At 45.6% G+C, this 141261-nt stretch overlaps 5 protein-coding genes across 26 annotated transcripts in view; 3 read left to right on the forward strand and 2 right to left on the reverse strand.

The window, feature by feature from the left end:
* The window catches only part of NME6 (NME/NM23 nucleoside diphosphate kinase 6), a 4074-nt gene extending 136 nt beyond the window's left edge, over positions 1-3938 (forward strand). The window contains exons 2-6 of one of the 4 annotated variants that reach the window (XM_042793194.1): positions 89-191; positions 335-374; positions 856-1016; positions 1238-1338; positions 2971-3938. In XM_042793194.1, coding sequence (XP_042649128.1) covers positions 89-191; positions 335-374; positions 856-1016; positions 1238-1338; positions 2971-3063 — 498 coding nt within the window. In that variant the 3' untranslated portion in view covers positions 3064-3938. Of the gene's footprint in view, positions 1-88; positions 1017-1237 lie in introns of those variants that run through there. The other 3 variants (XM_042793196.1, XM_042793195.1, XM_042793192.1) reach the window with 3 other exon arrangements.
* A 19734-nt stretch (positions 3939-23672) lies between these two features.
* On the forward strand, positions 23673-24879 carry LOC104359487 (olfactory receptor 5V1-like). Its single transcript, XM_009965247.3, has one exon. The coding sequence runs from the start codon at positions 23685-23687 to the stop codon at positions 24765-24767; it is 1083 nt and encodes a 360-aa protein (XP_009963549.2). The 5' UTR covers positions 23673-23684; the 3' UTR covers positions 24768-24879.
* Positions 24880-27518: 2639 nt separating this feature from the next.
* Positions 27519-46369, reverse strand: LOC104359486 (hematopoietic lineage cell-specific protein-like). 6 transcript variants are annotated; one of them, XM_033003711.2, is made up of 15 exons: positions 46111-46369; positions 43695-43778; positions 41739-41812; positions 40677-40806; positions 39327-39437; positions 38600-38654; positions 36446-36556; positions 35814-35924; positions 35111-35166; positions 32339-32408; positions 32000-32094; positions 31221-31337; positions 30413-30722; positions 29583-29654; positions 27519-29214 (listed from the first exon to the last, which is right to left on the reverse strand). In XM_033003711.2, exons 2-15 carry the CDS (start codon positions 43776-43778, stop codon positions 29081-29083), a joined length of 1530 nt encoding a protein of 509 aa, XP_032859602.2. In that variant the 5' UTR covers positions 46111-46369; the 3' UTR covers positions 27519-29080. The 6 variants fall into 6 exon arrangements, with proteins under 6 accessions (XP_032859602.2, XP_032859601.2, XP_032859600.2 ...); XM_033003710.2 differs by having other exon boundaries at positions 31221-31340; XM_033003709.2 differs by having other exon boundaries at positions 31958-32094.
* Positions 46370-52590: 6221 nt separating this feature from the next.
* GOLGB1 (golgin B1) lies at positions 52591-103023 on the reverse strand. 11 transcript variants are annotated; one of them, XM_033003701.2, is made up of 26 exons: positions 102935-103023; positions 100572-100646; positions 99404-99540; positions 97429-97525; positions 96644-96796; positions 95723-95875; positions 92701-92766; positions 91931-92089; positions 89210-89332; positions 88666-88779; positions 86586-86997; positions 85310-85401; positions 84911-85007; positions 79791-79864; positions 77393-77483; positions 76654-76721; positions 70758-75796; positions 67752-69702; positions 65982-66160; positions 64623-64788; positions 63461-63592; positions 59630-59788; positions 59402-59499; positions 58596-58730; positions 55518-55623; positions 52591-54275 (listed from the first exon to the last, which is right to left on the reverse strand). In XM_033003701.2, the coding sequence occupies exons 4-26, from the start codon at positions 97516-97518 to the stop codon at positions 54141-54143; spliced, it is 9792 nt and encodes a 3263-aa protein (XP_032859592.2). In that variant the 5' UTR covers positions 97519-97525; positions 99404-99540; positions 100572-100646; positions 102935-103023; the 3' UTR covers positions 52591-54140. The 11 variants fall into 11 exon arrangements, with proteins under 11 accessions (XP_032859592.2, XP_032859593.2, XP_032859590.2 ...); XM_033003702.2 differs by having other exon boundaries at positions 100568-100646; XM_033003699.2 differs by having other exon boundaries at positions 100572-101532; positions 102935-103000.
* A 4769-nt stretch (positions 103024-107792) lies between these two features.
* Positions 107793-119400, forward strand: LOC104356630 (guanylyl cyclase-activating protein 1). 4 transcript variants are annotated; one of them, XR_006165296.1, is made up of 6 exons: positions 107793-108108; positions 110060-110209; positions 111861-111951; positions 112971-116729; positions 118851-118889; positions 119096-119400. XR_006165296.1 is itself a non-coding variant. In XM_009975086.3 (4 exons), exons 1-4 carry the CDS (start codon positions 107911-107913, stop codon positions 113096-113098), a joined length of 567 nt encoding a protein of 188 aa, XP_009973388.1. In that variant the 5' UTR covers positions 107793-107910; the 3' UTR covers positions 113099-119400. The 4 variants fall into 4 exon arrangements, 1 of the variants encoding a protein (XP_009973388.1); XR_006165294.1 differs by having other exon boundaries at positions 112971-118889; XR_006165295.1 differs by having other exon boundaries at positions 118851-119400.
* The last annotated feature ends 21861 nt before the right edge of the window (positions 119401-141261 follow it).

The raw sequence follows: 141261 nt of genomic DNA on the forward strand, positions 1-141261 counted from the left end.
CGCTCCGCTGCCCGGCTCGGGCTGTCGGCCTGGCCCGGGGCGTCCTGGCGGTGCGCGCAGCCCCAAGCCGCCGCGCCTCTGCCCGCAGGCCGTGCACGAAACCATCCTCAGCAACCGGTTCCTCATCGTGCGCGCCAAGAAGCTGCGCTGCGGACGGGAGGAGAGCCGCCGCTTCTACCGGGAGCACGCGGGTAGGCGGGCCGGGGCTGCCGGGCGGGCGAGGCCGCCGCCGCGAACGCGCGAACAGGCGCTGCGGGGCGCCGGGCTCGGCCGCCGGACAGGGCCGATGCCGGCGGAGCTGGGCTCCGGGACTCGGGACGTCTCTCTCCCGCAGGGCGGTTCTTCTACCAGCGGCTGGTGGAGTTCATGTCCAGGTACCTGCCGTGCCCACAGCTGGGCTCTGCGGGGAGCAAGGAGGAAGCTTATTTCGCTTTGCAGGTGGACCTTTGTCTTGCCTGAGCAATGCTTCTGTATCTGGAGGGGTCCACCTTGGCGTGGGATGCATCTCATCAGGAGCTGGTGCTTGTGGTGTACCGAGGGGTGGAAGGCTCTGGGCTCGGGAGTGCAGAAATGTCAAGAACCAACTCTGCTGTGACAACAGTAGTACTTGGTGGGGTGGCATCCCCAAAGGTTGTGGGTAGCATCACCTATGAAGAGGTCATGCATGCAAACACTTTGCTTTTGAGCCATGGTCTCAGTGTCTAATGTCATGGTAGGTCTGTATCCCCTCCCTGAAATCACTGCATGGCAGTTGCACTATCCTGCTGCTTTGCACTTGCTGTATTTTGAAGAATGAAGGAGCTATGCCCTTTTTTAACCTTATCTACTTCTGTTCTTCCCTGGTCCTTTCCTCAGCGGCCCCATGTGGGCTTATATCTTGGCCCATGAGAATGCTATCCCTCTCTGGAGATCCCTGATGGGGCCCACCAAAGTATTCCGAGCCCGGAACAGCGTCCCGGACTCCATCCGAGGAGCTTATGGCCTCACTGACACCAGGAACACCACTCATGGCTCAGGTAGACCTGTCTTCCTTGGCAGAGTGTTGGGCAAATACTTATGCAGCTGTGAATGACGGTTTTGTCTGCCTTTGCTTGCTTTCTGGGAATCAAAGTTAATGATTTGCTCACTTCTGCAGACTCCGCTCACACTTATCCTGTAAAGTTCCCTTTGGAACATGGGGCATATTTGTGGTGCCAGACTGGCATCTCTCACCTTCTTTTCCTCTGTTTTCTAACAGATTCACCAGCATCAGCCAGCAGAGAAATTGCCTTTTTTTTCCCAGAGTTCAATGAGCAGCGCTGGTACCAGCAGGAGGAGCCACGTCTGCGCTGTGGGCAGGTGTATTACAATGCAGAGGAGCGTGTCCACTGTGTGTTCAGGGGTGAAGACAAAGAGTTGACCTGAGTTACCTGGGGGTATGGTTTGCTGAGCTGGAAGTAGCTGCTAGGCATGCTGTTTGGGTCAGCCCTATAAAAAGACACAGAGCCATGACATATTTTAAGGAGTGTGGGGGAAGGAAAGATTTAATGCACATTATATTGTGATACCTGGGATCATGTTATTCATGCAGCATACAGGTGCTGAGGCATTTTAGGAAGAACTTCTCAAGTTGTAGTACTCCAACTTGATTCTAGTCCTGCAGTTCACTGGTCCCTCGTGTTTATTTGGATATGTGGTTCAGGTGAGTTTATCAAAGGGCTAGGTGGAAGGGGGATTGCTAGTTCCAGTTAGGATATGACTGGTTTTGCTGGTAGTAGGCCTCAGATTCTTAATTTTTGCTCTGTTCCCCCAGTCCCTTAAGGAAAAAAGAAAGGAAAAAGAATATGAAAAAGATCTGTGGTAAGCAGGGAAATATTAACTCTCCTATCCTTGCTTTCCTGGATCCAAGCTGAGGAACAAGTTTTCAGTTTTGTATCATGATTTGTATTTTAAGCATCTGGTAGAGGGCATGGTTAGAAGCCATTCTGAAGAGGAAAGCGGCATATCCTGTTGGTTCAGTTTGAACTGGGCTGACAAACCTGCAACAGAAGTTCTAGGGGAAGTTGCAGAAAGTTGCGGAGTAGATCAGTGCCTGTGAAAGGTCTTCTGTTTTGTGCTTTTAGATTGCCTGGGGCATGAGATCAGTAGTTTTGATGAAACTTGATAGTGGCTATTAGAGCTATGGATTTCTTGAATCCATAATAAAAGGCCAGAGAAGTTAATTTGAGTGCTGGTACACCAAGGCTACAGAATTTCTGCCAAGAGCTCTTTATATTGAGCCTTGTAACAAAATGCCTAAGGGCGACTCAAAGACTTAATTGCCAGTATACTTACTGGGCATTGAAGCACTGAGTTCCATGTCCTTTATAAATTATATGGATGAAGTCATTTACTTATCCAGATAATCGATAAAATGATTATATGATGGTGTATGGGGGCTTGGTTTTGAGGTACAATGCAAGGTTCTGACATGCTTTTTCATGCTTTCCTATTTTGATGCATTTTGAGATTTGTTTCTGTATGAGTTTTTAATCCATTTAAACTGTCCCCCTAATAGCTTCTTACAATGCTGGTTTTGTTTTGTTTTGTTTTTTAATTAAGGTGCCATGTTGTACTAAGTGAATTTCTTTTGGATCATTTCAGATGCACTGTATTGATGAAGGTACCTTTGTAATGTACTTGGGACAAGGAGTTTGTTAGCTTGACTCCCTTTTCTGAAGTTGTGTGTGACTAGCATTGATGCTACTAGTCACTAAAGCTGTTGACTGAGCTGTTGAGTCCCAAATTTACTGGTGCATTACTGTGCTACAGATGAAAAGCAAGTTGCTTTTTGACTAGTTCAGCACAACTGTGTGAAATGTTGGACATTTGATTAAAAAATGTTTAATTGTAGAAAGTGCTGCTGTAGAGCTTCTTTGATTAAATACATCAACATTTTTGTTCCTTCCTTACTATTATGTGAGATTAAATGCAGTCATTGTTTTGTTCCAGGTACAGATCAAAAGGATCTGCGGAATATTTCTGCATTTTTATATTGCTACTTTTATTTTTATCAGCAGTATCCAATGGTGGAGCTGTTCATGAGTATGCATTTATACAGGTCTGAAATCTTGCTGTCCTTAATGCTACTGTCAATTTATATTTTATTGATTCCTTGAGTTTGTTATGTGTGTTTTTATTGTAACTATTAATGCTTAATATTTTTTTTCACCTTTATATTGTGGCTTTCTTTTTTGGATATTAATTTGGGATGCCATTAAATGATAATTCCTAGCTTGTGTGTTAGTGATGGGAAAAACTGCTTGTGTTAGTGAAAAAAACCCTATTTTTTGATCTGTAGACTGTATCCGATGGAATAAGTCTCTATTGTTTGTGCTTGTGTAGCGGTCACGCACACTGAGGACCCTATTCTTGTTTAGCTATGTGTAATGTAACAACTGAAGGTTAAAGCATGAGAAAGTTAAAGATTAGAGGAAGCAAGCAGCAAAACGGACCTCTACTCATGCTATGAAACTGGGCTGTATGCCGCTAAGACCACAAAGGACATTGTTAGGTAGGTGATGAAGAGGAGGTAGGATGAAGTCACGAACTTCAGGGGTCCAAGACGACCACCTTTTCTGTTCCAGCGCAAGCACAGGTGGTGCTTTTCCATTCCATCATTCAGGGCGTGCTTTGCCCACCTCCTGGCACGTACTGACCCTACGTGACGGGATGCAAAGGGTATGTGATTAACCCGGAGCTGTGACACAGTGCAGCAACCAATTCCGGCCAACGCTGTCGTCGCAGAGACGACTGCTAAGGATTGTTACCTGGCCGTCTCAAAGTCCACACTGTGCTCCACCATGCACTACCATATCTAGTGGGGTTGATGGCATGTGTGTAAGTATGTTTCTGTTGTGCTGAGTAGTAACTGCTTTTTGCTATTTTAGTATAATTAATAAAACATTTATATATATATATAACAGTGTACATATGTATATTTTTTCTACTGCACCTTATCCTTTATGAACCTTTAACGGGAACAGCTTGTACTTCTCATTTTAAATGTTTATTTTTTTCTAGTCACTTGCAATTATTACATTAGGGGAAACTGACCCTTTTACAGTTTCAAGTACAAATAACACTGGCTTAGTGGTAAAGTGTTTTCACAGAGTAATTATCAGATCACAATCACCATTCCTTAGGTAGCTGCCAGTTGCTGTGTCCATATTAACATTTCTTTGGTCCACCAAGACTGTATCTGAATAGAGGCTGTCAAAACTGCAGTCCTATTTCCCTAGACAGAGTGTTTCTTTTCCAAATCTAAAGATGTTCTGTGAACTTTATCAGGAGATCTAATATTGAAATATTTAGTGTTATACAGGAGATAGTATCAAAAATTATTTTTAATGTAAAAGGAAGCCTTTGGATGTATATGACAGCAGATGCTCTCTGGTTTTAGGACTCTTATGAAAGTTGTTTTTTTTTCTTTTTTTTTGGCTGGTTTTGGTTTGTGTTTTTTTTTCCCTCCTTGTAAGTGTTCAAGAAATGTTTTTTTAACTACTGTAGTGATATGTAGCATCTCTTTTGTATACCTTCTGGTGCCTCTTGGTCCTGTGGTAAATCACCTTTGATTTTGTAACTTCCAATGGCTTTAATGTAAAACAATTTCTTATGCCCTTTCTCACTTTTCTCTTCTTGCTGCCCCCTTCCCTGTCCCTAATTGTCTTTACGGAACAAGTTGCAACCTCTGATTTTTTTAAAAATTTTTAACACCTGAGTCAAACCATTCTTAAGAAATCTTGGTAATACTTAGTGTATGCTATTTCATCCCTTTCATAAAGACTTTCAGTTGCTTTATTTAAGTTCCAAACATGAAGTTGTAAAATAATAAAGGCAAGTTATTCGAATGCTGGTTTAGCTTAGATTTGTAATGTCTGATGCTGCAACAATCTTATACACAGTAGATATTTGTATTTTGGTGGTTGTCCTCTTTCTAATGCTTAAAGGCCTTCTGCCTGTTGTTTATTTGCACAGAAGCATGGTACCTGAGTGTTAGACTGAAGGATCCTGAACCATACAGTTTCTGCTTTCTAGAGGAAGTGCTCCAGTACTTCACAGAAACACTACATTCCTATTAACATAATTTATCCCACAAATTGCTTGTCTTCCAGACCTCTCCATGCACTCAGGAGATGGGACGGATTTCTGAAGAATTTTTCTAGAACATCTTTTCTCTGGAAAAGATAAACATAGTCCCATTTTGAATTTAAGTACTCAACTTTAACAGCAGCTTGCATAGCTGACTACTTTCTTCTCCCTAACCCCCTCGCTCCCCCCGCAGTGTGTGAAAATATGGAAGCCAGGTTTTGTTTATCTGGGATATTTTGGAAGGAAGGGGAGCAAATAAAGAGGATATCTGGCTAATAAATGTACTAGATAGCCAAGGGGAAAACTAATGTAGAGATGTTTGAATGCTGGGGCTGTTCCCATCCTGGACGTGTTAGTAACTGGGATCAGGATCTGACGGAGAAGAAAACGGATTCTTCCTGGAATCTACCAGGGCTTTGAACTGTGTATCAAGTAGATGTGTTTGTCTTGCTTCTGGACCTAAGCAAGCCCACAAAGCAAATGTGGATCATTATGTAGGCATGAGTACACTGATTGGTTTGGTTTTTTTCCTCCTTGCCTGTACTTCTACCTTTTCGAGCCTAAGATTAAATCTGGTTAATAAGTCCAAGTCTAGCTCATACTTGACCTGTCTTCAGCATAAGATGGGAGATAGTTAATTTTCCATGATATGGAGAAAACAGTCATAGCCTATTTTCTGCAGTTTGATGTTTCTCCTACTCTTTGGTCTTCCTTTTCTGGGTATACAGGATTCAGGTTCTTGAGGTCTGAAATGCTTGGAGCTAATGGAAAGTTTTGGGCTCAATTCATAATAAGCCAGGATATTAATGGGCTGTGGTGCAAGTACAGACAGACTGTGAAGTATGGTGGTGTCTCTTGGCATTACACTTTTTCCATTACTGAGAATAGAGCTACATATGACTTTCAGTGGCAGATTGGACCTCTTGCAAAAGAGACTCGCTTTAGAGCCAGTCCTGTAACACAGGTAATAAAAATGTCTCGGGGATCATCTGTTTCAGGATTTTGCTGCCAGAAGACTTATACCACCTCGTGAAGGCATTTGCAAACAACAGGTGAAGGGTAGGCATGGCAGCTAGTTTGCTGCAGTCACCTCAGATTTCATGTATCTGTTGTGTACTGGAGGAGTCTGAGATGCAACAGCAGATTCTGAAGAATCTGCACCAGCATCTTCAGTGGCATATTTCTCTCCAGGAGAGATATCCATAGTTACAGCATTGATACAGGAAAGAACATGACCAGCAAATGCAGTCCAAGGGTTCACTTACTATTGTTTTGAATCTGCTGGTACTGTCCACCTCTGCAACTTCCTGTGGCAACCAATTTCAAAAGTCCATTGCCTGCAGCATAAAAAGAAAAAAAAAACAAAACAAACAAACAAAAAAAAGACAAACAAAACACCACAAAACCAAAAACGGTGCTTATTTTTGTCTTTTTTAATCTCATCTGCCGTTATTTCCATGAAGTGTCCCCACTTCCTAGTGCTCTGGATTTCATGGAATCATAGAAAAGTTTGGGTTGGAAGTAAAGGTCATCTACTCCAACCCCTCCTTCAGTGAACAGGGACATCTTCAACTAGATCAGGTTGCTCAGAGCCCTGTTCAACCTGACCTCGAATGTTTCTGGGGATGGGGCATCTACCACCTCTCTGGGGAACCTGTGCCAGTGGTTCACCACCCTCATTGTGAGAATTTCTTCCTTATATCTAGTGTGAATCTACTCTCTTTTAGTTTAAAACTATTATGCCTTGTCCTCTCCCAACAGGCCCTACTAGAAAGTCTGACCCCATCTTTCTTATAAGGCCCCTTTAAGTACTGAAAGGCTGCAATAAGGTCTCCCTGGAGCATTCTCTTCTCCAGGCTGAACAGCCCCAATTCTATCAGCCTTTCCTCATAGCAGAGGCATTCCCTTCCTCTCATCGTTTTTGTGGCCTCCTCTGGACCTCCTCCAACAGGACTAGGTCTTTCCTGAACTGAGGATCCCAGAGCTAAACACGGTACTCCATGTGGGGTCTCACCAGAGCAAAGGGTCAAAATCACCTCCATCGACCTGCTAGCCATGCTCCTTGTTTCACAGCCCAGGATCAGTTGGCTTTATGGGCTGCAAACACATGCTGCTGGCTCACATCCAGCTTTTCATCCAGTAGCCCCAAATTCTTCTCCGCAGGGCTGCTCTCAGTCCCTTCATTCCCCAGCCTCTATTGATACCGTGGGTTGCCCTGACCCAGGCACACTTCTCAAGCTTGTCTAGGTCCTTCTGGAGGGCATTCCATCCCTCAGGTGTGTCAACTGCACCACTCAGCTTAGTGGTGTCTGCAAACTTGCTGAGGGTGCACGTGGTCTCACTATGTCATTGATGAAGGTATTAATGATACTAAACAATCTGGACCCTTGAGGGACACCACTCATCACCGATCTCCATCTGGACAGTGAGCCACTGGCCACTACTTTATGGATGTGACCATCCAACCTCTTTCTTATCCACTGAACAGTCCATCCATCAAATCCATATCTCTCCAATTTAGAGAAGGATGTTGGAGGGAGCCATGTCAAAAGCCTTACAGAAGTCCAGCTATATGACATCTGTAGCATTTCTCTTGTTCACTGATATAGTCACTCCATCATAGAAAGCCACTACAGTGGTCAGGCAAGACTTGCCCTTGGTGAAGCTTTGCTGTTCTGTCAAATTGCCTCCCTGTCCTCCACATGCCTGAGCATAGTTTCTAGGAGGATTTGTTCCATGATCTTCCCAGGCACAGAGATGAGACGACAGGTCAGTAGTTCCCAAGGTCCTCCTTTCTTCCCTTTTTAAAAATGAGTGCAATGTTTCCCTTTTTCCAGTTACTGGGGTCTTCACCTGACTGCCATGACTTTTCAGATACTATGGAGAGTGGCTTGGCAGTTCCATCAGCCAGAATTTATAATGGGGGCTTATAAGAAAGACATTTTACCAGGGCCTGTAGTGACAGGACAAGGGGCAACAGTTTTAAACTGAAAGATGGTAGGTTTAGATTGGACATAAGGAAGACCTTTGTTACGCCGAGAGTGGTGAGACTGTAACAGGTTGCCCAGAGAAGTAATGGATACTCCTTCCCTGGAAGTGTTGAAGGTCACGTTGGACGGTGCTTTGAGCAACATGGTCTAGTGGAAGACTTGTCTGTGCACGGCAGGGGGTTGGACTACATGATCTTTAAAGGTCTCTTCCATCCCAAACCATTCTGTGATTCTATGAAAAATCATTCCAAGTCTGACTTTCACCCTATGCCAAGTATGAAGATAGCTGGGCTAGCTTGAAGCCTGGCATCCCAGGATACTGCAGCAGGCTCACAACTGACAGAGGAGTAGACCAGGACAGAAACTGAAAAAATGCCACGAGCACAGAACTGCTTGCAGATCATCCTCCCATCTGTTTTTCTCTGCCAAATGTTTTCCAGATCTTCTTGAGCCTGCAGTAACAACTTGTGTTATGTCAGAGCGCCATCCATATAAACTGCAGTATCACCAAGTATCTGTTTCTTTACGTGAAATGTTGCATGTAGGGGTTCAGGTCCAGTGGTGAGTTACTTTAACAGAGCCTGCTAAAAGAGTATAAATAAGAATTTATTTTCCTAGAGGCATGTGACAGATCACAAATGAAGCATCCAGTGTGGAAAAGTACCTAGTAGTTGCCACCTTCCACCATGGTTAGTCTCTGTTTCTTATAGGAAGCCTTTTCTTTGGAGGAAAAAAAAACAGAACAAACAAACAAAAAAAAAAAAAAAAAAAAAAAAAAACCAAAAAACAAACCAAAACAAATGTTCCTAATGTCTTGAGATTTTTATCCTAGACAAAGGGAGTAATTTTTCTTTTCTGCAGTTAGGAAGCAATGAGCCCATTCCGCCGCTTCTTTTATTCAAAATTAGTGGAGCTGTTGTATTCTTTTCTTAGATCTATGACCAGAGGAATGATGTTTATAGGTCCACATACAGAAGGAGAACTGAATTCTGTCAGCTTTATTTCATGTTTATTTGACAGTTTTTATGTGCCCTTGTGGGGTCCTGTCCCTCCACATGATGCACTTCTACTATGTGATGTATTTTCAGCAAAACAGTCAGGAGTGGTCAAAAGGCAACTGAACATTAGGAATGATGAAGAAAGGGACTGAGAACACACTTCAGAGACTTGCATATATCCCAGTACCACCTGACTCCCTCACTATGGCAGCAGTTGGACGTCTGCTGTTACCCCGCCTTCTGATATCTGGCATCATCTCACTTCAGCACGTAATAAATAACCTGATTTCTTAGCTATTTGTTTTGGATTTCATAATTTTTCTGTTATTTTATTGACAGGCTTGAAGGAAGCATGGACTGGTGAGAGATGACTGTTCCTTCACAGAAGACCCATGGATACACCCAATCCACAACTTGGTGCAATTTTGGAAGTTTGATGTTTGGCACTGTAGAAAGGCTCACTGAAGACATGGTTGTTACCCTCACAATATAAGACTGCATTTTGTTAATACCTTGGTACTTTCAGTACTGAGATGGATTGATCTCTGGCACACAGTCTTTCCTGAGCAGGATTATTCCTATTTCGCCTGCTATTTTATTCCATGGCTTCTCTCTCAGGCACCTTTGTCTTTACTAGGTCTTTGTCTTTACAATGTTGTCCTGGGTTTGAGTGAGTGGTGGGGTTTTTTGGTAGCAGGGGAGGGGGCTATAGGGGCGGCCCGCTGTGAGAAGCTTCTTGAAGCTCCCCCAGCTCCAAGTCAGCTCCACCTCTGCACCAAAACTGAGCCAATCGACTGCGCCTCTGTGATAATGTATTTAAGAAGGGACGTAGTGACGTGCAGTAGGACTTGTGAGGAAGAGTTGCTGCAGCTGTGTGAACACCAAGCTCTGTGGAGGAACAGAGGAAGAAAAGAGGGGGGAGGTGTACCAGAGCAGAGAATCCCCTGAATCCTGTGGTGAGATGGCAGGGCGGCCCCCCCCCTGCCACCCATGAAGACCTACGGTGGAGCAGACATTGATTTATGGCCTGTGGCTTCCGCCTGGAAGATCAAGGTGCTGTACCCAAAGAAGGCTGGGGTCTTGTGGGAAAAGGTAGCCCCTGCTGCTGTAATTCAGCACTGGGAGGATTGCAGCATGCAGGAGTGTCCCACACTGGAGCAGCTCAGGAAGGGCTGCAGCAGTGGGAGAGACTCCAGTCGGAGAAAGTTAGTGACTCACGACAGAGCAGTGTGGGGAATGCTGTGTCCTGTGGGAGGGACTCACATTGGAGAAAGTTTGTGGAGGACTGTCTCCTGTGAGAGGGGGACCATGCTGGAGCAGGGGGAACAAGTTCCAGAATCTCCCTCCACTGGAGATGAAGAAAGCGGCAGCACTGACTGCACCCCCCATTCCCTGCCCCTGCACCGCTGGGGGAGGAGGTAGAGATATCGGGAGCAGAGCTGAGCCCGGGAGGAAGGGAGGGGTGGGGGGAAGGTGTTCTCAAGATGTGGCAATGCTTCTCACTGTCCTACTCTGTTAAGTGTTGCTAGTGTCTGTAATAAATGTATGGTTTTTTCCTTCCCCTAACAAGTCTGCCTTTTGCTTTTGACCATACAGGGTGATTTTTTCCCCATCCCAGTCCTACCTCAAACCCCAAGCCTGGCTCTCTGTTCCTTCTTATTGCCGGAAGAGAAGGGAGAGAGAGTGTCTGTGTGGTGGTTGGCTGCCGACCAGGCTCAAACCACAACAAATGTGAAAACAACAGGCCTTTATGCACCTTTATAACAAAAACGAGGTGGTTTAAGTAGTTACATCTAAAGAGACAAATCTTGTCATTTTATTTCTCCACAGTCCTGGAAAGGGCTGGACACCAGCTACTGAAAAAAAAAAGGATAGGTCAAATGCAAAAAGGAAAATACTAAATAGCAATAGAGCCCTTGAGGTGGGTATGGTCTGAATTATAGCCACACTGGGAGGAAGGAGAGGACTGAACTGCTGCACATGTATCCACTCACCCCCGCCCCGTGCACCATCTGCAGCTGTGCTTTACTGCAGCAACATCCTGGAGTCTTTGCCCATGATATACAGGCTCCACCACATGTGCCACAATTACCTGACTCACAGAATCAGAAAGCTGGAGGTTAGAAAGGACCTCTAGAAATTGCCTAGTCCAAAATCCCAGCCTCAAGGCAGGGTCCCATAGAGTAGGCTGCTTAGAACCTTGTTTTATCACCCTTACAGTAAAGAAAAACAATTTCTTATGTTTAAGTGAATTTTCTAGGATTTCAGTTTGTGCCTGTTGCCTTTGTCTATTCACTGTTAACCACTGGTTTTCTCTACTTCCTCGTGTCAGGTATTTATACCCCTCTAAGCCTCCTCTTCTCAAAGCTAAACAGTCCCAGCTCTTCAACCTCTCCTCAGATATCAGATGCTCAAATCTCTTAATCATATTCAAGCTGGACTCCAGTTTTTCCCAGCCTTTCTCATTCTGGGGCGTCTAGAACTAGTCACAATACTCTAGATGTGATCTCACTAGTGCTGAATAGAAGGGAAAAGATCTCCCTCGACCTGCTGCCAATGTCCTTGCTAATGCAGCTGAGGATACTGTTGGCCTTTACCACAAAGGTTCATTGCTGGCTCATAGTTAGCTGCCCGTCAGTACATCCAGGTACTTCTTTGCAAAGTTGTTTTGGACCCCTATTTGAGTATTGACACATGGAATTATTTCTGCTCAGGTGCAGGACTTTTTGTGTTTCCCTCTACTGAGCTTAATGAAATTCCCATTGGTGCATTTCTCCCTGAAGAGACTGCAGCCCAGGGAGGAACTATGCCAGAGCAGAGACACCTCTGAGGAACTGCAGCCTGTGGAGGACCCACACTGGAGCAGCTACTCTCCTGAGGTGACTGCAGCCCATGGGTATGCCGTGACTGAGCAGGGGAAACAAGGGAAGAGCAGCAGAAGCAAAGAGTGGCAAAAGAAAGCACAACACATTAACCCCTACCTCCTGTGCTGCCTGTCACCTCACCAAAGGGATTGGGAGAAACTGAGCATAACATTCAGGGACAACAAGGTGACCTGATATGAGAAAGGGGGACAAAAGGTGTTGGACTGAAGCTGTGCCTGGGAAAGGGAAGGACAGGTGTTTCCCTAAGTGTTTCTTTAATTATTTGTCATCTTGGGTTTTCCTTAGTATCTGAATCAGTAAATAAAAGTTTATGCTAATTGGCAATAAATTAAGAGAAATTCCTCAAACTGAGATTATTTTGCCCATGACAGCAGGGATTAAGGTCCAGGCCAGAGCTGAAATGGAGCTCTTGGGTCCATGGGTAGAGTGTGGGTGGAGCTCCCAGGTTAAACTGGTCAGGAACCTTAAGGCATATTAGTGCCATCAGGCCCTCACACTTTTTGCCTTTCTCCTTCCTCTCAAGATTCTGAACTCCTCTATCTTGTGGTCACTACATCTAAGGCTACCCTCAGCCATTACATGCCCAGACCGGTTCTTTCTTGTGAGTACCATGTCTGCCAGGGCGTCTCCACATATCCAGAAACTTCCTGTGTTGCTTGTGCCCTGCTTGACAGTCGAAGCAGTACACACCTACGTACCTGCAAAATAGCCTTGAAAATGCTGGATGTTGGAAGCAGACTCCAGGGGTGCTCAAACTGTCTCAGGCCTGGCACTGGTCTTCAGAGGGACCATGAGTCTGAGCTGTCCCAGCCTGACAGATTGGACAAATTGCCCCAAAACCACCAGTCACACTCCATTGATGGAAGAAAGCACAGAATGACTAGTGCAGGTGGGTCCGTACTTTTTTTTGTGCTACACTATGTATTACTCTAAACAGGTTAAGAAATCAGTGATGATGTCCCTGTTGAATTCTGGTTATCAAAACAGCAGCACTGTCTTTTCCTGTAAAATCTTTCTCAAGGGCTTGTGCTGTTCTCTATTTGCTCAAGGCGTTCTATGTCCTGACCTTCAGTGTTGCTACAAACACGCTTGCTAAATTCCTCCAATAGTAAATCAAATTGATATCTTAAACTGTAACACATGTATTTCTGTGAAAAACTTTGGCCCAGCTTCATATTGTGAGATGTCTCTCCAGGTGCTTAGAACAGACACTGTGGCCCTAGTCAATGTGCTCCAGACGTAGCTGTGATCTGGCTTACATCAGTCATGGAGTGAGTCTTGCACTCAATACAGACCTATATCTCCCTATGCACGTACCCCAGGGTCAGGAGCCTGAAGCTCCCAGTAAAAGCCGGTGATATTAAACTGCCCTTTATACCTATCTGTCATACCTAGCTGACATGGCTATAGTATACATACTGCCTTAGAGTAGGGCAGGAATTTGGGAAAGAAGACACAATCAATACTACAAATGGTTGTGGAACTTCAGCTTTATATTTCCTATTGCAATAACTTGTGTTTTCCATAAAGTTTACTGTTATTCAGGTATTTCATATTGACCACTAAAGCACAGTTAAATTATTTACCTTTTTCTCCTTTTAATACTTCAGCAACTTTCTGTGTGATTTTTTGTCTGGAGTGTGACCATTTCAAAGACGGGAAGTCTATATAGAACAAAGACATTCTTTCTCCATGTCTTGTTCTGCTGCTTTTACATTATGATGCAACTGATTACAACAGATGTAAACAGCTTCAAAGTTATTGCACCAGTGACTGCCTCAAAGTTTTAATAGCCCACTTTGTGCCTTATTTACAGGTCTCACAAAACCATGCTACTGAGGAAGTGAAGCGCTCTAGGCTTTTAGTAATTGTCACTGAAACCCTAGTGGCATTTACTCTGTGGAGAGAAGCCTGTGGGAAATGCGTACCAAGCAGACAAACTGGAAACAAGAAAACAACTCTCTCAAACTTCAGCCTAGTGTTTAAAACATCTTGTTTCAAGTGCACTAATTGGCCCCTGGGGCAGACTTGATGCCCGAGGCTGGGCAAGGCCTGGATGAGAAGCCTTGGAGGGCTGGCTTTGTGCAGCAGAAGGATGGAGCTGACCATAGGAAGAGGGAGGAAAGAAGATGGAGCAGCAGGTGCCATAGTTCTCTGCAAAGTAGCAAGTAGCAATCATTAGGCAAAAGTGCTGCTCAGTGATGACAGGAAAGACTTTCCTTGTTGCTTTCTGAGTACAAGTTGTCCAGGAAGGAACAGTGTCCCTGGGACTGGTGACAGGACCCCACTTTCCATTTTCCAGGATTCTGTGTTAGACCTGCCTCCAAACCCTGCAATGAAGGGGTGATACCACAGGATAACAAGTCACTTCATGTTGCGTGCTCATGGTGTTTGAGTTTGTGCATACTCTTAGCCCGTGACAAACACAAGTAAATTATGTCAGTTTTGGCCAGTTCTATAATTGTATTATATAAGTGCAACCCTCATTGCCTTTTCCTAAAGTATGAACACAAGTGGTCAATTAAACTGAATAAAAGCTTGAGATGATATAATTTTCTTCAGCCAAAAAATCTCCTTGTCAAGTGTTAAGAAAAAAAAGTCAGACAGTAATTCATTACCATGCTCACAAGATGCAGTTTGCGGCTTTTGTCCTGTCTTGGGTAGGCCAAACTGGAAATGCCGAATTTTCTTATTCTTGTTTCTTACCTGGTCCAGATAACTGGCAACTCCGGCAACTTATCTGCAGGAAAAAAATCCCAAAGGAAACTTTTTCCCTGAGGAAATCAATGGGAAAAAAACCCTGAAATATTGTTCTTACAAAACCTGATGAGAATTCAATTCCAGAAATCAGACTTGTGATGGTGGAAGGCAGCCCCTGGTCCAAGCCCTGATTAGAGCACACTTTGCTCAGGCCTGTGGCTAGGTGAGTGCGGACCATCTCCAAGGACAGTTCATGGCCTCTCAGGGCTTTGATCCAGTGCCTGAAGGATTTTTCCTTGACATCCAGTGAGGATGTCTCCTTTTACAGCTTGTGTCTCTTGCCTCTTCTCATCACCATGCAACTGTGAGAAGAGTCCATATCCATCATTTCTCCCCACTCCCATTAGGCAGCTGCAGATCACAGAAAGATCTCCCTTTTGCCTTCTTTCTGGGCTGAACAAAGCAGTCTCAGCCTCTCCTTGTATGTCCTGTGCTCCAGTCACCTCTATGACCTCTACAGGACCTACTCCAATATCGCAACGTCTGGCTGCTACAAGGGAGTTGGAAGCTCAGGACACTTGACTGTATTGATATCATAGCAAAACAGGGTGTTTTGCTATAATCTCTGTTAAATAAGTCTGAGTGTTACAACAGCAGTATTTATAAGAAAATCATACAGAATTTTGTCCCTGGAGATTTTTAAAAGGGAGTGTTTGGAGGAAAAAAGGAACATACAAGCCTGAGCTACAGTTTGTACTAAATTTCTTTGAACTACTGTTTGGATGACATCTGCAGTAGACAGTACAGTTTTAGTGCCATCAAAATCACTGAGCAAATAAATAGCGAACAAGCCCCTTGCAGCCAGCAGGGAAAAACATTCCCATGAACAAGCCAGTAAGCCCCTGAGCCAGATATGGCCACAGAAAGTCAGGACAAATGATGTTGCCCAGGTGGTAGAAGTGTGTGAAGAAAACGCAAGATGAAAACTGCATTCAGAAAAGTGCATGTTAAAACAACAGCAACATCAGTGAAAGCAGTGGTGTAAAACTGGATCATCAGGTTTAGAGAGTGATGGTTAACAGGTTATGCTCTACCTGGAGGCCAGTGACAAGCAGACCATCACCGGTATCTGTCCTGTTTGACATCTTCATTAGTGATATGAAAGGGAAGAAAAATTTGCAGGTGATAACAAACTGAGGGGACAGGTCAATATGCTCAAGGGCAGGGCTGTCATCCAGAGGCACCTGGACAAATTGTAAGAATGAGTCAATAGGAACCCTATTAAATTCAACAAGGACAAATGCCAAGTCCTGTACCCAGGGAGGAAAAGCCCATGGCAACAAGACAGTCTGGGGATGCCTGGCTGAAGAGTAACTCAGTGGAAAAGACCCTAGGGTGGCTCTTGTTTGGTGGGCAGCAAGCCAGACTTCAGTGAGCCATGTGCCCTGGCAGTATAGGTTGTCAACAGCATCCTGGGCTGTGTGAACAGAACCAAAGGGAGTAGAACGAGGGGAGTGGTTATGGCCCTCTACTCAGTACTTCTGCGATCATATCCAAGTACTGCATCCAGTGCTGGGTTCCCCAAAACAAGAAATACACCAACAAACTCAGAAGAGTTCAGTGGAGAGCCAAGATGGTCATGACTGGACCACTTGCACTCACATTGGGCAGAGGCTGAGGGAGCTGGGATTATTCAGCCTCCAGAAGGCATGGCTTTGGGAGGGACCAAATAGTAGCTTTTCAGTACCTATAGGGATGTTATCAAGAAAACAATGCCAGGCTCATCAGCTCATCACAATGGGACATGGAGGGAGGACAAGAGGCAACAGGCAAAATTCAGACAGGAGGTTTCAAGTTCATAGAATCATAGAATATTCTCAGTTGAAGGGACCTACAAGAATCATTGAATCCAACTCTGGACTCCACACAGGGCAACCAAAAAGTTAAACCATAAATATAAGCGTTGTCCAAATGTTTCTTGAATACTGACAGGCTTGAAGCCATGACCATTTCCCTGAAGAGCTTTTTCAAGTGCTTGACTGTCCTCTCAGTGAAGAACTTTTCCCTAATATCTGACCTGAAGTCCCCCTAACACAACTTTAAGCAATTACCTTGCATTTTATCACCTGACACCAGCAATAAATCAGCCTCTCCCTCTCTACTCCTCCTCATGAGAAAGTTTTAGACAGCAATGAGGTCACCTCAGTCTCCTCTAGGCTGAACAAACCTAGTGTCCTCAGCTGCTCCTCATAAGTCCTGCCCTCTAGTACTTTCACCATCTTTGTTGCATTCCTTTGGACACATTCTAATATTTCTATATCCTTCTTACACTGTGGAGCCCATAGCTGCATGCAGTACTTGAGGTACAGTTAATTATAGTAGGACAATCACTTCTTTCGACCAGTTAGCTATAATGTGCCTAATGCACCCCAGGATACAGTTGGCCCTTTTGGCCACCAAGACACATTGCTGACCCATATTAAGCTTACCATCAACCAAAACCCCTGGAGGTTTCAGAGCTAGAGGATCAAAATGTTTCCTTCCACTTAGATATAAGGAACAATCATCACTCTGAGGATCATTAAGTAGTGGGGCAGGGTCTCAGAAAGGCTGTTTGGTCTCTGGCCTTAAAGGTTTTCCAGACTTGACTGAATACATCCCAGGGCAGCTTTGGCGATGGAGCTGGTTGTGTTTTGGGTAGGGGTTGGATCCAGCAAGCAGATTCCTGCCAGCTTGAACACCACAAATTGCACTGTTTTTCTTGTCACTGTGTCCAAAGAAAGCATTTGTGCACGTGTGAAGACCACTAACAGTGAGCTGGCAGTATTGCTGTAGTGAGCTGTGATACAAGCAGTGGCAGGTTTTGCTTGAGAAAGAATCCTTGAACTGGAAGAATGCATCTCAGGACAAGAAGGGAAATATGACTTGGAGAAGTTTCTGGTTCTACAACAGTACACTTGTCTTTTTGTAATGTGCAACACTTATGCTTGGAAAAGGTAAGGGCCCTACACCCAATTAAGAGTCTGATTTCCAGGAGTGCTGAGTACCTACAGGAACTGGGCCCAATCCTTGTGGTTACACTCCCAAATTTAGGCATTTTTTTTTAAAAAATAACTTCCTTAACACTTCACAAGTTCATGGACATTTGGTTTCTCATTGTCCCCTGCTCCTCCAAGGTGAGATTTGATATGCTTCAGTAGACCAGAGGACTATACAAGCATTGATATTTATTCTCACAAAGGCTTTCCTGAAGACATTACCACAGAAAATGGATATGCATTACCAGAACTGAATACCAAGTTTATGGCATCTGGCAAGATTTCAGTATATTTTAATATTTGTGTCAAGTGTTTATGGTCTCAACAAAGCCATATTTCAAATATTTGTGTGGGAGTGGGGTTTCTCTGAGTGCTGTTGGCATGTGCCTGCATCTAAAAATCCTGGGAGAGTTTCTGTATGAAACACAGCAATGTTCATTTTTGCCACAAGAGAAAGCTGTAATTTTGTAAAGTCAAAGCAAATAGCTGTGTCACAAAGTCGTGTTATCATGGTCCTTCTACGCTGTCAGTCCAGCTTCCCTGAAAACACGCCCTTAGACATACAGGGCCCATAATTACTACTAGTCATCTTTTACAACCTGATGTCCTGTCGGGCACGAATTTTCCCCTCACTGAGGTAGTAGCTCCCTCTAGTGTCTATGCTGCATTTCCACACAGGGTTTTCTTTCCCGCGTAAGGTTTGCTGGCTGCGCTTTCCCTATTTTCCAAACGATGTTACTGCTCAGCTCCTCAAATCTTGACATTTCAGATACAGAGCTTATTATAGGATCAGCTCCTCTTGCTCGATTATCAGGAAACAAAGATTGAAATAACGCAGTGCTGTATTCCTGTTGCAGAAACAATCATGTCTCAGTCTTGACCTCCAGATTCATGCCCTGTTGCAGTCCCCACATTTCCTGTGTTTCTCACTTTACATTTCCATGGCACTATGTATGTGGTGAACCCCAGCAAAACGTGCTGTTTCTATCAGGAATGGCTCCAGACTCAGAGCTGGCAGCATTCACTCCATGTAAAACCATGTAATCCTGCTGCCTAGCTCTTCAAGAACTCACAGGACTTTACTTGGTGCTTTAACTGAGTCCAGTCAGAACTGCTGCCAGATCACAGTCCCACTATAGTCATGTTCTCTCCTGGTCCCCTGGACCACACTCTCCACTGCAGAGAGCCCTGCACAGCCTGGGTTGCGTGGGCATGGTTACTGTAGGTGGTGGGACCATGGATGAAGTACAGATGCCATGCAGTCACCTTATGGCTGTGTTGCCCACAGGTCTGCTGCTGCAAGTGTGGCCAATGGCCAGCCCTGCTCATTGCTGCCTCTCTGCTGGCATTGGCTAGTGTAAATACCTCACAGCCCTGCAACAGATAAAATGGGGTCATAAAGAAGAACTTAGGGCACAGGGACTGCAGCTCTCAGCCTCCCCAGCCACCCATCCTCTTATGGCTCGGGGTGTTTGGCATGGTCAGTTGTGCTGCAGTCCAGGCACCTCAAGAGCTGGCACAGAGCTGGAGCAGGAGGCCAGGGCTGGAGAGCTCTGGCTGGTCTTGACACAGCCTGGAGCAGAACAGATCAAGGTGGGTCCTGTGCCAGGAGGCCTTTGTCCTGTGGGCTCAGATCCCACTTGTGCAGGCTGATTGGGCAAATGCTCCTCTGTTTCTTGCTTCTGCCACTGAACAAGAGCTACTGCTGAAAGCCTCTCCCTAGGGCCCTCACAGGGTTAAAAGCTTCTGCTCCACTTGCAAGCCTTGAGGACACACAGGCTTTTCCTCATGCAGGTAAGATAAAAGAGACAGCACCTGGAGACATGGTTAGTTTTTCCCTCTTACCAAGCACTGTCTGCCGCCCACTGTTTGCTCTCAGACATGGAGGTAAGGGAGGGCAGGACTGCTGCCTGTGGTGGGGCAGGGCTTCACTCATGGTGAGACCCTCACAGGGGTCCCTATCATCACTCTACTTGGGGGCAAACCCAGTACTGGCACTGAGGGCTCCTGGGTGGTCTGGGCATACGAGCAGGCTGTGGCTGCTGGTGATACCTCAAACAAAACAATCCAGTCCTTTTCAGGAGAAATTAATCATGTGTTATTGCTGGCTCCCTCAGTCAAGCCGTCACCTCAAACTAGGACTGGATTGTACCCAAGACTCAGGACCTTACCGCCCATAGCTGTATGCTCCAGGTTATCTGGTCTGCTCATCTCTGCTCACCTGAGTGCAAATGGGATGTGGTGGCTTGGCGAGGCAAGCCACATCCTCCTGCAGGAGCGACAGGCTTCCCTGAGTGGGCATGGAGCACATCTGGCCTCCTGTAAGAGAAAGGGTGGCACAATGCACCCCAAAATGCTGGAGCTATGCAGAAATGAACAGTGGTGATGTAAGGCACCCTGCTTCAGGGACTGCACCAGAGCTGAGCTGGGTCTCAGGCTAGTGCATCACCATCACACTGGTCAAGGGGTACTTTCCTTCTTCCATGGGGAATGACAGATACCAGCTGCCTCCCTAGTACTGATGGCATCAGTGCTTCCTCTTTGTCCCCCTATCCAGCCTTTCTGGACTGGTCAGCAGTGGGCAAAGTTGTAGCTGTGCTGGGAAATGCTTTGTAAATCATTAGTTACCATGAGAAATTTCCTTCAGTGCAACTGAGAGAGAGGGGAAAGGAGCTGAGGCACAGTGGAGATTCTTTCAAGGCTCATTCCTGTGTAGTCCAAGGGAGAAAGGGAGATTTTCCTACCATGGTTTCCTATTTAATTGTGTACAGGATGTCTGAGAACAAAGGGTTTAAATCTGGAATTTCTTGTCATGTGGCTGTGTCCACTGACTGCTACATTGCTTCAGACCATGGTGAAAAATTAGGGTCATTCCTCTGCATGACTCTTACCGCTGTACTGTAGCCCTGTAGCTCCATGCCTAATTCATCCTGGATTTGTCAGCATGGGGAGAACATCATCTGCAGCTCTCCAGAACTCATTGTTCTCCTGCAGTGGAACTAACAATTCCCTGCTGCTCCCACAGATACAATGACTTATGTGTCATCACTGTGTACCTACATCAAACCAAGGGCTTGCTGGGGTTGTGATAGATTCACACAACTTGCTTACCTGCTCTTATTTCCATGTGTTCAGTCCCAGTTCAGAGCATAAACAGGTAACTAACTCTTACATGCCTAACCTCCTACTATTAAGTATCTTCTTATTTTTGTCAGTCTGGTTCCTGAGGTCCCCTATTACTCCTATGTAACAGGCAGGTCCCCACCTTCGCTGTAACTTGTCAGCAGACTCTTGTCTCTGGCTAACAGGTCAGTAGTAAAAGCATCCAACAAGGTCCTGGATAGAGCCTTCCCCTCTCACAGCTACACAGTGGAGGCACTTGTGCCCTAACAAAACCACCAATTGCTTTAGCATGGTAAAAGTTCACACATATATAATTTTGAATCTATATAGATCAATGTGTACATTACGCAGGTTTGCAGGCAGGGACAGCTGGAGACAGGAGACAATGCCTAGGGAACACTGCTGTGGTCTATCCCAGCTCTTGCCCCTCTCAGGCACCTGATCCTGGCTGCCATGCTGAGCTAAACAAGTTAGGCTATTCTTGCATCAAAATGTACACAACTTTTGTTGGAGGCTGGCTGGAGGAAGAGTGATGGTCCAAGACCTCCAGAATATTGGATGATATAGTTCTTATGTATCTGTCCAATGTAAGCAAAATTAGTAATAAAAATAAATCCTGTTAAAGAATATGTTGATCTGGGAGACTGCTGGAGAGCTCAGCCAGGCAGTGGTTTCTCAGCCTTACAGCACTCATGTCCAAGATGGAATAAAAAGTTTGTCTGTCATTATGCTAGACAAAGAAGAATTAACCTTTTGACTGAAAGTTTTCCTCTCAATATTAAAATTATTTTTTTAAAAGATGAAAAACTAGAGAGCAAAAGGGAAATGAATCAGAACTTAGCTGCTCTTCTACTTAGCAAGCACTGATACTGATGACAGTGTGCAAGTAGAAGCAAGTTGAAAATACTATTAGAATAGAGGGTCCTTAATCTGGAAGAGAAAGAGCTGAAAATTATGAATGAGACGGAGCTGACATTCAAGAAATTCCAACAGGGAAAATGCACACAATTTTTAACAGTGCTTTGACAGTTTCTTGTAACTAGCTATAAGAAAAATATTCCCAACAGCAGCAGTGAATTCTCCACTGCTCAACATTTTTAAATAATGACTGATACATAGATATGTGCTTTGGACAGAGAAGTTAGAAACAGATTAATAGGGGTAAAGCACGGGTACCAACCTGAAATTTAACTGTGTTTAATCTCGTGAAGACACATGACAATTGACCTCAGTTGCTCTATAAAGAAGGGAATGCTTGGTTTTTTTTTTTTGTCGTATTCACTTTGATCTTATATAATGGCAATGGGTCCCTGCATAGCCATCAGGTGACATCTTTAATGTTTAGTAAATGGAGAGTGACATGAATTGATATATCGTCTGGGAACGCTGTTGAATCCTGACCACAGGAGGCTTGCTGGAGTTACCTGTAAGGAAAAGCTGATCATAGCTGCCCTGTACTGAGGCAGGCAGGCCTTGTTTTGAAGTGTACAAGTTCCAGGTCAGAATAGCAGGGAACTAGATCCTTGAGTTCAGCGATGTGCAGTCCTCCATCGCATCCCAACCATAGCCCAGTGCTGTCAGTGAGAACCCACCCAGAAGCCAGTACTGGTCCTGCCGCAGCTCCTGGCAAACACCTGCTCAGCTATGGCTGGTACGCTGGCCAGTTACCTTATTCTCTGATTCAGGAATAGTTTAGAGTGCTAATATCTGCTGAGGCAATCAAAAGGAGCCAACAAAAAAGCTTCATAGGGAGAACAGAATTTTGTTATTCACCACTCCAAGATCAACCGTGGTTCCCCAAGGTGCCCTGTATTGTCATGCAGCCACAGTCTGCCCTGATGCTTTCCAGCCCTATTTGCCCCCTTATTATCACATATGTGAGCTGAAGCCTCTCTGAGTCCTTTTCCTCACCCAGTCAAGAGAAGTCCCTGGTTTCAGACTGGCTGAGTGCAGTCTGTGCCCATGCTAAGTGTCGGCTGAGACAGATCTGCACCCCAAGAGAAGGTGATTGCAGGTGGTGTTTAACCTCTCTTAGCCCCATTTCTTCATCAGCCTCACAGAGGCTGCTTCACCAGGTGGTATTTGTGCACCTGGCCTATATCTGATGGGCTTTGTGGCACTAGCATGGTGGGCAGCAGCACCTCTGGCCACAAGTGGCCAGCAAGTACCGCCTTCAACAGTCCTTGGCTGAGGTTTATGAGCAATAGCTGCTTCCCCATGCCTTGTCCATCATGTTGACATGGTGATCATAACTTCACGTGCCAGTAAGCACAACCCTTGTGTCGGTGTGAAAATTGAAATAGGATAATGGAAGAAAGATCAGGAAGCCCAGGCCAGTGAAGACCCCTGATGGCTTAAATTCACCTGTGGCTTGACAAACACCATGTGGTGAGTTACCCTCAGTTGGAACCCATGCTTTTTTAAGTGCTGGTTATCACAGAGCAAAGCATCCCAAAAGTGGCAGAGCAGGAGACAGGATAAACAAAAAATCTTTTAACTGGTGCAGGGTGGTGCCATATCCCCAATCCGGTGGCTGGGGAAGAGCAAGCTCAGAGGCTGTGGCATCTAAGGAATGATGACACCGTGTCCAGGGGGCAGGAAAACATGTAGTCACCAAAGTGCAACCAAGAGGAAAAGAGAGAAGTGCTTGGTATACTCATCAAGACAGGGAATTGGGCTGACAGGAGAACCCAGGAGGTGTGGGTTAGTCTAGATGCATACTGTTCTTGGTTTCTTCTGTATGATTCTGTTGCAGTCAGGTATCCAACATTGAATGGTAGCTCTCTGGACTCTAGAATCCTAGTGTCTGTGAAATCTCAATGTGGGAAGCTTCCAAACACTATGGAGACAGACCAAAGCCATCCTACCAGTGAAACCCTTGCCTTGTGGGTGGTTGTGCTCCAGTTCCCTGGCTCACAGTTACCACCTCCTCCTCACAGCACTCATTTCTGCCCACAGACCAACCCAGCTGGCCCCATGGCAGGTGAGAACCAGACTCACATAACGGAGTTCATGCTCCTGGGCTTTTCCCACGGCCAGCCCTTCCTCTTTGCTCTTTTCCTGGCCATTTACCTGGCCACACTGCTGGGGAACTCTGCAATACTCGCCCTCGTGTCCCTGGATCCCCATCTCCACAGCCCCATGTACTTCTTCCTCAGTCACCTGTCCTGCTTGGACATTTGCTACTCATCAGTGACAGTGCCCAAGATCCTGGCAAATACCCTGCGCCCACAGCCGACCATATCCTACCATGGGTGCCTGGCACAGATGTTCTTCCTGATGGGGTGCGCAGGAGCTGAATGCGCACTCCTGGCTGTCATGGCCTATGACCGCTATGCAGCCATATGCCAGCCCCTGCACTATGTCCATGCCATGAGCCGAGGTGTCTGTGTGGCAGCAGCCATCAGCTGCTGGCTCTGGGGGATGCTGGACTCAGCCGTGCACACACTCCTGGCCTCCAGGCTCTCCTTCTGCGGGGCTGCCCAGATCCAGCACATCTTCTGTGATGTCCCTCCACTTCTGAGGGCTGCATGCAGCAACACCCACCCTAGTGAAGTGGCACTCCACACTGCCAGCGTCTTTGTGGGCCTCAGTCCCTTCCTGTTTATCATCGTCTCCTACCTCCGCATCCTGACCACCGTCCTTGGGATGTCCATGGCCACCAGCTGGCACAAGGCCTTCTCCACGTGCTCTGCCCACCTGCTCGTGGTTGCCCTGTATTTTGTGACAGCCAACCTGAACTACAACCGACCCAGCTCTGGCTACTCCCTGGCAGCTGACACGCTGGTCTCTGCACTGTACAGCATTGTCACTCCCATGCTGAACCCCCTCATCTACAGCCTCCGCAACCAGGAGGTGCGGGGGGCCCTGCGGAAGGCTGTGCGGGGACAGGGCAGGCCAGGGTCCACAGGCAGCAATGCATGAGCAATACCAGGGCTTCAACAGAGTGCTGATGTGGCACTGGTGCAGCATCATCCATCTGTGAGAAATCTTTGATGGCAGCAGTGGGCTCAGAGCCCTCTGCCCAGGTAGTGGCTGCTTGTGGCACACTGCCATCACTTGTCTGATCCTCAGCACATCACTGATAGCAGAATGGCAAAATGAAGTTGAGAACAGGACTACAGTTCCAGGATTATGTCTTTATTTTGCAGGTGTTGTGCTGAGCTCAGCACAGGACCTGTTGCAGCTATGCTGCTAGCAGGGAACGCTGTAAAAGGCAATTTCATGTGGTACTAGACATGTGCTGACCCCGAGCAAGGCTGTGAGCTCTGTCTTGGGGCTGCCTGAGTTGCTGATCCAGGCCCTGCATGGGACAAGGGGCAGTGTCTTGGATTGCAAAATCTGGTCTCCACAAAGGGACTGTCACACCATCCTCCTTCCACACATGCTTTCATACTGAGTCTGATGTCTCCTGGGTTTCTCCAGCCTGCCATGAAAGCTCTGCAGCGTTTTGTACATTAACACAGCAGCCAGCCGTTTAAGCAGGCCAACCATTATTTTCAGTGCTTTGGTCAAACAGCAAGTTATTGGCACTGAGCTGTGAGCTGGCATTGCTTAAAACCTCACCAGAAATGCTTGATTTGCTTTATAGCCATAAAAAATCAAAAAGCAGTTGTTGTGAGTGGTGTGCCTGTGGACGATAGAGGCTGACGGCTGGCTGGTGACATAGGGCAGCCAGCTTTGTCCAGCTGCCACTGCCTCAGCTTAACCTCTTCTTGCAGGGGCTCTCCAACTGGGTCCAAGCTCAAATGATTGCATGGGTGTTGGGGCAATCCTACTGCTGGGCACATCTGCAGGCAGGTACGCGAGGGCCAGCAGTGTCCAACGCCATGACAGAAGCCAGGAGCAGCCAGCCACCAGTGCAAGGGTCTGTGTGGGGACAGAAGCTGACACAGGCTGTGCATACAAGTGTGCATGCCTGCAGCCACAGCAGCATTTCTGCAGCTGTGCCACAGAGGGGCACGTTGGCTGGAAGGGGCCAAAACATGCTCATCCATAGCTCAGTTACCAAGAGATACCCAGCAAAATCCAATCTGTTCCCAAAGAAACCTACCTGAGAGTCAGAAAATGGGCCTATGAGACATACAGCTTGTTGGGAGCAGTTTGCTGGTTCTGTTGTCCCTCAAACAGGATTCATTACCTAGTGTGCAAAAAGCCAGTCTTACACACAGAGCCAAGATATCACTTTATTCCATATTTGTGCAAAGATGGGTGCTAGGTGGCAATTCCACAAAGCTAGCACACTACACAAAGAAACTACAACCTATTTATCTTGTTACATGATTACTAAAAACCTAAGTTTATACTCATTAGTCAATAATTACCATTCCATCTACTATTGGTTACGTATATTTAAATTAGCCTTATTTGCTGCGTAAATTAGCATGCATGCTCCTTACAGGTGGGGGGGCAAGTTTTTTTGGTCTTTGAGTCAGTGGTGGCAATCTCCCCCCTGCTGCCTTTACTTCTTCCCGTCACCACAGATTTTTTGCTGACTTCATGCTTCTTGGGCAATCGTCCAGCCTCTGGAGCCTTCTGGGGCAAGATGTTCCCCTGTTATCAATGTCTTACCTCCTCTTCAATGGTATAGTCTTAGCAAGGCCTGCATGCTATCAGGCTTACCCGATAGATCTGCAAAGTATCAGACTTACACAACAGAGAGGGTGATTAGTGGTTCTTGTGCTTGATGAGAAACATTAGCACTAGCTACAGTTCTTCATAGTGCACAACACACACTGATTTTATTCTTCAGTGAAACAAATGTTTCTGTAACCCACATGTTGGGATGGCCTGTTGCCTACCCAAACAGGTTGCAAGCCTCTCAGCCAGCTCTACTTGCTATATACCCTTCCTGAAAAGTTACTGAAACACCCTTAGTTCAGTCTCACTAGGAAACATAAGAGAGTCTGATGCAATGATTGTGAAGAGCACCCTGTAAAGGAACATCAGGAAATAAAGGGTGAACTGCATGAGGAAAAAAATACTGGGAAAGTTATTTCAGAAAAAAAACACATCCCAAAACCAGTCAACCAACCAACTAAAACCCCAAAACAAATACCTCCAGAAAATTTACATTAAAATTGACAATTTCTAATGTGAATCACACTGTGTCTTTCCCATGACTGCCAGACACAAATTGTGATTTTTCTCAGTATCAAACACTGAGCAGGGATGCTGCACAACCTTCCAGGTAGCAGTTGTGTTCAAGTGCAGGATGGTCCAGAACCAACCTGTGAGCTGCACTGAACTCTAAAGGTGTCAGTGGGACTGTCAGCACTGCTGCTGTTGGCAGCTGGCACTGCACTGGGGTATGCTCCTGCAGCTTCTCACATACTGTGCTACTCAGTCCCTGATTTATTTCTATTGTGGTGGTACTTGCATACCACAAAGGAACAACAACCAACTTCTACAGTGACACATTGAGCATCTAGCCTGGAATATACTGGTTCAAGGGAGGGCTCCAGTTTGCACTTGTCTATTAATGAAAACTGCTTTACACATTAAAAATAAAAAAATTCCTCTTGTCCTGCATACCACCTGCTCAGCTTTTCTCCCACACCTGTGATGAAGGAGGACTAGAATCAGGGACTCTTTTCACTGTGCAAGGAACTGAGCCTACAACTGACACAGGGGACATGTGCTATCAATCACAGAATAACCAGAACGCAATTTTAGTCAGGTCATAACAGAAGCAGTTTATTACTACAGCTATAAGGGAGAGCACAGCACAGCCAAGTGACAGATGCTGCTGATATGAACTCTGCCCAAATGGGGCAGTTACAGAGTTTCTATACCTTTAGTTTATACAACTCATTCTTCACCAAACCATGTCAGATGAGCAGGATATTGTAAGTAACAGTAATATTCTTCAGATAAGGAGGCTCTAGCCAGCACAACCTTTAACAAGTAATTCACTCCTTTGTTAATCAAACTTGTGAGACCAATACTGCAAGTATTTCTTAACTACTGAGTCCTGCAAAGGCCTATGAGGCATTAACTATTTTACTGCCACACTGGGGAGGCCTGACTTCAGCATTGGGATTCAGACCACCCAACAGCAGAGAGAACAGTCTGAGCTAAATACTGGATGGGGGAACCTGCCTTTAGCACTGACTGCAAAGCACATTGGAGCCTTAAGCTAGAGACAAGCTGTGGGATTGCTCTTCCTGCCCCACTGGCATATATATGCTCATTTATGCTGTCAGAGCGGTTGAGAGGAAAAATGGAGCTCTCTTAAAAATATTCTACTGCCTGTATCAAGCAGCATTTATTCTGATTCAATTGCTAGATTGAAAGGACTTCTCTAGAAGAACATTCCTCTGATGGGCTGCCTGGATGAGGACCAAGACATTTATTAATATGCTCTTTGTTAAATGAAGCCTTTTAGTATTTTTTTTCTTGCTCCAAGACAGATTTTCCAGAATAATTTTTCTCAGAAAACAATCTAATTTTTGCACTTCCTTTTTCAAGGTTTACCCCAGAAATGACACATCTCACAACAGCTTTCTTGGTACACAGAGGAAAAGCGAGTAATCTCCTACCTTAGCAAGATCACCCTACATTTTCACTGAGTCAGCACACACTTCTCTTGTTTAATTAACAGGTCACTACATCCAAGCTTGTGTCTGTGTGCAGGAAAAATCAGCAGCGTTCACTGTGGTGGTCAAATGTTCCCAGGTCCTAGCCCTGAAATCTGCCTAGATAGACCAGGTTCATGTTTCTCCATTCCATGCTGCAAACATGGTTCATCCTGCAAGTGTAAAACCTTCTTGGGAACAAAGGCAAATTTGGCCTTCACAGTGATTTTTTCCTTGACCCCTGGGTAGGAGGAGATCCAGGGCCACAGCAACTTAAAAAGGTCCTATAGCTCATGTCCCTTCTGCCTTGACTGCATTAGAGTTGGTGTTCCTTTTCTGTGAATTACCCTGTTGGGAACAGGAATGGGCACACTTCTCCTGCAAGTGTGATGGTTGACATGTGGAACAGCCTAAGTAGAAAAGACATATCACACTCACATGCTCTTAAACCATCCCACCTTTCCCATCTGGAAGTGGAAGGGAACAAAAGTCCTCTTGTGCACAGACCAAAACATCCGCTCAGACACTGTCAGTTTGCTCCTTGGTACTTCTTGCATGTAGACATGCCAGGTCAAGCCAAATTAAGCTAATAACATGTTAAAGACTGAAGCAGAGGAGGCAAAAGTTTGGAAGGAATCAGCTTGGACAATTCTGGTTTCACTACAGAAGCTTCACATAAGTTGCTGGAAAGAGGCCTACTTTGCCCCGGCACTTCCCCCGCCACCAGCCTTCATCTACCATCTCAATGTGTGTGATTGTGTCATCAGGATCAAAAGATATTTCATCATCTCCATCTGCAAAAATTGTTCAGAAAAGATAGTCACAATACAAAGATATCCCCAGAGAGAGATGGTTTTACATTCTTCCTCCCAGCCAACCCAGGAGGAGAATACAGAACAAGCATTCTGATAACTCTCAGAATTCATCTCATCCAACCCACATCGAATAGCACAGATAAAGCAGAGGAGCAAGATTTCACAGATGAAAGATGAAGCTTCTGTGTTCCTAAGTTAGGTCTCATTCTGCTTTCCAAGAGGAAGAAACTTAAACCACCAAGTCAAAATCTTTTCACCACTGCTGATGGTATAAGCCACCACCTCCCTGTTGCACCACCCCGGCCAGCTCCCAGTGCCTCTCCCCACAGCCTGGATGGCAGACCCACCTCCTTGGTAATCATAGAGAGCCACTGCACAGGTCCCAGGGCTCTCTCCTTCATAAACATTGTCTGTTTCTCCTGTAGAAGACAGGACAGAGAGATGATAAAGAGGCTGAAAGCAGTCATATAGATCTGGTCAGTGCCACCCTCCACGCAGTTGTCAGTCTTGGGGTGAACCACATCCAAACCCCATCAACAGGGAAAGGTATACCATGGCTCAAAGCAACATACGACTTCCCTCCCCTTCTGCAAGGAGAGAGGCAGGGTCCTTACGCTTCATGTTCCTCTCCCTAGAAAAAGGCTGGACATAACTCCAGCCTCTCCACTTACCATCTCCAGTACCAGCAAAGCTGCAACAGGAACATCAACATCAGCCCACGCAGTTTGCTTATGTGATTGGAAGAAGACTTCCCTGAGCTTCTCACACCCTGGAGACACCACTAGATCAGGTCTCATGAGCACCAGGCTGAATTAAGGGGGCACTCCCAGGCCTCAGTGAAGCACTGGCAGTTGCTTGACAGGAAAAAGTGCACCAAGAACATCAGTCTAGGTCCAACTTCTTCAGAGCCATGCATGGCAGCCTGCTGGTTCCCTGCCTGAGCCCTGCTCCAACAGAGATACATGCTCCCTGGCCCAGCATCCCATGCAACTGATCTCACACATTAGAGTTGGGCAAGGGAGTGAGAGACGACTAAGTCCCTATCACCACGGGCTGCTACCCTGAACACAGTAAACTTCAGGATACAAAGTCCCTCTGGAGTCTGTCCCACATATGCAGTGAGGTGAGTTGACACATACAAGCTCCCCAAGACATGGGATCTTCCATCAGTACTCACCCAGGTGGGGCTGCCTCTGGCTGGGCTCCTCAGGAAGGATCTCCTCATAGTCCTCACCTCCATCTCCTCCATCATCATAGATGGCATCCAGCTTTCCCAAGGGTGCTGGCAGTTCCTCATAGTCAGCACCTCCATTGGTACTGTCACAGTAGCCAGAGGGCTCTGGAAGCTCCTCATAGTCTCCACTGACATCCAAATTTTCAGTGTAGATGGGCTGATCCTGGCTGGGGATCTTGCACAGCTCTTCGCCCAGATCTGCTGGCCTTGGTGGCAAAGCGGGTGGTGTTTCCTCAGCCTCCCTTTTTGCCTCCTGCCATAAAGTAAGAAAGTGACAGGAAAGTCACCTGCAAAGCATCCACTGCAGGCAGGTCTCCCATGACTGCACAGCACCCAACACAAGGGAGTCTGCTCCACTGCAAGTACCTTTAGTGCTGCCATGACACAAATGGAGCATCATCCTCTGCACAACAGGGAAACAGCTCAGACATTAAGACTGTGCTGAACTGGCACCTGGGATTACTGTGAAGAACCTCATGGCTCATGTATTTGAATCTCTCTCACATACTTAGCTACAGGTCACCATACTGCCGCTGCACTGACCCACTCCAAGAGCCTGTCTCATGGTGTAAAGTGCCGTGCAGCCATGTCCCATCCCAACATTTCCCCCCTCACTTCTTCCAGAGCCTCTCCCACACTGTGGCTATACCCCATTTCTTCCTGCAGGGCTGCCTGTAAAGTGCAGCCCCCTCTCAGGTGCAATCCTCTCTGCCTGCTCCCCTTCCCGGCTCTCCCCAACCCGCCTTGGCACCTGTTCTTCTGACACAGGCCAGGCTCTGTCAGCACTCCCAGGCACCCTTGCTGGCATCCTTGCTGGCACAGTGGCAGGGGCTGCCTCTGTGTGGTCCTTCTCTCTCTGGGGAATTTCCTGCTGGAGAAAAGTCAGCAGATCCTGTCAATTCCTTTGATTGAGGTTCAGAGCAATGTACGTTCCCATTCCCAACAGAGCAACTCAGAAATCCTTCAGCTAAAATCTGTTCCAGCTCCCATAAACCTGCCCTAGGGACTGGGCATTAGAAGGCTTGTACTGACTATGTGGTCTGTGGAAAGTAGCCTCAAGGAGGGAATGTATCAGAGAGTGCTTTATTGGTGAAACCTTATCTGCACATTGAATGCAGAAACACAATGTATAAAGTCTTGTAAATGTGAGGGTTTGGGTGCAATCTCCAGTTTGGAAAACCCTGAATGCAGACTGCTGGAATACTGGAGAGGTATGATTATACTGTCTTTGTCAAGTACTAGAGGCAAGAAGGAGCCTAGCCAAAGCATGGTCATGGCTGGGAGCAGGCATGTCCTGATTTGTGTGCTGAAAGGAAAAATCCAGTGACAGCTGTGAAGTTCAATGGCAGTCCCTGGCAGCTGTAGGGAAGCAGTTTAGGCAAGAGGTTACTGTAAAGAGATCAGGTAGAAAGACATGGAGCTGCATGGCCCTGAGGAAAGGTATTCTTTGCAAGCCTTGGAGGATGTGGCAAGATGGCCATGGCTCACCTTCCGCCGAGCTGCCTGGCACTCCAAAGCCTGCCGCCTTACCCGCTCCTCCTCTGCCTGCTTTCTGCTCTCCTTCTCTGCTGTCTTAGCCATGTTTTCAAATTGTGACCGCAGGCTGCTGGTGCCACTAGAAGCTCCTGTAGAGAAGACAGTTGATTAAGCCTGCCCAATGGCTTCCTTCCACCACCCCAAGCACCCAGAAGAAACCTAGACTCCTGCCTCTCCCAGAGAAACTTGGAGTTCAGCCACCTTTTCCTGCCCTTCAACACATGTTAAAATGCACATCCCACAATAGCACATGCCTGCTGGTGTGCTGCCACAGTGGGACCATGAAACCCACAGCTTCCCACCAAACCCCAGGCTGGTACTCAGCTGTCTCACCTGCCTCCAGTGGTCTTGTTTTCTCATATGAGGAGGTGGGAGCTGCCATCTCATTAAAGCCAGCAGCACTCTGCAAGAGGAAGTGAATGAAGTGTCCAGTTTGTTAGGCAAGGCCAGTGCTGAGATACCCTGCTGGGTTTGGCTACTGGTGACTGCAAGCTTTGTTCCCAGTTGTGTCTGTCATTTGTACAACTGCCACAGCCACACGGAGGTTGCTCGCTGCAGCCTTGCTCTCCTGATGCCTCCCTGCACTGTGGGAATGCCTGCTGCCCTCCAGCCAAAGGCAAGGGATGTTCCTGTTAGAGGGGTGGCACACCGGGGGCTGCAAAGGCTATGTAGAGCCAAGAAGAGGAGGCTGCACAGTGGCAAGATTGCTGCATGGGACAGCAAGGCTGGGCATTCAAGGCAGAAGCATTTACTGGTAGCACAGCAAAGAGCTGAGTGGATGCTTGGCAGTCTACCACTTCCTGAGGTCCAGGGACCCAACACATCCTTCTCCTGTGCTCCCAATGGCATGAGGCATGGAACTACTTCCCTATTGGATGCACAGCTGCAGCTGCCTAACTGTGAAACACGTGTGTCCCTTCAGCAGGCCATTGCCTCCAGTATGCGTATACAATAGCATAGGCTGGAAAACATCAAAGTGAAAATGTGTGTGAACATCTGAGATATCACTGGCTTTATGAGGTAGGAAGAGATGGCTAAACTGGTATTAGCATTGATGGGGTGTCTGCAGCAAAACCAAAGTGAGATAGAGGGTGTATATCTACTTTCATGAGAAAACTATTTCATACAAAAAGGAAACTGCAGGTAGGGTCCAATTTTCAGACTAATACAGCCACATTTAGGGTTCTATCAGCAACTGTCACCGAGTAGGCCCAGTTCCTACTAGTCAGCACACTGCAATCAGTGCACTAGAAGTGCCCAGAGAGCAGCTCTGCTCTCATTAAAGAAAACACACCTGAGCAGGCGAACAGCACTACAGGCTCAGAACCAGGTCTACACAGACCACAGCAGAGACTCGGACATGTTGTTTATATGATTGCATTTAAATTTAGGAGTCTTAGTGTGGGAGCTAAATCCTAAATTGTTCAAAAGTTTATCAAAGGAGAGTTAAGATTGCAGGGTGGTATATTATACTCTACTCTGGAGCAACAAATTCAGCACTACCCCAGTGCCTGAAAACCAGGCAATCAAATTAGGTACTTGCCCAAATATCCTTATTTTTACCATCTTTGGTTAAGCTTCAATATTCTCAAAATGGACAAATTCATGTTCCACCTTGAGCTGATCAAGATTTACTTATTCCCTCTCTGCATTCTGCTCCTCAAATGACCCACAGCCCTGACTTCTGCACCACTGCTTATCTAATTTTGCATGCTTTTTTTCTGCCATATATATGATGACTTGACTTTTGACAATGCACCTCCATTTGCTGTTTTTAAATTCATAAACCATGCTAATCTCTTCCATGGGCAGGATGCCATTCCCACGCTGCTACTGGCCCTGGCCCAGCCTACACATGTAGTATGGAAAGGAACATGCTCAGTTGTTACAGGTATGTGTTTATGTCCTTCCTTGGCTCAGAGCCCTGCAGAAAGGTCTTCATCTGCTTCCTCCAGCTCCCAAGTATGGCAATGTTGTTACTGTACCAGGCACAACCCTCTGCCACTAGCACTGTGCCCAATAGAAAAAGTACAGTTCAGGGAAGGTACTCTTGCTTCCTCCTCCAATTGTCACGAAGCCCCACCACCATCCAGGATTCTCATCTTTCAGGTTATCCCCATCTATGCAGATAATCATCACCTGGCAAGACCCCCTTTCCTGATCAAGCTTGCAGGGTAGCCTGCCAAAGCACAATGTTAATTCAAGTGCCTGAGACAGTCTGAATTTTGACTGTTAGATAAGCCTTTGCCTGGTTTCAGCCCAGACAGAAAACTCAAACCAGCAAACTGGATGACCTCTACTTATACAAGATTGATCCCTACCAATCCTATCCCTGCTGGGTTTTGTTAAGGTTTGCAGGAAGTTGACGAGGCCATGGCCTGAGATTTAGCTAACTGAACAGATTATAAGAAACTCCTGGACAGGACAGAAAAACCTGCATAAGGTAACAAATAACAGAGAAACTGACGAGTTATAGACAGCACTGTGAGGAATGGCCAGATTTCATCAATAGTTACAGAGGAGTGATATGGGGCCAGTCACGCACACACAAAGCCATACCAGCTGGTGAGCAGTATAAGAGGATAAGAAGCCAGACACCAGGGTGGCCATAAATCTGCATCTTATACTGGAGAGACCAGGGAGGTCTCCACGTTGGCTACTTGAGAGACCAAAGGTTCACGCCAGCTTCTGGGAAGCCTTGTTTATGTGTAGGTGTGACAGCTGCTAAACAGAACATTCCCAGTATCTCAAATGGTACTAGCTATTTAAGAGGGCACAGTCTGATGCCCTTAGAAAGCTCTTCACTGGTTCTGCTATTAAATCTTGCCCCAAGAAAAAGCAGGTGTATGACTGTTCAGTCCGAGAGTGGAATGATTCAAAAGTAGCTGACAATGGAAAAAACTTTTTCTTCCTTGCATTATGGTCTCCCTGGCTGCATTCCTCTGCACCCTCTGGTATTTACACTGGGCCAGTTCCCTCATACTTGCAATAGTTGTGCACTAAGCAGTGGGACTTCATCTTCATTTGGGAAGTCTCTTCCCTTGAAGCAGTGCAAAGAGCAGTGATTAGCAGGATGCAACTGCAAGCTGCAGTATGCAGTCTTACCTTATCTACTCTGTCCTTCTGGACCCCGTAACGGCCTCCAAACCCCTTGGCATAGTCTGTATGAAAAAAACGAGGCTATTTTATATTGTGTGTGCATCCTTTGACTTCAGTATGCTGTGATCAGTGAAATGAGTTAACTTTGTCTGCATCTTATGGAACTAAACAGATAATGCATGCAAAATGCTCTGGACAGTAGCTTTTAAGCCTAATTCTTCATTCCTTTCGGCAAAGTGCACGCATGTTCAGTGCTGTACAATGGCAAACCTGCTTCTAAGACACTGGGGTGAGAAGCCAGTCATGTCCTTTGAGTGTGTGTGGCCTTGTACACTGAAGTTAAACATACAGTAGTCAAGCCATTCCTGGAACCTGTTTTGCCTCTTTCCCATGTGCTCACCTTTTGAATGAGCTTACGAGCAGGAACGTATCTCAGGGAAAGCACGGTTTAGTCTGGGAAGCCCAATTTGGAGACTTGCATTTTGATGTCCCCCACTGATCTAAGCATGCACCTACTCTGACAGAGTTTACCCTTGTGCTTTGGGGATTCACAATGTGCCAGGTGTTCCACAACGTCCCAGGTGCTCCACAACATGCTGTACACATTCAGTTTCTAGGAGCTGGATCTCTGTCAAGTATGAAACACTAGCTCTAGGCCTGTGTGTGCTCCAAGAAAACTGTGCTGCCACTTCTGGCAGCATTGCCATACCTGTTTGGGATGCATGGGGTTGCACTTCCTCCTGATGTTCCCAGCCAAGGGCACTCTTGTCTTGACGATCCCTCTGGACCCCGAACTTCCCACCAAAGCCCACAGAATAGTCTTCAGACACAGGGATCCAGACCATGGCATGTAAGAGGACAGACAAGGTAGGGAAAGAGAAAAGTGACAGCACTGTGAGTTCAGGCTGTTCTCACAGGGGCAATAGTTTTTCCTCCTCATGACTTACAAGAAAGACATGTAGCAAGACCAGATTTCCCCACTGGTGGTTGCAGCAACAGCCCTCCCTCCTCTCCTCCCTGGGAGATGCTGCCTCCTATTAGCATCTGCCCTGCACCCTTCCTTTGGTGACATACTGCCCAGCAGATCCCTGTGTCCATACAAATCTGCCGTTCCTCTTCATTTAGCTTGAACTTTTTCCAGCAGTCATGCACTGTGCAATGGCTTTCCTCATCTGGCCTATTCCCCTGCTGCAAGCAGTGGGCACCCAACATCTCCCTGTGGCCGTTCTACCATTCGTGCAGCAGGTTGCAAAAACCAAGCACAGTGCCCCATAGCCCCAGTAGGCATAGTCTCAAGCTCCAGTCCTAATACTGCCTGCTGTATGGGGCTCCCCAGCTCACCTTTCTGAGAGTCATGCTTCTCTGCCTGGCTCTTGTAGTCAAATCCCACTGCTGCTTTGTCCACCTTCTCCTTCTCCACACCGTAACGGCCACCAAAGCCCTTGGAGTAATCTGAGATGGTATATGGAATGAAATGCTGTCCCAAGCACAGGGCTGCTGAGGTGAAGGGGTAAAGATAGGGAGCAGCACCAGGAAAGAGGAAATGAAGCTGGGACGATAGAAGACACTAGAAAAAGCAAGGGGTTTGGAGTGGACAGAGTGGATGGCAGGGAGCACCATGAGGGCCATTGAGGATAAGAGCCCATGGGAATGGGTGCACAGGGCAAGTGTGTGTCATGGCAGCAAGAGAGCCTAAGGGCCATGGGCATCAGGAAACAGCAGGCCAAGAGGGCAAGGAAGAAAAGTGACATGGCAAGGGCAGCTGGGGAGGCAGTGGGAGCTCAGCAAGGCAAGACTTGGGCAGTCACCACCTGGACATTCATCCACATATATCTCCACAGCAAGGATTTCAACCTGTGGTCTGCCAGTCTCTGAAAATGCCTGTGAATAACTATACTGAGCCCTTGAAAGTACAGAAGAAATGGCAAACTTCTGTTATATGGCTTATATTTGCTATAATGGAGTCTCAACTTCTACAAGGAAACCACTGACTCTGGATACCGCAGCAAAGGCTGAAACCCACATTTCTGGAGACATACTCCAGCTCTCCCCCCGAGACTGTCACTCTCGCCTGTTATGTGCTAGAGGCATAGCATGTCTTACTTATACCTCCCTTTTTTCCATCTTCTAAACTAGTAATGTATTAACTACTTCAACTATGTTCAGTTATTCTCTAAGGACTACCTTGTTACTATTGGCTGATGTCAAAAGAAATTTCAGCCTCTATCCTAGTTGCTGGTTGTATAGAGACACTTTGCTTTAAGAGATGTGGTCTGCCAGCTGTTTCCGAATCCTACCCTTCAGAAGGAGTAAATCACAGTTACCTCTCTTTGTTCCCTGACCCTATTCTTACAGGTTTGCATTTCACAGGAATGACTTTGGGCTTCTCCAGCAAATTCAGCCTTATCAGTCCATGAAGACTGTGATCTAGAGAAATATACACAAAAACATTTTGTATTCAGGAATGGCTCTCTGCTTCATAGAAGCTCAGGCACTAAAGAATTAATCTGTAAGTCCTAGAAACTTCTTAACTTACCTCGATTAAAATATTATTTACCCATTAGGCCATTATAAAATGGATCTTTTAGGATGCTGTTTTCAGGAAACACAGATTTTATGACTGCTACCTTGATGCTGGAGTTGCCAGTATGGACAAATTTTTATGAAAACCAATCCAAAATACCTTAATCTATTCCTAACACTTTCATTTTGTCCTGAGTGATTTCTGTGGTTCTACACAACCTGTTGAATTTCTGTGTCTACAATCCAGTATACGGTCTCTTATAAAGGAATATGTTAATGTAGCACAACGGCATGTGATTCATTAAGATGAGCCAAGAATGCCTCTAAACATCTTCCTTCTTTTATAGCTTCATCTGAAATTTACATGTATCAGTTCTTCTTTTCTTGGTAATGCAGTATTCCTCACATTTATCTGAAACAGTAACAAAGCTTGCCCTCTCATCTTCTCTTGGTTGCAGAATATTTAAAACAGCTTTAGTTTCAGTTCTTGCAATGATTGCATGTCAAAGTTTGGTTGAATCATCCCCAGAATTCTGCAAAAGCTTGGGTGCTGTATAGGCTTTTGTTTCCATATCCCTTGTGCCTTTTCTTATAGGCCACTTTTTCAGAAACCACTTCTTGCATCCTACAGTGCTTGGGTTCCCTCTGGAGCAGTTGCTCAGAAGGACTTCTAGAGGAAAGGGACCCACAACCTTCCAGCAGAGGTGCATGTGGAGGTGTCTTCTCTGCCCAGCCATGACGTGGTTTTCATCAAAGCAGAACACAGAGACAAGTGGAACGTACAACAGAAGGGTGGTGACGGGACAGCAGGGAATGGGGTCGCAAGGGTGACTGACTGGGAAGAGGAATCTGAAACAAGTGACGGGTGGGGGGTAACAAAAGAGACAGTGCCACAGCAGACACCACAAGATATTGGGAGCAGAAAAGAAACTGGACAAAGTGTCAAGGAGCCACATGTGTCTATGGACTTGCCTTTCTGGGACGAGTGTTTCTCCACCTCACCCTTGTATTCAAAGCCCAGTGCTGACTGGAACAAGAAAGGGAGGAATGTCAGTTGTCCCAAGGGCCAAGTCAGGTCTCACTCACCCTTCTCCAGGGGCTGGTCTGGGACCCTGCTCCCTGTCTTGTGCTGCAACATGCAGGTGCCTGGCCAGTCCTCAGCTGGTACAGACCTCCTCTGCCTCTCACACCACCACTGCTGTCCATGTGGCAGTTTCCCCTGGAATGGGCCCTCACAAGAGCATTCCAGTTAAGAGGATCACAATCATGACCCCTACACCCTGTCAGCAAGCAAGGCAGCTAGGCAGCTGGAGGTGTACAGGAGGGATGGCATCCTGCTGTCCCCATCCAGTCCTGCCATAGCCAGTCACTGCGTAGCACAGGTTGAGGGTTTGGAGATGCAAACCACCACAGCCCCCAAAACAAACACAGTGCTGCCTGGATAGGACAGTGCAAGCACATTAATGCACACCAGAGAGACAATCTTCACAAGTGCCTTGCAATTTGCCATCAGCCATTGTCCTGCACACAGGAGGTAACCTGCATGTTTCAGTGGAGACTGTGGTGCATCGTGTGCCTAGACCTGCACCTACCAGCACCCTGAAACCTGCAGCTGCAATCCTAAATGTAGTACAGTGTTTTAGGGGCAGCACTGAGCACAGTCTGCAAGAATGTATTTCAGCTGTCCTGTCCAACATACCTTGTCAGCTCGGTCCCGCTGGACTCCATACTTCCCCCCAAAGCCCTGGGCTGCATCCGTCTGTGAGGAGTGCTTCCCAACATCAGCAACGTACTCATGGCCCACTGCGCACTGAGAAGAGAGACAGCATGACATGAGTACCCACAGTCAGACTGATAGGGCGGACAGAGATACAGGCATCACACAGTTGCTCTACCCCGCTGCCAAGATGCTTGCAGTCACAAGGTGACAGGTCCAAACTCGCTGTCCTAGCAGTTGCAATGCCTTCCACACACTGTTTGCCAGTACCAACTCTGCTCTGAGACCTGTGATGCAGCTTCAAGAGCAGCCATCCCACACAACTGGCCCCACTGACAGCTCATCATGCAAACTGTGGGATGCTGAATACTTGCTGCTCCCAAATGCCAGTGGAGTGGTAGATAACCACATGTGGAACTGAGGTGAAAAGTGCAAATAGGCATGCACAAATGAAAACCCACAGGCAGCAGGTCTGGCACCTGCTCCCTATTTTCTGTGTCTGAGAGTGAGGGTTAGCAGACCTAGCTGGGAATCATCCTTTACGCCTACCACAGGCCAGACCAGGGTCCCACTGCTCTATGCCAGAGGTGGTATGGTCAGGAATTGCACACACTCCTCAGGAGAAGGGCCAGAGGCTGAATGCTTGCAACATTCTGGTAAGACTGGATGAAGGCCAAAGAGCTGCTCAACAAAAACATCCTCACTCTGCTCCAGCAGAAGGGTCTGAGCATGGCTGCTCCATTTTGGCCTCCCGAAAATGTCTGTTTCTCACCCGGCCATCCTGGTATCATGCACACCCACACTGACCCTATATGTTGAATACTACTGCAATCTTATCATCTCACTTCTGAAAAAAAAAAAAGTATTAAATGTTGAAAGGTACAGAAAAATGCATGATGATGCTGATTATCAGAAAACATAAAACAGATTTGATTTGAGAAAAGAGAATATGAACTAGGGCTTCATCTTGGGGAGATATGACAGAGGTCTGTAATGAAGAATGTGAGGAGGGAACTACTATTCATTAGTTCTTGAAGCACAAGTATGGAGACATCTAATTTAGTTGTTATACAGCAGGTTTGAAACGTCACCGAAAAATCCTTCACTTCACAACTGGAGTGTTGCAAAGAAGTTGTAGAGACAAATTACAAAGATGGGTTCAAACAGATCCTGGAGACAGATTATGAGCTAGCTAGACATGTGTGACTCTATACAGCTATGCCAGCTCTCCATTCTTTCCCTTCAGGGTCAGGCGAGAAAACAGGGATGCTCTTTCCTTTTTGAGAAAAAGACTTCCACTTGGGGCCAGAGGAAGCCCTCTACAACTTTTACCTTATCCATTCGGTCCCGCTCTGTTCCAAATTTACCCCCATAGCCATAGGAGGCCTTGGGGGCAGTCTCCAGCTCTTTCTTCTTGATGACCTCATGTTCCTCTGACACTTTGCTCCTCAGCTGATGGATGCTGGTGAGACAGAGTCAGGAAAGGTCACTGTGGGATTGTGCAGACCCATGCAGCCAGTTGGAGTATCCCTGTGCCAGTGTACCAGTCAGAACCCAGCACAAAGCAGGACTAAAACCCACTGCCAGCTGCCACAGTGTGCCCACACTGGTCTACACATGTGCAGCAGATGATGCTACCCTGGGGGCTGGCGAAGGATCCAGAGTGGTAGGCTCAGTGGAGGCATCCAGCCCCCACCCTGAAGCCTCCATTCAGGGATGCACCCAGTCTTCAACTCTCCTTTTTCTGTGTGCTGCACTAAGCACACTGTGGAGGGCAGTACCGGGATGTCCCAAAGGAGCTGCTGGATAGGGTCAGCTTTGGAGATGGAAGGAGCAGAAAGTTTTTGCCGCTGTCTGGAGGTACTTGAAAGTTAACCCCTCGAAGCATCACAGGCGGCCTGTGAATTTTGCCTCAGGTGCAACAGCAGCATCTCAAAACAAGAGCCTGGATGCAGCTGGCAGAACCCAGGCGAGTGAGTAGCCTGCAGCCCTGGGGGGGTGGCAGCACACCCCCATGGCGTTTCTGGCCCGGGATGAGGTCTCCACTCCCCTGGGACCTCGCTGCTTGCAGGGGCCGGAGGTGTACCCCACGCGAGGAGCCCCAGAAGAGAAGAGGGGCCCCAGAAGAAGGAGGACCCCGCACCGCCGGTGAAGCTCTCCTGGCCGGCCCCGCGCCCCGGGGCCCCGGAGGTGCTGCGAGGCGGGCAGCGGGCCGGGCCCCGCACCGGCCGCTCCGCCCCCGCCGCGCACCGGCCCAAATTTGGCTCGTTTCGGTCGGCGCTGCCGCTTCCCCTCACGGGACGTCGCAGCGGTAACGGCCCGTCCGCAGGTCTCATCACAGCCGCCCGCCCGCCCGCCCGCCCGCCGCACTACACTGCACTGCACTGCACTCACTCGATGTGCTCGGCGCGTCCGGAGCCCTCGATGGTTTTGGCTCCCCAGCGCTGCTCCTTCTCGGAGACGTCGTTCTGCAGAGCGAACCGCAGCCGTCAGCGGCCGGCGGGGCCCGCCCGCCCCGGAGAGACGGGGCTCTGTCCCCCGGTCTCCCCGCGCCGCCCGCCGCCCTGCCAGAGGACAGCGCTCGGTGCAGCTCCAGCGGGCTCGGCCTGGCCCCGAGCGAGCTCGGGCGACCCGGGCCGGGCTGGGCGGAGAGACGAGGGCGGCTTCGGGCGCGGCCGCGGGGCGGGCGGCGGGCGAGGCACCGCGGGGACGGCCGGGGCTCCCGGGCGCCTCATCCCGCCGGCCCGCATTGCCGGGACGGCCGCGGATACAGGACGCGGGGCTGCGGGAAGCTCCATTCCTCTTCCTCAGGGAGGAGCTAGCAAACAAAAATGCTGTGGAAATTGTTTAGAAAAATATGGAAAGAACACTGAAGTGAACGTTTCGCTCAAGGTCCACTGTTCTGCCTCAGCTTCGTTATGGCAGCATTTATTTCGTCTTCTTTTTGGAAGGTCTGAACACGTATTAGATAAATGGAGGCACCAATAAACTCATAAAGCTAAAACTATGTATATACAAAATCGAATTTAAAAATCATACAAAGTCTTAATATGTTCAGGCTTATTTTAAGTGCTTCCACAAGTAGAAGAAATGAAGTAAAAAAAAACAAAACAAAAAAAATGACAGCAGCGACTTTTAAAAAAAAATACTAATAATTTGGAATTTTGAGGAGGAGACTTGCTTTTCTGTCCTAAACTAGAATTTCTTACTGGAACTAACTAGGCAAGACAACCTCGAAAACATAGGACTCTTGTGTAACAGAACAACCTGTCCATCGAGACACTATCTTGGAAAGGAAATAAAAATCTCAACAGAGCTTACGAGAGACCTGTGGCTGTAAAGCATGGCTGGCACTCCTTGGTGCCAGGAGCAGGACGTTTGCTGTGCTATGTGCTCCTAATAGGTTTAGAAAAAGTCTATGAAGAAAGATGTCAATGAGTTGAGATAGTAAAGGACTGTTTAGGTTAACCAAATACAGGAAACAAAGGACTTCAGAAAAATGTTGTGATGCCAAATCACTGGGTGATAAAATCGTAAAGGAAGGTTAGTGTTAGTAAGTATAAAAGTAAAGCATGTGAGAAAAAAAAAATCCTAATTATATCAGCACAACGACGGTTCCAAAATGTTTACCATTCAGGAAGGAGTACAAAAGATGGAATTACATGCAGTTATGAAGCGTAGCAAATACAGAATTGGCCGAAAAGCCTAAGTGTGAGTGACATATTAGGAAAGGAATAGAGACTCAAATCAAAAATTAAAATTATGACACTATATGAATGCATGGGGTTTCCACAGGCTGAGCCCTTCTATTCTCTCACCATCTCACCTACAGAACTGGACTAGATAGAAAACAAGGCTATTTAGAGGCATGGAGCTGCATCTGCACAAGTTGACCATAAATACAGTAGGAATCTTCCATCTGTAAAAAAGACAAATTAGGGCAATGCTGGAATCCTGTACAATTACAAACATTGTGGGAAAGAGAAAATGTAAATCTTTGCTATTTTTTGTGATGTCAGTTGTGGGGAGGACTCTGAAGTTACCAGGGAGCAGGTTTAAAAGAAACTAAATGTTCTATACTCCTTAAGTGATATTACTTGTAGTCAGATGCAGGGTACACTGATGTAGGAAGTTCTGGAGAGTGAGCATAGATATGGGTCAGAAATGGCTTAGACAGTACCTCTGAAGGGTTGGTGGAACTTGGCTGATCCTGCACAGCCAGCGGTGCTGCTCTGCATGCTGTGCTGAGGCCCCTGCCCTGGCTCCGTTGACCATCATATGGCTGGGGCCAGTGAATCCTTCACACCACCACCCCAACCAATATTATGGATTACTACACCAGACACTCACCACAAAATCAGGGTCAGTGTCCCAGTCATCTCCCTGAGCCTCAACCTTCACTGATACGTCATGTCCCACGACTGCTTTCCACATCTGCACAAAGAGGAGACGGTATCACCCAGAGCCCAGCATGTAGGCACTGCTGGCTCACGGCCATCGGCACATCAGACTCCAGCAGTCATGGCATAACTCGGGCTGGAAGGGACCCTTGCAGGCTATCTGCCCTGCTGATCTCTCTCTCCCTCATACAACACAGGGCACCCCAAAACAGCTACTCTTGAGCCCCAGCACTTCTTTCAGCAAAACACACTGGGATTTTAAGTGTAAACTTAAAATCTTAACTTGAAGACTTAAGTCTTCATGCACACTGACTCCACAGTTAAAACACACACCTTATTTTAATGTCACTTAGTGCTATCATCCAACTACCAGATTCTGCTTTTCCAACGTACATAAATTTTCTGTGCTGTGGAAGACTGTTCCTTATTTTAACCTCCCTTCTGTTAAGCACAGTCACAGCACACCACCAGAGGCTGTGTCTTGCTCTTCCACTATGATACAATGATTAATTACCTGAGGTTGGACTCAAGTCTCTTGTCTGTTTTCCAACCCTTTAATCACTGCCTAGTGTGCTAGAGAAGGTTCAGAGAACAGCTATGTTTGACAGTGCTGGTACAGTATGCTGTGTGGTATTTATGTCTCTCATATTTTAAAAACAGGAAATGGGGCTAAAGTCATTGTGTGCAGGGCTGAAAAGGCTGAAGCTGCAAGTAGTATGGCTTGTACAGGCTGTCCAAAGAGGCCTGGAGGAAGCGATAGGCCCAGGAAGAGGAAGTTAAATGAAAGTAATGTGAAATCTAAAACTCCTGCATTTAATTTTCAAGGTGACTGTTAAAAAAAGATGATGAAAAAGCCCCTCCCAAACAACACAGTTGCTACAAAATGAGAGACAGAAAAAAGGTTACAGGGCTTGCCTGCCCCTACACAACAGGGCAACCATTCTCAGCAGAGCTCTCATGTCCCACTCCTCATTACTGCCTGTGGTGTTGAGGAGCCCCCAATTGTTCTTACTGTCACCCAAAGAAGCTTTTCACTAGGTCAGACAGAAAGACTGAACAGAATGTACAGCAAAGACTGGGCTGCTAAGCCCTGTTTCACATCACTCCAATCACCTAAAACCTTCGAACAAACCAACAGGAGGGAAGAGAACTGCTTTGTGATGGATCCTCATTTAACAGCGTGCTTTTATTACATGCTTCTCAACAGCACTAACCCCTCAATTCCACAACCATACAGTAGCCTACAAACTGGACTGTGCCCAGGACAGTTTCTTTCTGTGCAAGAAAAATGTTTATGCTGAACAAGTAATTAAATGCACAACACAAAAAAGCTGTTAAGTGAATAACCTTCCAGTTTGGTACAGTGCACTGTTCAGTTCATTTTAAAGCAATCTTTACCAATTGTGTAGAGAATCAGCACTGTAAGACCAGGGAGCAAAGACAACAGAAACTAAAAGAGCACAGCAGGGATGAGTCTTTCTTTTGTTAAACAAAAGGCAGATAGTTAGCAAAGGGAGTGGATGTTGACCAAGGCAGATTTACTGTGAAGATCTGGCTTTAAGGCCTTCCCCAGGCTGCCTCAGCGGGTGGGGGGGGGCGGGTGGGGGGGAAAAAAAAAAAAAAAAAAAAAAAGTCATACTCCAGAACACAGCAGGTCTGTGAGATACTCCACTGTGCTTGTATGCACTGACAGTAATCTTATGACAAACTGAATATAGCTAATTGCAAATAGAAGCAGGGGATTCAGGAAGGCTTATGTGGACAACATAGCACAATCTAACTATACTTTTCATCTCCTTCCCCCCTCCTTAATTTATTAGCACCTCTCACTCCAAAGATTTTTAAAGTTTGTGATAAAATAGCAGCAATAACCAGCTAGCATAGGGCTGGCTCAACAGGACAGCTAGTTCAAATGCAGGTGGTTCAGGGTTTTAAATACTGCTGTAAATGGTTCTTGACCACCTACTCTCCAAAGCTACCCACTGTGCATCTTGGGAACCATGACAAACCACAGACTCTAATCACACCACAAGGCTCCAGACGTCCTCTACAGTGACAAATATCAGCCAGAGTAGCATCTGAACCCTTTAGTTTGTCCCATTTTTCCCCTTGAAAGCATCCACTACAGCACAAATATAGGGCTACCACACTTAGTACAGTCGTGTTGGTTGATCTGGAAACATGGTCCCTTAGACTCTCAAACACAAGAGCAACAATAATGACCAAACAGACTGAAAAGCAAATGCTGAGCACTATCAACTCACACATGCTGAGTCACAAAGGAGTTCTCTTTGTCCACCAAAACCCTACATTTTGTTGCTGGTGTTTCTAACTTTCCACTCTCAAAACCCACTCAGCTTTCTTACCTTAAAAGGCTCACCAGCTCCTGCTGGCAAACTTGCTGCTTCTTGCTTGGGCACCTGTTTCTAGCAACAGCTTTTGGACTGCTCTGTGCTCTGAGTTCCTGTTTTAACTTCAGCTATCTTCATTTCCTGTGTCCCAGCCCCCAGCTCTGCTCAAGTCATGAATACCAAAACCTGCACTAGCGCGCTGAAGTTCCCTCGCACGCTGCCTGTGCTCTGGGATGCTGACAAGGACTATATGCAGGATACAAATTGCTGACTCTGTGAGTAGCACTTGATGGGGCACAGTTACATTTCTTAGTGTGCAAAACCAGATTGTGATCTTAATTTTCATCTCTTCCAAAAAATCATTCTGCTGTAAAAATACAAAAAAATTAAAAGGCTGAAACCTCTGGGCGTGACAATTACAATGAGATCTAAAACAAGCTACTGCTTACAGAACTTGTTATGAATTTTGACTCAGTACTTTACAGCACAATTAAAAATATATATAAACACAGACATACACACACACATATACATACATACATACATACAAGAATGAAAGCTCTTCCAGACCAAAAAAAAAAAAAAAAAAAGGTAAAAGAGTAAATAGCTTGACCTAGGAAGATGGAAAGCATGTAGTTAAAGAATCCTAAGCACTTACAGATCAAACTCATTGGTACATTACTTACTGGTGGGAAGTGCACAATTTTGGAATGAGTAGCATGAATCATGCTAGTTTGACACCAGATAAATATCTCAAACCAAAATAATTTCCTTTCTGAATGAGTCAAATCGAGCAAAAAAACCTCCTAGAGTATCTATTTGACACCATGGCACGATATACAGGTCTTAGAGTAGAATAGGTCAGTTGGAAGGGACCTGCAATGACCATGGAGTCCAACTGTCTGACCATTTCAGGGCTGACCAAAAGTTAGAGCATGTTATTAAGGGCATTGTCCAGATGCTTCAAACACTGACAGGCTTGGGGTATCACATCAGCCAGTCTCCAGGAAGCCTCTTCCAGTGTGTAACCACCCTCTTGGTAAATAAATGTTTCCTAATTTGACACTGTCCTGCATGACATCCTTGTCTCTAAATTGGAGAAACATGGACTTTTTTGGATGGACCACTCGGTAGATAAGGAATTGGCTGGATGGTTGCACTCAAAGAGTTGTGGTCAACAGCTGATGTCCAAGTGGAGACCAGTGATGAGTAGTATTCCTCAGAGGTTGGTACTGGGAAGAGTGCTGTTTAACATCTTTGTCAGTAACATGGACAGTGGGATTGAGTGCACCCGCAGCAAGTTTTCTGATGATACCAAGCTGTGTGGTGCAGTCAACATGCTGGAGGATGCCATCCAGAGAGACCTTGACCGGCTTGAGAGGTGGGCCCATGCAATCCTCATGAAGTTCAACAAGGCCAGGTGCAAGGTCCTGCACATGGGTCAGGGCAATCCCAAACACACAGGCTGGGCGGAGAATGGATTGACAGCAGCCCTGTCGAAAAGGACTTGGGGAATCGTGGTTGACAAGAAGCTTAACATGACCCAGCAATGTGTGTTTGCAGCCCAGGCACAGTACCCTGGGCAGCATCAAAAGAAGTGTGACCATCAGGTCAAGGGAGGTGATTCTCCCCCTCTATTCTGTTCTCCTGAGAGCCCACCTGGAATGCTGCATACACCTTTGGGGCCCGCAACGTGGACCTGTTGGAGCAAGTTCAGAGGAAGGCCACAAAGATGATCAGAGGGCTGAAGCACCTCTCCTGTGAAGACAGGCTGAGAGACTAGGGTTGGTTCACGCTGGAGAAGACTCCGGGGAGGCCTTAGAGTCACCTTCCAGTATCTAAAGGGGGCCTACACAAAAGCTGTAGAGGGACTTTTTACAAGGGGTAGTGATAGGACAAAGGGTAATGATTTTAAACTGAAAGAGGGTAGATTTAGATTAGATATAAGGAACAAATTCTTCACTATGAGGGTGGTGAGGCACTGAAACAGGTTGCCCAGAGAAGTGGTGTCTGCCACCTCCCTGGAAGTGTTCAAGGTCAGGTTGGATGGGGCTTTGAGCAACCTGGTCTAGTGGAAGGTGTCTCTGCCCACGGCAGCAGGGTTGGAAATAGGTGATCTTTAAGGTCCCTTCCAACCCAAATCATTCTGTGATTTTATGACTCTAATGTCAAGTCTGAACATCCCCTGATGCAGCTTTGAACCATTCCCACAAGTACTATCACTGGATCCCACGGAGAAGAGCTCAGCACCTCCCTCTCCACATCTCCTCTTCAGGAAGCTGTAGAGAGCAATGAGGTCGCTCCTCAGCTTCCTTCTCTCCAAACTCAGAGCCCTCAGCCACTCCTCACAGGACATGCTTGTCAGCCTTTCACCAGCTTGGTTGCCCTCCTCTGGATGCATTCAAGGACCTTCACACCCTTCTCAAATGGTGGGGTGCAGCTCCTGGTGAGTCTGCACCAACGCTGAATACAGTGGGGTAACCACCTCTCTTTGCCGGGTGGTCATGCTCTGCTTGATGTGCCCTGGGATGTGGTTTGCCCTCTTGGCTCACTGTTGGCTCCTACTGAGCTGCTGCACACTGGCACCCCCAGATAGCTTTCTGCAGGGCTGCTCTCCAGCCACTCCTTTCCTAATTTATAACTTGTGCTCGGCCTTACTTTGTTCCAGATGAAGAATCCAGCATTTGTTCTTGTTAATGCTGCAATCTGTCTAGATCCCTGTGCAAGGTCTCTTGTTGCTTGAGAGAGTCAACAGCACCTCCTAGTTTATTATTGCCAGCAAAGTCCTGCATCCAGATCATTAATAAAAATACTGAACAAAATTGGCCCTAGAATTGAGTCCTAAGGAACACCACTGATGACTGATTGCCAGCCAAGTATAGCCCCATTCACTACAATGCTTTGAGCCCTGCTGTTTAGCCAGTTCTTCACTCAATGCACTGTGTACCTGACTCAGTACTTTACAGCACAAATAAAAATATATATAAACACAGAGAAACACAGACACAGAAACATACACACAGAGACATACACACACCCCCCCATATATAAACATATATACATGAATGCTCTTCATGTATCAAAGGATGCTGGGAGGGATGGTATCAAAAGCCTTACTAAGATGCAGAAAAACTACATTCACCACCTTCCCTTGATCCACTAAGTGGTTGACCTTAGCATAGAAGGATATCAAATCAGTTGAACAGGCCTTTCCCTTTGTGAACCCATGTTGACTGTGCCTGATGATTGCATTGTTTTTTAAGTGTCTTTCAAGAGCACCCAATATGATCTCCATATTTTTTCCAGAAGCTGAGGTTAGACTAAGAGGTCTGTGGTTTCCTGGGCCTTCCTTCTCACTGTTCTTGTAGATAGGAATAACATTGGCTAGCTTCCAGTCAGGAGGGACCTCCCCAGACTCCCAAGACCTTTGGTAGATGATTGAGAGGGGTCCTGCTGTAACATCTGCTAACTTCTTCAGTACTCTGGGGTGAATCCTATCAGGCCCCATGGACTTGTGTACATTCATCTGATATAGCCGGTCCCTTACAATTTCAGTGTTTACAAATGGGAAGTCACTGTTCCAATGCTTGGGGTCCTCTGACTTAGGGGACTGGTCAGCCCAAAGTCTATCAATATTATGAAAGACTGAGGCAAAGAAATCACTAAGCATCTCTGCATTTTCTTAATCCCTATTAGTCAGCTGACCATCTTCAACAAGGATCACTCCAATGTTTTCTTTAGACTTTCTCTTGATATTAATGTACTTGAAAAAGCTTTCCTTATTGTCTGACACAACACTGACCAGTTTCAACTCTGAGCTTTGGCCTTTCATGTCATCTCCCTGCACAGCTCTGGAATTGTCCTGCGAAGCCTGATCTTGCTTCCAGAGATCATACAATTCCTTTTTGCTCTTGAGCTCCATGAGGAGTTCTCTGTTTAGCCAAGCTGGTCTTCTGCCCTACTTGCTTGACTTTTGACACCGTAGAGTTGCCTGTTACTCTGCTTCTAAAAGGTGCTTCTTAAAAATTGACCAACACTTCCTGACTCCTAATTTCTCAAAAGCAGATTGCCAGGGGACACTGTTAAGTAGCTCCCTGAATAGCATGTTTACTCTCTCAAAATCCAGGGTAGCAACTCTGCTGTCCTTTTTTCTCACTACACTGACAATTTTAAACTTAACCATTTCATGATCGCTGTGGCCAAGACAGCCACTTATGATCACATCTCCCATGAGCACTTCTCTATTCACAAACAATTCTAGGAGGGCATCTTTCCTAGTTGGCTCACTGAGTACTTTTCACAAGAAGGTATCTTCCACAAAATTCAGGAATTTCCCAGACTCCCTCGTCACAGCAGTATGGAATTCCCAGTTGATGTCTGGGAAGTTGAAATCTCCCACAGGGACAAGGGCTACTGATACAGAGATTTCTCCTTATTACCTATAGAATAACTCACCAGTGCTATCATCCTGTCTGGGCAAACAATAGTAGCCACCCACCATGACATCTGCTTTGTTTTCCATCCTCCTAATCCTCACCCAGAGGCTCTCAACCACATTGTCCCTAACTGTACCTCTCCCTTACATATGGTGCAACTCCTCCACCCTGCCTGCCATGCCTACCCCTCCTGAAAAGCCTGTAGCCCTGCATCCCAGCACTCCAGTCCTGGGACTCATTCCTCGAAGTCTCTCCGATACCAATGATATCATAGCTCTGGGAACTGACCATCGCTTCCAGTTCATCCTGTTTGTTTCTCATAGCACTGTCACCCTCAGGCGATGCCACATCAACCCTTGTCTTCAGCTCTCCTGACGGTATCTCCTTCTCCCACTGATTCTAGTTCAAAGCCCTCTCAATGAGCCCTACCACTTTACAAGCAAAGATGCATTTCCCCCATCGGGACAGGTGGATCCTGTCAGGCCCCAGCAGACCTTGTGTTTTAAAGACTTTCATGTGGTTATAAAAAACAAAGTTCTGGTGGAGACATCAGTCCTGGAGCCAGGCATTGATGTCTTTGGCACATCTGTTTCTTCCAATGTCTCTCCCTGTTACTGAGAGGATTGAGGAAAACACTACGTGTGCTCCTGAATCTTTTCATATTCTTCACAGGGCCCTGAACTCTTTTGATCAACCTTAGACTTCTTGTTGCAACATCATTAATACCCATGTGAAAGAGCTGGAATGTGTAATAGTCTGAAGGCTATACTAAGCTTGTCAGTTGTCTGGCAACATCCCTGAACTGGGCCCCAGGGAGACAGCAAACATACCTGGAAAGAGGGTCTGGTCTGCAAATGGGTGCTTCTCTTCTGCTCAGGAGGGCATCACATATGACCATAACTCACTGTTGTTTCTTCTCAGCACTGGTCTCAATGCAGCTCTTGTTGCAAGGGGTCGGTTGATCTGACCTTGGTGAGAGTACTTGCATAGGTTCCTCCTCTTCTATCTCATCATGTGCTTTGTCTACAATATCCAGAGGCTCATACATATTCTGTGAAGGTAGCTGAGATGGTAAGGAGAAGTTCTTCTTATAGCTCTGTGCAATAACCTGCTTCCATTCCTCCCTATCCCTTATAATGCTGCCTTCCTCCTGGCACAAAAACAGATCCTGGACTTTCTCCTTCTCAGACTCTGTTGCAGATAGATAGATCAAAAAACTAGGCAGGACAGGTCCATCAAACAAAGAAGTAACAAAAACTTGAAATGTTTGAAACAGGAAACATCGGCTAAAATGCCACATCTTTCATTAGGTCAAACCACAAAGCTGTTAGGTCAGACTATGATTATCAGATCAGGAGTTCCTTCTGAGGTTTTATTTTATTTATTTATATATTTAATCTAAGCTGCAGCTGTTCCATCAGAAGGTATAAAATACTTAAATGTCTCTAAGCCAGCAGAAACTTGTCTTAGTTCAGGAAAACTTGCATCATGGGCTTTAAGGAAACATACCTTGCTTATAATTCTTGCTCCTATTAAATACAGCGGAAACATTATCTATGGTCCTACAAGACCCCATTATTAGCAATTGTTCTAACAGTGGTGGTGGACTGTAGTAGTGAACATAAGCAAAGTTACCTGTCTTTGGCTACAGAAAGTTGGAAGAGGACAATACGTTTTAACTAGTCCCATCTAATTTAATAGCATGCTTCGAGCTTGCTGTTGCTAACTCTTATGTCTTTCTTGGGTTTGCACAACTCTAACGGTGCGGTGTTCAGTCAAATGTGCCTAAATGCAAAGTAAAGTAAAATGCTTTCACTATTAAAGTGCTATTTTTCATTTGCCATTGCAGCAAGAGCTGAAAAAGGCTGAAAGGTGAGATAGGGGAAAAAAGTTCACCTCCGTAGGCATTCAAATATGAACAAAGAGAGCTTCTGCAATCAACATACAAGTAAGTGTATGCAAAAGTGACCTATAGTCCCATGATGATTCTGTTAAAGGTATGATACAACAGCAGCACTATACCCTCAAGAGACCTCTGACATTTACACAGTTACACAAATTCCATCTGAAAAATAATCTTTATTATATATACGGGAGCACATGCCCCAGGAAGCTATAGGCAAAGTATTTGGTCACTGAATTTTATGTAGTTGAGAAAGCCCACACAGATAACCAAGGGTAGTGCACAAATGGATACACAGCGCCAATGTTCCGGACCTGCCAGAGATCCAGTTATTTTAGCTACTACGATGAAATCAATCCATCCTCAAACAGCTTTTGTTCACTGGCTAGAGAATCTTAGTTTACAAGCAGTATCAAAAGAACTACCTCTTTCCCATGGGAAAAATGTGACTTAATACTCTAGCAAGAGGCAGATACAAGCCTTCTGGCAAGTACTCTAAACAGAATGACCACTTGGTCTCTGACAAGGAACTTGATTGGAACTATCTTCTTTGCATTCAGCATGCTCCCTTTGGAAGAGGGCAGTCTCAATTCCTATAAGATCAAGTCCATTTGTATCGGTTTGCTTTAGATTCAAACAAGTCCAATGACCAGCACTAGGTTTCTACAACAGTCTTTTCGTAAAGCAGAGATGCCAGAAGGTTTCAGATCTCTAGTCCCTTCCTCAACATAGGGGAGAAAGTTTATTTATGGAGCTTCTGCCTTTGATTTGGGTCCGCATACTACATCATAGAACCCTTCAACACAGCCTGTGCAGGTTTAATCTTGTGACAAGGGTTCAGTGGACGAGAATGCAGGAAGTACGGCAGCTCTCATTTCAAGAGATATGCAAGCACCTTCCATCATGAGAGGTGCACAAATGCTATAAACAGCAAGGTTATTAACTTAGAGCTATAAAGATTCTTGTTTCCTACTCTTTGTCAATAATTAAATAACTGACATTATTTATTATTTATAGGCTTGTAAGGGAAGACATATGATTGTTTTTAAATGGAATGCTCAACAGGTCCATATATATTAATTTTTGTCTTTCTTCAACAGGAGATGCAACTGAGCAGGAAACACAATTTTGAAATTCAATTCATGTTCCTTAAAGTGTCCACAACTTCCTTAGGATATGCATTTCAAACAGCACTAAGCTACAGAGCAATTCTAAAGGATGGAGGAAAGAGAAAAAGCTTCTCTTTTTTATATCTAGCTACAGGGTTTCCCCAACCCAGCTCACCAATTCAGTTTAAGAGGGGGAAGATCCTGAAGTTCCTAGAGGTGTTGAAGTACTGCAGCAACTCAAGAATATTTTCATTATTCCTACCACAACACAATACTATATAAAATGAGTGGTGCTACCTCCAGGTGCAAAACAGATGCCGTGCTTGAAGCCTGTAGCGTGAGGACCCTTGCTCGGAAAATGTACCACTCATGTGAAAACACCAAAGGAAAGGCAGATGTCCTGGAAACAAATCCCAAGCATCAGCACTGGCTGCTGCATACTCAGCAGGCAACCTAGGTGCAAGCTGCTGGGTGCAGCTGCTCCTTAAGGGCTGATTTGGAAAACAGGCAGCTGGGTGAAGTGCTATCCTGTCAATAGGGAATGCAGGCCCTCATTACACAAAAGTCTGTGGCCCAAGAAAAGGCCGTTATTCCTGTTCATAGGTGGCCTGTAAAGCACAGGAAGAGCAGGACATGGAGAGCAAGCAGATACATAGCCACTAGCAGAGGCAAGTGGGTCCGGGAACGGAAGAGAGAGCGTAACAGGCGTCGTAGTCCAAGGATATGCTGAGTCTGGAAGAATAAAAGAGAGACTAGTCAGTACCAGGAATGGTTATGTTCCCAACTGTCCTCACCCAGAGCAATCCAGACTTCAAAGATAAATTTGTTTCAGCTATTGAGCATGAACCTTCCCAAACCCATTCCACTGTCAGATTTGACCTCTAGAGCCAATCCTCAGTGATATATCCCCCCTTCTCTTTGCAGGTTTCTCATGAGCCATCTCTCTCCAATTCTGCTTTAGAAAAGGCAACAGAATGTAAAACATTTCCCTCTAACATTTGGTCCCTATAAATTTCTAGCCCCTCCGAGTGAAAGATAAACAAATGGATCAATGGTACTTTTCTGCTAGGGCCTTGAGCTACTAGGAATCCTGATTCACTCTGTGGCTAGAAGAAGAAAATTATTATTTATTTGTTGTGTTCTTTCACCCTTGCAGCTGAAAGGACTTCTGAAACTGTTGAACAAGCTGCTGTAGAGTGACCTTATTCTACAGGGGCTCTTCCAGGAGTCTTCAGACAATGTAACATTTACTGCCAAAGTTCCAGTAGAAAGAAAAAACTGTCTGTTCTTGTAACAAACCCCAAGCATAAGAGAGTAGCATCCAGTTATGGCTTCTGCCGTAATTCTGCTGATGCTGCTTTTGAGAGCACCACCCCCAAGTCTTGAGGAGATCAGTGGGCAAACTCTTCAGCAGGGCTTCATCCTTAGCAAAACAGGACAGGTGACTGCCAGGCTGTCATTCACTGCAGCGAAAAAGCAGTCTCCACTTCAGCTCCCAGACTGACTGACACAGGTTTGAAAGACAATGAGTGAGGAAAAACTGAGATGGTTGCTAAATGAAAGGGCAGACTCTCCAGATATCGCAGATGCTAGGGCCAGTCATAGGTATACTTCTTACGCATGGGATTGCACATTGTTTTCACAGACTCTGCCTATTTGCTCATCACTGAGGCCTTGAATATTCCACAAAGAACCTGGGACCACGTTTTAGGTACAGACAATGCTGGCCTACATTTTAGTGCCTTCTGAAATTTAGTCTGCTTATGAAAACTGTAGCAGAGCCACGATCAGAACAATATGTGGCTTTTGGCATGGAAATCAGAGCAAGACAAGAGCAGAAACCTACACAAACCTGAGCAGATTTAAATGTGCCTACAGAAGGACTTGGCTGCTATAGGCTCACAGTTTTCACTTCACATTTTCTTGCATCAACCAGGGTTCACATTATTGACAGCTGTGAATGTAAATTCTTACTTTGCTGAAATTATTATCCATGGAGTCAATCAGCAAGGAATGCTCATGACCTGCAGTCATATCAATGCTAGCATTTAAGGAAGATGTCCATTCACTTGACTGCAACCTGCCACAAAAAAACATGAAATTAAGTTCAGTTTCTTATGAAGCCACAAACCAACTCTGTAAACAAGCTTAGGAAATAAGGTATTTCTTCAAAAAGTAATCAATCATTCCAAGCAAGCCATGGCCTCACTTGACAAGGACTGGTTTCATTTGTACAACATAGTGACTCCTGAGCTCAAGCTGAGCAGGACTGGGTAATCCAACTAGTCCTCCTTCCTCCATCAGGAGGCTGGTGAAACCATAAGAGAGTAGGCATATTGTGCTCTCTATACAAATTATACTTGCTCAGTGCCAGCCACTTCCTGTGCCCAAAGTCATAGCCATAGTCAGAGAGAAAAGTAAAGCTTCCATACTGCATGATGTGCAGATTACTGTTCCTCTCCAACAGAGAGTACAATTCAGCTGTTGGCAGTGGTTCTTTCTTACCTAATGTATATCCTGTCACTTCAAAACTCATGATAGTTTTTGGTGCTGCTTTTTCCCTTTTGTCTTTCAGGAATTTCAAACTCTTCAACTTGACTGAAGTCTCTATGTTCTACATGCAGGCTTTCAAGTGAAATTTCATAGCATGTGACTTGGAAGAAGCCAGGGCAGATAATTTAACTGTGTATTTTTAATTTTATTACATTATTTTGGAAGACAGCTCTGGTCCCAACAGTGCTGTTTCTTGCTAACTGACAGATATTCAAGATCGATATGATACTATTAAAGGATGAAATGTGGACTCAACACCATGAAACTTTCAGGCTAGCATTAGCTAGTGAAATGAAATCAGTTGTAGGTGGCTTTCATAGCCTTTAATGCTAGAAGGGGCTACAGTTGTCTGAGTTGTGTAGCAATTACCAAGGAACTTCATCCAGAATTCTTCCACACAGACCATTATTTTTTGGCTGAATCAGCATGTGTGTCAGAAGAAAGCTATTGTTTTCATGTAAAAGTCTCCAATAGTGAGGGTTTTTTTAACTACCAGGAAATGCACAGCACAAATGCCTACAATCAAGTTATGTGATAGAACCCACTTTTATAGTCAGTGAGGAGAAACAAGCATTTCTAACATGCAACTCACTGCATCCCAATCCGAACATCAAGTCTAGGTCAGCCTCCTTTTTCCTGCTGACTATAAGGGCATCTGTCAAGTAACCTGAGGTACACAGTGTATTGGGTATACATTGCAATGTTTTGGTAACAGGGAGTTGCAAGGGAGAGCTGTGTGGCAGGAGGCCATGAAGTGCCCTGTACCAGTCACAGATGCTGGCTTGGCAATGGATGATGCCTCACTGTGTGCCAAAACTACAACCAGAGGAGCATACTGTGCCTCTGTTCAAACATATTTAACAAAGGGTGGTAGCTGCAAGGGGAAGGAAGAAATGAGTAAGTAAAAAGGAACAGCAGAGAGAAATGACTACATTCTGACCCCAACTTCCTATACTGCCGTTTGCCTCAACAAAGGGACTGAATGGAATGTGCGGTATAAACAACAGCACTGGATACTAGGAACGGGAGAAGAGAGGTGTCCAGGCTGAATTTGAGCCTGGGAAAGGCAGAGGGAAGTGTTTACCCTAAGTGTTTAGTTGTTTGTCAATACCCAAATTAATTAAAAGTTTATATTAATTGGCAATACATTGAGTGACATTCTTCAAGTCAAGACTGTTTTGCCCATGACAGGTAAGTGCTTATGGAGGAGACAAACACCCTGGAACTATGAAAACTCATCTTCCACCTTCACTCAATTCCCAGTAGCCAAATTGTATTTTCCAGTAGTTAATTTAACTCATTAAGAAAGCTGGCTCCTCATTTCTAGTCGGAATTTGTCTTTATGTCATAGAATCATAGAATGGTTTGGGTTGGGAGGGACCTTAAAGATCATCTGGCTCCAATCCCCCCTGCCATGGACAGGGACACCTTCCCCTAGACCAGGTTGCTCAAGCCCCATCCAACCTGAACTTGAACCCTTTCAGGGAAATGGCAGCCACCGCTTCTCTGGGCAACCTGTTCCAATGCCTCACCACCTTCATAGTGAAGAATTTCTTCCTTTTATCTAATCTAAATCTACCCTCTTTCAGTTTAAAACCGTTACCCCTCGTCCTAGCCCCACAACTCTCTGATAAAGAGTCCTTCCCCATCTTTCCTGTAGCCCCCTTTAAGTACTTGAAGGCTGCTATAAGGTCTCCCCGGAGTCTTCTCTTCTCCAGGGTGAACCAACCCTATTCTCTCAGCCTGTCTTCACAGAAGAGGTGCTCCAGCCCTCTGATCATCTTTGTGGCCCTCCTCTGAACTTGCTCCAACAGGTCCACATTGGGGGCCCCAAAGGTGTATGCAGCATTCCAGGTGGGCTCTCAGGAGAGCAGAGTAGAGGGCGAGAATCACCTCCCTCGACCTGTTGGTCACACTTCTTTTGATGCCACCCAGGATATAGCTGGCTTTCTGGGCTGCAAACACACATTGCTGGGTCATGTTGAACTTCTCATCAACCAATACCCCGATGTCCTTTTCGACAGGGCTGCTGTCAATCCATTCTCTGCCCAGCCTATATTTGTGCTTGGGATTGCCCCAACCCATATGCACAACCTTGAACTTTTCTCCTCAACATCTAGTCAGTTGTCTCATTCTATCTTTGTCTACAATTGAAGGATAGCCTGAATATCAGGAAACACTTTTTTACTGTAAGGGTGACTGAGCACTGGCACAGGTTGCTCAGGGATGTTGTGAAGTCTTCATCCCTGGAGATATTCAAAAGCCATCTGGACATGGTCCAGGGCAAGTGGCTCTAGGTAGTCCTGCTTGAGCAGGGGCATTGGACCAGATGACCTTCAGAAGTCCCTTCCAACCTCAACCATTCTGTGATAGACATAGTATAGTTGTTTCTATGCCCCAGTGACATTCAAAGAAAGATGTAATGAAGCGCAGATGAACACAGAGCTAGGACCACCATACTTTTATGGTGATACTGCCTGCTTGCGCAAGCTCCCTCACCTCCTGATCTGATCCTGTGCTGCAGAGAGTGCTTCCTCTACAGCAAGACGACGGTCCCGTTCTTCCTCCAGCTGCTCCTCTAAATACCTCAGATCCTGCTTTGTGCTGCTATGTAAATGTTCTGTTTCAGATAACCTGTCAGAAAATAACCGAGAATATGCCAAAAAGGGCTAATTAATGGGCCATTCTGTTTCTGGTTTATTCACTGATGCAGTATGTGAACAGACTCCAATTCCCTTCTACTCCACACAGAAGACTTAGTTATCTTTTACTAATATATCCACGTTATTTGGAAAGCAAGAGAGAAGATATATCTCTTGAAGCTTCTGTGTCACATCAGGAAGGAATTCCTTGGTTTTGTCATCTGTGGCTCCACCTCTGAAAACTATTTTGAAAGGGTATGAGGAATCATATGCTAGACCTTAGTTCCAGAAGATTACAAGGAATCATGTGGTATATCTCAATTCCAGACACTCTCAGGCTAACATCCTTCACACTGGGACCATTGATATACTTAAGCAGTTACTGAGGTCACAGCCCATCAAATCAAAGATGCTAGTTTAACTGGTGATGGTCAACCAGAATTGCTGCTGCATGTTGTCTCTTCATTTTCCGAAGTTCTATCCGAAGAGATAATTAATGACAGCTGTCAAGTGCATCCAACAGTTCCTCCACTTCAGAAGGTCCTAGTGTGGAACTGAGTTTTTCCAACACTGACAGAGAGTAACAAAAATAGGCCCATCACTAGCCCAGAGACCTCCATCAGGACTAACATTCCCACCCCTTTTTTCTCAGGCTTTCTTTACCTCAGCTGCAACTCCTGCAATTCTGGTGTGTAACTGCCTCTTTGAGGCTCATTCTTTTCTTGGGGTGCTCCTGGAGCAGCATCTGTTGCAAACAACTCCTGAAAGAAAGCATGAATGTATAGCAGATAGCGCTGAATCAAGAGGATAGAAAGTAGCTATAATGCTGCAGTTAGCGAAGCTGTCTGCAATAAGCTTTTCCCTCCCTTGCACCAAGACCACCAGCCTTACCATGCCCTTGTCTGCAGACTGCAGCTCCTGAAGCTGCCTCTCAAGCACTAAGCAGCGGTTCAGAACCTCATTGTAGTGCTGATGGCTCTCACAGATGTTCCGACTGCTACTGTGCAGCTGGACGGAGAGGGCATTTTTCTCCTCAAAGACCTGAGATAGCTGAGAAGAGAACATACCTGCTAAGTAGAGAACTCATATTTTTGTGAAAGCAAAATTGCTCTCTATGTAACTGAGGGTAAGAATTTTATTGAGAACATGGGAACTGCCACATGGCACGTTACTAAGGTCCAAAGACCAGTGATAATCTCCAACAGTAGCTTGTGGCTAAGGTTTCCAGAACAGGAGTCCCAAAATATCAGCATGATGTACAGAATAACATGCTTCCAAAATAAGATTTCTAAGATTGACCTAAACTTTTCAGAAATACCATCAATAAATTACGATTTTACATGCTTGCTTTCTCCTTAAATGCAACTCTCTTTCTGAAGATTGCTAAATTCTGAGTCTTCCATCTCAATGTGGGAATCTGACTGCTTGTGTTTCTGCACTGAAATACAGAAACATTTTCAAGATCACAGGCAGCACTGAAGATCACAAGCATGCCTTCTCTAGAAAGAACTCCCAACAATAGAAATTAAACCTGGAAACAACTTTCTCCACATAAGCTCGCTCTCTGGTCCCTTTGTCTGGTCTCTCTCTCTCCCCTCCATCCTTCACCCATTGTCCCCTCCCAATCTGTCCTCCCTCTCCCCTTCTCTCCACTCTTTCTTTCCTCCCCTCTCCTTCTCCTCTTTTATCCTCTTCCCTTCTCCTTTCTCCCTCTGGTCACTTTAGAGAAAGGGCTCTAAAATTCAGTGGCCGAAAAGTTGCTGATTCAGACACTACTGTCACTGATCCTCCTGAATATGATCTATATATGGCCTGGAATATGCCTCTGGTCCATTCAGGTCAGCTGTCCCAGCTGTGACTTCTCCCAAGCTCTTGCCCACCCCCAGCCTACTCACTGCAAGGAGAGCAGAGTGAGAAATGGAGAAGGCCTTAATGCTGTGCAAGCACTGTTCAGCAATAGCTGAATTGGTGTGCTATCAACACTGACTTAGTCACAAATCTATAACACAGTACCCTATGGACTGCTATGAAGAAAATTAACTCCATTCCGGCCAGCTCCAGTACACAGAGCTTTTAACGTCATCACCCACAGTATTCATATGTGGAAACTAAGGAGCTATGAACTAGACAAATGAACTGCTACATAGTAAAAAATTGGCTGTACCTCTGGACTCAAAGGCAGTGATCAATGGCTTGACAGCCAGCAATGATCAGAATACTCCTGGGGCCTACATGGGGCACATACCACTCAAATGACAGCAATGTAAGTTATGACATACAGTATAACATCAGCAAGTTTGCAGCCAGTATTGATTTTTGGGGAGTGGCTGACACGACAAAGACCAAAACTTCAACCTGGAGGGACCTTGAGAAACTTCAGGATTAGGCTAACAGAAATCTCAAGTTCAATAAGAAGTGCAAACTTCTGCACCTGACACAAAACCCAGGCACCAGTACAGGACAGGAAAAGACTGCTGAGACAACAGCTCTGCTGTAAGGGACCAGGGAGTTACAGTAGCTGCCCAGCTGAATACAACCCAAGAATACATCTTCATTGTGAACAAGGCAAACTATCTACTGGGCTACATTAGGAGAAGCAAGGCAGCAGATTGAGGGAAGTTATTAGCTGCTCTGCTTGGTACCAAGAAGACTGTACCTGGAATACTGGGACTAGTTTTAGGTCACTCATTTTCAGCTGGGGAGGGGTACCAGTTGACTGGAAGTTAACAAATGTGATGCCCATCTACAAGAAGGGTCAGAAAGATTTGGGGAACTAGGGGGCTATTAGCCTGACCTCAGTGCCAGGGAGGGTTATGAAGCAGATCATCTTGAGTGCCATCATGCAGCACATATAGGACAATCAGGTGATCAGGCTCAGTTGACATAGGCTTATGAAAGGCATGTCCTCCTTAACTAACCTGATCTGATTTGTTGACAAAGCGACCAACTTAGTGGATGAGGGAAAGGGTGTGGACGTTGCCTACCTAGACTTCAGTAAAGCCTTTGATAGCATTTCCCACAGCATTCTCCTGGAGAAAATGGCTGCTCATGGCCTGGACGGGCTTACTCTTTGCTGAGTAAAAAAACTGGATGAATGGCCCAGCCCAAAGAGTGGTGGTGAGTGGAGTTAAATCCACTTGGCAGCCAGTCACGGGTGGAGTTCCCCAGACCTCAGTACTAGGGCCAGTTCTGTTTGATATTTTTACCAGTGTTCTAGACAAGGGAATCAAACGCACCTTCAGTAAGTCCGCAGACAACACCAAGTTCATTGGGAATGTTGATCTGCTTGAGGGTAGGAAGGCTCTACAGAGGGATCTGGACAAGTGGATCAGTGGGCCGAGACCAACTGTACGAGGTTCCACAAGGCTCAGTGCCGGGTCCTGCACTTGGGTCACAACAACCCCACTCAACACTACAGGCTTGGGGAAGAGTGGTTGGAAAGCTGCCTGGCAGAAAAGGACCCTGAGCTCGTTGGTCGACAGCCAGCAGAATATGAGCCAGCATTGTGCCCAGGTGGCCAAGGCGGCCAACAGCATCCTGGCTTCGTGTCAGAAACAGTGTGGCCAGCAGGACTAGGGAAGTGATTGTCCCCCTAGGGGAAGTGATTGTCCCCCTATACTCAGCACTGGTGAGGCTGCTCCTCAAGTACTGTGTTCAATTTTGGGCCCCTCACAACAAGAAAGACATTGAGGTGCTGGGGTGTGTCCAGAGAAGGGCAACAAAGCTAGTGAAGGGTCTAGAGAGGATATCTTGTGAACTGAGGGAACTGGGGTTGTTCAGTCTGGAGAAAAGGAGGCTGAAAAGGAGGCCTTATCACTCTCTACAACTCCCTGAAAGGAGGTTGTAGCGAGGTGGGGGACGGTCTCTTCTCCCAAGTAACAAGAGATAAGACAAGAGGAAATGGCCTCAAGTTGCACCAGGGGAGGTTTAGATTGGATATTAGGAAAAACTTCTTCACCAAAAGGGTTGTCAAGCATTGGAACAGGCTGCCCAGGGAAGTGGTTGAGTCACCATCCCTGGAGGTATTTAAAAGATGTGTAGATGTAGCACTCAGGGGCATGGCTTAGTGATGTACTTGGCAGTGTTAGGTTAACAGCTGGACTCTAATCTCAAGTGTTTTTTCCAACCTAAATGATTCTAAAATGGATAAAGAAATGCAAAGGAGTCCAGAAAAAGGATGCTGAGATCGTTGAGGGATTGGAGCAAATGATGCCTGTGAGAGCTGCGCTGCTTTAGCCTGCTAAAGAGGAGGCTTAAGGGTCATTTTACAATAGCTTACAATTAAATTAATGGGAACCATGAAGTAGACAGAGCCAAACTTTTTACGATAGTGGCAGAAAATACAGTAGGGGGCCACAGCCACAGACTGTGGCTTGGAAGAGTCAGACTAGACATTAAGGAAAACATTTGCATTAAAAGTGTAAAGCAGTATTGGACAATGGCCAGAGAGGTTCTGCAATCTCTATTCTTTCACTACTCAACTAGGCAAAGTCATGGCTGACCTGATCCAATGTCAGTGACAGTGCTGCTTTGAGCAGCAGAAGGATGTACCAGAGTATCTCCAGAAGTCTCTTCCAACTAATATTTCTGATTTTGTGGTATTTCACTAAATGTCCACAAGAACAAGTTTCATTCTTGCTCCCTGAGCCCTAATCAAGAATATTCTCTTCTCCACATTCTTCATCTCAGACTCTGCAAGCAAGTTTAAGATATAATCGGTACCTTGCTGTTTAACTGCTGGATTCTGAGCTCTTTTTGGTGCAATTCTTTCAGACTGTCACTTAGCTGGGCCTGGAGATGTTTTGTCTCTGTTTCTAGGCTTGAACAGTCCCCTCTCAGAACTTCTGAAGAAATCTGCCAGGGAAAGAACAATAGAAAATATACTGCATATGTTACAACCCAGTCTTGTATTAGTCCTCCCTGTTTAGTATTCCAAGGCCAAAGCCCAACATTATTCCTAGGCCTGGAACTTGATCTGCTCAAGCAAAACAGCAAATGGGAAATAAACAGAAATATCCTAAAAGCCATTTGAAAATCCAAACAATTAGGAAAGATCACCGAACTTGCACATATGATGGGTCCTTCTCAAAAGTTGTTGACGATACAGGAAGGAAAACAAAAGCATATGAATGAGAACAAGAAAAACAAACAAAAAACCAAAGCAATGTCCACACTGCTCTCATTCAACATAGATTCAAAGATTAGCACTGAAGCATTCTCCTGGAAAGCATCACATGCACACTGTTCTAGCTTTTTATTTGCATATATGCACATGCGTGTCAAAGGAATAAGGGGAGATTTCATGCAGCAAGCAAGTGTCCTTCCCTAGACCAAGCAGAATACTCAACATATTCCACTCCACTTTTAGGACTGTGATACAGTGAAAAGAAGGCAGAGTGCAATGTTCAATCCTCAGACTCTCTGGGCTTGAGTCAGGATTGTAGACCCCTGTTACAGTAGAAACAGCAATAAAATTCAATAGGAAACTTAAAAATTAGAATGTGACATTAAAAGGAGAACAAAGCAGAAGATCTTAGATTCAAACACAGTGCAAGAGGCAATTCTAAAATATCCACAAGGAAAGACCTGAGAAGTTCCATAGTGGTTAGAAGGACCTAAAGTGCCTAGAAAGCCTTGTCTCTTTTACTGTTTTTCTTGAAACATTAGGAACCATGAACTAAGGGAAACGCACATAAGGGTACACCAGAGTTTTCTAAAGGTTTTCAATCATCCAAGCTGCATTGTTGGTATAGTTTTTGGAGGCCGCACAACAAAATCCAATACTGCAACCTGTACAAGATGAATACAATAAGCAACATGTGCTACTTTGGCTTTCAAATCTCACGTTTCTATGCAATAAAAAAATCTGTGTATTTCCACCCACCTTCGTTTGGTACTGCTCCTCTGCAACTTGAGACTTGCTGAAGGGCAGTCTCATTTCTTGCATGATCTTTTGTAAATGGCTCAGTTGCTTGTCTTTTTCTGCTATGATCATCAGGTACTGCTCCTTTATGCTGTTGTTTTGCTTTTCCCAGGTAGTTTTCTCTTGTCTGCCCAGTACAACACAAAGGAAATTACCAGGAAGTTACCAGTATCACTTATGATATCCAGCTCAGAATGAGCTGAGGATGATTCCATTTCCTATCATTGCCCCATGCCAGAAAATAAGTTTTATAACTAAAACAAAACAACCCACTTAAATACAGGAACCTTAAAAGCAGGGTTAAGGAAGTATTCTGTATTTGGCTCAACACTGCAGATTGTTCAGTGCTCACCCTTTTGGTATCCCAGGACACTGTTTTGATCTTGCTGTACAGAGTGTTTTGTCAAGCAAGTCACCGACAATGCCACTTGCCATCATAACATTATCACTGCCTCAGTCAAATATGCACCAGACATCCCAACATGCAAACTGGGGGCCTTAGCTTCATTTACATTGTAGAAGCTAGACAGGAAATAAATCTCCTTTTATCAGGAGATAAATAAAATCTGTAAGCTGCTTCAAACTTTATGAGATCTGAAGTGTTGGTCTGAGGGTCAGAGTGGGGGCACGGAAGAAGCAGTACAAGTTTTTATATCACTGTGGACAAAGATAAGTCATGTATTTTTCCCACAAAAAAACACCACCTGTTTCACTCCCAGTTCAGTCATTCTTAGATGGATCTCTGAAGAACCTGAAAGGATTTTTTCCCCATTTTTAGAACAGAGCATATTTGCCTGACTAGTTTTAAGTCCAGTTGAAGATGACAATTTACTAGAATTGGAGACTTTTTTAAAAATAGAAGACATAAAGCAAGTGAAATAAAGGATTAGACAGTCATACAAAATTAGCATTTTCTAAACAATATCAGTGGGATAATAAAAGGTGTTCATCAGCAGCTTGGAATGGAGAGTTCTGTAATGACATACATAAGCTCCAACACAAGAAACAGCCTACATCTCCTCTCAAACAGGTAATATTGACCACCAGTGGATGAAGGAAATAAAAATTAAAAGGTAATTGATCTACTTCACACAGTCATGTCCTTCCAATATGTTGTGCTGTAATCATTCGCCCTAACTCTGAGGCAAAAGTTGAACAAAGGAAAAGTATGCCCACTCCAGAACAGGGCAAAGAGATTTAGCGACAGCTGACACAGGTAAGTCTGAGGTTCTCAATGCTTTCTTTGCCTTCTGTCCACAATTGCTTTCTCAATGAAAGAAGCAGCACATTTGAGGCAGTGAGAAGACAGACAATTCTCACCTTAGTTGCTGGAGCTCCTGCTGGTAGAAAATACTTTCTTGCTTCAGATGTTCTTGGAGACGGTGCTGTTTATCTGCATCTTGCTGATATTCCTGCAGTTGTGCTTTTAAGCGAGAATTTTCAGCTGATTCTACCCCAACAAGTATGTATTGCTGCTGCAGATTTTTCAGCTCTCTTACCTTTAATTAAAGGGAAATATCAGAGTGCATGACAACTGAGCAAGCAGCTAGGTATAAGTGTTTAAGAGCATTCCTCACTCTGGCATCTGGGGAAAAAAGTCACATTCAGATGACAGAGAAACTAGAAATTGAATCAGTGATTGCAGCAGTCTAGTAAAAACTGCTCAGAAAAAAGAACCTCAGAGAATCCCACTGTTAATGAGAGTAGTGAGCTTTGAGACCGTCCATGAAGATTTGACATACAGTAAACAAAACGACCCCAGACTACAATATTAACTCCCTTATTCAGAAGAAGACGAAGTGAGACAGAAGGAGCTGGTAAAGAATAACACCTGAAGTTCGTATTTACTGTAAACCAGGTAAGTGAGGAACTAAAATCCTTCTGACAGTCTACTCAGACTGGAATTAGAAATAAATTGTCATTACACATCCATCACTGCAATCAGTTTTCAAAGTCAAGAACACGTGACCGACTCTGGACACAGGGAAGTACTTAATGAGTCAGGAAGATCCCTCTACTGAGGATCTATCTTAGTATTAGCAGCACAACACAGATATGCAAGTTCAACAGCAATGGAGGAGACATAAATCTACAAATAACTGAGATATAAAATGGACAAGAAGGAAAATGTGTTGAAGACATTATCACGAAGTCTGTTGTGAATTAACATAAGGGAAAGCTAAGACAGACTATGTGACAGTGGAAAATGATTGTAAAGTCTATTATCTGACCAGTAACTAGAACTCTGGAATTTGCTGAGCTGCATTGTGCCAGAGACTATAAAAACACAGACATATTAAGTATGCAAGCAAGGATGTCAAAAGGAAGCTGCAATGCCTTGCAGCTGTCTTGACAATCAGGTGCCAAGAGGAGAAACAGACCCAAGCCTTTGCTCTAGTCTCTTTTAGAAATCTAATGCACGAGCTTCCACAGATGTGGACTAAGCAGGTTAACAGAGAACCCATATCTTATTTCCATGATTCCATATTTTATATCAAGCTAACCAGAGAAATGACCCTGAAAATTTAACAATGAAATCACAGCCTCCATATGTCAGAGAAGATAATATAGACGGCACATACTAAATCCACGAGATCTGATGGAGTATGCCTCCAAGCGCTAAGGTCGTTGGGAGGCAACTCAATTCCCTTTGAAAGGTCATGGTGACTGGGAGAAACTAAAAGTCATCCCTACCTGCAAGAAGGTCAAGGAGAGGAAGTGAGGAACTGCAGGCTGGTCAGCCAGCCTCATCTCCATCACTGGGAAGGTGATGGATCAACTAATTCTGGAAACTATTTCCACATACATGAAAAGACAGGTAGCCCAGAGAAGTTGTGGAATATCCAACCAATGGAGATATTCAAAATTTAACTAGACACGGTCTTGGGCAACCTGTTCCAGCTGATCTTGTTTGAGCAGGGGGGTTGAACTAGAAGATCTCCAGAAATCCCTTCCAACCTCAACTATTCTGTGATTCTGTGAAAACAAGGATCTATATACCAGATCTAAGTGTGATGAATTTTAAGATCTGAAGATCCAAATCTCCTATGGGGCTTTAAGTAAGAGCAGGAAGAGAGAACAAGGACTTACTACTCTGTCTCTGTCATTCTGCAAGGATGACAGTGCCTTCTTAAGACTCTGCACTTCTGCCGGAGTAGTGGAAGTGCCCCCTTCTGCTTGTTGCTTCACTTCTTCAATCTTACATGTTTTGCCCAATTCATTCAGCAGACGGTCTCGCTCATTCTGCAGGCTTGCCATAGCCTTGGAGAAAGATTTGACTTGGCTGGAAGAGCCTTCCAGTTCCGAAGACAAATGTAGAAGCTCATCATCTTTGGCTCTGAGCCTCTGATTAAGTTTCTCAATCTGGGCCAAGAGACCTCTTTCATCAGTGGCTTTCTGCAGTTCCATCAGCTCAGACCTCACTGTATCTCGGTCCCTGGCAGTGGAATGTTGCTCCTCTTGTAGCTGAACCATCTGTTTCTGAAGATTCTGCACTACACTCTTTTGTTCCTCTAAGTCTGCAGAGTATTTCTGTTTCAAAACACAAAGCTCTTCATTGGCCTGGTCCCGGCTGTCCTGAAGAGAGCTCATGGACTTCCCAAAAGACTGAATTTGAGCTCTGAGATCTTTGTTTTCATCTGTGACTGCAAGAAATTTCTGTTCCATTTCCATCAGGTCCCGTGCCAACTCTGCTACTCTCTCCTCTGCTGTTTCTGTTTCATTCCTCATTATCCCTGCGTCATGATGTAGGTGCTTCAATTCCTTCTGAAGCCTGTCCTCAGCCTCACCCACTCTCTTGGCTGCATCCCTCTGAACACACAGTAGTTCCCCCTCAAGTTCTGTTATCTTTTTCTGTGAGAGGGAAAGCTTATGATTCAGTTCTTGTGCCTCTTCCTCTTGGGCCTTCAGTTGTGCTTGACACTCCCTGATAGGACCTGCTTCACATAATGCTGTCATCTCACTCTGCACCTGAGACAGAGAGGACATAAGGGTTTCAATCTCTTGAGACATACTGACTTTATCCTCTCTCAAGGTTTCCATGCACTTCCTGAGATCATCCTGCATATGCTCAGACTCCTTCAGCTGTGCTTCTATTATTGCCTTCTCCTTTTCCAGAGTTTGGATCCGCTGAAGCTGTGTTTTGAGAAGTTGTTTCTGTTGGGAGTCCTTTATTGAAATCACTTGGTTCAGGTCTTCTCTATACCGCACCAACTCTGCATTCAGTTTGGCATTCTCAGAGTTGAGGTCATCCATCCGGCTATGAAAACTTCTGATTTCTTCCTTGAGTTTATTGTTTTCAGCAGCAGCCTCCTGAATTAGCTGGTCTTTTTCCAATATTATAACAAGATGACGTTCTTCAAGTTGCTTATAGTCCCTCAGTATGCGGTCTCTGTCATCTTGCAAAGATGACATGGACTTGATGAAAGAGTCCAACTGTGCCTTCTGCTGCTTACTTTCTTCTCTGCTTATCTTCACCTTTTCAGTGAGATGATCAAGTTTGTCCAGATATTTGTTCTTCTCATTTTCCAAGGCTTTTTTATCTTCTTCTTCCTTACTTAGCCTATGCTCAAACTCTTTCATCTCTTCAGAATGTTGCTGCTGTAATTCAGATAGAGCAGCCATAACTGCTTCTTCCTTGGCAGACAGCAAACTAATGATCTTTTGATCCTTGGCGCTAGTTTCTTCATGCAGCTTATTTGTTAGGTCCCTGGAAGCTTGCAGATCAGCCTCAAGCTGTTCACAGCTGAATTTAAAATTCTGGATACTGGTTTCTTGTTGCTTGACTCTACTCCCCAGCTCTTCTCTGACCAATTCACATTTGGTCAAGGAATTCTGTAAGTCAGCAAGTTGGTCTCTTAGGCTGATGATTTCTGACTCCAGTTTCTGCTGTTCATTCTGAGACTTGCTATACAGTTTCTGAGACCCTTCAAGCTGAGTCAAAAGCTCCATTTTTTCCTCCTGCAACATTTCACATGTCTTTTGATGATGCTGAATCTCCTTCCTGGATTCAGACTCCCAATCTTTCCTGTTGCGTTCCAGCCTGAAAACAGAGGAGAGAAAGTCAGTCACCAATCAGTGCAGTATCCAAAACCAGAGTAATAGTTTTCATTGATTATATTAAATCAGAAAAGCTACAACATTAGTTTTACTTTAAGAAAGCAAGCTGGACATATCCAGATGATTTGTTTTCCCTCAATTTAAAATTCAAGGCATCTTTTTAAGTTTTGACTGCACTACTGACTGAAGGGTGTAAGTGCTGGGAGAATATTTTTTAATTTATCCAGTGAGATAAATCCTTCTGTCAATATTGAAAAAGTAGAGGTTAAACACTGAATGTTGTCACCTCCTTTTCATTACAATACTCCTTTCTTTCATCCGTTGCAGCTAACAAAAAAAAAAAATCACTGTTCTCATATGCTTGATGTTCATTTCATGTTCCAGCATGCAAAGATACAGCATTTTGATCACAAACTTTATAGAACAATTTTACTCATGTATGAACAGTTTGGTTTTGAATTGTGGAAATTCCCAGGTGTACATTTGGGTACATTTCCATAGCTCCATCTTTCCCTCAAAATCTATTTTACACTTAAACTGGAATCACATATCCCAATGCTCTCTTGACCTGCCAAATTTAATGAACGCAACAACTCTATGAAAAAGAATCTATTTAAAATTTCAGTTTAATAAAGACTCTAGATAGTACTCAGATGGCTACTGCTTGTCACAGAGAATAGATTTAACATGGGTATCTTAATGATGAGAAGAAATATTTTACAGTGTTAATCTCCTTATGCAGAGAACAAATACATAGTGACTCCCTACAATATAAATCCAAACCTCTTCTCTATCCAAACATAAGTGATCCAGGAGATGAGCCTTAGGTTTATGGCTTTATTAGGAAGACAAATTCTGCTCACCATCTTAGGCATTCGTTAGTTTTGCCAATCACGTCACATTTAGCGTAATTACATACTCAAAATCCTTTTTTCTGGTATACTGCAAAAGAAGAGGGGAATTCTACCTCGTGTCTGGCTGCTGCCTTGTCAAAAGGAAATGCAAGAACACCAGCTGAGTCATTATCACCTTTTTTACCTGGATATATATGTCTGAAGTTCTTCCACATGTACAGTCATCTGCTTCATCTGGTCCTTTAGCACAACACAAGTTTCCTCTTTTGAACGTATTTCTTCCTCCTTCTTTTGAATAGTTTCAGTGAATTTCCTCTCCCAGGTTTTTGATTCATCTATCACTCTATCCCTGTCATCTTGAAGGGAAGACATGCTCCTGGTGAAGGCTGCAAGCTGGGCTAGTGTTTTGTTTAAGCTGCCTTCCAATTGCTTGGCTTCTTGATCCTTTGTCTTCAAGGAGTCTTGAAGATCACCAACAGTTGTTTCCATATAGTCTTTCTCCCTCTGCAAAGTTGCCAACTTTTCTTCCATGTTTTTAATTTCCTTTGAGTGCTTGTTTTTTTCCTGTTCCAGTCTTCTCTCAAAGTCCTCATCTTTTTTCTTCATTTGAATTTTAATATTCTCTTTGTTTGCCTGCAACTCTTCTTTCACTTTGACACTCTCTGCTAGAACCCTTGCTGCTTCACTCTGGGTGTCATCCAATACTACTCTGCAGAGAGCAAGCTCTGCTTGGGCTTTCTTGGTGTCTTCAACTGCTACAGCTAAAGTCTCCTTGGCTGCTTCTACCTCTTTCTGAGACTCACTCTGCAGCAATTCCAGAGCTTTAACAGTTCTTTCTAAACTACTGTTCTTTTCCTGGCTTTTAATACAGTCTTTTTGCAGCTGCTTAATCTCCTGCTGCTTCTGTTTCAGTAGTTCCTGAAGCTCCTTGACGTGTGTGCTGCTGTCTCCCCTCCAACTGCATTTTAGCTTTTCTACACATTCCTTTTGTTTTTCTGTACTTGCTTTACTTTTCTCCTTTGCCATCTGACATTTCTCCTCCTCCAGTTCATGTATCATTCTCTGCAAACTCTGAAGCTCGCGTTTCAATTGCTCATTTTTGATCTGGAAGTCCGTTGCATCTTGCTGATAGTTTCCAATGCTCCCATTAAGTTCTGCCAGCTGATTCATGAGCCTTTCTTCCAAGTCATCCTTCTCGGCCTCTAGAGTGTCCTTAAGTTCTGTCATCCTGATGAGGTCATCTTTGGTTTTTTGGACCGTTTCTTCCATCTTTGCTACTGTGTTCTGAAGAACATTCAATTCATGGACTTTCTCTCCCATTTGGGTCTCTAAAGTCCTCTTCTCACCTGCTAAAGTCTCAACACACATGCGGATATCACCCAGCTGTTGCTCTGAAGCCCTCCTATTATCTTCTAGTTCTGCGATGCGCTCTGTGAGCTCAGCTATCTGCTGTATGTAGGTACCGAGATCTCCACAAGGGCTACTACTTTCAAATGCTTTTTGTTCTAGCTCTGCAGTAGGATATTCACGTCTAAAACTTATATCCACTTGATTTACAGTCCTCTCCATTGGTGGCAGCGTGGCAACTGCCTGATCTGTTTCACTCCCTGTTGTCTTCTGAGCAACATACTTGTCTACCAGTTCCCTGCTTTCCTTCAGCTTAGATTCTGTTAACTGCAAATGGCACTTTAAGTCTGTGATCTCTTGATTAAGAGACTCCTTTTCAGCTATTACTGTCTCAAGCTGAGTAGAAAGAGAGTGGTAGTCCCTCCTACAGTTCTCCAGATCTTCTTTAAGGCTAATATTTGAAAAGACATCTCCAGTCCTATGTAGCTCTCCATCTGTAAAATGCATCTCCGCTCTAAGCTTCTCATTCTCTTCCTCTAGTTCCAGGATCTTTTGTTGCTTTGATTTTGCAAATTTCCTCATTTTCTCCTTCATTCCATCGATTTCCTGTCCAGCTTCCTGTAGCTGCTTATCTGTCTCCTCTTTTTTTGCTTCAACACTTTTCAGCTTAATGAAAATTTCCTGCTTTTCCTGCCTAACGGTTTCCAAAACACGCTGAATCCGCTCAGCCTCATTACTCACATTCTCATATGACTGCAGGAGAGTTTCATATTCTTTCTGAAGCTCCCTGTATTTCTCATGCCACTCAGAACTCTCAGCAGCTTGAAAGCATTTCAAGGATTCCATCTCCTCCTCCAGCTTCTCCTTCTCTAGAATAACTCTATCTAGAGCAAGTGTCAGGTTTTTACAGCATCTATCAAGATTCTGATTTTCTGTAAGTACTTTATCAACTTCTGCAATAAGTTTTTCTCGCTCTTCAGTGAGGCCCGCTAACTTTTCTGTTAAAGTATCTGTTTCTTTAACATGGCCACATACTTGGCTTTCCATATTTGTCAACTTGGCACAAAGATTTTCAATAGTAGTTTTAGCATTAGCCAGCTCCTCTTTTAGAGATTTGCTCTCCTTTAGTGCTTCTTTTCTAGAGATAAGTGCAGCTTGCAACTTTCTCTGCATTTGATTCTTCTGTTTCACCGCTTCTGCACCATCATCTTGCTTCTCCTGAATTTCAAGCAACTCTGTTTGCAGTCGCTTGCTTTGTTCCTCATGTACCTGAGCTTGAGTTTCCAACTGACTACACAGTCTCTTGACCAAATCCTCTTTTTCCAGCAGCTGTGCCTGCACATTATTGAGAGCTTCACTTTTCTCTCTTAACTGCAAGTTAAGAAATTCCATTTCTTCATCCTTTTGGTGCACAAGTGTTTTCAGGTCTTCCAGACTGCCATCTCTAAAAATTTTTGCTTGACTCTCCTCCAATTCTGTCTGAAGACTTGCTGCCTTAGCTTCAGCTTGGTCAGAGGTTCTCTTCAGCCCTTCTATCTCAAGAAACAACTGTGCTATGTGCTCTTGCAAATGAAAGACTAATTCTGATTTGCAAGCAAGTTCACTTTGCATATGGCTAATGTTATATTCCAATTCCTCTTTCTCCATCCACAATTTTTCAAGTTTTTTCTTAAACTCTTCCTCAGAAACATCTGCAACTTGTACAAGCTTGTTACTTGTTGTATTTTTTGCTTCCAAGCATGAAGAATCCAACCCACCTTGATTCCCAAGAACACTCTCTGTTGATCCTTTCTGTTCTTGGAGTTGTCTGAGTTGAGCTTGGATGCTCTCCTTCTCTTTGCTTTGTTTATCAAACTGTTCTTGTAAGATGTTGTAATCATCTTTCTGCTGTTTCAGCTGTTCTCTGTGATGCCTGTCTTTTTCTTGAGCCTTTTTTATAGTGTCTTTGCGAGATACCAGGGCCTCCTGAAGTTTTTTTTGAAGTTGTTCTTTTTCTTGTTCAAGAGTTGAAATCCTCTCTTTCAGAACAGACTTTTGGTTTTCTTCAAGATTTGTAGCTGCTGAACTATTTTTTTCATTTTCTTCATAATCTTTTGGGCTTTTATTGGTTTCAGTTACTTTGTCAGCAATTGTCTGACTCTCCATGATTTCATCTTTAATTGAAACAATGTTTGTCTTACCTTGCAAGCTTTGCCTCATTTCCTCAATCACTGCCTGCAACTGTGCTTCAGTAGTTTCTTTATCCAGCAGGTCCTTCCGGATGCTTTGCAACTCAGATTCCTTTTCAGAAAGCAGTTGAATTAGATACTCCTCACTGGGTTGGCTTTCAAGATTCACTTCTCTGATTATCACACTTGTCATATTTTCTTCCCCTTCCAGTTCTTGAGCCACTGAGGTTTCTGATTCACGTTCTCTTCTCACTTGTACTACTTCATTCTCCAATCTGCTAACCTTCTTTAAAAGCTCCTTCCTGTTAATAAGTGCTGCTTGCAGCTTCCGCTTTACTTGCTCATTTTCTTTTTTCAGAAGTTCAAGTTTATTTACTAATACCTCACTTTCTTTACATGCTGCCTCTGTCTCATACTGCTGCTCAGACGCCCCACATTTCAGGTATGTATCTTTTGCTTCTATGTTTTGGTCTTTTTCTTCCTGGGCTTTTAATAATAGACTTGTTTGCTCTTTAAGACTCTTCAGCTCATTTCCTAGAGAAGATTTCTCTTCGTTCAGCAGGACCATTTTCTCAGACATGCTGACGCTGATCTCTGTCATCTGTTGATCTTTTTCCAGCAAGGTTTGTTGCAGGTTCTCTATAGACCTGGTGTGTTCAGCAACAAGCTGTTCTAGTCTTGCTGCCTCCTGTCCCTTTGACGCTAAGTTTTGGGAAAGCTCTTCTATCTCAGCTGTGTTCTTCCTCAAAAGTTCTTCTAGATCAAGTACTTCACATTCCTTCTTTTCAATCTGGCTTCTCAGATCTTTTAGTTGCATGTCCTGGTCAGAAAGCTGAAGTTGTGCTTCATCCAGGTCTTTTTGCAGAGCTTCAATTTTTATCTCCTTGGACTTAAATTCATTTTTAAGGCTGTGGATTTGTTCTCTCAGAAGACTGCTCTGGCTGTCTGACAGTCTCTGCTTCTCTGAGCAAGCTAGATTTTCCTCAAGTTGCTTCACTTGCTCTTTCAGTTCTGTTATGGTAGAAAGTTCCTTCATCTGACACAGGAGCTGATCTCGTTCTTCAGTCAAAACACAAAATGCACTGTTAGAATCCTCTATTTTTTTTCTGTATTTCTCAGCCAACTGATTTAGCCTATTTATTTCTGCACCTTTTGCTCCTAGATCTTTCTTATAGGAATCTTCTGACTTCTGCAGAATTATTTGCAGTTCTGTAATTTGGTTTTGTAACTTTATCAGTTCTTGAGATTGAGAGGTGCCAGGTTCTGGATCTGGTGTAGAGCCTTCTTGCATCGCCTCCATCTCCCCTCTGCAAGGGACAGTGCTCCCCTGGGGCACTTCTTGAAGACAAATTCTGTTTTCCTGAAACACACCAATTTGTTGCATTTCTGTTTCTCTAAGTAGTGAGCTGCTGCCCAACTCATTCTGTGTATCTGAAGCCTTTTGCTCTTTCCTCTCAAGAAACCATATCCGGGAGTTAACTTCCAGCTGGTTAGCTGCTTCTCCTATTTGGTTACCTATAGAAGTTTGGCCATTTGGGCCCTTGAGCTGCCTTTTCAGAAAAGTTATTTCTTCTTGGGCTTCTTTCAGTTCCAGCAGCAAAACTGACAGCTCTTTTTGCTTATCCGCAGCAAGATATTCTAGAATCCCAGGCGGACAACCTTCCTCAATAAACTGCTTGCTTCCATTGGGAAAGCCATCTGTTCTTGCCTAAAAGAAAATAATAGGTTTCAATTTTCCTTTGAATCCTGTGAAAGGGTCACTTTTGGAAGTATCTGCTTTTCGTATTTCATAGTTTAAGGATACCCTTTCTTGAGCTGGCTATTGCAATAAATAGTAGCCTCACTAATAATAGGAGGACTCATCAGGTCATTTCCGTTCATTTCAGTTTCTGAAGTTGCAGCATGAAAGATTATGGCTTTAGGATTAGACCATAAATGTAAATTCCTATTCCCTTATTTCCCATTCTCTCTTGATTACAAGATAGTATGAGTCTGAAGTGTTTCAGTTCTCCTGTGATTCTCACAAGCCCTTCAGTGTACTTATCCAGCCACATTTTCCTGGCATCCTATCCATAGTCTCTGAATGAGGAGGTTTTGTTCCCTATTCTATATGTCAATTTAGCATGGCAAAGAAACAGCATAGAAGCCCATATTCCAGTTTGTGTCCATCTCCAAAGTGAGAGCACTACACAAAGCATCTGGACCAAAGTGCTTGGCTTTTTACAAATAACTATGATAAGGTTAACTCCCACCCCCAGAAACAGATTACAAAAGAAAGCCAGTCATAATTCCTTCCAAGAAAGCATGGATCAGAAGCTCACCAGTAAGTCAACAGCTTGTGTTGTAAAGGCTGACCTTTCAACAGTTTGGAGGGCAGAAACAATTTACAGGGAACCATTAAAGGACAGCTATCTCTTAAAGCCTGCTGCAGGGTTGCAACAACCACTTTAAGTTACAGGATGCTAAAAAACCAACTCTTTGGGGCTTTTAAACTAAATTAAAGTTTTCATATCCACAAATGTATACAATACTGAGAGGAAAACAAGTTCTGGACTAAATTTGTACCTCAGGGAGCACAAAAGTGTCATGAAAAGGCTCTTGCACTTCAGAATTCACCAGCTTTTCTGACACGCCTAGTGATAAAAGATACACTTGTCACCATCAGCATAACAAGTTGTAGTACATAAGCAAAGAGACAATATATGAAACTGAACTTCTCTAGTTTCCAATGTGAGAAAAACAAACAAACAAACAAAAAAGTTTGAACCTATGCATTGTACTCGGACATCCCCAATATGCACATGCAAAACCTCCTGCATTTGCTGCATGCTGGCATCACCTAAACCAACACTGTATCTAACCTCTACTGCAGAGACAAGTTAACTTGGTAACTGGTTGTTTTGTTTTGGGTTGCTTTAGTTTTTTTATATAATTTGAGGGTGGGTGTGGTAATTCCAGACACAAAAATAAATTTACTAGCTTGCAAAGAGGAACCCAATTCTTCATCTTATCTTAATTCTCTGCTGTGTCTTACATACCACCCTTTGCATCTACAAGCACGCTCTCCTTCAAACCCTTCTCTCTTTCTCATCTTATGAAACACTTCTTTATTTTCTTTTGATATATCCTATCCATCCCACCACATCAGAATGTTCTCTTCCACCTCACATGCACCTTTTATACCTCCTGTACATCTCTAGATTCTCACCTCAAAGCTCATCTTTCCAAATCACCTAAAATTTGTCCCTGAAACTTCTCAAATTTCCACAATTTCCTTGTCACGTGCCTTATTCTGTGTCCTCACCTGTAAAAGTAGAAGAGCAGTCTACAAAAGAGGTCAGAGCTTCCAGAGTCTGCAAGTCTTGCAATTCCACCTCAGGTCCAACATTTTTATTCTATTGGTTGAAGAAAAAATACTTAGTTTTGAGCCATGATCTTTGCATTAGAAGACAGATAGCTGCTTGCTGCTCTGCCAAGCTTTAAGTAAAAACTATCAGTCCCAACTTTAGATGCAACTGTGATGTCAACTGAAAATAAATTAAAAAAAAGGTAATTGGCTTTGATGTCAAGCAAGAAACTAAGATATATCTCAGCAGATTAGAATATCAATGAATGCAACAATTCTAATAATGTCCTTCATACCTTGAGATACACTTGGTTTGAATATGAGCCAGCAATGTGCACTCACAACCCAGAAAGCCAACCATATCCTGGACTGCATCAACAGAAGCGTGGCCAGGCAGGTTGAGGGAGGTGATTCTTCCCCTTTACTCTGCTCTTGTGAGACCCCACCTGGAGTGCTGTGTCCAGCTCTGGGGCCCCCAGCATAAGACAGACATGGACCTGCTCGAGCGGGGCCAGAGGAGGCCATGAGGATGATCAGGGGGCTGGAGCATCCCCCTGTGAGGACAGGCTGAGAGAGTTGGGGGTGTTCAGCCTGGAGAAGAGAAGGCTCCGGGGAGACCTTAGAGCAGCCTCCTAGTGCTTAAAGGCGGCTACAGGAAAGATGGGGGAGGGACTCTATCAGGGGGTGTGGCGATATGATGTAGGGTAACGGTTGTAAACTGAAGGAGGGTAGATTTAGATTAAAGGAAGAATTTCTTTACTGTGAGGATGGTGAGACACTGGAACAGGTTTTCCAGAGAGGCTGTAGATGCCCCCTCCCCAGAAGTGTTCAAGGCCAGGTTGGACAGGGCTTTGAGCAACCTGGTCTAGTGAAAGGTGTCCCTGACCATAGCAGGGGAGCTGGAACGAGATGATCTTCAAGGTCCCTTCCAATCCAAACCATTCTATGACTCTACAATCTTCACAGTTTCAAAGGGACTAACTACAGATTCATAACCTTTCACTGAATCACACAAGCAAAAGAAGGTGAGAAGTCATGTGTTTGTCACTGTATGCCTCACTACTCCAGAAAATAAAGAACCTGCAGTCTTCCCAGGAAAGTTACACCAGGCTCCATCAACACAGACAAACCACCCACAAGAATCTATTAACTGCTGCATGACTCCCGCTTCTCTGCTAGACAGGACAGAACCTGACTGTTGAAGAAGATGGGATGCATTGGAAAGAAAGAAGAGATTTTGCTATTTCACAGACAGAATCTTTTTGCCCACACAGAACGCTGAATAAAGCCCAGGAAATTGGTTAGATTGCTGTTGACATCCATACAAGAACTAAGACTTCACCTATTGATTTCTTCATATGCTAGAGAACCTGTTATCTCCACTGTCTATAAAGGGGCTCTAGAAAATAGCTCAAAGGCTTATATCTGCCCTTGAAAAAAGCATGTGTGTGTGTACACCTGTTGATCCACTACTCTACCCCTTGACTATGGGCAGCTGAAATAGTCTGAAATCAAGCAGGATGAGCTGACTCAGAATGCCTTCTCCAGTTCCAATATGAGTCCCAAATGTCAGTTTTTGCCCTAACACTTCACAGTAATATATATACACTATAAACTCTCTCTGTTGGAGAGGAATGTATTAGATAAAACACAGCATCATCTTCTTCCCCCTGCTGGCAGGTTAGAACAGAGTGGAGCAGCCTGGAAAAAGCCCGTACCTTGCTCTCAGCTAACAAACAATTCTACAACTAACTCAGTACTGATATACAGAGGCAGTCATCTCCATCACCTTGATGAATGAATATGAAGCAATGCAGGAGGTACCTAATCCTGCGTACTTCTCACCAATAGACTGACTGCAATTGTACCTGCAGCTGTTCATGCTGGAAGAGTGCAAGGACAGAATCTACTTGTCCCCCACTTCACAAAGAGAACTCAGCTTCCATCAGTCAGTCTGCCAGATCTCCATCAGGGCAGAGGGAATGGACAGGGTTGGTTTGAAAGGCAACCTTGAATGACAGCTGAGCCTTTGGAGTTGTATTTCTTGAGACTAGTCTCAGTTCAGCCTAAGATTTTGCTGAATAACTAACTCAGAAAATGCAGAAAATAGCTCAAATATGGATTGGGTGGATGAAGGACACAAGACTTTCACACAGCCAGCAAAGGGAAACGCAGTCTGATAAGAACACTGTACAAGCAGTATTTACTTGGAGGTTACTTCTATCTTTCATTGTTAATCCAGTTAATAATAACCTTCCAAAGAGGATTATTAAAAAAGGCCATAGCAGCTTAGCTGTTTTAAGGCCAGTCCTTGACCTATTTTAGTTTTTGCTTACTTCAGCTGCTTAATCATTACCTGCTTCGCCTTTTCTGCAACCATCACAGCTTCCTGTTGAGGCTCCTGGAGAACAAGATCCAAGTGTGGTACTTCTGAAACATTCAAACACAAACAATTTTTTTTGAAAATTAAAACTCTGATTTAAAGAGTAACAGGATATTCTTCCAGGAGCTTTAGAAAACAGGGCACATGGCTGTTAGTAACACTTATATACTGGAGATATTTAACATCGTCATTTGATAATGTGTTTTGGCTTTTTTTTTTTAGAGGCAAACCACCAAAACAACATGCTGTTTTAAGCACCTTTTAGAAAAGAAAAACTACTGTTACACAGACTAAAATTAAAGGACAGATGACAGAGTTTCAGGTTTTAAGAAAAACTTTTATAAAGGAGGGGAAAGAAAAAAAATATTCTAACAAAATGTTTCAAACTTCATTTGGATAAAAATTAAATGAGAATTTGTCAAAAGTAGAGAAGAATAAAATGCTTAAGTGTTACGGTCCAAGTCAAGATTGGTACAAGAACTTGGCTGCTGTTTGACTTAGGATATTTTTACATTTATATTTCTCTAAACTGGCATATAAACACCATTTATCATATGCATGTCACTGTATATGATGAAATGACTGGCTTGGTAAATGAGGGGAGAGCAGTGGATATCATCAAGGCCTTCAGTAAGACTTATGGCATTGCCTTCCATAAGAGCCTTACAGAGAAGCTGTTGATGTATGGGCTGGATGAACAGATAGTGAGGTGGATTGAAAACTGGCTGAAAGGCCAGCCAAGAGAGTGGTGATCAGCAGCATGAAATCTAGTTGGAAGCCAGTAATTTAGCAGTGTACCCCAGGGGACAATACTGAGTCTGATCCTGTTCAACATCCTCATTAATAATCTGGATGATGGGGCAAACTGCACTCTCAGCAAGCTTGCAGATAACACAAAACTGGGAGAAGTTGTTGATACACCAAAGGATTGCGCTGCCATTCAGAGAGGGACCTGGTCTCGCTGGAGAAATGGGCTGACAGGAACCTCATTAAGTTCAACAAGAAGCGCAAAGTCCTCCACCTGGGGAGAAACAACTCCATAGCATCAGTTTATGCTGGGGACCAGTCAGCTGGAAAGCAGCTTTGCAGAAAAGGCCCTGGGGGTCCAGCAATGTGCCCTTACCACAGAGAAGGCGAATGGTACTCTGGGCTGCATTAGGCAAGGTATTCCTTCACCTCTACTCAGCACTGGTCAGGCCACACCTGGAGTACTGTGTCCAGTTCTGGGCTCCTGAGTACAGGAGAGACATGGACATACTGGTGAAAGTCCAACAAAGAGCCATAAAGATGGTGAAGGGACATGAGCATCTCTCCTGTGAGGAAAGGCGGAGAGGGCTGGGACTCTTCAGCCTAGGGAGGAGAAGGCTCAATGGGTATCTCATCAATGAGTACAAAATACCTGAAGGAAGAGTGTAAAGAAGATGGAGCCAGGCTCTTCCCAGTGGTGCCCAGTGACAAGACCAGAGGCAATGGGCACAAACTGAAACACAGGAGGTTCCCTCTCAACATCAGGAAACACTTTTTCTACTGTGAGAGTGACTGAGCATGGGCACAGGTTGCCCAGGGAGGTTGTGAAGTCTCCCTCCTTGGGGACATTCAAAAGCCATGTGGACATGGTCCTGGACAAGTGGTTCTGGGTTTCCCTTCCAACCTCAACCATTCTATTATACTCAAGACCTTTTGATACTCCAAAGACAGGCAAAAGTGTCCCGTACCACAACTAGAAAAAAAAAAAATAGTGTTTGAAAGTAATAATTATGGTTATTTAGCTTTCCTGATTAACTACTATAGGAAGAAAGCTTCCGCTTACATTTGATACCGACAGACACCATCTCAGTCTTCTCACTACCTGGGGAGACAGAGTACACGTTCATTTCCACACTGCCAGTAAACATCTGTCTTCAAACAATTTGAGGAAGTCTCTGTGGGGAGACCTAAAAGCAGCCTTCCAACACCTATGAAGAGGTTATTGAGAAGACAGAGCCGGTCTTTTTAAAGAGGTGTAAGGTAGGAGGATGAAAGACAATACACATATACTGAAACAAAATAGGTTCCACGTGGACGTAATGAAGATCTTTTTTGCCAGGAGGATAGTCATGTGTCATAACAGGCTGCCCGGGGAGCTTGTGCAGTCACCATCATTGGAAATTTTCAAGACCTGACTGGATAAAGCCTTGAGCAACCTGTTCTGATCTCACAGTTGATCCTACTTCTAGGAGGAAGCTGGACTAAAATACACCTTCGTTCCCTTCCAGTGTAAATTATTTTGTGATTCTATGATTCAACTCAGTTCTAGCTAATTCTATTTGAGATAATGCCTCAACCTTTTAGTGTAAGAGCCAATAAAACAACTTATACAATGCCTTTCTTGCCCAGAAATATCAACTTAGAAGCATTAAAAAACAGACCACATTTTTGTGAACGCTTAACTATCAATGATGATACAAAATGTGTGTTCACACATATGCAAAAAAAAAAAAAAATCAGGACAAAGTTAAACAGTTCTGTTATGGACAGGAACTTTTGTACTTTCCAATTCTGAGTATGCGGAGGGGACATAGCATTAACATATGGTATAAGGTTTGCTTTTGTGCCCCTTTAAACTCTTTTCTATATACAACTGACTATACAAAATTGTATTTACTGAGTTAAAGGTATTATGCATTTTGAGAAGGCTCAAATTAATTGTTTTTGTGAGTTCAAACATCTGGAAAGCAGTCTGTTCGTTTTCTGTGATAATAAATTTCTTTTATCAATTCATACTATACTGTAGTCTTTCAACAATGTTTTCTTCCACTAAGTGAACTAGGGAAAGCCTTATAACTAACGTTAAATTAATTATACAGTGACTCTGAAAAGCAATCTCTACCTCTCAACCCAGATGCTTGCTTTCTTTGAAACTGGCTGAATTTCATAGGCTTTTCCTGAAGATGATGGAATTATGGAATCACTTGGGTTGGAAAAGATCCTTAAGATCAAGTCCAGCTGTTAACAGTAGTCTATTTTCTTAGTGTAGAGGGAAAAGTAGAAAAAAGTAAACTCAATGGTCTCTTGTGTAGCAGGGGAGACATTCAATCACCCAAAGAGCTGCTTCAAGAAAAGTTTATTTTTCACATGTCCATTTCATTTTTTGGTGTTTTTTTTTTTTTAAGAAACTACATCTTCCAGTGTTTCAAATGCTAAAAAATGTCAGTAACCAAGTGTTCAGCACACCCACTGGAAACAGAATTGCAACCAAAAAAGCTTGTTTTGAAGTAAACTTGCAGGTAAACATGCATTGGGAAAGATCTTTTAAGTAACATGACAGTGATGCTCTAAAAGTCACTGCATTTCTCAGGTGGAATTCCTTTCAGTTCAGGAAGGACCTGTTTTTCAAGAAAGCTGATCAAAGCCTTCCAGGTACATTTTGGATATAGTCAATCTTAATTCAGGGTATGGTATCAGAATAAAAGCTGGACTTCTGTAAGGCCTTTGATATGGTCCCCTTCAACATTCTTGCCACTAAATTGCAGAGATATGGGTTTGACAGGTGGACTGTTGGATAAGGAACTGGCTGGATGGCTGTGTGCAGAGTTACAGTCAGTGGCTCAATGTGCAAGCGGAAATCAGCAGTGAGTACTGTCCCTCAAGGGTCAATACTGGGACAAATACTATTTACTATCTTCATTCACAACACAGACAGTGGGATTGACTGCAGCCTCAGCAATCTTGCAGATGACACCAAGCTGAGTGGTGCAGTCGATTTGCTAGAGGGATGGGATGCCGTCCAGAAGGCCGTTGACAGGCTAGAGAGGTATGCCCACGTAAACCTCATGAAGTTCAACAAGGCCAAGTGCAAGGTCTGGCGCATGGGTCGAGGCAATCCCAAGCACAGATACAGGCTGGGCGAGGAGTGGACTGAGAGCAGCCCTGTGGAGAATGACTTGGGTGTACTGGTGGATGAAAAATTGAATACAAGCCAGCAATGTGCGCTCACAGCTCAGAAAGCCAACCATATCCTGGGCTGCATCAAAAGAAGCAGGTCAAGGGAGGTGATTCTCACCCTTTACTCTCGTGAGACCCCACCTGGAGTACTCCATTCAGCTCTGGGGCTCCTAGTGTAAGAAAGGCATGGACCTGCTTGAGCGGGTCCAGGGGAGGGCCACAAAGATGGTCAGTGGGGCTGAAGCATCTCTCGTATGAAGACAGGCTGAGAGAGTTGGGGGTGTTCAGGCTGGAGAAAGCTACGGGTGAGACCTTATATCAGCCTTCCAGTACTTAAAGGGGCTACAGGAAAGATGGGAGGGACTCTTTATCAGGGAGTTGTGAGGGTAGGACGAGGGCTAATGGTTTTAAACTGTAGACTAAATAAAAGGAACCAATTCTTTACTGTGAGGATGGTGAGACACTGAAACAGGTTACCCAGAAAAGCTGTGGCTGCCCCCTCCCTGGAAGGGTTCAAGGTCATGTTAGATGGAGCTTTGAGCAATCTACCTGGTCTAGTGGAAGGTGTCCCTGCCCATAGCAGGGGGGTTGAAACTCAATGATCTTTAAGGTCTTTTCAAACCCAAACCATTCTATGATTCTATTCATTGAGCTATCGCAATGACATTAACCTTGGTGCCCTTTTCTGGAAAAGGCTGCAACCACACAATATTACCATCCTTGCCTTCATCCTAGCTTTTTCATGTCTTCTCCATGTTCTTTACACTTATCACCATAGATCATAGATGCAGGAACATGAAGCACATGAGATACAGTCAGCAAGTTCAACCCACTCTGTCTCATGGGCAAAACACCAACCATCGCTTCATACCACAAGACAACCCCATGCAGGCAGGTGTATGATGCACATCCCAGTCTTTAATAATTCCAGATGGCTTAATTATTTGTTTGTGTCATTCTGTTCACTACCTGAGATTGAAAAAGTTCCTTTTCCCCTTAGAATTGGATTCTGCTTTAACAACTGGAAAGGATTATATAGTATTTTTGAAGATTTTGGCAAGGAAAGCATAATGAACCAGTAACCACAGACACGTTTATCATCTAAAAATAGGCAAAAATAATTCTTAAATAATTTCAGAATATTAAAATATTTAAGATAATAATACCACCTTCAGTCTTCTGTCTTTCCAAGTTTTCTGTGGGTAGAAGTAAAGTCCCATTCCGATCTTCCTGATCTATTGTTTTTTCCTGTGAAGTTGTTTCATCCTGTTTAAACATAGTATGGAAGGGAAAAAGATAAATTCCTATACAGCTTATACAAACACATTAGTCTTTGATCTTTCAGTTAACCTTTTAACAAATCAAGTGGCAACTTTTAAATGACTCAAATTGATTCCTATTTCGTCCCACACTTCCATAGTCATAACATGCCTGTCCCTCAGCTGAGAGAAACCATAAGAGCCTTTCTCAAGCAATATATTATAAAAAAAGAATGCCAAATATTTAATTCAGTTTCAGTTCCCCAACATACGGGAAAATTTTAGGAGACTCATATGAAAAGATCATACCTGTTTCTTCAGTTCAGATGCCTGCACTACTGACTGGGATTTCAGCTCCTTCTGACAGCGGACAAATTCTTCAGATTTCTGTATAAGTTCATCTAATGGAGTGTGGAAAAAAGGGGAGTTAAGGTGTGTTCTTGCCTTTTTTGCTGAAATGCATCCAGTTTACATGTATGCACAACAGTATACGAGATCCCTTATCTCTCTCTCACTGCTTCAGTTTTGGGCCATAAAGGAGCTGGAAGAAAATCAATCTGAAGTAATAGCTTGAGGCAAGATCAGTGTTATTAGTTCCAATACAAGCCTACAGAGAAAAGGGTACAGTCTGCTTTCCTTGTTTGTTTTACTTATAATTTCAATAGGAATTCAGACTCTGAAGAACGTGGTACATCTAAAAAGAACTTGCAAAATCCAACAAGTTATTAAAATTAATTATAAAAAATACACCTGGCTCAAGAAATCCATAAGCCTCAAAAGATTATAGGTTGGGACAGTACACAAATGTTGTGGTTTAACCCCAGCTAGCAATTAAGCAACACACAGCCACTTGCTTACTCTGCCCCTACCCTGCAATGGGATGGGGGAGAGAATCAGAAAAAAAAAAAAAAGTAAAACTCACCAGTAAAGGAAGGGAAGATAATAATAGAATATACAAAACAAGTGATGCACAACACAATTTTGCTCACCACCTGCTGACCTCTGCCTAGTCAATCTCCGAGTCACAGTGTCCCCCAGACAACTCCCCCCGGTTTATATACTGGGCATGATGTCATATGGTATGGAATACTCCTTTGCCTTGTTAAGGTCAGCTGTCCTTGCTGTGTCCAGCTTCTTGTGCATTCTCAGCCTCTGCTGGCAGAGCAGTATGAGAAGTCCTGGACTTAGTATAATCACTGCTTAGCAACAACTAATATATCAGTGTGTTATCAACATTACTCTCATCCTAAATCCAAAACACAGCACTGTACCAGTTTCTAGGAAGACAATTAACTTTATCCCAGTCAAAACCAGGACGACAAGGAAAACGCCATATATGCTGCCCTACTCTTATGCTCCTCCTTTTGCAACTGTCTTTGGTCACTGCCAAAGACGGAAAGGTGAGATCACACTAGAGAGACCTTTATTTTGATACAGTACAACCACTCCAATGTTCCTATGCAATTAGGAATTGTTATACCAAGACTTTCTTATGAACTATTATAAAAACAAAGCCAAATAAAGGCAACCCAGTGATCCTAAGGCTCTTGAGAACCTGCTTCACCAAACTGCTGTGCTTGCTCACCCTGTAGTTTCTGTATTGTAGCACTGTTTTCGGCAGACAACATCAACAGCCGGTCAATGTCCTGCTTCAGCTGATCATTTTCAGCTACAAGGGCAGCATGGCTAGACTGCAGCTCTTCCTCAGCCACCTTCAGACAACCGATCTGCAGGTTTTTCTCTTCCACCTCCAGACTTTGTTCCTGCTCCAGGTCTTTATACTTCACCTCTAATTCAGCTTGTGTTCTTCTGGCCTCTGCCAGATGTTCCGAGAGACGCTGTACCTCCTCCTGCAAGCGATGGGAGGACAGCTTCCTCTCAGCTAATTCCAGTTCCATCTTCTCTCTGAGATCCTGAGACTCTTGCCTCTCTGCATCTAGCACATCCCTCAGAGAGCTTAGATCCATTTCCATCTTCTGGCACTGATCTCGGAGTGACTGTAAAAGGATATGGAAATGAATTTAACTCTCAACTAGTTCAATACATTGCCAAATTAAAGCACCTGAATTATATTTTAAAATTGCCATTAGATCCTTTTCAAATATCTAAGTAGCAGAAAGGAGTAAATAAACATGACGGAAATCTCAATTTGTTAAAAAGAAACGGTCCTACTATTTGCAAATTTCAAGAAAGCAATGCTGGGAGAAACAACTCTCAATTTTGTTAAAGAAAGTCTTACTTTAGAGCAGGGGAACGTAGAGGAAGGAAACAATAGAACAGTGGCCAGGAGTTCTCATTTACAGGAAAGAAAGCTTCCCAAAAAGGGGAGGAAGGACCACCACAAAAGAGGGTACAGGGTACAATTAAAAAACAGAACAAAAGTGTATATGTGAAAGGGGGTCAAAAATGCTGGAATAGGAAACTGGAGGTAACAGAGTGCTCCACACAGTGCCCACTGCTTCACGAAAGATCCCAGAAAGCTGGCTGACACTGACCAGAGATTTGAGACAACCAGGGAACATAAACAGACCCTACACTTGCCAGAATTCCTTTTATCAAATTTCCTCCTCCTGGAGCTGCGGATGGTCAACATAGGAAGAGGTTGATGAGGAGCTCCCTTTACGGGTAGGAAGAGAAGCTTCAAGCACATGGCCTCAAGCTTACATGTGTACCAAGGTCTCCCTCTGACCATAGAATGTGCATTAGGGGAGTCACAGACACAGAGGAGGTGTCAGGGGAACCCATCAACCATGCCATGAAGATATCCATGCTGACACTCCATGAAACACCCTGGTGAGCAATGTAATCAGTAGTGATCACAGGTCAGCTCACTGAAATTCTTCACCTCTTCCTGGTGGTAAAAGGTCACACCACTGTGCCTGGCTGGGGCACATGGAGAAAGAAAACAGAGTGGTGCATAAGCGTGTAAAAGTTATAAAAACGAGGCTCAGCACTAGATTGGCTGGAGATTGTGCAGCCTGCTAACATGAGACTGTTATATAACAGTGTAAGTCTCTTCTAAAGGGATGGAGAATTATTTTCAGAAGTTCAGATATTGGAAAAAAATTAAAAATACACCCATCCCGTATCTGCAAACAAGCCTTTTAAGAGACTGCATATTAAACCCTGTCTCAAGGGCACATGTATATATAGTCATATATGCACAGACTTGACCTCATTCTTTTCACGCTCCAAAATGTTTGAGAGCCAATACCACTCCAGAAGCTGTGTCATCATATCACCACGTTCTCAGCAAGACATACCAAAGAATATTTGTCGGTGCTCTGATTTGGCCTGGATACTGCAGTCCAGAAACAGTGTAGCTACAGCAGCACTGTTAGTCACTTTCTTCGTAGGCATGAACGTACCACCCAGCAGCATGGAATATGGATAGATTTTTGTCCCTGTCTACCTGCCCAGAACTTGGGTCACTAGAGATAGTTGCTGCAGTATCCCTATCCCTGTTGTTTGGCTGCACCTACTATAAACCATGAATACAGACCCACAGTTCTAAAACCTGATCTGAGGGAGACCTTCCAGCTGATTTCATGCTGGAAATCTGGTGGCAGAAATAAGATAATCTGGTAACTTCCGAGCTACTGACAAAGGCCCCATCCACCACTTACACATAAGAGTAAGGCAATAAGCAAAGCATGAAAAGGTACCTGATTTTGTTGTTCAGCAGTTTGTAATTCCTGCTGCAGCAGTTCTACCACCTGAGTTCGTCCTAGCAGAGCTGCTTCCTGCTCCTCTAGCTTTCTCTGAAGTGTACGCAGGTTCTGTGAGACAGAGTGCTATACCAGTATCTGGGAGGCTAACACAAGAAGGCCAGATTTCCTGGTTTGACCCATACACTTAGTTTTCATAACACAGTTACTTTAATAGCCTGAATAACTTTATCTTTGTTGACACTTATTCTGGAGTCCTGGTGCAGTAGAAAGAGCTTAACATTGTTTCACAAATAGGGAACTGGAGCACAATAATTTAATACTTTAACTGTTCTTTCTTTTCAATTGATAGCAAATCAGCAGACTGAAGCTAGGACTCTGAAAGTCAAAACTAGCATCCCAAAAAATCCCAAACAATCAAACCGTATCTCTTCTCACTCCTGAGTTACTTTGATGAGAACTGCTCTCTCAGGGTGTCTTCAGACTGGTAAAATTTATTTTCCTGTGTCCTCCCATAGTAAGATTATTATATCAAATATACCTGCTGCATTTCTACTTCCAGAACTGACCGGGCCGCTATCTTGAGCAATTCAGCTTGATGCTGGTGAACCTGCTCTTCCAGGAGAGCTTCCTTCTCCTGAACCACTCCTTGCAAGGAGCTCAGCTGAAAGCATAAACCACAAAATAATAATAAAAAAAAAAAAACCAAACCCAAAATCAGAACAACAAAACAAGGTTATGAGCTTAACAGACATACAGGCTTGCTTTCAATATGCACCAGCATATTGTATGTGTGATGAGGTCTTCAGCTTAACAATCCTATATGTCACCTCAGTCAAATAGCATCTTTATCCTACTAATACATATATATTAACTGATATTATTTCAGATCCCAGAAAGCAAACCCCATAGAATTTAATCTACAGATATGCAGAATGCTAATAGATATGATTAGTATATAATTACGAGTTCATAAAAATTCTGGGTTTTTATTTGCGTAGGATGCAGCCTAATTCACAGATCAAAAGCTAAATCTGTAATTCGGAGTATTAACAGAAAGCTTTCCATAAATAAATACAATGTAACATAACAGCTGTTACAGTGCATGATAAAAAGCTGCTCTGCACATCCACAAGTAGACCACAGGCAATGGCAGGTCTGGGAGGTGAAAGAATACTCTGTCCCATATACTCCAAAGCCTATCACAGAACAGCAATGACAGGCAGGGAAGAACGCGAATTCTGACTCTGGAGGAAGGGCCCGCCCTGTCCAGGCCCTTGCAGGGAATGTTCCCCCTCCTCCTCAGAGAACCATCAGTCCCATCGTCCAAGTGTGAAACCCATTAAGATGACGTAAATGTTGAGCGCCTTTTGCATCAAGTTACTGCCTAGGGGTACAGAATGTATCATGGGACACAGGTGAAGGGCATTTTGGAATTGCAAAGATTTATGGAATGTTTAGAGCAAGAACCAAAGGCAGGGAAATGGATGGATCTAGGTGATTTGGGGAGCCACAAAAATTAAAAAATACAGGGAAAAGGAATTAAAAAGGGCCAGCGGTATAAACAGTGACCACTCAATATGCTTGTCTGGCCATGCCCTGCACCTGGTTGGTAGTCTGTCTCGTCTTCTCACTAAACACCACTTCTAACTCTTTCATTGTGGGAAAGGGTCTCTCTTTGGTGTACGTTTGTGTGTGTATGGAGGGTCTGAGTGCCAGTAACCAGAATCAAACTGTGGGTCAAAGGGCCTGTGTGTCCACTGTGCCAACAACTGAAGAGATTAGAGCAAGTGAACGTAAGTGCCAGCAACTGCAGTGGGACCACGGGTCAGAGGGCCTGTGTGTACACGGTGCCAGAAACTGAACACCTGTGAGTGTGCAAGTGAATGCATGATTACTAGGAAGTATCAAGCTGGACTAGCTGGCAAGTAGATAAAGTAGCCTGGGAGCCAGGATAAAGGGGGGATGGTGCCAAAGGGTAAGACCACAGGCAGACTTGGCTACTGGATGGACCAGGGGAGTTCTGGCCAGCTGCGAGAAACCACAGGGTCTTTGGGGTCTCTAAGGACGAGACTTGCTTTTGTGTATACGTGAACCTCTAAGTGAGCCGGCTACTAGAGAGACCAGGAGAGTTCTGGTCAGCTGTGTGCATATGCATGCCTGCGTGTCTCTAAGAGTGAGAACAGAGTGAGGTTGGCTACCAGAGGGACAAGGAGAATACCAGTCGGGGGTGTGTGTGTGTGTGTGTGTGTGTGTGTCTATGTATCTCTAAGGATAAGACTACAGGAGGCTGGCTACTGAAGGGGACAGGGGAGCTCTGGTCAGGTGTGGTAGTGGTTGAGGTGTATGCATGCATGCGTGCACCAATGCACACATTTTTCTAAAAGCAAGCCAGCACAGCGGGGTTGGCTATTGGAGTGACCTGGGGAGTTCCAGCCAGCTCTGTGCACATGTGTGTATGAGTGATAAGTCTGTACCAGCAGCTGGAGTGGAACTGTGGGCCCTGAGACTTTGCATGTCCACATGCCAGCAACTGGGGAGACCTGAATCCAGGGGTCAGTTACTGGGCAGACTGAGTGTCTAAGCACATCTGTTGGCAAGATCCACAATGTACATCTGTATATATTCTTCCTGTTATTTCAGCTGAGCTGCCATTGAGGGAACAGGGTGAGGCTGTTGTTGCCACTGTTTGTGCTTCTGTGAGTACTGGGTGCTTCTGTCTGTTATCTATGTGGCTGGCCACCTATATACGTTTACAGGAGTTGTACATGCACACCTGCTAGGAACACATTCTCAGCCATACTATTGGCTAGACTAGGGGGCATGGAGCTTTGGCAACCTTGCCTGGCAGGCTGCAGGATTTAGCCATATTCCCTAGCAGCAACATGTCCTCGGGAACAGCTGTCTCTCTTCAATTCTCCAGTGACGAGATGCATGAGAATGGTTCAAAGTTGCATCAGGGGAGGTTCAGACTTGACATTAGGAAACATTTCTTTACCAAGTGGGTGGTCACATACCAAGAACAGGCTTCCTGGAGAGGTGATCAATGGCCCAAGTTTGTCAGTGTCTAAGAGGCATTCGGACAATGCTCTTAATAATATGCTTTAACTTCTGGTCAGCCCTCAAGTGGTCAGGCAGTTGGACTAGATGATCACTGTAGGTGCCTTCCAGCTGAACTATTCTATTCTATCATGCTAGTGTAAGTGGTGGGGTGGGAAACAGACACACACACAGACTGATGAATAGAAAAAATTTTATGTACCTGTGTTGCATATTTGATTTCAGCATCTTTCAGAGTCACTTTGGCTACAGCCAGCTGTTCCTTCAGATCCTGAACAGTCTCCTCTTGCTCCCTAAGCTGCTCTTTTAGTGCTTCAGCTTCCTCTCTATGCCCTTCACTCGTATTTTTGTTATTCTGACACTGCAAGAGGAAAGAAGTGGGAAGAAAAGAAACAGAAGAAAGTAAATTGATCATTATTACTGGTCAATTAAAAAAAATAATAATTAGAAAGGTACTGTGCTCTTATGCAGTAACTATTTTCCCTATTTCTGTCTAGATATTCGCAAGATGTCCTTAATTAGGAAGTGTCAAATCAGTTTGGAATGGCTAATTATCCATGAACACTTACCATATAAACTAAGGTGAAACATACTGTTAAATAAGCTATAATACACATACTACGATGTGACCACTTTGATTTGTGAGGCTTTTAAATTTAATATATTTATCTAAGACCAGAAATGAAACATTTCTAAATTAGAAATAGAAGAATATTCTCCACTTGACAAAGGGGCAGACATTAAACATTCTAGATTACAGAAAATGCCCATGGGAATTCTCTTTAGACTAAAGGGATTGATAGCAGTGAAGCTGTTTGAAATAAGCTAAGGGAACATGTAAACAATCATCAGTTCTACTCCACTCTGAGGCACTAAAATCCTCTGTTTACGACCATGAAATTTAAATTCGGACAACATTTCACATAAAATGTCCTCAGGCTATGTCTATTTAGACATACTAGCATACTACACCTGCAGTCTTTGTCTCTCAAAGATCATCTGTATGGCAGGCAATTCTCCAGTACCACGGTTATACACCTACTTAACACAGAGTAAGGTATTAGGTCCAGCATATGAACACTGTCACTGAGAAGCAGGAAAAACATCCTCATATTGTTATCGTCTCAGCACTCCCAACTTCAAGCACTTAGTGCTGGGCATTTTTGACTGAATATATACAGAATGTATCTCTCTCCCTCTCCTTGTTACAGGTATTGGATCAAAGATCACCAACAGCATATGGAGTCTACAGAGTATTTATGTCCTTTAAACCCATTCTGAAAAAATTATAAATTTAAAGAAGGACTTACAGGTCAGTGGAGTAAGTATAAGTAAGAAGCTACTGTTCCTCAAAAGATGTGTCACCTACAGAGAAGGTCTTTGGAAGCAGACAGAATAGACAGAGAAGGAAAGCTTTAATTGCACTTAAGCTTAGACCAGGGTAAAAAAAGAAACAACAGAAGTGCAGGAAGCTTTAAGGAGACAGGGATATACATAATTTACAATGCTGAGGCAAAGCAGTTTCTAGGGGAGAAACATGGGTGGATTAGTTTGCTTACTTGGGATTAGCTTTCAGGATTCATATTTATAGTTGGATTTGGAAAAGCTTCTGACAAAGTCCCTGCATACTGGACACTACATGAAGTACCACAATTAAGGACAGCAGCACAGCCATAAAGCTCCCAGAGCTCAAGCTTTCAAATATCATGTTTTTCTGAAATGTATAAATTCTTATATCTGAACAAAATTTGTGTTTACCCCCTTTCAAAGTTTAAGAGGAGATTCAATTGTTCTGTATACAAATACCAACTACTTAATAGAAAGATATATTGATATTTTGATTCGCCTGAAAATGATGCACTCTTGTTAAAAACCCAGAAAGTAATAGTGGCAACTAGATTTTTAAAATACACCCTTACCATGAGGATCCCAACATGGAGAGGAAAAAAAAGCCCTTTGCTATACTTATCCCTCATGATTTTCAAAAGGAACCACTAATGTTCAATATCTCAGCATGATATGCGACCCTAACCTGAATTTTTCATCTTCAAATGACAGGTATCTATCTAAGAAATATCACCATTATTCAAGACAGCATCTACTCGGGGAAATAATTATAAATAAAAGAATCTGTAGCTTCTCAGTAGGTCCAACCTTACAAGAAAGTATCTAGAAAGTGCCTTGTGGGTCAACTACATAATACCGCAGGTAGGTGCCCTAACATAATTTCTCTGAAATGGTGTCCTAACCTAAAACAAATAAGGCTCTGGTCCACATCTTTTTCACTGGAGACTGTAGCAAGACTTCATTCCTCTAATTAGAAGGCCATTTTTCTTAATGGCTAATTTATAACCATCCATTCACCTTTCAGTATTGTCCTTTCACTTTAACAGTTCTCCCACTTTCTTGGTGCTTACCTTCCTCATACAACTCTAGAAAGAAATGACATTTCCTCTCTGCCTTTGGTTGACTAAATAGCCAAGCTATTTTGAGTGTCTAGTAACAGCAGCTACTAAGACAATGGGAGAATGAAAAGTCTTTTGCTGCTCTCAGAATTTACCCTTCCTAATTCCAAGTAAACAGAACATGACAACACTCCACATGGGGCCTTGCCACTCAGTACAATAGCTGGAAGGATAACTGTTTGCCTTATATAAAAAAAGAGCAGGCCTCGTTTTAAACTCTACATCACACTGATCAACTGATAATAATCTTTCTCTCATTTTTGCCTTCTTTAACAGATAAATTTGAATTTTGAAGCAAGAACACTCAGTCCATAATAGCAAGTCTACACAAATGAAAGTAACAGCACACAGGTCTACACATGCTACATAAGAGTAAGCTAAAAAAAGCCTCAGCAGCAGGACAGCAATTTGAAGTGACATAGCCAAACAGATTCTAGAGCCTTCACTGTCTTCTACAGACGGGTGATTTTTTTCATGGCCTTGCAGTATAGAATGGCAGGATACCACAAGTGCTTGATCTCGCACTTGTTAAGTTTTGCTTTATTTTCATATTATGTCAATCCTCAAAATCATCCAATTCTTTCCATATGAAAATCAAATGCTTCTTTGCATTGAGAAAGATTCTCAACATTGTATTGTAAAGTGAATTACAGTAGCACATTTCTATGATTTTATTATTCCAATCAAAAATAGTAATCACAAGTCACGGAACCAATCTTTATTCCATTAATAGCCACCTCTCACACTCACCCTTTAACGTTTCCTATGATCTTTGTTTTTCTGCAGTGTTTCAAATAACCCTTATCTTCTCTGGCTTAATGAACATCATCTGATGTCCTGCAATCTGTTTGGACTTCTATCACATTTCTTTTGCCTAATATTACTACTTTTAAAGAAAAGTATGTGGTCAGCAGAGCAATTTTAATTTTTCAAAAATTACCAGCTCAAATGGGAGTTTATAGGTAGCAGCTAATAGCTTCTTTAGTGTCTTGGTACGGGACACTTTCCCCTAACTTTTTACCTAGCTTTACACAATTATAGCTTGTTAACCATAAAGCTTTGTGCTGGCACAAGAGGCTACGTGGCTGGGGAAAAAAAAAAAAAAAAAATTTACATTGAAGTTACTGCCTTTCAGTTTTAACGATCTCCTTACCTCCTTCTTCTTGTATTTCACACAACCTTGCCTCTCCTTTGCTTTACTCATATAACAGATAACTTTTTGAAATTTACAACCCAGATAGACGTGTATTTCTGCAGGAAAGAACTTAGCTACAACAGATTACTGAAGGTATGCAAAGTAAAACTGGCCCATACCCTTGAGGAGATGAAGTTCTGCACTCAAAGTGCATCTGCAGTACAAGGAAGCTGAACAAATTGGCTTCCTACAGCATAGACATCCTTGCTGGACCTACGAATGTCCTGCTAACAAGAGAGGTAAGGACCTGCTAGCTCACTGGGACCTGAAATATTGAGTGGCGTCAGATTATCAGTAGAGGATAACATCTTTTAAGTAGCCCTGTTCTCCCAACCTTGGGACACACTTGCTCTTCTGATAAGGTCTGTGCAGGCAGTGGCGATCCTTTCTCTGTCAGCTCCTCAATGCGTTTGTTCAGAGAGGCCAGCTTGGCTTTGGCCTGAAGTTTAAGCTTCATCAGCTTAGCATCTGCAGCCTCTCGCTCTTCCTGTAAAAGAAGGATACAAACTGACTGCACTTAAAATTCCAGTGCTATGACCCTGAAAGCACCACTTGGAAAAGTTATATAATTTGTCAGTCTGACATTCTTTGTCCAAACCTGCTACCCCGGTAACAGTGCTAATTAAAACACACTGAGGAAACAAATTTGCTCTGAAACACTATACACAGCAAAACAGTTAGCTTCTGCTCTAGTACTTTCTCTTCAAGGGATATAGATCACTCAAGGGACTTCTCCTAGCAGTTAGTACAAACTCACTTTGACTTCTTCTACTATACACAGTTCCTCAACACTGTCTCAAGTAACTGCACTTTCTCTCGTGTCACACTTAAGGGTATGAGATATGTATCCTTGGTTACATGCCATAAAACCACTGGACTTCTGGGTGACGGCAGCACAGCCTACTCTGTCTCAAACACTCTGAAGTGGGGAAAGAAAAACATCACACAGAAAATATTAGTATTTATTAGAGCCATTAGGATCCTGCATGGGCCTTGAGGAGCTCTGAGACAAAACGCTACATAACTTGGATGTAATTTATCTACTAAAGGAATCAATCCTAAGCAAAATGACCAGAAGCTATCCCACATCTCTTGGGTTACTGTCCGTTCTTTGGATTCCAATAATTCTCTGGAATTGATGCATTGAGTAGTGCAGATGTCTCAAATGTTCAAAAGAAACCAGAGACTGGCTTGCACAGAAAGCTGAAGCCGCATTTTATTCTCACTTCCAGGTCCTGAGTGAAAGAAATTATACCTTGAGTACAGTTTCTTTTTGCTGGAGCAGGGCATCCTTTTCTCGGATCAAATCCTTCAGCTGTACCACTAGTTCTTCTGTTTGGGCTAGGCGTTCCAATAGTTCCTCAGGTGCCTCCTCCATGCTTTCTGCTTCTGGCTCTAAAGCTTGTACCTGAAACAGCGAAACAACTGCTCTGGAGGAAAAAATTCTGAACACACTGCAGCATAGCATTCAAATGATAATTTCAGCTTCACTCCTAAATGCTGCGCTCTGATGCTTGCAAACAGTTCATGTAGCCCATAGAACTATACAAAATTAGGTGAAACCAAGAGGAAAGCTTAGGATACCCATGAGCCAATACACAAAAAAGAACACCTTTGCTGAAGACAACATGAGCAAATCTGAAATGAGTGGTAGTGGAGAGACTCTACCACTCACACACTATCCACTGTCTCAAATACCAAAGGGCAACACACAGATCAAGCCTCCCACTGTCACCCAATCATGCAGAGCTCCCCCTTTTGCTACACAGAATCATTAGTATCCTTAAAAGTCTTTCTTCACCCTAATTCTAGTTTGTTTTCTATGATCACCTTGAGACGTGGAAACTGAAGAGATTATGTTCTGTACAACAAAAGTGCTAACACAGAGGTCAGGAATATAGAAGCAGAGTAGAATGACAGCTTAGTCTACTTCTCAGCAGTGAAGGAAGAGGAAACAGCTCTCACTGCAGTCAAATGAATCACACTCCCCAAAATAACTCTCTATGAAATTCAAAAGTCTTCAGATAACACTATACTTACAGCAATAGAGGATTCACTAACTGCATCTCCATCACCACCTGACAGCTCTTGTAAAACAGTACTTGCTAAACCTGACAAACGGCTCAGCATCTTCAGCCTAAAACAAAACAAAGAGTCAGAATACTCTTTGTTATTTGTTATTATAACTTGTTATACAGCTACAGAGTCAAAACTGCTAAGGAGAGTAAGCATCCCTTCATACTGATCTCTAACGCTGCAGAAGTGACCAGGCTTACAAGGAATACATCTCCTCTGCCAAGAGAGAAAAGACAAAGTAAAACCTCAGAAATAAAGAAAGATCATGTACATGGCCTCTAAATACATAAAAGAAAATTTCTGTTAATAAGTAATGTGAATGGTGAATTCAGCCCTGATGTTTGCTAAGTAGATACAAGTGTGTCACATTAGAGAGATGAGGAGACCTCTGCATGTCACATATGTGACAGGACAGGACCTTGACATAAGGGAATAGTCTGGAGAGGGCATGTATCCCCTGGTTGCTGCTTAGCCTACCTTCTTTCCTTTCCTTGAAATTCAGGAGCCAAACTGATCCAGCAAGTGGAGGTGAAGAACCAGAAAAATGGAGCAGTACCAGCCAGCAATACATAATTTGCCATTTTGGGGAGAGCGGCAGATTAAGCTCTCCATTATTAACCCAGACAAAGGGTTGCAATCCACCTCAGTAAGTTCACCAAATTCTAATGAGCAGCTGATAAGCAAAAGTATAGAGCTGCCAACCAGATGAACCTCAACAGGATAGAGAAACAGATGGATAGAAACATCATGAAGTTCAGAAAAAGACAAAAACAGAGCCCTACACCTGAGGTGGAACAAACATATGCACTACTACAGGCTGGGGACCAAACGGCTGTAAAACTGTGTTGCAGGAGACAACCTAGGGATGCTGGTGGATAAGCTCAACTTAAATCAGAAATCCACTTTCACAGAAGAGATGGTCAAATATATACCGAGTTGCATTAGTAAGACCAACCTGTAGTCAGCGGGTTGAGGGAAGCAATTATTCCTTTCTATTCAGCATTTTTAAGACTACATAGGAAGCTCAGTGTCCACTTTGAAGCTTACTGATACACAAAAATTACAGGGACAAACTGAAGCGAGTACAGCAGAAAGCCCCCAGGATGATTTGGGGTTAGATTACAAGACATACAGAGAGGCTAGGAATGCTAGGATTGTTCAGTCTTGAGAAGGGCTGTTAACAAGGGGGATATAATTACTGTCTTCCCTATAATTGTCTATTTGGTAGCCAGACACTTCTTAGGAAGTGCACAGCAGATGGACATGAGGCAGTGGACACAAGCTGCAGCCTAAAAGATCTCAATCAGAAAAAAAAAAAAATGCACAAGGAAGATGATAAAAAATATTGGAATAGGCTCATAGCAACCTGATCTAACTTTGAAGTTAGCCATGCTAAAAGCAGAGGGCTTGATCAAATTAAGTCCCAAGATCCCTTAAGACCTAAATCATTTGAGTATTCTGTGAAGAAAGATCACGTGACACTTGATGTATTTCTCAACAGAAAAGCTACATATCTGTCCCAACTGTAAGTCCATGCCTGTAAATGGCAAATAAAATTGTAAAAAGGTAAAAGAAGCTCTAATAGTGCAAACTGAAACTAGGCAAACTCACATTAGCCATAAGATCAAGTTTACATCACAATAATTAATCTCCATCAAATGGCATCTTTTAATATGACAAGATGTCCCTGTTTAGCTAGAAGTAGGCTTCTAATGCTGGCTACAATGATACACTAATTCCTGACCTCCTTCATCTTAGTAAGCAAATCTCTGCTCTTAGATTGCCACTTAAGCGTGGAAATATTGACAATGGAATGAACAGTCATGCATTATTTTTCTGCAGCAGTCAAACCCTCTAACCACCTAATTTTGCAGAAGTAGAAAAATGTCACAAGGTACATTAGAGTATCAACAACAGAAAAGAACATGTGAGCACCAACCTCTTTTATGCACCAAGTAGCTCATAGGTCTGCTTATTCAGTAGTAAAGAGGTTTCCAAGGCAGAGCAGTCATACACAGGTCTTTCACACCATTTTTTTTATCTCTCAGGTATGGACAGTTTGCATGAACCATGACTCTTAATGGAGAGGAAAAAAAAAAAAAAAAAAACATGAAAATAATTTATCCAACAGTAAAGAAATAAACCCATTCTTCATCCTACACAGTATACTTTGGGATTATTACAGTCAGTCATTTGCAATATACATCAGAAGCAAAAAAAGTCTTCCCTGTTTAGGAAACTGGATTTCTCCTGTTCTTGCAGAGACATGCCCTGGTTTCTTATGCTGTACGACATGAGCTTAGTCTCTTTAGCCTGCAGAATAAAATGCTCGAGAAGGATACCCCAATGAGGAATAGAACCTGCTGTTTTAGCAGTGGTAAAAGCACATTTTAGAAAGCAGTCATTCAAATGCAACAATGCCTTTCTGACTGTCAGCATTATTTGAAGAGGATGGATCTGATCTTCCAATTGAGCATTAGGAAGCTCGGTATATCTTCTTAAAGTCACAAATACACAATACGTGGTTGAGATGTGACATGAGGTAATAGAAGATAACATGATTTAGGACTGATAGAACCAATAGATTAGAATTATTAGAAGTGGTATTAGAAATAGGGAAAAAACTAGAATCTAGGGATCTGTAGGCACCCACTGTAACCAGAAATATGTATGGGGCTCAGCACATATCTGCATAATACAGGCATTACAATTTCAAGCACATGTACATGAAGTATGTTGAAAAAAGATTCCCTGGTCTTTGTCCAGGCTAGCTACATTAACCTGATACCAAACTCAAGCTAATATGCCTTGCTGGCCTTGGCTCACAGTTGGCCCCTTCAATATGCAAACAGAGGAACTAAGGCCTGTCTGCACCTAATTGCACAGTCATGGACTCTAATAACTTCAACTACAGTCTTATAGTTTCATGACTTTTGAACTCACTTTTAAATTATATTCTCAGGTGAGCTGAATATGGCAAGGGATGTGAAGGGGAATAAAAATTGTTTCTACAATTATATAAACAGCAAAAGGAAGCTCAGGGAAAATATGGGCCCACTGCTAAATGTGGCAGGGGCCCCGATCACAGAAAAGGCTGACGTACTCACTGTCTTCTTTCCCTCAGTTTTTAGTGGCAAGACCAGGCTTTGGGAATCAAAGTCCACCAACACCTGATGAAAAGTCTGGAGCAAAGAAGAGGAAGAGGACCAGGCTAGGGAGCACAAACCGGTCGTACACAAGTCCAGGGGCCTGACAGGATGTACCCAGAAGTGCAGATATCATTGCAGAATGCATCCTCAACAACTCCATAGCCGACACAAGACTGGAAGGAGCGGCTGATACCCCACAAATGGGTGTGCTTCCATGCAGAGGGACCTATACAGGCTGGGGAGATGGGCCAACAGGAACCTCATGATGTTCAACAAGGAGAAATGCAAATTCCTGCACCTGGAAAAGTATAACCCCATGTACCAGTACATGATGGAGACAGACTAGCTGGAAAGCATCTCTGCAGAGAAGAACATGGGGATCATGGTGGACAACAAGCTGACCATAAGCCATCAATGGCAAAGGCAAACAGCATGCTGGGCTGCATTAGGAGCGCTGCCAGGAGGAAGGTGATCCTTCCTCTCTATTCAGCACTGATGAGGTCACATCTGGAGTCCTGTGTCCAGTTCTGGGCTCCCCAGAACAAGAGAGGTGGGAACTTGTCAAAGCAAATTCAGTGAAGGACAACAAAAAGAAGGCTCAGGGAGGACCTTATCAGAGAAGTGAAGAGGTTAGAAGAAACCTCTGGAGGTCATCTGGTCCAACCTCCCTGCTCAAACAGGGCCACCTACAGCCAGTTACCCAGGACCATGTCCTGATAGCTTTGGAATATCCCCAAGGACAGAGGCTCTGCAACCTCTCTGGGCAACCTGTGCCAGTGCTCAGTAACCCACACACTAAAAAAAAGTGTTTCTTGATGTTCAGAGGGAATCTCCTGTGTTTCAGTTTGTGCTCAATGCCTCTCATCCTGTCAGTGTACACCCCTGTAAAGAGCCTGGCTCAGTCTTCTTTAAGCCTTCCCTGAGAACAAATCCACAAACAAGCATAAGTTTTAAATACTGTCTCAAAGCCAATAGTCCACACACAAGGTAGTAGCTGTCTTATGCATTAGTCTGAAGGACTTGTTGCAGGAATACCTTGGTGCTTGTACTTCCTACTCACTTCTGAGTTTATAGCAGGAAAGCATTATACAATGCTGGCCAATTTCCACATAAACAGAAGTGGACAAACACAAAAGGACAGAGGTTATTCTGTGTTCCACTGCCTCACCCAAATAAAGTAAACAGTACAGCTCTCAGAGAGGCAAGACTATGATTCTTCCAGAATCATACCGACTTTGGTATGGATTTCCATTTTTTTAATTAATAGCAGAACACAAAAGACCTGCACTGTGTTTATGATGTAAGTCAGTATAGTCTGTGTTCTGGCTGTAGTTGAAAATAATGTTTTGCTCAGCATTCCTATGACTAATGAACTTTTGCTCATGAGACTTTACTTTGAACACAAGGACTAACGGTGGTTTACTAGAAGAGGCTCCTTTACACTCCTATATATTTCCCTTACTAACCCAAACAGCCTAAGTCCATTACTAGTCATAGGACAGTCTGCATACAAGTAATAAGCAGTGCATAAACCCATGCATTTCTATCTCTAGGTATCAGCCAAAGGAAAGAAAGACTTAACAGTGTTTTCCCCTAATTTATCCTAAGTTTATTATACATAAGTTTAATTCTTTGCATTTCCCTTCCTTTAACGGAAACCAGGCATTGAAGGCATTGCTGCTGTACGCAAGCCCCGAACCAAACTTCTCAGGCTGTGCAGAGGGACTCTGAAAGGGATAAGGATCAAAGGAGAGTAACAGATCTTGATTGCTGCTGGCACCTGCAATCCCAGGCCTCAGGAGCTAGCAACAACCACCAAGGAACGGGGAAGACAACACTAATACAGCTACAGGAATGCGCGCTTGCCCCGCCAGTCCCACGGATTTACCGATGAGAGCTTTGGTGACTGCAACGCCTCCGGCGGGCCTCACAGGGAAGAAACCTTCCCAGAACGGGCTCAGCTGCCGAGGACATCTAGGCACCGCGGCCAGACCGCCGGCGAAAGGCGGCACGGTCGCAGCACAGACACCGGCGTGGTGGTTCCTGGCAGCACCACGGAGCCCGGGAGAGAGAGGACTGTCGCCAGTCCAGCCCGCCCCGCTGTTCCTCACTGCCCTGGACCCCAAGAAGCTGCGAACCCGCCCCGGTTCCTTGGGCCTGCCGGGCAGCAGGGCCGCTCCCACTGACGGTGGCAGCGGTATCGCAGAGCTGCACGGCGGAAGGAGCCGGGTCGGGACCATCGCCGAGATCCAGGCGACTGCGCCGACCCTGCGGACCGCACACAGCAGAAAAACAACACCGAGAAGTGGAGAAGCACTGACCTGCCGACGGCCCACACGCGCAGACCCCAGCAGCGGCTCCACTGCTGGAAAACCAATCCCGCCCCCAGCCACCTCAGCACCGGAACACGCCGCCGCGGCTTCCGGCTCCCGTGCGAGCCCGCCTGCTAGCGGAAGAACGGCCAATCATCTACGGAGACGCAAAGATAGACGTGATCGTCAGCTAATTGCAACGAAGCAGCCGCCTCGGCGCCATGCTCATCCTGCAACATGGCACAAAAACACCAATCCCGAGTAGGGCTCGGGGACCCGCCCAATAACAAGGAAGCAACCAATCAGCGAAGGCTGTCTGAGAAATAATTTCCGTGTGGGTGAGACGGTGGCGGTGCGTCCGTACGCGCGGTTGGATCGGGGTTGCCACGCTGCTGGGCAGCGACGTAAGTGCTGCAAAGTCCCAGAGTGGTTTGTGTTGGAAGGGACCTTTAAGGAACATCTAGTTCAACCCCGTTGCCCTGGGCAGGGACATCTCACTAGATCAGGTTGTTCAAAGTAATCGGACCTTGAACGCTTCTAGAGATGTCCAATCTAAACCTACCCTCGTTCAGTTTAAAACTGTTGTCCCTTGTCCTGTCACTACAGACATTGGTAAAATGTCTTCCTCCATCTTTATTCTAAGCACCCTTTATATACTGAAAGGCTGCAGTAAGGTCTCTGGAGCCTCCTCTGGGCTAAACGGCCCCACTTCTCACAGCCGTTCACAGGGGAGGTGTTCCCATCCTGACCGTTTCCATGGCCTCCTTTGGACCAGCACTAAGAAGTCCATGCGTTTCTTGTACTGGGGATCCCAGAGCTCTGGGTGGACACAGCACTCTGGGTGGGGTCTCACCTGAGTGGAGTATAGGATGAGAATCATCTTCCTCAACCTGCTGGCCACGCTGCTCTTGATGCAGCCCGGGATACGGTTGACTTTCTGGGCCGTGAACACACATTGCTGGCTCCTGTATAATTCGTTTACCAGTATCCCCAAGTCATTTCCCTCATGCCTCCTCTCAATCCATTCAGCTCCTAGTCTGTATTGATACTGGGGATTGCCCCAACCCAGGTGTAAGGCCTTGCACTTGGCTTTTTTGAACTTCATTAATTTAATGAAGACTTCATGAATTCTGAGAAACACGTTCTCCCTCGCCTCCCAGCTGTCTTCATGTACGTTAGCATATAGATTTAAATGCACTCATATTCCTGCTTCTGATGTGACTGCGTAGTTGTGTCATAGGGTAGTGCTATAGGCTCTGTACTGAGTTTAGAAGGCCTCAGGACTAAGGCTTGCCAGACCTGCTCTGAGTTTTTCATGGCCTTCCTGCAGCTTTGTTTCACTTGGTTTAGCTGTGAGAGCAATTTATTATCAGGTACCTATGGCTAATATAATTTACTTATTTATACTTGTGTGGTACAACATTGGTTTTATATAGGTAGTATTAGCAAGCAGTTATTCTAGGTATAATATTTACAATTCTAACACAATGATGTAGAGTAGAGAACTACAGGCCTGGTAAAACAGCTGAGGTCTTGAGAAGTAGAGAGGCAGAATTTGGCGTAGAGAAGAACAGACCTGGGATGATAAGAGATGGGGCACAGTCTATCTTCTGGACTAATAAATAACTAGCTAATGACTTTGTCTCAGTCTTTAGTAGTAGGACCAGTTGTTCCCCAGATCCCCAGTCCCCTGAGCTGGAAGACAAGGTCGGGAGCAGAATGAAGTCCCAGTAATCTAACGGGAGATGATTAGTGACCTGCTACACCACTTAGACACACACAAGTCTATAGGGCTGGATGACATCCATCCAAGGGTACTGAGGGACCTGTCAGAAGATCTCAGCAAGCCACTTTCAATCATTTATCAGCAGTCCTGCTTAACTGGAGGGGTGACAGTTGACTGGAAGTTAACAAATGTGTTGCCCATCTACAAGAAGGGCCAGAAAGAGGATCCAGGGAACTACGGGCCTGTTAGCCTGACCTCGGTGCCAGGGAGGGTTATGAAGCACATATAGGACAACCAGGTGATCAGGCTCAGTCAGCATGGGTTTATGAGAAGCAGGTCCTGCTTGACTAACCCGATCTCATTCAATGACAAGGTGACCCACTCAGTTGATGAGAGAGAGGCTGCAGATGTTGTCTACCTGGACTTTAGTAAAGCTTTTGACACTGTTTCTCACAGCATTCCCCTGGAGAAAATGGCTGCTCATGGCCTGGACGGGCTTACTCTTTGCTGAGTAAAAAAACTGGATGAATGGCCCAGCCCAAAGAGTGGTGGTGAGTGGAGTTAAATCCACTTGGCAGCCAGTCACGGGTGGAGTTCCCCAGAGCTCAGTACTAGGGCCAGTTCTGTTTGATATTTTTACCAGTGTTCTAGACAAGGGAATCAAACGCACCTTCAGTAAGTCCTCAGACAACACCAAGTTCATTGGGAATGTTGATCTGCTTGAGGGTAGGAAGGCTCTACAGAGGGATCTGGACAAGTGGATCAGTGGGCCGAGACCAACTGTACGAGGTTCCACAAGGCTCAGTGCCGGGTCCTGCACTTGGGTCACAACAACCCCACTCAACACTACAGGCTTGGGGAAGAGTGGTTGGAAAGCTGCCTGGCAGAAAAGGACCTTGAGCTCGTTGGTTGACAGCCAGCAGAATATGAGCCAGCATTGTGCCCAGGTGGCCAAGGCGGCCAACAGCATCCTGGCTTCGTGTCAGAAACAGTGTGGCCAGCAGGACTAGGGAAGTGATTGTCCCCCTAGGGGAAGTGATTGTCCCCCTAGGGGAAGTGATTGTCCCCCTATACTCAGCACTGGTGAGGCTGCTCCTCAAGTACTGTGTTCAATTTTGGGCCCCTCACAACAAGAAAGACATTGAGGTGCTGGGGTGTGTCCAGAGAAGGGCAACAAAGCTAGTGAAGGGTCTAGAGAGGATATCTTGTGAACTGAGGGAACTGGGGTTGTTCAGTCTGGAGAAAAGGAGGCTGAAAAGGAGGCCTTATCACTCTCTACAACTCCCTGAAAGGAGGTTGTAGCGAGGTGGGGGACGGTCTCTTCTCCCAAGTAACAAGAGATAAGACAAGAGGAAATGGCCTCAAGTTGCACCAGGGGAGGTTTAGATTGGATATTAGGAAAAACTTCTTCACCAAAAGGGTTGTCAAGCATTGGAACAGGCTGCCCAGGGAAGTGGTTGAGTCACCATCCCTGGAGATATTTAAAAGACGTCTAAAAGTAGCACTTGGGGACGTGGTTTAGCAGTGGGCTTGGCAGGGCTGGGCTTAGACCCTCAGTCTCCCCAGCTGCTGCCACCTTGACATGCCAGAACCCCAAGGCCCACAGCTCCACTACAGCAGCTGGTACAGATCTCCTTGCACACACTAGCATACACACGTGCATATACACTGTGGGCCCCTCCATTCACTGTGACGAGACTCTCAGGATCCTTGCTTTCTCCAGCTGTCTGTTTCCTGCACAGGGAAACACACACAGACAAGTGGGTCTCCCTCAACCCCACAGCTTACAGTCTCTCCAGCAGTTGCGCTGTTCCTCTGGTCCTTCCGATAGTCAACTTCTCCAGTTGTCTCACTAACAGACTACACACACCCGGTTCCCAAATCACTTAACCTGTTTGCTGGCTAGTCTGGCTTAATATTGAGTAGTGATCATATACTGACATACATACTCTCACTCACTCCAGTTGCTAGCACCCAAGACATTCAGGACCCTGAGATTCATGGTCTGATACCAGTTGCTGGCACTTTGATCCTCACCAATTCCAGCTACTAGCACCAAATTCATGCAGGCTTCTGTAACCCATGCTCCCTACTCAAGCTGTAGGCACTTAAACCCCCATGCACACAGAACAGCTGCACAGCCAGAAAAAGAGTTAGAAATGTTAAAAGACAGGAAAGGCTGTGCTGATCAGACACAGGGCATGGCTAGAGTCTCATACTGACCAGCAACCGTTTTACATGCAACCATCCCTTTCCCTCCGTTTTCCCATGCTTGTTCATCCCCAAACCACCTAGACCCATCCTTTTCCCACCTTTGATTCCTCCCCTAAACATCCCATTATAAGTCCTGTGCAATCCCCAAATGCTCTTCCCCTGCACCCCACAATGTTTTCCATACCCCTCGGCAGTGGCCTCAGTCTGTAAGGTACTCTGACAACCTCTCCCACTGACTCACCGTGATGAGTGTCACCTCCAGGCCGATGGGGCTGATGACTCTCGTATGACAGCCTTAAAAGGAGCTGGGACAGGGGCTTCATTTTTACTGCTGGGTTATTTGGATTCCCCAGCCTGTGGTTGTCTCTTTTTGCTCCTTCCTGTTTGTGCAGTTGAGCTTTTTATGGGTTGATTGTACTTCTGTGGTGGTTCTGGGATTAGCTAGGTCAAGGGATTATTTGAGTTCCCCCACCTGCCATTCTTCCTCTGTGCCCTTTTGTGTGTGTGGAGATGAGATTTTTCCCACACAGCCTAACAGTCACAATGGACTACTTCTGTAACACTCTCTGGTCCTATACTCTAAGTTATGTAACATTTCTATTTGAGAAAACAGGCTCTCAAATTCAGTTAGAGGAGCAGATCTTTACTTCACCTTATATCCCACATCTTGTAGCTTTTCCCTCTTATCTTTATGTATAATTTTATCAAGGTTAAAAATAGGGTAATGTACCAAACCAGTATAACTCCTGATACCAGTGTCTGGCATCCTTCTCACCCTTTCCGATTTGTCTTCTGAAATATAACTGATTTGCTAGTTTATCTTGCACCTCCTTTCCATTCTAAGAAGACTGTATCATTGAAACTTTCAGTTTTGCAAATCAGCCTCTAAGCAGATTAACATTTATAACTGGCTTGTGGAAAGTTAGATCTCTCACTTAGCTGACGCTAATGTCAAACGCGGACAAGAACAGACAGGCAGTGCTGTGAGAGGAACAGGAGGAAAAGGATCATTGCTGAAGCAGCATTCTTCTGACCACACATATGTATGGGGAACAATAGCAGCTCCACAGTGGATGATCTGCAGGCTGTCGAGATCCACCACTGGTACAAAAAATTCATGACCGAGTGTCCTTCTGGACAGCTGACAGAGTATGAATTCAAACAGTTCTTTGGGCTTCGAGGGCTGGATCCAGAGGCCAATGAGTACATTGAACAGATGTTCCGCACATTTGATATGAACAAGGTGAGTTCTCCAGCATGGAAATTAACTGCCTTGTACTGCTTAAAAGCAAACCAACTCCTGCATTTTTAGAGTAGTTGGTTTTCTCTTACAAACATCGGTGTGAAAAGCTGTGAGGGACAGCAATGTAAAGTATCTAAATGGAAGGAGCAAATTAATGTGCATAGATAATGACATAGATAACATAACTATAGGTAATAACACCGTATTATCTAAGTATCCTGTGCAAGTTCATCTTTGACTTTTGAGAGTTCCTTACTGTGTATTAATTGACTTAGCCTTGTGTGACAAGCAAAATACTGATGAAATGAGATTTCATTATTTTTCTTATTCATATATGTTCTTTTTCTTATTATTCAAAAATATATCTGTATTAGATTGTAAAGACTACAGGGGTCAAACACAATAGAAATGATTATAACATTAACAGAAGACGTAATTTCCAGGTATTCGGCAGCCAAAATTAATAGTGCGTGAGCAGATGATCTATGTTGCTCTCCTCACTGCTAAGACATATAGCATATAGCAGTAGCTAGGGGGTAGGCAGTATTCCTCACTGTGACAAGCGACTATTGGCTGTCTCTCAGGTAGGAAACAGTAGCCCCTATAATTCCTTTAAGCATGTAATGCCCCTCACTTTTGCCTGGTTTTTATCCGTATATACTTAAGACTATGCTTGCAGGCCTGTAATCTCAGTAACAAAGAAATTTGGTTTTATGGCAGCCTGGGAAAGTTCAGCTTTGCTCTCAGCTCTAAAGTTCTGAAATGGCTGGAGCAAATGTCTGTGAGTCAAGGAGGAACTAATCACAGAGAGATGTGAAACAGGTGGGAAATCACAAGGTCAGTTTTGAAGAAGGAAAGCCTAGGGACTGAGCAAAGAACATTGGTTTGGATGTGTAAGAAGGCACAAGGAGTTAAGGAATATTACAAAATTCTTAAAGGTAAGAGAGGAGCAGCCAGGTTCTATTAGGGTAGCTGAGGTGTTGTGGTATATGTAATGACTGGAAATGACTGCAAATCATCCTAAAGTTCTCTGTGCCCAGGATGATGATAGTGATGAGAAGCAGTTTTATGAACTAAACCAACTTGTTTACAGTTCTTGCCCAAGTCTTTCCCTTCACTTCTGTAATTTCTTGGGATATTTAAGAACTTTAAAATTTGGTGAAGCATTCAAAAGTTCCCTCGTGAACCCCATGTTATGCAGTAAACAATGTATTAAGAAAACTCTCAAATTCAAATTTGGTCATACAAAGATAAAAAGCAGTCTTCTAAATAAAGTGATATTGATCTCAAGCGGAATGAAGTAAGAGTGTGGCAACTAGTAGACGGACCCACATTACTTAATCTTAGCCTCTTAATAGTTAGCCACTTAATCTAAGCTGCTTTTGTAAACAAGGACAAGGAACAAGAGCAGCCAGTAGCAGAGCCACTCTCTAGGAGGAATGATGGAATCATCTGCCCTCTGGACCTTCAGATTCTGAGAACTCTGCTGAGGACAAAGAGGGTAAATTTTCAATAGAGTTATTTTATAAATTGCAGTCATGCCCTCCTTCCCACCTTTAGAGCTGATTATCTTTGTTTTCTGTGACTTTGCTCAATTAAGTTATGAAAAACTCACATAAGGGGAGTGCTACAATGATCCTGAATGAATATTTTAAAATGTTGCAATCCATGCTGTAAAATAGTAGGGCTCTGCTAGCCCGCCTACATTTGTCTTTTACATATATTTATTTACATCCCTTCCAGAAAGCCATCTGACTTTGTTTAAATACCTCAATAAATTAAAGTTTCATTTTTTTTCTCTGTAATTTCTTGAAGTAGATATTCAGAATCTTTGACAGACACATGCACTTTATTTGTTGTTTCTTTTTAACAGACAATAAGGTAAAACAGCTCCAGAGCCATAACTCCACCAGTTTGTTCCTGTCAAAATTTGGGTTTTGTTTTCCCACAGGATGGATATATTGACTTCATGGAATATGTGGCTGCCCTCAGCCTTGTTCTCCGTGGGAAGATGGAGCAGAAATTGCGGTGGTATTTCAAGCTCTACGATGTAGATGGCAATGGCTGCATTGATCGACATGAGTTGCTTAACATCATTAAGGTGTGTTTCCAGGCTTCTGTGTTCTTTTCTCTTTCTTTAAAGACATATTCCACCACACAAGTAAGACTTTTGCTATTCCCTGCATGGATGATCTTGGATGAGACCTTCTTTAACAGCATTCCTTCTTCTAGCAGAATTCCCTGTAATCTCATAGTCCAGTAAGCATACTTGACAGACTCTTCTTTACCACCACAGCATATGTTGTAGCATAGCCTACACCATAAAGTTGTTTCAACTGCCTAGGACATAAATTGCACTTTCTAGGATTTCAGACTCTGTGACTGTCAGTTGCAGTCTCTGCAATGTGTCCTTCATGTGTCCTTTTCCCCATGCGAATAGTAGTTAGAGAGTTCCTTCCAGTTTGCTTCTTTGCTCTTAAACATCAGTGTAATAAAATATTACTGATTTTGGCAAACTATTGTGGAAGATGTTGGAATTACAGACATAAACATGACCATATGAATGTCTCAGAATGAATTATGCTGGAAGTTCAGATTTTTCTGTAGAGACTGGGAAACTAGAAAAATGCAGGAAAGATTCAATGAGCCTAAATTATCTACATTTCTGTATAAGAAAGGTCAGAAAATTAATTTGATAAAGATTTCAAGCTGAGCTGTCCACACATAAAGCCACTAATAAGATGATGTTAGTAATGTATTCTCATCTGGATATGAATTTTAGTGCTGGGCATTGAAGGGACCAAACCAAATCAATAACTGTAATAGTATACAGCCTCTTAATTACAGCTTGTAATAGAAATACTCAGACATCACAGGAAAGCAACAGATGGTAACTGCTTAACACAGAGCTCCTGAGAAACAAGTCCTGTGAGCAATAACTGGTGGCAACCATTTTACTGCCCTTTGAATTCTGTGGGTGTAGTTCACTGTCTTTTTTGGCAGCCTTAGGAAGCTGAAGTGATAGTTTTAGTAAAATGGCATTGGAAAAAAAATGAAGAAACTTACCAAATATCAGAAAGTAAAAACTAGAATGCATAGTCTTAGCATCAATATGAAGGCTCTGGAATCACGTATTTCGTGGACATCCTTAAATAATTAAGCATGGAAAGAAAAGAGAACCCTGCACTATATGGTTATGGATAAGATGAATTGTAGTGAAGAGCAGTGAATAATGCTTAAACTTTCTTAAGCTGAAAATGAATTTCCAGTGAGCTTTAGGGAGAAGCAGAACACACAGAAAACAGTATATAAATGGGAATGGGGAAAGCAAGGATAGAAATAAATGACCGCAGCATATAATAAAGGAATTTCATAATATCAAATGCACAGGGTGTTTGACAGTATTTATTTGGCTTGGTGGGCCATAGGGTATTAGAAAGTGGATCAGTTAGGTGAATCCTGATTCTGCCATTTCTGCAGTGCTCAAGCTCTACCTAAGCAGATTTAGGATGATCCTCTGGGTTTCACTGCTCATTCCATGCTACAGAACCATGTTCCTTTTGCAGTCTTCAGTGCCAACTGCAAGACCTGATGATTTCTGCTGTGTTCTCCTATGATGCTGGTTCATTTGTTTGGGGAAGGTACCAGGCGTGACTGTTTTGTTCTGAATCTATCCTGACAGGCTGCAGTGAAATCAGTCTATCGTTTCGGGTGCCATCAGGCAGCTTCCTCTTTTTGCTCTTTTCTTTTAGGCTATTAGAGCTATTAATGGTGGTGACCATGAAACCAGTGCAGAGGAGTTCACCAACCGAGTCTTCAACAAAATTGATGTTAATGGAGATGGTAAGATTCCTGCCTTCGTCACCCAACTCAGATGGTCTCTGTGCTACCGGGAGACATCCATGTCTTCCTTTCTTGATTGAACTTTATACCTCTTCATTTTATATTTGTTTATTATATGAATTGTCATCCAGTAATGTGTTCTCCATTAATTTTGCTAAGGCATTTTTCTCCTTGTATCGTACATAATCAGCATGACAGGATTTGTTCCCTGTACTAAGTCTCAGCTGTGTTCTGTCCACGTGAGTTTGGTAGTGGGGTTTTGGAGTAAGTTTTGTTTTACTTTTTTGTATGTTGCTGTGTAGCTTATGTCAGAGTTAGAAGTGGGAAATATAACGTGACCCCAGCTGCTCCTAAATATTTCAGCAGCAAGGAAGGCAAGAACTGGAATTTAATGCTTAAGTTCAGAGTTTCTTCACTGGGTCTGTTACAAGCAGTACAGCAAGCACATGAAGTGCTATGGACCAGTCAGTCAAAAATAGGTCAACGCCACTGCGGTCACTGTATGTCCCTGAGAAATATTCCTTTCCTTGAGACTTCACGTCCTTATTACCTCCTGATGTGCTCTCTTGTTATTCCAGAAGAACTCTGCTGAGCTGCTTCCCTGCACAAGGGCTTTTTGGCTTAGGACAGAAAACCTATTTCTGCCTGTCACAGCTTCCATCTGTCACTTCTTTTAAACACGAAAACCAGCAAGTATGGGGAAGGTTAGGACTATGACAGGCCAAAAAGGAGGTGGCTAATCCAGCCTTATTTATAGGAAGCTATGATCCCACTCCTTAGCTATGCACTTGCTCTTTCTTATTTACCCATTCCCTTGTGTGGGAAAAAAAAAAAGGAGGCTGGAGTTGCCTGGATATTGGGGAAGTTTCATTTAAACTTAAGAAGACTCTCTGAGGCCTCTTTGTGCTTTAGAACAGTGCATGTATAGTAAGTAGTCTCTAAAGTTAGATTACTGTACTCCTTTTCCTGTTCAAATGTGGATTGGCATGATTCTGATGCCTTTTGTCTGTCTGGCACAGGTGAACTTTCTCTGGATGAATTTGTGGAGGGAGCAAGGAAAGATGAGGAATTCATGGAAGTTATGATGAAAAGTTTGGACCTGTCACACATTGTTGCCATGATCAACAACCGTCGGCATAGTGTATAAATCAAGTGGGGAGAAAACGCCGTGCCAATAGACAGAAGGGTGTACACACACCAGAAAGAAGAAATAGAATTTTTAAAAACAAACAACATTTCCATAAACATGCATATGGAAGTAGGAACAGAAAGACACTGCTATATTTGTGTATCTGAGTGCGTGTTCCTGTACAAATTTTGAAGCTCAGCCACATATATGCAGGGCAGGTTCAGAAAAACTGGATCTGGGTGGCAGCATTTGGCTTGACTTCCTAAAATTTAAAGGCCAAGTTTCAGGGCACAATTTTCCTCCTTATTCTATGTCCCAGATTGTCACTTTGCAATGGACTAAACGCTATGGTTGTGAAGAGCACTGGCAGAACTGGATGACAGTGTGGAAAATTTCTGATAGGTACAAAAGAAGAGCTTCAAACTGTTATCAATGTAGAGAACTATCAAAATAATGTAACTTCTGCTGTTCTTTGTCATGGCATTAGATCATAAACACTAGCATGTTTGTCCATACCAGATGTGCTTGGATTTAGTAGTCTCTACGGAAGTAGCTCAATTCATAAGAACAATCAGGCTTAAGGCTGACAGTGACAAATCTGCTCCCAGCTGCACTGTCAGTAATGCTGCTGTTTGCAGCTTTCTGTGATCAGAGAACTCTTTACCAAACAAGTCAACAGTTTAGGAGCAGCTTCTGTAACCAGAGAAAATATGCTACTCAGTTTTCCAAAGCAGAAGAATTACCTGAGAGATTAAATCTTTTTTTACATTCATTGTCATACTACTCTCCTTTCATACAACTGAATAAATGGAGTATGTGAAGATGATCCTAATATTGTTGCTTCACACATCCTTTATTGGTCTTTCATTTTATTCTTGGGGATTAAAATTAAGAAGCAAAAGAAACAACTCAGCTAGGTGGCTTGTGATTTCTGCTTTTCATGTGAATACTGGAGTGAAGTTGATACTCTAGATCAATGCTGCCACAAATGTCTGTTTGTACACGACGTGAAGAGTGATGTATCTTGTTCACTAACGTTAGGTAAGAAGCTACTTTGAATCTGGAGAGAGAACCAGAAGCTAAGAAGAATGCAGGAAAAGTTCAGCAGAATGCCTGTGCCATAGTTGGGCATATTTTTCCTGTTCAGGAGGGAGAACTTGCAGACTTGTAACAAGAAGACTTTAGGGTAGACTTAATCTTGCTTATATTTAAGCTTCTGTGATGTACGTATGTATACTGAACAAAGTGTCTAGGCTTTCATCTAAGTCAAAGGAGAATCAGTATTGTCACTGACGGAGCTTGAGAGAGTGAGTAATCATGTTTAGAGGAAGTGCCAACATTTAGCCAGGTGGGCTTATACTCCAGGTCCCACTGGCATGTACACGCCTGCAATCTTAGAGCTTTTGAGAAGGATCACAACCTGGGTATTGGCAAACATTGCTGAGTTCTCCAGAAGATTATTATGAGTGTATGCTGTTGGACTCTGCTGTCCCTTTGGACTGAGGAAGGCGGAGAGTTTTTTTTAAGACCTCGTTGAACCTGTCCTGTACCTTTTACAAGTCCTCAGTCGCCTGCAGTTCTGTGGGTCAGTCACATGTAAAACTGCATTTTTATTATCATCTGACATACAGAACCCCCCAAATTTTTAGTTTTTAGTAAAGAATTTTTAAAAGTGCAGCTGCTATATTAAAGAAATCACCAAGAAGTTATAGTTGCCAGCAGTGTTGCAGCAAGCTGCTATACACACTGTACAGAATCTTCTTGATGTACATAAAGGGCATGTACACAGTACATTCTCAATAATTATCCTGAATATTTGTTAGCAGAGTTTAATTTTTCTTTCTTTTTTTTTTTTTTTTTTTAATAGATGTTATAGGAAAGTAGTTCTTCCTTAGCTGTCATTGCTGATGATGCTGGAACATTTCCCCAGCTAAGATGCAATTATGACATTTACAACAGACAAAAAACCTGCATCATGCTATCGCTACACTAAGTGGCAGACGTGTTTTGTTCTTAATGTTTTTGTTCCTGTTACTGAATGATTTCACACGTTTTTGGCTCTGTAGTCAGCGTGTTCTTTGAGAGACCAAGCCAGCAGTATGTGTGCCTTTGTTAGAAACTATGGGAAGGGAGACTGTGGAGGAGGAGAGGAAATCTTTGTAAAGGGGAGATAACTGTTTTCTGACCTACTTGGCTTTCTTTGTACAGTTAAACTTACAAAAACGTACAATAAACATATTTTGGAAGTGTTCCCTTTGACAGAAGAATCGAAGAATTAGGAGGAGTAGGATAGAATCTAGAGCGATGGTTTGGATTCAGCACATTAAGGTTTTCAAATATCTCCAAGTATGGGAACTCCGCTACTTCTCTGGGTTGAGGTGAGCTTTTGGAGTTAGGGAATATGGTTAGGATGTTAGGTGTTGAGTTATAATTGGGGATTGGGTCAAGGGTTAGGGTTCAGGCTGGGGTTAGAATTAGGGGTTTGGGTTTGGACTTTGGCTCAGGTTTGGGATTTGGGTTAATGTTGGTAGTTTAAGGGTTAAGAATTAAAGTTCAGATTAGGGTTTAGGGGTTTGGGTTGGGGGACAAGGGTTAGATTTAGGATTAGGATTTAGAGTGGGTTAGAATTTGAAGTTTGGTGTACGGTTAAGGGCTAGGAGTTGCGTTCATTGGTCAACTTCATGGATTAGGGCTCCATGTATCTGGAGGCAGAGGGGTCTGGAAGCTGTTTGCAGGAGCTGTCCCAACACTGGCTGGGACTGCAGAGTCATACCATGGAGTTGGCAGTGCTGGAGCAGCTCCTGACCATCCTGTCCCAGAAGGTGCAGTGCTGGGTGTGGTAATGCAGCCCTGGGATCTGCGTCAAGGCTGTGGCCCTGGCCAAGGGCCAGGTTCTGGCATGTAGGAGCTGCAGATGGCCAGATATGATAAAGGTGGGGGATGAGGCCTCCTGTGCTTGTCATGCTCTGGGGACTTGTCCTGTGATTGTGGGTATGCAGAGTGAGACTACGTTCCATGAACCTTTGAAATCCTTTTGCCTGTGTCCCCTTCTTCAGGCCACCATGTGGGCATTGATGGAAGGACCCAGCATGTAGATGTCACATCCTCAAGGATCACTTAAAAACTCTAACATCTACTCCCAGGACACAGTAGAAATGGGCTTAAAAAAATGCCTTCAAATAAAATCTAGAACTTCAGCTCAGATTTCTCCTCCCTAACTCTGAGTATTGAACAGATTTTCTCTTGTCCTGGTCAGGTGAGTTCCTCCACTAGCAGGGATGGGCTGGGAGAAAGCAACTGGGAAACTTCCTGACTAGACAGGAAGCAGGGAGGAATGCAGCTGCCAAAACATCAGGAACCTTAATTAGTGGTCCAATCATCCTCTATCTCTCCTACAGACTTGGAGGGGGTCTGTCCCTGATGTTCATTACAATATCCTGCTCTCAGAGACCAGTGGGAAACTGCCCTGTCTCCCCACCACAAAGAAAGATGCCCCTGAGAAGGTCAGACTTCACCACCTTCTTTCAGAGATCCTTTGTGACACAGAGAAAATTAACACAATGTGTGTAAGAGACCAGCCAAGCTCGCAGCCTACCCTTTTCTCTTCTGTGGATAGAGCCCAGGCCCTGTGTGATCTTGGTGTTGATGGGTAAGTAAACGAGGGTAAGTAAACGAGGGAAGATCAGGCTGAACAAGGATGGGAAGTGCCCTCTCTCCTTACCCTGTATTCAGAGAAGGTGGCTGAGGCAGGATCCTGCCCAACAGCAGGACACAGCTGGTGACTCATAAGGCAGATGGCCCACTAATCCCACCGGGGAGTCAGACTACTCACAAGCATTTTCTCCTTGAGGGAACAAGAGTAAGACAAAAGGGTTACAGATGGCGCCAAAGGCTGCTCACTCTCTCATTGCTGTGCTGACCCTTGATCTTTGGCTGGGCAGTGGGACAGACAGAAGTGCAGTCCTATAACCGCAGCAGACCAAAACCCCAGAGCACAGCACTGGGCAGAGATCCCTGACAGGACTAAAGCAGGCAGGGAGGGGAGACATGGCAGTTGCAGAAGCCCAGTCTCACCGTGGACTCAAGTCAGTCCCTGTGACTGCCCAGCAGCTGGGCACAAGCCTGCAGGGTCCTCCTCCTCCTATTCTTCAGCCAAGTGGGCATCGTTTTTTCCCAGACTTCCCTCTTCATTTCCACCTCAATGATGACACCTTCCCTTAGAGGCACCGTGCAGATCCAGGTGCCCCCACGTGTGCCTCTGTGCAGGATGGCACACCCTGCTGTGCAAGGATGCCCGGTGCCCACAGCAGGTCTCTCCCCCAGACAGTAGTGATGGAGTTTGTTCAGCTGCCACCCCTCTGCTTAGGCTCCCACCACTGACAAAGGCCCCTCCACCAACATCCCAAATGTCTCCCCATGCTGTGCAGAGCCTCGCTAAGGAGTATAGGACCTGAGCAGCTGATGGCTCTAGGCCCCCTCTTTAGATCTGATTTAGCTGCTCACAGAAAGTGTAGACACCCACATTTGCTCCCCCAAACCCATTGGGCGTTGACACTGCTGACTCCACAGCCCAGGTCTCCCCACAAACACTTCATCATTCATCAAGAAGATGTCTCTTCTGCAGGGATGTCCTTGCTCAAGGCTTAACCCAAGCTGTGCTCTCAGAGCTCCGAGAAGCCTCTTGGGTTTCCCTCCTCCAGCACCTATTTATTTGCTTGCCTCAAAGGCAGCAGTGGCCTCACGCTCCCTTCCCCCAGCTCAACCCTTTCCCTCAGGCAGTTGCACAGTAATACTAGCAAGGCTTTGCCAAACGTCCGCCATGGGCTCTCTTGCAGGCCTATGCTGTGGCACAGGCAGTCACATCGACATCCCCATCGCTCACCACGTGCAGGATGAACATTCAAACTGCCACTGCTGACAGCTTCAGCTGTAGGGAAGGCCTAGCTGATCTATCAGGCTTTTATTCTGACCTTGTTGAAATGAAGTTGCTGCTGGTAAAGGTATGTGGAATGAGAGTGTTTGCTCCTTTAAGGGTGTCCAGTCAAGTACCCTTCTCAATGCAAAACAAAAAGGGGTAATAACAAATGGGAAGAAGCCACAGACAAGACCATACAAGAACACCAACCTGTCCACCAAATGTGGTCAGTCACACTAATTGATGAAGGCGTGTGAGAGAGTAAGAATGTTTATTCCAGCAACCTTATCTGATCAGGAACCCTGTCAGCTGGGGAACTAAGGGTAAATGCAGGAAGCCAGAAACAAAATATTACAGTTACACAGACCTGACAAAACAAACATGGAGACAATAACAAGAAACAAACCTCGTCTGTCACGGTAACTGACGACCTACCAAGAAATTACAAGCACCCCCTTCGGGAGCGGACTTTGGAAACTAGGAGAGATCCCACCCGCCGCACTGGCCGCGTGCGCAAGCACTTCCGGTCAGCCATGCTGGTCCGCGTGGCATGCCGGGAGCTGTAGTCTTTCGGCATGGGGCGGGCAGGCCGCCGCGTGGGTGGTGCCGGGAGCTGCAGCGCTGCTGCCACCAGCTGACCGGGGCGGGGGTGCTGCCGCTCGGCACGCGCAGTTCCGTCAGCGGGCTCCGGCCCCTCCCTCCCGCCGCCGGCTCGGGCGCGTGCGCGGTGCCCGGGAGCGGCGAGGGTTTTTCACCTCGGGTGTCTTCGGCGGCGCGGGGCTTTGGTTCGCTTCGGTTGTCTCCGATTTGCGCGTTTGCGAAAAGGGAAAAGTCTAATACTTACTTGTTTTTTAGTGTAGTTCTCGTGGCTGAAATTGGAGAGACCAGAAAAAGGTATGATACAAGAAAATAAACACTTAGCAAAATACTGTAAGCTTAGCGGATAGTTTAGCAGGATAACAGGAAATTTGTTTGCAAGGGGCCTTCACAGATAACAGAGTACCCATACGTTAATTACGGGAACCTTATTGTCTGTGAGGAGTAGCCATCTGGGTGGGACTGGCGGTTACTAACTCAGCTAATTCAGCATTCTTCTCTAGACAAAGGTGAAAAGTACACGGTGAAGAAGACTACGAGCCTTCCTCCAGAAGACCCCTGTCCACCATCACCGGACAGCAGTATGCATGCGGCAGAAGGAGGAGACTTATAATAATGAGTTCTGTGAAATAATTGCAATAGTTACGCCTATTCCCAGAACTGATTGTAATAACCCAGCCTATAGTAATGAGTAGGCATGCTGTTCTATCATAAAAGAGCGCTTGCTTTGTGATACGATGTGCAAGCTAGGAGGAGCAATCCCCCTTGCACCCAGCGCTGTAATAAACATACCTGCTTTATAACTCTCTGTGAGTTGTAGAGTTTGTTTCTGCACGTCAAGTAGACCAGCTGAAGAATAAAATGAAGTGGATTGAACTGGAAGCTGTCTCTATCTGCAGATTAGAAACCTTGTCTTTCTGGGTGAGAAAGGATTCCTGTTAGCAGTCCTCCACAGACTAGATCACCAGAATATAACCCAGGGGCTGTATGTGTAACCAAAAGCATGGTTAACCCATTTATTTGTGTATGTTACATCAGATATCTATGAAGCCTTATATTTTAAGAGCTATAAGACACCAAGTTAGTCCTTAAGGTGGATGGCAGTCAAGTGACCGAAGCTGCAGAAGATGATGGGTGAGAGGGTTAAAGAGAGAAATATCCAAATTGTAAAATTTTCTAGCCAGCACTGAGAGAGGGAGCTGAAGTGAGTTCTGGGCCCATGAGTGCATGCCTCCTTGTCTTGCATCCTGGTCCCTCCCTGCACTTTTCCTCATCCCCTTTCCTTCCACATTCCATCCTGCCTCTCTGCCTCCATCTCTGTTGCATTGTTCCTCAACCCTATACCTCTCTCTTTGCCTTTCCATCCCTATGCCTGGCACCCTGACCCTCTATCTGACTCCCCAACCATCTCTTTCTATCTCTAGTATTTTTTCTGCTTCCCTGTGCCTCTGTTTTTCTCAATATTCTTGCATACTGCTCCCTGTCCCTCTCTCTATCCCTCAATCCTAGTCTCCATCCTTCTTTTTGTCTCTCTAACCCTGTGCCCTACTCCTTCTCCCTGTCCCTCTTTTTTCTTTCTCCATCTCTCTGTCCTGCTCTCTGTCCCTGTCTTTTTCTCTTAACCCCCATGTCCTGGTAGCCATTGGTCCCCTTCTGTCTCTATCCTCCTGTGCTGATCCCCATCCCTGTCTTCCTTCTCCGATTCTCTGTTGTCCTAGTTGTCTCTCTATTCCAGTGTCCTGTTACCTGTCCCTGTCTTTTCCCTGTCCCTCTGTCCTCCTTACTGTCCCTAATTTTTCCTATTTCTCTGTCTGCCTCCCTGTCACATTGTTTCTGCTCTCTAGCCCTCTGTCCTTCTTCCTTTCCTTTTACCCTCTCTAGCCCTCTGTTCTACTCTCTACCTGTATTTTTTCTTTCCATCAGTCTGTCCTGCTCCCTGTCCCTCTCTTTTTCTCCCAGTCCCTCTGTGCTGCTAGCCTCCTTTCTCTGTTCTTATGTCCTGCTTCCTATCACTTTGTCTGTATCTCTCTATCCCTCTGTCCTTCTCCCTGTCCCTCTTTCTCTGTCTCTGTCCAGCTCCTTGCCCTGTCTTGATCTATCCATCATTCTGTTATTTTCCTTTTGTCTTTTTTTTTAGGGTTATGTTTTTGTCACAGGCCACAGTGTTTGACTGCTCGGCCTGCCATAGATTCTTCCTCATGGCCCCATAGGTCTTATCTGCCAGTGTCTTTGGTCCTGGATGCATACTTAGAGCTTTTTGTCTTGTTTGTGTGCAGCGTTGGGCTGTGCATGTTTGTGTCTGGGTTGGAACTGCTGCTCTGGACAGCATAGCAATGGTAGTCAGCAAGAGAATAACAATAAGAATGTAAGGCTACTGTGTTGATAAGCCTAGACTTTGTAGGCAAAGAGTGTACAGTCTGTTTCAGAGTAAGTAGCCATATATGTAGCAAGTGAGGCGACATACTTCCATAGCACTACGCAGAGACACAGGGAATGACCATTTTTTTTATCACAGACTGTAGTGAGAATTGAGATGGTATATCTAAATGGAAACAAGACTTCTGGAATTGTTAAGCTATCGCTTGGCAATCAGGTGACTTGTTCAGTATAGCTCTTGCAGATGAAGAAGGATGACCTGTGTGCCAAAGGGCAGTGGAGGAGGTGAGTGGAGCACACTCCAGGAAGGTAGGGAAGATGCAACTGGTGGCTCTGACTACCTTATAGATGTGTATTATTTTGAAGATGCAAAGCAGTGAGCAAAGCCAGATCCTGTGGTATCCGGCAGCAACTATTTGAAGCTTTTCTCTTTGGTTTTTGCAGGTGATGTCCAGGCAGCCTTTGGAATTGGATGAGCATTGGAGGTGAGCTGGGGTGGTATCAAGGAGGAGCATGGGCTGGTGACTTTCCAGAAGTGCAACAATAATTTTGTAGCTCTTGGTATCTTAGGTCCCACAGGCAATGATGGCTGCAGCATCTGACTCTGAAATGAGCAGGTGAGCAATGCTTCTGAGGTGGGCATTGTGAAAGAGGTTGGCCTTGGCCAGCGTGATGCTTCCCATCAGCAATGTTTGTGGGTTTCTTGCAGATGATGAAGAGGAACCTGGTGACTTGGGAACATCCCAGTTAGCCGATGTAGATTTTGTGGAGGATGAATTTGGAGCTATGTTTGGAGCCAAGTCCTGGCCCTCTGAAAGCTAAGCTGAAGGACCAGATCTGGGAGGCGGCTTAGGAGGAAGGGACAGGGTTGAGAGTTGCAGGGAGGGGTACTAAAGTTAGTGTATGTGAGAGGGATGTTCAGGAACAGTCCCCTTTGGGCTGGTAAAGAGAGTGGGTTCCTTTTCAGGACAAGACTGTGCTGAGGCAGGGCAGTTCCAGCCTGTGTCGGCATTGTGTACTTTGTGTATTCTGTCTTCTGTGTCTTAGACCTTCCTCAAGTCTCGATGCCCTCGTTTCTCTTTGTACTCGAGGAGCACGGTGCATGCCTTGGGCACCATCTCTACGGTCTCAAATGCCTGACCTTGGTGGCATAGCGCTGATTGGGCGCTTCTTGTTCTTGTGTTACAAGCTGAAAGTGTGGATAGGTCTTAGGAGCTTCTAGTTGGTTCTGTTTTGTGGCATCTTTCCAGGCTGTGTCATCAGCTGTGCTCCTTAGGTGTCTCTTTTCAGACTGGTACTTTTTCCCTGCATCTTTACATACTTAAGTCTTGAAGTCAGTCCTCTTGCGTATCTGTTGTCTCAGTTTTGATGATAACTTCTTCTAACGGGCCATTATGTTTGAATTTTTTTTTTTTTTTTTTTTTTTTTTTTTCCCTGGGGCTGCCATAGAGCCTCCTTGTTTCATAGTTGTGACCATCTAGGTCATCTTGCTCAGCAGCATCACCTGTCTGGGAGTCATTCTCAGTTAGAGTTTTCTCTCATTATTGAATCGCACTGTGTGTGCTGTCGGTCTGTGCATGTGTGTGCTTGTCTTGGAGGTGCTCTGCCCAGGGGTGTAGAGTCAGGGGTAGTTTGAGTAGCAGTAGGAGTCTAGGGTTAATATGTTGATACACTTAGACCATTTCGGCAATGTTTGCGTAGTCACTTCAGATCAGCTGGCCATCAGCAGGCTGTGTGGACAGTCATTTCTACAGTGTTTTATGGAGATGATCTGAGCTCTGTGGGAGGGGCTGTTCTGCAGTAATGAAGCAGATTGAATCTCAAAGGTGTTGAGGCTTGTAGGTGTGGGGCTGACAGTTCGGTGTGGGAGTTGGTTTTGTTTTTTCAGCGGCAGGATGTAGTTAGACTCTAGATGGTATTCCTAGCTGAAATCAAGACCTCGGGATTTCTTAAGATATCACTTGTTATCTGGGTGACTCATCTACTATTTTTTTTCAGGTGCAGAGGGATGAGTTGCACACCAGAGAGATGGAGGAGGTGAGCAGAGCTCCATTAGAAGGTGGGTCAGTGAGCGGTATAGGAAGATGGGACTGGTGCTATGACTAGCTTATAGGTTTTCTTTTTGTGTGATTTTTTTTTTTTATTTTTTTTTTTTTTTTATGTTGATGATGGAAAGCTGTGAACAAAGTGGGATATTGGCACCAGAGCTGGCTCAGGCAAAGTGAGCAAGGACTAGGGGCCTGAAGTAGCAGTTATTTTCCAGGTGTCCTATCGCTGGTGAAGTTAGAAGCATCCCTTGTTGTTTGTGTCTTACAGGTGGTGTGCAAACTGCAGAGATAGGGTGGGTGAGCGGCTAAAGCAAAGGAGCAGGAGATGGCAATTGGTGTGGGCAGGTGGCAGTTTCAGGCAGTATCTCAGCATGTGTGCCTTGCTTTGGTTTTGGCAGGTGCCACAGGTAGCCTCGGAGGGGCAAAGTTGCATGCTGATAGGCAGTCCAAGAAGGTGAGGAGGTTGTTGGCTGGGCTGGTGTCTAATAAAAAAGTATTATATGGCAACTTGGTTAAGCATTTACCTCAGTTTTGCAGGTGCTGTGGGAGCCACCTTTGGAATTGGACGAGCCTTTGAGGTGAGCTGTGGTAGTAACGAGGAAGATCATGGGCCTTACACTGTCTTACAAGTGCAATGGTAATTTTGTCCCTTGGGATCTTAAGTACCAAAAAGTGATGATGGCCACAGTGTCTGACTCTGAAATGAGTAGGTGAGCAGAGCTCCACGGTGCTTCTGATGGAGGTGTTGTGGATGATGTAGGCATTGACTGGTGTGGTGCTGACTGCCAACTCTGTTTTGTCTTTTGCCCTTTTTTTTTTTTTTTATTTTTTTTTTTATTGCAGGTAAAGAAGAACCTGGCCACTGCAGGAACATCCCAGTTAGCTGATATGTTTCTTTTTGTCAAGGGTGCATTCAGACCTCCAGCCCTCTGAAAGCTAAATTGAGGGACTGGGGCTGGGAGGAGGGGACCAGGTTGGGAATTGCAGGGAGGGGTTTGAAAATTAGCGTAGGGGAGAGGGATGTCCAGGAACAGTGCCCTTTGGGTAGGTAAAGGGAGCAGATTACTCTTCAGCACAAGACTACCATGTGCCAGGCACAGTGGTTCCCGATGGTGTCTGTGCTTGTGTAGTCTGTCTTCTGTGTCTTAGATCTTCCTCAGTCTTTAACGTCCTTGTTGCTCTTTGCTTGACAAACACAACACGTGCCTTGGGCGTCCTCCCTAGGGTCTCAAATGCCTGTCCTCATTGACACAGTGCCAGTTGGATGCTTCATGTTCTCAGGTTTCAAGCATAAAGCACGGATAGATCTTGGAAGTTTTCAATCAGTTCCCTTTTGCAGCTTCGTTCCAGGCTGTGGCATCAGCTCTGTTCTCTAGGCACCCATTTTCACAGACTGGGAAGTCTTCTCTGCATCCTTACATTCTTAGATCTTGAAGCCAGTTGTTTTGCGCGTTTGTCATGTCTGTTTTGACAGTAACTTCTTGTAACAGGCCATTGTGTTTGATTCTTTCTGGAGCTGCCATAGGGCCTCCTAGCCTAATGGTTGTGACAATCTAGGTCTTATTGCACAACAGCATCTCCCATCCAGGAGTCATTCTTCTCCCTTAGAGCTTTCTCTCATCTTTGAATCACACTGTTTGTAGCGCATTTTGTGTAGTGTTGTTCTGGGCATGTGTGTTTGGCTTGGAGCTGTTCTGCCTGGGCGGTGTAGAGTCAGCGGTAGGTGGAAGAGTGATAGAAGTGTGTGGTTAATAGACTGATAAGGCTAGACTGTTTATGCAACGTTTGTACAGTCACCTTGGCTCAAGTAGCCATCGGCCGGCTGTGTGGACAGTCATTTCCATAGAGTTTTAAGGAGGTGATTGGAGCTATGTAGGAGGGGCTGTTCAGCAGTAGTGAAGCAGATCGATTCTGAGGTGTTAAGGCTTGTAATTGTGGGCCTTACAATTTGGTACGTGGGGGATGGTTTTGTTTTGTTTTACTGCCAGGCTGTAATTGGACTCTATATGGTATTCCTAACCAGAATCAAGACCTCGGTATTTCTTAAGTTATCACTCTGCATTTTTTTCAGGTGCAGAGGGATAAGATGCATACCAAAGTGACAGAGGAGGTAAGCGGAGTGCTGTGAGAAGGTGTGTCAGTGAGCGGTGTCAGAGGGAAGATGGGACCAGTGCTATATGCCTAGCTTACAGGTTTTGTTTTTGTGGTTTTCTTCTTTATTTGAAGGTGTGAAGCGATGAGCAAAATGGCATATTGGCACCAGAGCTGGCTCGGGCAAGCTGCCTTTGGAATTGGATGAGCGCTTGAGGTGAGCTGGGGTAGCAGCGAGGAGGATCACGGGGCTGGTGACTTCTCACAAGCGCAATGATAATTTTGTCTGTTTGGAATCTTAGGTTCTATAAGCAACAATGACCATAGCGTCTGACTTTGGAATTGGTGCAGAGCAGGGTGAAGGGAAGTGACACAGTGCTTCTGAGGAGGGGCACGTTGTGGATGATGTAGGCATTGACTGCTGTGATGCTGACTGTCAGCTCTGTTTTGTCTTTTGGTTTTTATTGCAGATGATGAAGAAGAATCTGGCAACTAAAGGGACATCCCTGTTAGTTGATGTGGTTTTTCTGTTGAGGATGGATTCAGACCTCTGGGCCTTTGAAAACTACGATGAGGGGACCAGGGCTGGAGAGAGGGGCTGGGAGGAGTGGACAAGGTTGGAAACTGCAGGGAGGGCTATTAAAGTTAGCGTAGGGGAGCATGCTGTTCAGGAACAATCTCCTTTGGGCGGGCAAGGGAGTGGGTTACTTGTCAGCATGACACTAGTTTGTGTTGAGCAGGGCAGGTTCCAGCCTGTGTCCGTGCACGTAGCTCATGTAGTCTGTCTTGTGTCTTATACCACACTGTCCTCGGGTCTTGATGTCTCCATCGCTCTTTGTCATCAGCAGGCACCTCAGTAGCCCTCCTGAGAATCTTCAGTGCATTGCTTCACTGGCATAGTGCCTGTCGAGCCCTTCTTGCCTAGCAATTGTTGCCTAAAGGATGGATTCATCTGGTGTGCTTTGCATTGTAGATGTTCTTGAGTGGTCACCTCTTGTGCTGTTGAGCTACGCGACGCCTGCAACTCTTCTGTTGAGAATTCTGTTTGCACACAGTAGTCTTCTGGGGTTTCATCGCCGTGTCCTTAATGATCTTAAGTCTCGAAGCCCAGCTTCTCAGGTATCCATCATTCCGGTTTTGAAGATAGCTTTCTCTCACGGGCCACAGTAGTTGCCTCTCATTTCGGGGCTGCTATTAAGCATCTGCACTGTTGTGGCACTGTAGAGCTCCTCTGCTGGTGGCATCTTCCCTGTGGTGGCAGATCTCTCTCGTGATCTTCTTGTGTCTCACAGTCATGTTGTCTGTGGTGTCTGTCTGTGTCGGGGTTGGAGCTGCCCTGCCCAGGGGTGTAGCAATACTAAAGACAATGGTAGCATAGCTTTATGGTTGTATGTTGATCTGCCCCAATCCTTTTGGCAAAGGCTATACGGTCCATCTCCGGGCAAATAGCTGTAGAGAGCTGCCAGAGTTGTTTTCACTGTGTTTGGCAGGTGCCAGAGGTTGGACTCTGGCCTGCTGGGAGTGGTGGTCTGTGTGGTAGTTGACCTGGTTGAATCTTAAAGGAGCCTTGGCTTATATGTGGGGTTTGGTTGTTTTAGCTGTAGTTAGAAAGCATATACAAAAAGAGAGACGTTTGGTCTTGTAAAGCTATCGGTTAGTGTCTGGGTGACTACCTTCACATGATTTGGGTTTCTCAGATGCAGAGCGACGAGCTGTGTGCCACAGGGTGACAGAATAGGTAAGCAGAGTGCTGGGCAAAGGCGGGCTGGTGTCTGATGTCAGAGGATAAGTGTGACTGATAGCTCTGATGGGATTATGCTGTTTTGGGTTTATTTGCTAGGTGTGAATAGATGAGTGAAGTGGGGTATCTGTACCGGAGCAGACTTTAGCAAGGCAAGTGGTGACCAGTGTGCCGAAGTAGCAGTTTTCGGAGGTGTCATACCCTCTCTATTATGTACATACATATCCCTATCCTATAGGGATATATAGGGATGGGGTGTGTAGACTGAAGACTCTGATTCTGAGCAGCTGAGGTAAAGGAGCAGAGGAGAAAAGATGTGAGCAGACTGAGGACTTGGGCAGCATCTTACCATGTGCTTTTTCCTCTGTTTTTTGGCAGGTGCTGCATTCCTTTCCAGAGGGTTGAAGCTGCACAGCTATGAGCAGTTTGAGAAAAGGCAAGAGAATTAAGTGGTCCGCTTGGACTGAATTGCTGACGGTCCATGCAACTGTTTGCACAGGTAACAGTGGCATGAAGTGATTAAAGGAACCTTGCATTTTGGTGACAAGGCCGCTACTGAGGATGGCTACTGAGTATGGACCATGACCTGTGGCTCCATGAAAGCTAAGTAGTGGGACAAATCTGTGGGGAGTGGAGTCCGTGTGTGTCCAAATGTTGGCATAATGGGAGGGTTAGCCTGTGTGGAGTCAGCCTCGTGCAAGTGGAGGGAGTGATACGTCTTGTGACGTGTGCCCTGGCAAAGCAGCTCTGGGATGAGTTGGTGGAGTTGTGCAATATGTCTAGTGTGTGTTCATACGTGTTCCTTAGTTACCTGATGTGTTAATGTTCGTCTTGGCCTTCATTTCTGAGAAGCCTCAGGCATACTCATCCTACTGCAATCACAATAGCCATCCGTTGCATCTCTGCGGCCTCCCGTTATCGGCACGGTACCAATTCCGACTTGTTTAGCAGCATGGCATAGAAGCTCAATGCTGCCGGTCTGGTTTAGCATTGTGGGTGCATTTGGCCAGTCTTTCTTGCAGCTCTGGCTTGGGCCTAACCATCAGGTCTCATCTCGATGACTCTCTTTCTTGAGACTGCTTCCAGAGTGCTTCCTGTGTCATCCTAGTCTTCAGTCATTTCCAGCAATTTGTCTCCATCGGTCACGGTACGTTTATCAGGCCAGGTTGGAGTGTGTGCGTCACGTGGCCTCGGCACTGTTGTGCGTGCTGTCATTCTGTGCCTTTTGGTCTGGCGTTAACTCTACTCTGTCTGGTATTCTCACATCCTTAGGTCATGTTTATAGTTTGTGTAGTGTGTGTGTGAGGTGGAGCTGCTTTGTCCGTTTGTATAGCAATTCTTATTGATGTTGGAAAGATCCAAGCCTGGGATGAAGTGATGATAAGCATGGCCTGTTTGGGTGGAGGTTGTATAAGCTGGTTTTGGGGATAGCCTTCAGTTATTGGTGAGCAGGTTCTAAAGTCCCTTCTTTTATCTTTTGCAGGTGTCTAGGGCCATTGGGATTCTGGGAGCAAATCCTTCCGTGAGGCTTGCTGGAGTGTGCACTTCAAATCACAGGAGGAGTAGAAGCGGTGCAAAGAGGGAAACGTATCCCTCTGCTTCCAGTTAGGAAGGGTAATGCTGTGAAATCATGTGGAGTGGTGATGTTGTGTAGAGGTGTACGGTGATGCGGTTCCAGGGTTGGTTATAGAATTGGGGTGATCTGCCACTGGCAGGTGATGAAATAGATATGTTTTGAGTGAGGGGTGGAATGAGCGGATGCCAAATGAGTTAGTTTTGGAATGTGTCTATCCTTGTAGGTGTGGATTTCTTTTATTTCAGGTTGTACCGAATGTAGAGGTAGTTAATGTTTTCTTAACAATAAATAAAAAAAACCCTCAAGCTGGGTGGTGTGTTTTGATTGTGTCTAAGTTGTTGGTTTTTGGTTTGGGTGTTGTGTGGGTTTTTGTGTTTTTTTGTTTTTTTTTTGTTTGTTTGTTTGTTGTTTTTTTCAAGTTTTTCCTTGTGGGCTGTATGTGGAGTTGAGATTTTTTTTTTTTTTAGACACTGTAGGAAGAAAACCAACCCACCCAGCTGTGAGACTGTATTGTTTTCTTTCCCAGCTGGGTGATTTTATCCTGGTCCTGGCTGCTCTGCAGGGTGATGTTCATCACCGGTCTTTGGATAGAGGTTTGGCTTGGGCTGGGATTTTTGCAGGCAAGGTGAATTATGGAGGCCAATGGGAATGCTGTTCCCGGGGAGCGTTCCCCTGGCCTGTGGCAATTGCCTGTCATTTCAGGGAGGTGTGTTTAGTGGGCAGTCGGAGAAGATGGTTGTGCATCTTGCAGTAGAAGGGTGTGGGGAGTTGGAGTAGAGGGCTCCAGTGCTGAGGAGGGACGGCATTGTGAAGCAGGGGGGCCTTAATTTTCCATTGATAGGGTTGTAAGTTCTTTCAAGGGGTAGTGTAGTGTCTGAAATATTTTTGAATTTTGATCTCTGGGTGCAGGCATGGAAGTTGTGGGCCTGTTCAGGTGAGCAGAGCTCGCTTGCTTTCTGGCTGGGAATGCAAATGGTGGAGGTGATGTTGCCTTGAAAACTTCTATACGTGAAGTGATAGACTGAGTGTGTAATGGGAGTGAGAAACGTGGAAAAGACTCTAGCTACCTTGTAGAGAGGTGCAGGCACTAAGTAGTTGCAATGAAGGTAAAGCTGGATTTTTAGTGGTTACCTGTATTTATTAAAGTGACTAAAAAGTGAATGAGTGTATTAATAATTACTCAATGAAAGGAGACAGTAAATACTTTTAATCATTGTAGTACAAGACCATGGTGGAATTAAGGTGTATGGAATGATACCAGCAAAGTGCTTTAGAGTTAGTAATGGGCCCAGGCAAAGATAGAGATGGTTTAAAAAAAAAAGAGATAAGCAATATTCTTTTCCAAGCAATGAATGCTTATAAATAGAAAGTTCCTTGGCTGCTTCTATCTTCCTGTATCTACACAGCATTAATGAAGGAACTGACACACACAGATTACACTACAGCCCTGCCACCTCTCCTCCTGTTGTGCTGCAAAGCCTCCTGCCCAACTGTCAAGTGTAACACCCTAGTCCCACCCTAAACAGCTGAAGCTATGCCTTAGACTGCAAACATTACCCATAATGCCAGAAATCTGCCCCAATTAAAACCTTCGTGTTTAGGGCAGATGAAAAGGAAGCTGTGAACAGGCACGAACAGCCTGGTTAGGCAATGCGCAATCTAGAAAAAAGTCACGTGTCACCTTTGGGTCAGATAGGACCAGAGGCTGTGGGAACAGAGCTCAAAGGTCATCAGAGGGGACAGAGGTCAAAGGTCATCCTGGGGTCAGAGATCAGAGGCCACATGCGGTCAGAGGTCAAAGATCATATTGGGGCAGAGGTCAAGGGTCACATGGACACAGATGTCAACTGTCACCATGGGGTCAGAGGTCAAAGGTAACATTGGGATAACAGATCAAAGGTCATCCTGGGGTCAGAGGTCGCGATGGGCCCAGGGTCAAAGGTCAATTCTTAGCCAGGGTCAGATCTCAAACTTGGGGTCAGAGGTCAAAGGTCACCCTGCACAGAGGTCAAGGGTCACACAGGGTTAGGGGTCAAATGACACAGTGGGCTCAGAGGTCAAAGGTCATCTCTGGGCCAAAGGTCATCAGTCAAGTCAGGGTCAGAGATCAAAGATCAACTCGGGGTCAGAGGTCAAATGTCATCCTGGCGTAGAATTGTCAGCTGGTCAAGCGTCAAAGGTCACCCCGGCTCAATGTTAAAACCCTGCAGCTCTTCTGGCCCACCTGAATACCTGCTAGTGGTTGGCCCCGCCCCTTTCCTAGGGGATTGTGGGAAGGGTGGTGGGTGGGGCCCAGGCTAGATGAGCCCCAGCCTCTACTCAGGGAGTTCATTCTGCTCCTGGGTTTGTCTGGGCTCCCTTGTTCCTTTCCTTGATGGCAGCTTTGGAGCTGCCTAAGCTTTTTGGACTGAGGTCTTTTGACCTTCAGAGGAGCACGCGTGTTTGCAGTAAGAGCTTCAGGACCGGGCAAGGTTGAGCACTCTATGGAGCAGAAAGTAGATTCGTTTGTCGCTTTTTTGTTGTCTTTTATTTCAGGAGAATAATTTTTGCTTGAGTGTTCAGAGGTGGCAAGATGGTTTAATAGATTGCTCTTCCTTTTTAATTTAGGTGCTATTTAAAATGTTTTCCATATTTTCTTAGTCCCCAGTGCTCTCAACATTTTCCTCTTTTAAATGTTTTTTCCTTGTTTTTCCTATAGGAAAAAAACAGGTAGGTAGCAGGGGGTCTGGTTGGGGTGCAAGGGGACCAGGCAGGATGCAGGGGGTCTGGTTGGGATTCACGGAGCCCAGAGAGGTCACGTGGTGTCCGGTGAGGGTCACAGGAGGTCTTGTTGAGGTTCAGGGGACCCAGGTAAGGTCTAGGGGGGTCAGTTTGGGGTGCAGGGACCCCCTACATGGGTGCTGTGCACGGTGGCCAGAGAGTTTGCAGGGGGGCTGTTTGGGCTGAAAGGGGGTCCAGACAAGGTGCAGAGGGTCTGGTTGGGATGCAGGGTGGCCAGACAGCATGCAGGGTGTCTTGCTGGTGTGTAATTTGTATTGTAATTGTATTATAATTGCTGAGTGATCGGTGCCTAATAGGAGTATTTGGAAAAGCAGCAACGTGTGATTTGGGTGTATAAAAGAAGCACCTGCTGTTAGGTGTGCTCGATTCGAGGAAAATCCCCCAAGCACCCAGGCCCAAATAAAATACAGTATTGCTCCTGAGCCTGTTCAGCTGGGCTTATTGCATGCCGGGTACCGACGGCCCCTCGCTCCCCACAGGCTCCAGCTGTGGGCTGGGGCCGGGGCAGCTCAGGTGGGACCGGTGAGGTGAGGATGGGACCCGGCCAAGGTTTTAAATAGGCTGCAGCTGGGGAGCTGGGGATGGACTGGGGCAGCCCCAGGTGCAGCCGGTGAGGCTGGGGGTGGGGCCGGCCCTGCCGTGCCGAGGGGCTCTAGCTGGAGTCGAGGGTGGAGGGGCTGCCTGCCCGCGGGATCTGGTTGAGGAGCGAAAAAAAGAGAGTTTCAGATGCGGCTGCCTGCGGCCAGGAGCGGCCGGTTCGTGCGGCGAGGAAGGATTCCTCCCGGCCGGCCCCGACGGGGCGCAGCACCGGCGCCGGGAGCTCGGCGCCCCCGAGCCGCCGGGTGGCCGGGAAGCCTCGCGGGGGAGGCGCTCGGAGGCGCGTGCCGCCCGCCCCCGCGTGGGTGAGGGTCGGGCAGCCGGCGCTGCGGAGGTGGGAAGGGGCGGAGGCGGAGAGACGAGCCCCGGGGCTGCGAAAGCCTCGGGCCGGTACCGGGAGCTGCGGCGAGTCGCGCGTCCCCCCGGGCCGGTCCCAGTCGCGCTTCTCCAGCTGCCCGCCTGCTCCCGCCTCCGGCTGCCTTTTGGGCTGTCCGGGTCCCTGCAGCTTTTTGCTATTCTGCCGACGCTGCCCCGTACCCCGTTGCCTTCTGCACGTCCTTTCCACTCCTCTCCCTTCCTGGCTCTCCAGCCGCCTGAAGTATTTCATTCCTTCCACACTGCCGCCTTCCCCGTCGATTGTGAAAATTGCATTGAAAGGTCTCCCTCTACCCAGTGACTTGTATCTATTCTCAGCGACTCCCTGTCTCTCTCTCTTTGTCACTGAAATTGGGTTTAGTGTTAATGAGCGGGCATTACTTTATTCTGCCAGGGACGCAAGGGAATCGTTTCGCCTAACGCGCTTGCCGTACGTTATGATAGCCAAAGCTTATATCGCCCTGTTACATGTATATTCGTCCAATTCCCGAAAACTCATTACTGTAGTTACATAATTATTACATGTGCAATTTAGGTCTCTGAGGGACTTCTGCAGGGGTTGTTGGTGGTCTCTAGCCATCTCTGGTGGTCTTTGGAGAGCAGCCTTTCTTGAACTTTGTCTACACTTTGGAATTGGCCTTTCTTTGGTTTACGTTTGTACTTTCTTATCACCCGCTTAGCTCCAGCTGTTTTGTTCTTTTTCAGAGGGCCTTAATCTTCAAGGACAACAGCTCACAATTAGGAATCTCCCGATTTACTCGCAGAGCCTCCTCACGTACGCATTTCCTGGGAGGCATTTATCATGCTCACCTAGCTCGAGGACCTCTGCGTGATGGACGATGCGTTGCAGGCGTTTGACCGATCGCTTAAGTTTTTCTGCTACGCTAAACAATGTTTTTTCCTTCACCCATTTTCCAACAGAGGGCCGCTGGGAGGATGGGAGGACATTGGGAGGGCTGTGGGGATACTGAACATAATGGGAGACCCTGGACACAAACTGGGAGACACTGGATGTGCTGCAGAGGGGCCTGGAGGACACTGGGGGCGCACTGGGAGTCACAGTGAGGACTGGAGGGGACTGGAGCGATACTAGGGGGTCTGTGGCAGGACTGGGAGGACCCTGGATGGACTGGGAGACACTGGGGGGGGCACTGGAGGACACTGAGAGGGACTAGCGGGCACTGGGAGTTACCAGGTAGTCTGTGGCAGGACTGGGAGACACTGAAGGACTCTGGGGGTGCACTGGAGGGACACTGAGAGGGACTGGAGGGTACTGGGGGACACTGAAAAGAGTGGGAGACCCTGAGGGTGCACTAGGAGACATCGGATGCACTGCAGAGGGGCCTGGGGCACACTGGCAGTGCAGTGGCGGACACAGTGAGGACTGGAGGGGACTGGAGCGATACTAGGGGGTCTGTGGCATGACTGGGAGGACACGGGATGGACTGGGAGCCATGAGGAGGGAGTGGAGGGCATGGAGCGTTACTAAGGAGTTTGTGGCAGGTCTGGGAGGCCACGGGATGGATGGGGAGATACTGGGGGGCTCTGAGGGTGCGCTGGAGGGACACTGGGAGGGAGTGGAGGGTATTGGGAAGTTTGCGGGGGGGACACACACTGAACAGAGTAGGAGGTGGACTGCAGAGGACCGTGGTGGGGATGCTGGGAGGACTGGAGGGTACTGTAAGGATACTAGGGGGTCTGAGGAGGACTGGGAGGACACCAGGTGGGCTGGGACACAGTTGGGGGGGGCACTGGGGGAATACTAGGGGGTCTGTGACAGGACTGGGAGGACCCCGAATGGACTGGGAGACACTGGCAGGCACTGGGGGACCCTGGGAGGGATTGGAGCTACCCGGAAAGGGACCGGAGGGTACGGGAAGATGCTGAACAGATTGGGAGGCACTGTGGGTACCCTGGGAGACACTGGGAGGGAGTGGAGGATACTAAGGGTTGAAGGTGCAGGGAGTCTAGTTGGTGTGCAGGGGGACCACACAGTGTGAAGTAAGTCTTGTTGGGGTGCACAGCACTCAAACAGGGTGCAGGGGGACTAAGCAAGGTGTAGCAGGGTTGGTTGGGACGTGGGGGTTCTTGCTGGGGTGTGGGGGGTCTGTTTGGGGTTCAGGGGGCCAGAGAGGTTGCGGGGGGGTCTGTTTGGGGTTCAGGGGGCCAAGACAGGATGCAAGGGAGCCAGAGAGGTTGCAGGGGGTTTGGTTGGAGAACAGGGAGGCCAGACAGGGTGCAGGGGTTCTTCTTGGGGGGCAGAGGGTTCAGTCAGGGTGTAGGCAGGTTGCAAGGCATCTGGTTGGGGTGCAGGGGATCTTGTTGCGGTGCAGAGGTTGTGTTTGGTGTGCAAGGGGTCCAGACAGGATGCTGAGTGTCTGGTTGGGGTTCAGGGGGGCCAGGAAGGCTGCAGGTGATCTGGTTAAGGTGCAGGGGGACTGATTGGGGTGTGGGGGGCCCAGGCGGGGTGCAGTAGGGTCAGGCAGGTTACAGAGGGCCCAGAGAGGGTGCAGGGGGTCTGCTTGGAGTTCAGGGGCAGAAATCAGAGTGCATATGGGGGGGCTAGTCAAGTGCAGGGGAGTCTCTTTGGGGTGCAGGGGGTCTACGTGGGGTTTGGGGAGCCCTTACAGTATGCACAGCTGCCAATCAGGGTGCAGGGTGGCCAGAGATGTTCCATGGGGGCTAGTCAAGGTACAGAGGGCCTGTTAGGGGTGCAGGGGGTCTTGTTGGGGTGCAGGAGACCCAAACAGGTGCAGGGGGACAAGGCAGGTTGCAGGGATGTGTTTGGGGTGCAGGGGGTCTGCTTGGTGTGCAGGGGGCACAGACAGGGTGAAGAGAGGGGAAGCAGGGCACGTGGGGACTAATCAAGTGCAGGGGGTCTGATTGGGGTGTGGGGAGGCCAGGCAAAGTGCAGGGAGACCAGCCAAGGTGTAGCAGGGCTGCTTGGGGTTCAGGGGGCCTAGAGAGTGTGAAGGGGTACGTGACAGGCTGTAGGGATGCCAGAGAGGTTGCAGGGTGTCTTCTTGGGGTGCAGGGGGCCCAGACAGGGTGCAAGGGAGCCAGAGAATTTGCAGGGTGTCCGGTTGGTGTTCAGGGGGCCCAGACAGTTTACAGGGGGACCAAAGAGGTTGCAGGGGGTTTTCTTGGGGTTCAGGGCACCCAGACAGAGCTCAGGGTGGCCAGACAGGTTGCAAGGGTCTTCTTGGGGTGCAGGGGGCTCAGACAGGGTGCAGGACATCTCGATGGTGTTCCGGGGTTTCAGACAGTGTTCAGAGGGTCCAGGTGAGGTGCAGGTGGCCTAGACAGCGTGCAGGGGTTGGGTCTGTTTGGCATGCAAGGTGTCCAGGCAAGGTGCAGAGGGTCTGATTGGGGTTCAGGGCACCGAGAAAGAGTTCAAGGGGTGCAGGCAAGGTGCAGGGCGTTCCGGTTGGGCTGCAGGGATTGTAGACAGGGTGCAGCGGGTATTGGGGGGTGGAGGGGTTTCAGACTTGTTTCAGGGAGTTCTGCTTGTGGTTCAGGGGGTCTGTTTGGGAATCGGGGGACACAGACACGTTGCAGGGTGTTCTGGTTGGGGTGCAGGCATGCCAGACAGGGTGCAAGGAGTCTTGTTGGGGTTTACGTGGTTCAGACAGGGTTCAGGGGTTCTGGTTGGGGTGCAGGGGTCTCAGGCAGGTTGCAGAGGGCCTTGTTGGGGTGCTGAGGGCTCAGAGATGTTTCAGGGGTTTCTGGTTGGGCTGCAGGAGGTCTGTTTGGGACACACAGGACCCAGACAAGTTGCAGGGCATCTGTTTGCGGTGCATGGTTTTCAGCAGTCTTCACGGGGTTCAGGCAAGTTGCAGGGGGTTCTGGTTGGGGTTCAGAGAGTCTGTTTGGGCTGCAATTCCTCCAGACAATGTGCAGAGGGTCTGATTGGTGTTCAGGGGGTTCAGACAGAGTTCAGAGTGCTCTGATTGAGGGTGATCTGGTTGGGGTGCAAGGCATCCGGGCAAACTGCAGGGGGTGTGATTGGGGCTCAGGGGGTCTAGGCAAGATGCAGGGATTTCTGTTTGGGGTGCAGGGTGCCCAGACCGGGTGCAAGGGGTCTTGTTGGGTTGCAGAGAGTTCAGACAGTGTTCAGGGGTTCTTGGGAAGTTGGAGGAAGTTCTGTTTGGGGTGAAAGGGTGCTGTTTGTGATGCAGGAGGTCCAGACAAGGTGCCAGGGAGTCTTGTTGGGGTGCAGGGGGTTCAGACAGTTTTCTGGGGGTCCATTCAATTTTCAGGGGGTTCTGCTTGGGGTGCAGGGGGTCTGGTTTGGATACAGGGAGCCTAGTCAGAGCGCAGAGGGTTCAGACAGGCTTCAGGGTGTCCAGGCAAGTATCAGTGGGATCTGGTTGGGATGCAAGGAGCACAGACAGGGTGCAGGGGGTCTTTTTTGTGTGCACAGTGTTTAGACATGGTTCAGGGGGTTCTGGTTGCGATGCAGGGGGTCTTGTTGGGGTGCAGGAAGTTCAGATAGGTTTCAGGTGGTTCTGTTTATGTTGCATGGGGTCTACTTGGGATGCAGGTGACCTAGACACGGCACAGGGGTTCTTGTTGGGGTGTAGGTGGTTCAGACAGGGTTCAGGGTGTCTTGTTGGGGTGCTGCATGTTCAGACAAGGTTCAGGGGGTCTAGGCAAGATGCAGCCATTTCTGTTTGGGGTGCACGGTTCTGGTTGGGATGCAGGGAGCCTAGACACGGTGCAGGTGGTTCAGACAGGGTTCATGGGGTCCAGGGAAGTTTTAGGGGGTTTTGCTTGGTGTGCAGGGGGCCCAGACAGAATGCAGCTGGCCTCGTTGGGGTTTAGGTGGTTCAGGTAGCGTTCAGGAGGTTCTGGTTGGGATGCAGGGGTTCTGGTTGGGAAGCAGGGTAACCAGACACATTGCAGGTGTTCTTTTCTGGTTCAAGGGGGTTCAGCGAAGGTGCAGGTGGCTCTGGCTGGGATGCGTGGGGTGTGTTTGGGGTGCAGGGGATTCAGACGGTTGTTCAGGAGGTGCAGGTAAGATGCAGGGTGTTCTGTTTGCGGTGTAGGGGTTCTGTTTGGGGTGCAGGGGTTTCATACAGGGTTCAGGGAGTCCGGGAGAGATTCTGGGGCTGCTGTTTGAGGTGCATGGCCTCCAGGCAAGCTGCAGGGGGGTTCTGGTTGGGGTGCTGGGTGTTCAGACAGGGTTAAGGCATTTCTGTTTGTGGTGCGGGAGTTCTGGTTGGGGTGCAGGGCATCCTGACAAGTTGCAGTGGTTCTGGTTGGCGATCAGGGTGCCCACACAGGGTTCACAGGGTCCAGGCAATGTGCAGGGGTTTCTGGTTGGGGTGCAGGGGTCTTGTTGGCATGCTGGGTGTTCGGACACTGTTCAGGGTGCAGAACTTGTGTTTGGGATGGAGGGCCTCTACGGAATGTGCAGGGTTTCTGGTTAGGATGCAGAGAATGCAGCCAGGGCGCAGGGGTGCTTCTTGTGGTGCAGGCATTTCAGAGAGCGTTCAAGGGGTCGAGGCAAAGTTCGGGGGTTCTGTTTGGGATGCAGGGGGCCCAGACTGTGTGCAGGGGGTCTTCTTGGCGTGCAGGGGGTTCAGACGTGGTTCAGGGTGTTCTGGTTGGGGTTCAGTGTGTCTGGTTGTGATGCAGAGAATCCAGACAGGGTGCAGGGGGTCTTGTTGGGGTGCGGAAGTCACAGACAGGATGCAGGGAGTTCAGGTTTCGGGTAGTTCTGGTTGTGTTGCGTGGGGTCTGGTTGCGATGTGGGTGACCTAGACGCGGTGCAGGGATTGTTGTTGGGGTGTAGGAAGCACAGACAGGTTTCAGGGGTCTCATTGGGGTGCTGAATGTTCAGACAGGGTTCAGGGGGTCTAGGCAAGATGCAGCCATTTCTGTTTGGGATGCATGGTTCTGGTTGGGATGCAGGGAGCCTAGACGCCATGCAGGTGGTTCAGATGGGGCTCATGGGGTCCAGGGAAGTTTTGGGAGGTCCTGGTTGGGGTGAAGGGGGTCTGTTTGGTTTGCAGAGCCTCCAGGCAAGGTGCAGGGATTCTGATTGTGGCTCAGGGGTCCAGGCAAGGTGCAGGGGGTTCTGTTTGGCGTGCAGGGAAGCAGATGACCTAGGAACATTTCAAGGGTTCTGCTTGGGGTGTAGGGGGTTCAGACGGGGTTCAGGGGGTCCAGGCAACCTGCAGGAGCTTCTCATTGGGGCCCAGGGGGCTCAGAGAGGGTTCAAGGGCTCCAGGCAATGTGCAGGGTGTCTGATTGGAGTTCTGGGGGCCCAGGAAAGGTGTACGGGGTTCTGTGTGGTTGCGGGGGTTCTTGTTATTTTGCAAGGGGTTCAGACAGGGTTCAGGGTGTTCTGGGTGGTGTGCAGGTGTGGGGGTCGACAGTTGGGCGGGGGACCCTGAAGGGGACCAGAGCATGGATCCTGACTGGGTTCTCGCCCTTGAACAGATGAAAATGTATCCTTAGTAGTACGACACGCCCAGCTTGTACCCAGTAACCATGAGAGAGGAACAAAAGCTAACTGTACAATGCTTGCTAGACTAACCGTGGGAAAACACGAGAAACTGCAACTGTAGCACATGAAATCACAACTGTAGATTTTTAGGGCATAGGCCTTAATTACAGGAGGTTGATAGGGAAAAGGCCAATAGTAACTAAGTTCAGCAACTGCCAATAGGCTGTGATCTAACTGCGCTGGCTTGCCTTAGGGGTTATAAAAGGTGTGTAAAAAAGGGCAATAAAATAAATAAATAATAAAAATCATCATCATCATTGATCTGCAACCCATATTGTCATCTGTCCGTCTATACCATGACATGCAGGGGGTCTGGTCGGGATGCAGGTGGCCCAGACAGGGTGCAGGGGATGTCTTCTTGTTGTTCAAGGGGTTCAGAGAGGGTTGAGGTACTTCTGGTTGGGGTGCAGGGCGTCTGTTTAAGATCTGAGGGTCCCATACACGTTTCAGGGGTTCTGGTTGGGGTTCAGGTTGTCCAGGCAAGGTGCAAGCAGTTCTGGTTGGGATGCAGTGTCTTCAGAGAGGGTTCAAGGGGTCCAGGCAATGTGCAGGGGGTTCTGGTTGGGGTGCAGGAGTTCCATTTGGGCTTCAGGATGTCCAGGTGAGATGCAGGGTGTCTGTGATGCAGGGAACCCAGACATCGTTCGGGTGTTCTTGCTGGGGTGCAGCGCCTTCAGATGGGGTTCAGAGTGTTCTTTTTTGTGCAGGGGGTCTGTTTGGGAAGCAGCGGGTCCAGACACGGTTCAGGGGTTCTGGTTGTAGTTCAGTGGGTTCAGACAGGGTTCAGGGAGTCCAGGGAAGGTGCAGCGGGTTCTGGTTGGGCTGCAGGCGGTGTTTGGTGTGCTGGGGGCCCAGACAGGGTGCAGGGGTTCTCGTAGATGTTCAGGATGTTCTGACACCGTGCAGGGGTTCTGTTTGGGAATCAGGGGACACAGACATGTTGCAGGGGTTCTTGTTTGGGTGCCGGGGCTTCAGACAGTGTTCAGGGGGTTCTGGTTGGGGTGCGTGGGATGCGTTTGGGGTGCAAGGGGCACAGACGTGCTGCTGGGGATCTTGATGGTGTGGAGGGGGTTCCAACAGGATTTGGGGGTTCAGGTAAGTTGCAGGGGGTTCTAGTTGGGGTGCAGGGCATCCAGGCAACGTGCAGTGTGTCTGATTGGAGTTCAGGGGGCCCAGACAGGGTTCAGACATCTGGGGAAAGCGTAGGGGATTCTGTTTGGGGTGTAGGGGCTCTATCTGTGATACAGAGGGCCCAGAAACTGTGCAGAGTGACTTGTTGGGGTGCAGGGGGTTCAGGCGAGATGCAGGGGGTTCTTGTCGGGGTGCAGGTCATCCAGGCAAGGTGCAGAGTGTTCTGGTTGGGGTGCAGGGGCTTTAGACAGCGTTTAGGGTTCCACGTAAGGTGCGGGTGGTTCTGGTTGGGGTAAAGGGGGTCTGTTTGGGTTGCAGATGCTCCAGGCAATGTGCAGAAGATCTGATCGGGGTTCCAGGGGTCCAGGCAAGGTGCAGGTTGTTCTGATTGGGGTGCAGGCGGTCTGGTTTGGATGCAGGGGACCCAGACAGGGTTCAGGAGTTCTTGTTGTGGTTCAGGGAGTCTCAGACAGGGTTCAGGGCATCCAGGCAAAGTGCAGCGCGTTCTGGTTGGGGTGCAGGGTGTCTGTTTGTGATTCAGGCAACCCGGACATTGTGCAGGGTGTGTTGTTAGGGTGTAGGGGGTTCAGATATCATTCAGGGTGTCCAGGCAAGTTTCAGAGGTTTCTGTTTTGCATGCAGGGGAACTGTTTGGGATGCAGGGGCCCCAGACATGGCGCAAGAGTTCTTGTTGGGGTGCAGGGGTTTCAGCCTTCACGGCATTCAGGCAATGTGCAGGGGGTTCTGGTTGTGGTGCGTGGGATCTGCTTTGCTTTGTGTCACAGGGCTTCCAGGCAAGGTGCAGATGGTCTCATTTGGATTCAGGAGGCCCAGAGAGGGTTCAGATCGTCTAGGCAAGGTGCAAGGTTTTCTGTTTGGAGTGCAGGGATCCCAGAGAGGGTGTAGGGTGTCTTGTTGGGGTGTACAGTGTTCAAGGCAAGTTGCATGGAGTTCTGTTTGTTGTGCAGGGGGTCGTGTTGGGGTGTACGGGTTCTGTTTGGGAAGCAGAGGACCCAGACACGTCACAAGGGTTGTCATTTGGATGCAGGGGGTTCAGACAGGGTTCAGAGTGTTCAGGAACTATGCAAGGGCTTCTGTTTGTGATGCAGGGGGGTTCTAGGCAGGGTGCAGGGAGTCTTGTTGGGATGCAGGTGGTTCAGAGAGTGTTCAGGGGGGTCCAAGCAAGGTGCAGGCGGTCTGATCGGCGTTCAGGGGTTCCAGGCAAGTTACAGGGTGTTCTGTTTGAGTTGCAGTGGGTATGGTTGGGATGTAGAGGGCACAGACAGGGTTCAGGGGTCTCGCTGGGGTGCAGGGGCTTCCGACAGTGTTCAGGGTGTTCTGTTTGTTGTGCAGGGAGTGGTTTGGGAAGCAGGGGACTCAGACTCATTGCAGGGGGTTCTGGTTGGGGTGCAGTAGGTTCAGACAGTGCTCAGGCGATC

Source organism: Tyto alba, unplaced genomic scaffold (assembly GCF_018691265.1).
Source record: "Tyto alba isolate M040663 unplaced genomic scaffold, T.alba_DEE_v4.0 Super-Scaffold_2, whole genome shotgun sequence".
NCBI classification, from domain to species: Eukaryota; Metazoa; Chordata; class Aves; order Strigiformes; family Tytonidae; genus Tyto; species Tyto alba.

Excerpts from the sequence above, each read along its gene's own strand:
- LOC104359486 (XM_033003708.2), bottom strand. The coding sequence starts at position 43,778 with ATGTGGAAAGCAGTCGTGGGACATGACGTATCAGTGAAGGTTGAGGCT. Across the intron at positions 40,807-41,738 it reads GGACGCGCCGAGCACATCGA|CATCCATCAGCTGAGGAGCA; the intron begins GTGAGTGCAGTG and ends CTGTCTCACCAG. Across the intron at positions 38,655-39,326 it reads AGCGGGACCGAGCTGACAAG|TCAGCACTGGGCTTTGAATA; the intron begins GTATGTTGGACA and ends TTCTTGTTCCAG.
- GOLGB1 (XM_033003701.2), bottom strand. The coding sequence starts at position 97,518 with ATGCTGAGCCGTTTGTCAGGTTTAGCAAGTACTGTTTTACAAGAGCTG. Across the intron at positions 96,797-97,428 it reads TTAGTGAATCCTCTATTGCT|GTACAAGCTTTAGAGCCAGA; the intron begins GTAAGTATAGTG and ends TCGCTGTTTCAG. Across the intron at positions 69,703-70,757 it reads CTTCAGACATATATATCCAG|GCTGGAACGCAACAGGAAAG; the intron begins GTAAAAAAGGTG and ends CTCTGTTTTCAG.
- LOC104359487 (XM_009965247.3), top strand. The coding sequence starts at position 23,685 with ATGGAGACAGACCAAAGCCATCCTACCAGTGAAACCCTTGCCTTGTGG.
- LOC104356630 (XM_009975086.3), top strand. The coding sequence starts at position 107,911 with ATGGGGAACAATAGCAGCTCCACAGTGGATGATCTGCAGGCTGTCGAG. Across the intron at positions 108,109-110,059 it reads GCACATTTGATATGAACAAG|GATGGATATATTGACTTCAT; the intron begins GTGAGTTCTCCA and ends GTTTTCCCACAG. Across the intron at positions 110,210-111,860 it reads AGTTGCTTAACATCATTAAG|GCTATTAGAGCTATTAATGG; the intron begins GTGTGTTTCCAG and ends CTTTTCTTTTAG.